We start from the raw sequence: 144,179 nt of genomic DNA on the forward strand, positions 1-144,179 counted from the left end.
GTTAGCTTGATGAGAATGACCTCCCATGAGTTTTCAGTAGTTGCTCCTCAGCTCTCAGACTTCTTCACTCTTGAAGTCCATCAGATCCAGATCATGGACATCTAGAAATCCTAATATAGAGCTGTTAGTCCTAGCTGAATGTGTGTGGCTAGATCAGTTCTGTGGCCTTGCTTCCTTCTGGAGACATTCTTCACTACAATCTCATATCCATGACACAAGGATCAGTATGGGCTTCCTCAGCTGGTTCTGCAGGGTGCTCTGGATTCAGGAATTTGAACTCTCTTCTGACCCATGTGATGGCCAGTCAGCTTCCTTCAGTGTCACTACAAGGATGGAATGGCTATGACATGATTGCTCACAGATAACTAGAGGGGGGTCACATGCTTTAAGCTGTATGGACAGAAAGAACAGTTAAGCATTGCTTAGTGATGTTGGAACAGCAGCAGGGGGCACTAGAGATTCTTCTGCCTACAGCAGTTTTGCATGGATAGGATGTGAAAGGAGGGGTAATGGGGACCAGACTGCTTCATCCACATTTTTAATTCCACTTCCACAGCACTTCTATATTCCTTCAGGTTCCTGCTGCTTACCTATATCTAACCTATGGTCCCTGCCCCTCCCATTAACATCACCACCACTTCTAATGTCTCCACTTGCAACTACCTGAATTCTCTCCAGAACAGGGAGAGTTCTCACCCAGCATGGGGCTGCTTTTGGGTAGGCCTGTTGTACTGTTACTACTCTTTTCTTCTGGGGAGAATATTGCTCAGGATGTGAACCTGTGAAACTGTTGGAATGAGGCCAAGGTGAGATGCACAATGGCTTGTACTGTAAAATGTCAGTGGGTGCTACCAACTTGGTTCTCTGATCTGTAGACAGAAACAGCTAGAGCAAGCTGATGGCTCTGCTAAGCAGATGCCAGGGTTTTCTGTGTTCCTAGCTTCCCACATCCAGCTTTCTGATTTTTCTTCCAAATAAATGTGACTCAGCAATGCCCAAAACATTCCCTGCACTTTTGGAACTGATCAGCGTGCAAAAGTTTTCATGTTCCTTACCAATAAGTTGAGCATTGCTTCTCTTAGCCAATAAAACAATCGTTTCCCCTGTCCCACCAGTGGTTATTTGATCCTCTGTTTTCCTGCAGCCCTGAGTGACTACATGCAGGCTGAAACTGTCTTTATTTGCTTAACATGTTCCACTGTTCACTGTCAAAACGGCACAGTGGTGTCTGCACTTTACCCATTCCTTTCTTCCTTCTGCTCAGATTTGATTCTTTTTATTAACCGATTCTACCCCATCTCTTTCAGGACTCCATCCCTCTCTTTAAAGTGTATACAGAAGAACTGGTTCAGCAGCTAAGAGAACAGAATATTTCTAAAGTGAAAAGATCTTAGCCAGGATCAGCTCCCTGTTGCAGCTTGGAGCTTGGAAGCCTTTTGCAACTGCTAGTCTCAGCATGTCTCTTAGTCTCCCTAGTCACACTCATCATGGAGGGTGAGCTGCTGTGAAAGAGCATGATCCAAGGAGCAAATCATGATTATCACTTACTGGTAAAGAAAGCAAAATGAAACTTGAATTCAACCAGTGAGTTATCCCTGTTGGCCAAGGACAAAACTTCTCACCTCTAGTGTTCTGTCACGTTCTCTTTAAACTGTCTAATGTGGTGCCTTCTGCCTTCCAGAATTCCTCTTGCTGCATGAACTCAGAGCTAATTCAGATGCTGTGAACTGGATTCAGAGTGCACAGTGAATTGTGCATCTGCAAGATGTCAATAAACATCTCTGCATCTGATACCGTTATTGCTGACTGCTTTTATTTGGTCTGTGTGTCACAGAACATAAGCTTTACTTCAGGTCTCTAGCACCTCATCTACCTTGGGTACACTGAAGGCTAGCGTGTGACAAGGGTACATATCTGCCAGAGAAAGCACTGTGTTCTTTTGTACCTGTGTTAAAGCTGCACCATAGTTTAGGTTGCATTACAGAGTCCTGATGTAAAGGTTTAAAGCTGTTATTTATGAAAATCTCAGAGACGCGTCTAATGCACAAGCACTGTTCAAATTGGTCAGAGTGGGTTTGCTGAAAACTATATTGATGCTGAAAGAATAGTAAGTTTTTAAAATCGCCTTGTTCTTTCAGTTGTCTCTTTTGCTGTCCAACTTTAACATGAATACTGATTTTAGTAGTGTTAAATTAGAGATTACCCCCAACACATGGAATGTGTGATAGGTCAACATGTTGACTTTGTGGATAGAACTAATGTAAAAACAGATCACTGATGTTTTGTGTTAGTGTTGGGAACTGGGATATGTATTGTTTGGCAGATGGAAATAAAACCCTTAGTGGAGCTCGCTATCAGCAGTGTTACATTTGGTATGAAAGTAGAAAAAAGTGCCCAAGTCTTTCTTAAATAGTCACTCACATTAGCACATACAGCTTTGTTGTTGGACCTACATGCAAAAAAAAAAAAAAAAAAATTTGAAAGATCTAGGCTGCCAAACAGGCTCAAGTTCAAGATGCACTGAGGCCATGGAAATATGTAACTGAACTATTCCCAAATGCTGTTTGGAGGCTTTTGGGATAGGGTGGGATATGCATCTAAAAAATGAATAAAATGTCACTAGTTGGGAACCAGTTCAGAATTGTGAAGCAAAGAGCTGTATCTCCAACACCAGGGGAGGGAGTGAACACCCAGCCTAGCATGCCTTGCATGGTGGGGACAGGAATGCTTGTACCACACTTTGGGGGTTCCGGGTGGTTGGTGACCTTTGGCTCTGAGTATTTTCACTTTTCTGCTTTCCATTCCCTCCTAAAAATGAGTTCATCAAAGTTTCACCAGTGTTATTCTCTGACATGAAGTGCCTAGAAGGGCTGAGGCAGCAGATAGTGCTTGGGCCCACATTTTTGGGTCACAATGGACTGGTTCAAAAGAGTACTTGATTTTTCCAGTATTTGATACTTTTGAACTGTTCCAGATGGCTTTAAACTGGTTTAACTGGCTTGTATGTCTGTTTCAGGTTTAAATGGCTCTAAGTGTTATGTGTCTTCATACCCAAGTAGTTCTGTGCTTTTAGTGCTTCATTGCTGCAGAGTGGGTACATCTACACATGCCTCTTTTAAATGGGCATAGCCTAAAATTGCCATTTTAAAGCTCATTAAGGGCACATGTTTACACGTGTGCACCCTTAATGCACGTTAAAAATGGTGATTTAAAGTTACATAAGCCTAAATTTGATGCCTGCATAAAGCAAGCATCAAACTTAGGCATAACTAGGTAAGTTGCATTAGCACATATGTAGACATGCTAATGTGCATTAATACGGTGTGTGTCAATATACACACAGGGTTCTTTGGGTGAATCTGCTATCTTTTTTTAGACCAACTTAAATAGCTGGAAAACAATTATTGAGCAAGCTTTCGGGTTCAAAAACCCTTCGTCAGGCTAAGGAAGTTTCCTTAGCCTGTTGAAACTTCCTTAGCCTGACAAAGGGTTTTTGAACCCGAAAGCTTGCTCAATAATTGTTTTCCAGCTATTTAAGTTGGTCTAATAAAAGATAGCAGATTCACCCAAAGAACCTTGTCTGCGTATATCCTTAGACCAACACAACTACAACCTACGCCCTCAATATACACACTGCGTTAATGTGCATTAGCACATCTGCACTTGTGCTGATGCAGCTTAGCTATTTGCACCTAAATCTAATGTGCCTTCATGCACATTAGCGTGTCCACATGTAGCGTACCCACTTTACAGCAATGCGCCTAAATCGCTTTACTGTGCCTTAAGCAAAGGGTCATTAAGTTTAGGCATGCATAAATACACATGCCCAGTGTGTGTGTGTTGGGGGGGTGGGGAGGAGCAGCTAAGGGCTAAGCCTTGCTGGCTGAAACCATGCAGTGCTTCTAAGAATGAGATGGCCCAGTTTAAGAAAGCAGATTGGGCAAGAATAGAGCATCTCCTCAGCCAATGGGCAGAGGCGTGCAACTGACACATGGTGTAGCCATCACTTTTAATATGGGGTAGAGCTGTGCCTACATGAAAGAACAGGGCAGGGAATGGCAATTTTTAAGCTTACTGTTCTTTCAGCTGAGGAAAACTGGAAGAGTCAGGATCTTGAGAGAGAGAGAGAGAGAGAGAGCTGATTTAAAACTTTTGAATCATGGATAAGAGGAGGGAATGGGGAAGAGACAAGCACACCTGAGCTGGGATTCCATGCATCTGAGCAGGGCTTTATAGAATGTGCATCCAGAGAGCTGACTGCCCTGACATCAGCTGGTATCACACCCAGAACATAACAAATTCTGCTTATTAGTTAGCTGATAGCTCTGGACTGCCCCTGAGTACCTCTGCTGCTGGCTGCTCTGGACTGCTGCATGCAGGCTGCCTGGACCACAGCAGTCCTTGGGCATATGAAGGTGACATGGCTGTTTAATGTAGAGCGCCTGAAAATTTTAACGTGTCTTGGGGGGGGGGGGGGTATGGTGCATTTGTGTTTGCACGACATGGTGCTTTTGAGCAAGCCTTGTGTGTCATTCCCCACAGATTTCAGTAGAGGGAATCAAATACCAATTTACTTAGGGCTGTGCGAAATTTCGCCAGCAATTTCAACTCATTTCGAGCTCGAAACAGTGAAATTGAAACAAAAAAGAGCTTCGAAGCAGCCTCAAAACGAAACAAGACAAGTCGAGACATTTTGAAAAGCTTTCGAAGCTCAAGCTGGGCTTTCCTGCAGGGAAACAGAAACTAAAGTAAGGAGAGGGAGGGAGGGGGAAGGAGTGCTTTCATTATTGACTGCGTAGCTGGCCAGTGACTGTTATCCTTCCCTGAGGTCCCTTCCAATCCCAGTGCTCTGGGGGAGGGATGGAAAAACTGCATAAAAGGCAGCCTTGTTTGAACTGCCCTGCTTTCTGCCTTGGTGTCAGTTGCTGAGCTGCTGGAACATACAGCTCACTGTCAAACAACTATGGCTAGCAGCACTGATCTTAAGGATTCCCTACTTGCTAGCAAGAGCGATTTCAGATTCAGAATACCTTTTTCTTCAAGTCTCTTTTATTTATTATATTCATCGATTCATTCTTTTGAATTCTGTAATTATACTGGATAAGAATACTGTAGAATTTAATTTATATAGGAAGCGAAATATATTTATATTTTATTTTATACATGTAAAGCTTTGCAGCATACATTATAGAATTTATATAGGGACAACGCCATATTTCTATTTGCTTTTATACATTTCTTATTTGCACCACACACCTCCCTACACTCTTGCACCCATACTTCTGAATTTTTACAGGGGTTAAGCCATATACTTGCTGTTTCATTTAACATTTCTTATTTGCATCATGCACACACCTACTAGTACCACCAGTGCTGTTGTACCTACGCTTTTGAATTTATACGGGGCTAAGCCATATACTTGCTGTTTAACACTTTTTATTTGCACCAGACACCTACATTTTTAAAATTTATATAGGAACGCAAGTACGTTTATAGATTTGTAGAAAAGGAAGACGTGAAACGCACCATGAAGCGTGGTGGAAAGGCAGGTGGCCACACTGGCCAGGCTGCAGGCAAGGGCGGAAGAGGGGGTAGAGGGAGAACTGTAAGTTTTTTCTGCCGCCCCCCCCACCCAGATTCCCCCTGCACCTATCTCCTTAACAGTTGGTAGGCTTCATGGCCTCAGCAGGGGCTAGCATGTCTGCAGCTTTCACCCTGCTGCACCTTAATACACAATGTCACCCATGTAATGCATTTTCCTTGTCTGCAGCTTGAGGTGCAGTCTCCCCAAAACCCCTGCACCTATCTCCTTGAAACTTGGCAGGCTTCATGCCCTCAGAAGGGGCTACCATTCCTGCAAGTTTCATCCAAATCAGGGCAGAAATGACAATGGTATAGGCTGTTTCGAGCTTCCCCATTATAACCTATGGGTGAAACGTCGAAAGAGCATTGAAACAGCAAAACTGTTTCGATGAAACAAAACGGAACAGCGGTTTCGAATCGAAACGCAATTCAAAACGAAACGCTGTTCCATTGAAATGTCGACACGCAAATCGAAACAGACTGGTGCCGTTTCACACAGCCCTACAGTTTACCCCCTGTAATGTCTTTCCTAATGTATTACAGCAGGAGACGCATGGAAACCACCTGGGCTCCCTAGTCCCTGCCGCCGGTCTCTCAATGGACAGTTCTGACTCTCGCTGGGAGTCTTCCCTGGAAATGGGCACGGTCACCCCCAAATCCTTGACGCTTGCACCTACCTGTGCTCAGTCAGTCTGGTCTCTCCATCAGTATGCAATCCCAAAGACCACCATCCCAATCCCAAAAACAAGCTGTGTGAATCCTCCCCTCCTGTTCCTTTCCCTGTCCAACCCACCATGTTACAAATATGTGTGTTTTCTTTTATTTATTATTACTGCAATGATATCATAAAATGTTTAGGGTTTAGAATAGTGGGTGGGTGAGTGGGTGTTTGTTGCTGCCTGGTTGATTGGTGATGGGTGTCGGTGGTGGTGGTGGTGAGCTCTTCTGACTTGGGGGGGTTCTGGGGTTTTTTGGACTACGCTTCCCAGCATTCCCAAGGTAATTGATCTTTGTACAGTTCCCAATGGGGGCTTTCATTGGAACCCTCCCGTTCCTTCCCCAGGTATACCGTCAACCTGTTTGTGTAGTGCCACATATGGCTTTTGGAGGTGTGTTTGTGAAATGTTTTTGAAAATGTGGGTTGCTGTTTGGCTTGGTTCCCCCACCCACCTAGCCTGCCAAGAGCTATAATAGTTAACCTTCTCATCCACGTTGGGAGGGAAGGGCTCATTCAGATGTGGTTGATGGTGCATAATGCCCCTCTCCCCCAAACCAGTCACAGTCTGGAAGCAGCAAACCCTTACCCCAGCCCAGATTTCCTCTCCCTTCCCCTGATCATCCCCTGCTCCATCCACCTTCTGTCTGCAACACCACAAGCCCTTGTATACAGACACAGATTTAAAGTGCAAATGAATTTATTTTGACATAAAGAACAAAGCACTCCTAGGTGGTGGTGTCAGCAATATATCCTGCCAGACGTTTATGCGCAAGGGCCGCCCAACCAGCCTCTACTTGAGGATATCACCTCTGTCCCTCTGTTGCTGCTGCTGCCCAGACACATCTCTGTTGTCTGGCTACTGGCTGTTGCACTTCTTCCCATGACTCCTTGAAAACCTCTCTGCAGCTCTCACAGAGATTGTGGAGCACACAGGCTGGCACTACAAAGGCCATGATATATTTTTGCTCCATCTTGAGCTGGTGTGTAAGTGCCCTCCATCATCCTTTCAGTCGGCCAAATGCATATCCCACGGCCATCCTGTAGCTACTCAGACAATAGTTAAAAACCAGCTTCTGCCGGTCCGTGACGTTCCCTCCATAAGGCTTCGTGAGCCAGGACTTCAGGGGGTAGGCAGCATCCGCTAATGTAACCGTGGGAACAGCAACCCTGCAGATCACTGTCTCCTCCACTCTGGGTGCGTAGTGTCCTTTTGCCATGAGGCCAGTTAAAGGGGAGTTTCTGAACGTGTGTGCATCATGCGCCCTGCCAGCCCTCCCACTATAAATGTTCATGAAGCAGCCCCAGTGGTTCACCATGCCTTGCAGGATCACAGAGGCATATCCTTTCCTGTTTGTGAAAGCCCTCCCCCTCCCTGCAGGGCACAGCATTGGGATGTGAGTGCTGCCTAAAGCCTCCACGCAGTTTGGGAACCCCTTCTTATTGAAGCCATCTGTGATTTGCTGCAGATTCGCCAGGCAGATCATTTTGTTTGAAGCGATCTCATTTAGCAGCTGGCATACCTCATGAGTTACCAGCCCAACCATGCAGGCAGCCATGCCAAACTGGTTCATGACATAGCGGAGGCTGGATGAGCTAGCCAGTTTCATGATAGCCACTGCAACCCTCTCGTCAGGTGGGATGGCCTGACGCATGTTAGTGTTCTGCCTCATGACGTGGGGCCCCAGCATTGAGACAATATGGTAGAATGTCTCCCTTTTGATTCAAAACATCTCCAGCCACTGCTGGTCATTCCAAGCACAATTCACTCCCACCACTCCAAGCTGCTGTTGTGGGCCCACACCATGCGGATTCTGGTCCTTGTCAGATTTCTCAATAAAACTCGGTCATCTTCCACTTCTTCACTTTCCTCTGTGTTTTCCAAGTCCTCTGGGTACCTGTATCATCTTTTTATTGTCATTATGTTGCTGTAGGTGGGTCACCATGTTCTTTTGGTGGTGGTGCATGATGGGTTTGATAGCTCATAATGTAACAGGCGCCAAACTAATTACTTGCTTTAATTTTTTGCAGCTAGCACGGGCAGGGGCAGCCGTGGACCTATTTCTGAAGCGGGTACTTGTAGGTTCTGGACAGTACAAGTGGTGCCCCACTGTTGTGGGGTCTGTTTCTGTGCCTGCCAGCATTTTGTGCACTGCATGGTGGGGGTGTGTACTTTCCTCCTTTGGGGAGGGGGGGAGAGGGAAGGCAACCCTTGCTTTTTCCTTTGTTTATCAGCCACCGTGAAACAATAACCATCTAGAACAGTGCCCTGCTCACACTACAGCAGAGCACTGCACAGATTTTCACAGCAAGCAGAGATGGTCCTGGGAAAGCTCGCTCGAGGTTTGGTGGAGTCCTCAGTAGCCAGAGCGGAATGCAGAGATGCCTGGCAGGAGAAATTCCGTGAGTTGCTGCATAAGGATGATGCCATCCTTAAGGAAGTGTGAGACACCGTGTGGAATTTGAAAGACGTGGCCAACGAATTCTGTGTTGAATTAGAGGTCACAGGACACTTTCAATGATGCCTTTCAGACTGTGCAAAGCTACCTCTTATATGAACGGGTACTACACCCGAAAAGGGAAAAGTCAGTACACTTGGCTTGCCTCTGTGCAGGAAAAACCTGGACAGAGAATTACAGCTGAGCCTGTTCCCCCTAATTTAGTGGAGTCACAGGAGGGCCATACAACTGCCAGCAGGGCCAGGAGGGTGCCACTGCATTTCAGAAAGACGGGCGGTTCAAAGTCATGGTGTGGTGAAGGCAAAGAAGCCCAAGTAACTCTTATAATAGTGTGTTGCAAACAATAAAACCTCATGGTTTCCTGTGTCCTCCACATCCACCCTTACACTGCTTGGTTGCGAAGGTAGATTTAGTTCATTGTTTGGGTTCATTTCCTTGTTAATTTTTCCTGCCACTTGCTGCATGGGGCTGGGGGAGAGGGGGTGGCAATCTCTCTTATAGAGGTATACAGTGGGGCTCCAGAGGTAAACAGGGGGGCTGCCTGGGTGGGTCACAACACACAAGTGCTTGCCTATACACCAGCATACTCCAGCACCAACATCTCCTTTTTAGACGCAACGATCAGTATCCAGAAGGGTAAAATACAGACCACAGTATACAAGAAACCCACAGACCAACATACATATCTGCACAGAACCAGCAATCACCCTAAACACACCAAAAAAGCTGTGATATACAGCCAAGCCCTCAGATACCACCGCATCTGTACTGAAGAGAACACCTGGGATCACCACCTCACCAATCTTAAAAAGGCTTTCACCCAGCAAGGACACTCCTCCAGAGAGGTAGATTGCATGTTTGAAAGAGCCACCCGGATACCCCGTGAAGAACTGCTGCAGTACAGAAGAAAACCCCCCACAAATCGCACACCACTAGTTAGGACATATCACCCCTTCCTTGAACCTGTACGGAAAATCCTCAAAAAATTACAACCCATGCTAGACAGAGACCCTATTCTTAAAAAGATCTTCCCAGAGCCACCCATCCTAGCCTTCAAACAAGCACCAAACCTCGCCAGCCTCATCACCAGAAGCAAACTTCCTCAAGCCCAGAACACACCAAAAGTATCCAGACTGTGCCAGGACAAGAAATGCAAAACCTGCCAACACATCACCACCCCCACTATTACTACACCCCACAACAGAGCCATCAGCATCCCAGGATCTTACAGCTGCACCTCCAGGAATGTAGTATACCTCATCCAATGCACCAAATGCCCTGATGGAAGATATGTAGGAGAGACCAGACAACAACTGCGCACCAGAATGAATGCACACCGGAAATCCATCAAAGACAGAAACACCCAATTACCGGTGGGGGCACATTTGTCACAGGAGGGCCACTCTCTCTCCAATCTCTCAGTCCTGATCCTCAAGGGAAATTTACACAACACATCCCAGAGACGAGCCTATGAGCTCCATTTCATCAACCTGCTGGATACTAGAGGTCATGGACTAAACATAGACATTGGATTTTTGACACATTATAATCTGCCTGGCAACTGACTCCCCAGCCCAGCCCAGCCCAGCCCCTGGCTTGTTTACTTTTCATTCCATCCAGGAAGAGCACACACCAACTGCTGCAGCGTCCTTAGCCTGACAAAGGGTTTTTGAACCCGAAAGCTTGCTTAATAACTTTTCTCCAACTATTTGGGTTGGTCTAATAAAAGATATCAAATTCACCCAAGGAACCTTGTCTGCCTGTACACCAGCATTTTGCAAAGGCAGCACCCACTCTGCATAGTCACTTTTGAGGCCATACTTATAATGCTTATGATTTCACCTCCCTTAGTTGGGAGAAGGGAAGTGGTGTGTGACCCCCCCAGCAGCCTGGCTTGCTCTTTTGCAAGCCACCAGCCACTTTGCAAAGTTGCCTACAGAGGCTCATGCCTTCCCAGGCTCTTTGGCTCACCCTTCACAACCCTAGACAGAAACTTTGAAAATGCGCTTTTTCAAGATTCTTTTCACACACTTTTCCAGCCAGGTACCCGGCACTGTCTCCTTTATTTTGGAACACCAAAGCAAGGCTGTGGATAAGGGGTGGGCATTGTGGGGTTTAAGACCTGATTTGCTTGCAGACAAATCCAGGGACTTTGCAAACTTTTCTGCACTCTTTTCACACTTTTTCCCAGCCTGGTGCCAGTGTCTGGTTTTGAGGGGGGGGGGGTTGGGGGGGGAGGGGGGAGGGGGATTGGCCTGCTGAAGAACTATAAATTGCGGGAGCAGAGGTTGGGGTGTGCGTTCACTGTATCAATGAGGGAGGTTTGAGACGGGTGATGGATGACAGCCCAGCACGGGCAGAGAAGGACTCATCCCAGTTATGAGACTAGATCTTAGAGGCTTATGACCCCATTCACTTAACCCCAGTTCAGTTATGACTTACAGTCACTTGACCCCAGTGGTCTTCCTGCGTAGAGCTGGGGGAGGGTCTGGACCCAATGATCTGCAAGGTCCCTTCCAACCCCTAACAATCTATGAATCTATGACATGCCCCTGTGGTGCACAGCAATGCGAATGCAGGGTTTGAGTAGCCTGCAGGCTGATCAAGTGGGGTGCAGTGAAGCTTCAAGTGCTGTTTGATGCCCGCACCTCTGCAGCGTGCAACTCAAAAGAGGACATGGCGATGTGCTACATGCCACCTTTGGTAACTGACATCTGACACTTGTCTGTGCCCTTATGGTGGAAGGGCTGAGCTTAGGGGGGGCGCGAATACAAGCGACTGCCCCGGGCACAGTGCTTTGGGGGCCCCATGGATATGGGTGGAGCAGACAGGGCTACTCCTCAGCACTGCTGCTGGCCTTGCATCCAGACGCTCACCAACTCCCTGCCCCCTTCCACTCCCCCCGTTCCTGCTGCGTCACATGGGATCAGCTCCAGGCAGGGGGAGGAGGGGGTGCTCATTTGACCATGGCCCTGCACCACTGGTGTGCCTTGAGTCTTTGGGGCCTGGGGAACAAGCCTGGGGTGCTGCCACCCTCACTCTCATGTACCTTGGACAAGCTGCCTTCTACAGTGGCTTCGGCAACGGGGGCGGGCAGCGGCAAGTGGCACGGAGTGGTGGCACCCCCTTCGCACCTGCCAGTGGTGTCCCCTTCGCATCTGCGGCGGCCTCCCTGCCTGCTACCTTCGGTACACCACTGCTCTGCACCCTGATAGGGTCATTTCTGGTTGGGGGGATGCATTGTTTAGTTCAAATTTATTGTAAATGGGGCTGGTGGAATTTTATGGCCGTGATGGAAGGTACACGAGGTGCACAAGAGGAACCAATACAAATTCCTATACTCTTTCTATCCTCCTTCCCTCCAGTTTTTAGATTCCCTTCCACTGCTAGCCACAGGCTGATCAATCCCTGTTGGTGAGACAAGAGGCAGAAAGAGAAAGGAAGAAAGAAGATGAAGAGGATGACAACACTTCCTTCAGGATTCTCTCAACAACTGAACTATTATGCATTATAACTATAGTTGACTTTCATCCTATACACTTATATACACTTATAATATAATAACAGGTAATACTAATAATGAGTCAATAATACTATTAATTCCAATAGTAATATATTAACAAGAGTTTGTAGTAATAGTAATATTAATGATTTATTAATAGTCAATAATAATTGTAATGGTTCAATTCCTTATCACAGCATTTCAAAGCAGGTAGATCTGCCTTATTGCGCCCCCTCACCCCCCTACACCCTCAGCTGCTTCTTGCAGTACGTATAACACACATCCTGGGCACACACCACACACATTCTGGGCCTCCACCATATATATAGCCAATATATGATATAGACTTATGTTATATCATAAGTTTGTCCCTGGCTCCAGCGAGAGACACCCAGGCAGAAGCCCGTTGAGCCCTAGGACCCCCCAGCAGGACCCTGACCCAGACTCCCAGTGCACCTGGAGGTAGGTGGGGCCCATGGTGGGGGAGGGACCTAGTCAGCTGCAGGGCAGCTGAGTGGAGCTGAGGAGGGTCACGGCCCCCCCCTTCGGGCTCCTACTTCACCCAGTTCCCCAGGGAGCCATGCGACCGGAGCCTCACAAACAGGATTTGCAAATAGGTGCACTTCTAGGGCCAGAGCACAAGTTAGCACAGGAGTTCATGTAGGAGGGCGAGCGGGAGGGTCCAGGACCCTGCCAGCGAGCCCCGAGGCAAGGTAGTCACAGTAGTAGCTGGACTACCACCAGTACAATGCGGATGGCTACATGCTGCACCCCAATGATCCCCCGGGGCCTGAGACCTCCCCCTCTGGCACTTCTGAGGTCTCCACCCAGATGGAACCCATGGTCTCAGGCTCCATGCAGACAGCGCCTCTGGCTCTTGGCTGCAGGGGCTGCTTGGCATAATTTCAGGCACATGGGACTTGGAGCATGGCCACCTCCCCTTGTGAGGTGGCCATGGAGTCCACTTTGGAGTCTCTGAGGCACCAGAGAGAGGCGCTCCAGACCCCAGTCCAGAAACTGCATACCATCAGGGATGGTGAGCAGGAGATAGACTCCTACTGCCAGGCCCTTTACTCTATGGAGGCTGAGGGTAGACCAAGGTCACCTTCCAGGACAAGGGAGGACTTGAGGATCTCCCACACTGTTCAGCCAGGGGGTTAAATCAAGGTGGTCAGCAGCCCCAAGGCCTGCTGCACCAGGGTCCCCCCCCTCTGAAACTTTGCAACAGGTATGAACCTCGTGAAGCCCCAGTAGAGCCTGCTAAGCTGCCAGCTCCTGCAGGCAAGGGAGGATCACTCAGCTACCATCCCTGCTCTCCCTAAGGCCATACACAGAGTGGTCATTGTGGGAGACTCCCCCCTGAGGGGGACTGAGGGAGCAATCTGCCACCCCGACCCCTTAGCCCGGGAAGTCTGCTGCCTCCCAGGAGCCCATACCCGGGACACAGCGGAGAGAATCCCAAAGCTCATCCGGCCCACCGACCACTATCCTATGCTCCTTATCCATGTGGGCACAAATGACACAGCTCAGAGCAATTCTGGCCATGTCATGAGTGGTTACAGGGCTTTGGGAGCGGGGCATAGGGAGGTGAGGGTGCAGATAGTGTTTTCCTTAGTCCTCCTGGTTTCAGGTCATGGGTTGAGGGAGAGGAGGATTGAGGTAGTCAACTGAAGACTGTGGCGCTGATGTTTTCATGAAGGCTTTGGCTTCCACAATCATAGTCCACTCTTTGGTGAGAGAGATGGTGGTCTGCTGGGGAGAGACGGCCTCCACCTCACTTCACTAGGAAAGAAGCTCTTCTCAGTCAGAATGGCTGACCTGCTCGACTGAGCTTTAAAGTAAGGCTGCCAGAAGATGGGGGGGCTACTGCCAAAGCAAGCCCACTGGGCAACTTCTGCAAAACCAGCAGGTTAAGGCACTCAAGGGCACCCCTACCCCAGCCCTGAAACAATGTCCTCCTGGGAGTGCAGGGAAGACTAGGGCTTCCAATGGGACACTTACGTGCCTATACACCAATGCCAGGAGCTTGGGGAACAAACAGGAGGAACTGGTTCTCCTGCTAAACAAGAATGACTACAATCTCATAGGGATAACAGAGACCTGGTGGGACTCCACCTATGACTGGGCCACAGGTATAGATGGCTATACCTGTGAGAGATTGTTCGGAAAAAAGGGGTGAGAGTATAGCTCTCTCTGTCAAGGAAAGTTACACATCCCTGCAAGCTGACATTGGCACCCAGGGAGGACGACTGGAGAGCCTCTGGGTTAAAATACATGGAGAACATGGCACAGGGGACACAATGGTAGGAGTCTACTACAGACCTCCTAATCAGGAACAAGAGCTTGACCAGGAATTTGTCAGGGAACTGAGTGAGGCTGCACGCTCTCAGTTCATGGTTGTCATGGGAGAATTCAACTACTTGGACATCTCGCGAGAAGAGCACTCAGTCAAATCTGAATGGTTGCAAAGCTTCCTCACATGCATGGATGAGCTCAATCTGACTCAAGAAGTCTATGCACTGACAAAAGGTAAAGTGCTGCTCTACCTGGTACTGGCAAAGGGGGATGATCTAGTCAGTGACGTAATAATTGAAGGGAAGCTGGGAGACAGTGATCATGAGCTGATCACTTTCACCACTCACTGCAAAGCTGGCAAGTCAGTCAGCAATGCAGAAGTCCTCAACTTTAGGAAAGCTGACTTTGACAAACTCAGGAGGCTTGTTGTCAAGGCCCGAAGGGACCACGACTTGACAGGGAGGGGAGTTCAGGATGAGTGGTTGCTCCTCAAGGAGCGATCCTGAAAGCAGAAGCTATGTCCATCCCATCTCAGAGGAAAAGTAGCAAAAAGACACAGAAACTCCCTTGGCTCTGCAGGGAACTCATGGACCTCCTGTGTCTAAAAAGAGAGACCTATAAAGGATGCAAGACTGGAATCACCACAAAGGAGGAATATTCCACACTGATTCAGACCTGTAGGGAGTGAACCAGGAAAGCCAAGGCAGCAACTGAACTCCAACTGGCTACACATATCAAGGACAATAAAAAGTCCTTTTTAGATATGTGGGGAGTCGGAAGAAAAGCAAGGGTAACATTGGACCCCTGCTAAACCAAATGGGACAACTGACAACTGACACCCAGGAAAAGCCAACCTGCTTAATGGGTATTTTGCGTCGGTGTGGCACGACCGGGATGAGGGTGAATTTATGCCCTACATCACTGTAGACCATGTAAAGGAACACCTTGGGAAGCCGGACATCTTCAAGTCAGCTGGTCCAGACAGTTTGCACTCCAGGGTACTTAAGGAGCTGGCAGGCATCATAACCCAGCCACTGGCAAGGATTTTCAAGAACTCTTGGTGCTCAGGTAAAGTGCCCAAAGATTGAAAGAAGGCCAACGTTGTGCCTATCTTCAAGAAAGGGAGGAGTAGATCTGGGGAACTACAAGCCTATCAGCCTGACCTCTATGCCTGGGAAGACCTTGGAAAAAATTATCAAAGAGACCATTCTTGACAAACTGGCTGATGGCAACATCCTAAGGGACAGCCAGCATGGGTTTGTTGTGGGTAGGTCTTGCCTGACCAATCTCATCTCCTTCTATGGCCAAGTGACATATCACCTGGACAAGGGAGAAGAGATTGACGTCATACATCTGGACTTTAAAAAAGCCTTTGATCTGGTGTCCCATGATCTCCTAATGGAAAAATTGGCCAACTGCGGCCTCGGCTACATCACAGTTCAATGTTTGGGGAATTGGCTCTGAGGTCGGACCCAGAGACTGGTAATTGATGGAACTGAATCATCATGGTGCTCCATGACCAGTGGTGTCCCCCAAGGCTCCATCCTTGGACCTATACTCTTTAACATCTTTATTAACGATGTGGACATTGGTGTCAGAGTGGGCTGGCCAAGTTTGCCGATGACACCAAACTTTGGGGTAAAGCCTCCACACCTGATGATAGGCTGGTGATCTAGGCCAACTTTGAGAGGATCAGAAAATGGGTGAATCAAAACCTGATGATATTCAATACGGAAAAATGCAAGGTATTCCACCTAGAGGGAAAAAAAACCCACATCAAGCTTATAGTGTCGGCAGTGCTACGCTTGCTAGCACTATGGCGGAAAGGGACTTGGGGGTCATGACTGACCACAAAATGAACATGAGCCACCATTGTGATGTCACAGCTGATAAAGCGAACAAAACTCAGGGTTGCATCCATAGATGCTGCTCAAACAAATCTCAGAATATCATCCTCCTGCTACACTTGGCCTTGGTGAGGCTGCAAATAGAATACTGCTTCCAATTCTGGGCTCCACAATTTAAAAAGGATGTGGAAAAGCTTGAGAAAGTCCAGAGGAGAGCCACGTGCATGATCAGAGGGCAGGAGAACAGGCCTTATGATGAGAGGCTGAGAGCCATGGGGCTCTTCAGCCTAGAAAACCGCAGGCTCAGGGGTGACTTAGTAGCTGCCTATAAGTATATAAGGGGTGTACATCTCGATCTGGGGGAATGCCTGTTCACCAGAGCACCCCAAGGGATGACAAGGTCAAACAGTCACAAACTCCTCCAAGACCATTTTAGGCTGGACATGAGGAAAAACTTCTTTACTGTCCAAGCCCCCAAGGCCTGGAATAGACTGCCTCTAGAGGTGGTGCAAGTACCTACTCTGGACTCTTAAGAAACATTTGGACATCTACCTTGCTGGGATCCCTTGACCCTAGCTGACTTCCTACCCCTGGGGCAGGGGGCTGGACTTGATGATCTTCCGAGGTCCCTTCTTGCCCTAATGTCTATGAAATCTATGAAATCTTATATAGACTTGTGTTATATAGACTTACAATTACAGTTCGATTCCATGTTTTGAGGAAGCAGATAGTGCTCATAAGGCAGGTGATTATGCACCCTCTCTGTCTCTTTCCCCATGGCGAGGGGGAATGCCCACCTCCTGGTTCAAGCTCCTCGCTAGGTCCCTCTATTCCTGTGGCTGGGCCTTCTGGTTTGTGGAAAAGTACCAAATTCTGAGCCTGATGCCATGCTAGGAGGAGGGCAAGGCTTTCTTCTCACCCTCCTCCTTGGTTGCTGGCCAGGCCACAAATGCAGCTGAGCCTATTTTCAATAGGACACTATGTAATATAAAGCATATCACTGTGGGGACTCGTGTTCATTGAGCAACAGTCCCCTCACTAGAACACTATCAAGCAACTGTTGCTGTAAATAAGTACATAAAGAAATGCACAATGAATGCATACTAAAGTAAATATGTACATTATTAAGAATTATAAATTATTAAGAATTATGAATTGCCTTTACACACTTTAATATTTGAATTCTTTATGGCCACTAGTACTGCTAGGACGTCTCTTCTGTCTACTTGAATTGTTGCACAAGTTCTGCAGGTCCTACTTTCCCTCCTCCTGGTTGCTGGCCACAAGTACTGCTGAGGCTTCTCTTCTGTGTACTATTTGAATTGCAGACGCTTTCTTCACAGGCTTTGGCCTGAGCATCAGCTCGAGTATGGTAAGAGTTGCACGAGTTCTGCAGATCCATTTCATATTTTTCTAGCCCTCCTCCTGGTTGCTGGCCCAGTTTGCTAATGAGCGTATTATGGAATTGTAATTAGAGGATTGTTGCTCACCACAAATGTGGAGACTTTCTTTTTGGTTGCTGGCCAAGACCTCCAGCAAATTCCCTCCCGGGGTCCAGGTAGTAGGCCCATGCCTGCAGGCTCTTCACCCCACTCACCCACCTCTGCCTTACACCTCTCCGTTACACCCTTGTCACTTTTGAATCATTGCTGGCCACAAAGGAAACTGAGATTTCTTCACTGGCTTTGGCCCGAGCAGTAGTTCAAGTAGCACAAGTTCTGCAGGCCCATTTCATATTAGTCTTCTCGCCCTTCTCCTGACTACTGGCCATGTCCCAGCAAATTCAGACTGGGGTGCATGTCTTCTAACACTCACCCACACTCTGTCTCCTTGAGGCTTCTGTCTCCTAGAGTTTCTTCTCTGATTGTGGAAGGAAGGAAGATTTTAAATAAATAAGGATAACAGAAAGTAGTATAACAGAAGAGAGGATTTTCCTCTGCGGCACCTTTACAATATAAAATATTTTACAACCTCTATAAAATGGCACCTGCCTGTCTGCTTGCCTGCCTCCCTCCTTCTCTCCCTCCCTCTCCCCCACCTACCCACCGAAGCAGCTTCTGGCCGAGAGCATTGTAATGCATTGCTTAAGTCTTTATAGAGTTGCTAAAGGCCCTGGGATGTCCATGCTTGCTGCTGGGGGTGGGTGGGTTTGTTTAGTCTTCTTTCTTGCAAGAAATGCTGGCTGCACACTAGCACTGGCCAAGCATTCAACCTCCCTTCATCTGACAACAGTGCACCCTGCAACTTTCCAGTAATTCCACGACTCCATAAAAGTCACGTGGTCATGAGCTCTCTGAAAATCACCCCACACACCCCTCCATTGGTCATACATGCCATATAGACCAAAATAAAACACTGCTGGGACACAGCCAGTAACTAGGAAGGGCCAGTAACCAAGCTGGCTGCCACCTGCCTCCCTCCCTCTCACCCTCTCACCCTCCCACCATGCAGCCCTCCATCCATCTCTCACCAAGTGACATACTTGCATGTGATTGGAGAAAGGGAGCACTCAGATTTATTATACAACAGTTGCTTGATAGTAGTACTACTGAGCGGAATATCAAGGGATTGCTCAAGGGACCTTGGGAGCATACTGTGAATTGGTGTCTTATTCCATTGTATTGCATTTACTGGCAATGGTTGTACTGTAAAAAAAATGTATTCACCAGTTGATTACCAATGGCATTGTTGAGTAAAACAAAAATGTGTATACTGTTTTAACTTCATTGTGATTTCTCAATTGAATTCATTGCAATTAAATTTATTGTGAAAAAAATAAAGATGAAGAACAAAAAATGCTGATTTGTACTTGTTCCTGCTTCATTTCAGGGCTTGGACCTGGGAGCAGGGGAGTGGTTTGCAACCAGACAGGGGTGGTGTGGTGGGAGAAACCTCCCTAAGGTCCGTTGTCTAGCTGTAATTTGATTGACAGACAACGCGGGTAAAGAAAGACAGCTGTTTATTTGCTCGAGCAAAGACCATAAAGCCAGTAAAAGGCAAAATGGCCCCCCCTCAAGGGTGAGGCGATTTTTTATATTTCTTACAACAAAGCAAGACTATATGGTTAACAAAAAGCAATACTTGGGGCGGTGCGCTATAAATCTTTGTAACAGCATATTTCTATTAAGCTGAACTAGCACTTTTTTAAAAGCTAAAAGTTAAGTAACAGTAACATTATGTTAGCAAAACCTTACACAGTAGAAGATACTTTTCAAGGACACAACCAGTAAGCTCAAACAATGGTTTCTCTGTCTTATCTTACTTCTAGCTGTAGCTGATTTTTTTTAGCACACAGACACAGATTCACTTTTTAACTCAGAAAATGCTTGTTGCAGTTAAAATGATTACTTGACACAAGCAAAGGCCTAGCTATCATTCTGCCTTGTGGTCAGCTGCATTGCTAGGTCACAGGTCATGCCTTGTATTCAGCTGTAAAGCTAATACTTCTTAAAAATCCAAATTATTGTAAACCTAACAGTATGCTTTCAGAAAACTATTCTATTTCAGGGCAATGACAAACCTGCGGACTACAATTCCCTACTTTGTTCCAATATTTCAGAGGAAATTTTGGAACACACTTTTAGGTATTTAACTTTTTGTGGGGTTAGGTTTTGATGATTGATGCTGGATATTTGTATAAACTGAACATATATTTTTATTTGTCTTTGTATAAACTGTTGTCCTAGAGAGCACAGACACTGAAAACAGCACAACAGGCAGATTATAGTTATAACAATTTTTATTAAGCTTAATACAAAAGGTCTAAGCCATCCTGTAAGGGAAGGTAACCAATTTGTGAGCCAGCTAAGAGATGTATCTTTGGGGATTTTTGTTATATCTTCGGCTTTTTGGATATGGACAGCTGCATCATTGAGGTGGGTTTGTACTATTGTAAAAGAACTGTTAACCCAAACGCAACATTCTGGTCTGATAACTGCGCAAGCTCCCCCTTGAGCAGCGAGGAGAAAATCAAGGGCTATACGGTTTTGAATTATCATTTGTCTGAGTTTTTTTTGGGTGTCAGCCAAGGCAGCAACGGCCTTTGAGAGTTCCTTGTGACCTTCACTGAATTCATGAGCCATGATTTTTATCACAGCTTGTAGGCGAAGTGTAAATCTTCCAAGACAAGCAGTGTCTATTCCTGGGAGTATACCTGCTAAAGAACACCCGACTAACACTCCTTTGGTAAGCGGAGTTTTTTTGATATTTATCTACTATATCACGGCTTTCTTGCAAATCCCTCTTGTTTCGCCACCTGCCCCGTGGAAGGTGCGTGGCAAAGGACGTAGAGGGTTTTAGCATCGCTGGATAGCAGATACCTTTTCCTTTGGCAGGGATTTTATGGTAGGCGTGGGAGCCACAGACCCAGTATTGTCCTTTTAAAGCAGTGAGGTTTGAATATTTAGGAGATATTCGGCCCCCGTTTTTTAACCCTAGCACCCCGCGTTTATTCTTTGATTTAAAGGAAGGATTTGTAGTTTTATTGAAGAAGCATTGTCCCCGGGAGGTATCAGTGTATAAACAATATCACAAGGTATTATTTAAAGAGGAGATGGGGGTGTAGATAGGATTAGTGTCCTTGGTTAAATTTTTGTTGCTGTAGAAATCATTGTAAGAGCTGTAATAGGTAGGAGTTGCTGTGTTATTATTATGCCAGTTTTTTTTATTAGAACTAGTAAAATAGTGGTGACATATGCTTGTGTCTAAATTAATGTAGTCTGATATTGAGCAGTTTATATAGAAACACCAATTTCTAACAACAGGCTTTATTAAAAGGAACTCCTGCTGACTTTGGTCCCAAGCTTGGTTATTAGAGGGGTTTAAAAGTGACTCGATGGGGCCCAAGGGGATGGGAGTCATAGGAATGTCTCCTTGAGTGTGGAGAGGAAAATGACTGTATATCCAACAATTATTTTGGTTTTTTGCTTTAGCGGCTCTCTCAACGTATTGGAGGTATATATTATTATCAGAGATGTGGGCAACATTAGGTTTAAGAGTAGTCTTAGCCTGAGGAGACTCTGCAAATTGTCTGAAAACTGGGTGGCTAGGCTTTATATAATATTCTGTTTTATAAGTAAATACCCGAACTTTTGCTGAACTATAGCAATGTGAGGGAGGATATCAACGGGCAATGTTGACCTTTTCGTCTATATCAGAGAGTTTGATTGAATCGCTTATCTAGACAGGAAAACCTCGGGCACCAGGATTAGCACATCTGCAGCAACTGGCAGCTATAGCCGACCCCTGTGAGAGACTTATTTTTTTAGCAAAGAGAAAGATTAGAAATAACATAGTTATAAAAACCATATTATAACTAAAATCAGCACAAACAGTATGTATAACCCTGTAGCTCTAATAACTGATTTTCTGGGACATGTTATAGTCTCAAAGTGTTCGGTTTTAGCTGATTTAAAAGTGTCTAGAGGATGTAGTATTTGGAGTTTGGTGTTTTCTGGGCTGGGCAGGACCCCAAAAGGGTGACAGTTTATTAGTGGACCTTGGTTAGTTTGAGTTTTATATTATCTAACGGGCTGTAGGTCCAGGAGGTGTTTGTTTTTATTTTTTTGTCTGCTTTTGGCTCACCCTTGTCGCGGTCAGGTGGGCGTGCGGTGTTCTCACGAAGTCCGCAGTCGTCTTTTTCTGGCTTTTTTTTTTTCAGGTCAGGGAAGCTCGCGTTGGAGTTGATCCTGAGCTCGGGTGAAACTTCTGTCTTCTTTGTATGAGTATAATGAATCCAGTTGTCTTTTTCTGCTATTTTTATGGCGGTGTGGGAGGTGAGGAGGACTTGATACGGTCCTTGTCACCTAGGTTTAAGGGGAGACCGTTTTTAAGTTTTTATATATTTCCAGTCTCCAGGCTGGATGTGATGTGCTGGGACATCGGCAGGGAGGGGTTGGCTTAAAGCAGTATATCTATGGAGAGATTTTAACTGAGACTGTAGAGATAAAATATAGGAGGTGAGTCCTTTATCGCCTAAAAGAGAAGAAGTGTGAGCCGGTAATAAGGGGAAATGTTGGGGAACAGGGTGTCCAAACAGCAGCTTGTAAGGGCTGAGCTTTAGTTTTTTCCTGGGGGTAGTTTTGATGGACATAAGAGCCAGTGGGAGAATCTTAGTCCATTTTAACCCGCTCTCAGCACATAGCTTTTTAATTTTTTGTTTCAGGGTCTGATTTATTCTCTCTACTTGTCCTGAGCTTTCTGGGTGTTAAGGGGTATGGAATTTTTATTTTATTTCTAGGCAGCTGGCCAGTGTTTTATTTATGTTAGCAGTAAATTGTGATTTTTGATTGCTTTTAATGATATGTGGAGGACCAAACCTGGGTATAATTTTATTAAGGAGTATTTTTATTATTTGTTGTGTTGTAGCTCTTCTGGTGGGGAAAGCTTTTATCTATCCCGTGAGTTGGTCAACAATTATTAGGAGGTTTTTGTATCCATTGTCTTTAGGCATATTAGAAAAATCTATTTGTAGTCTTTTAAAGGGAGTATAAGCCCAGGGGCGGGCCCCAGGGGGTCTTGATTTTTTTTTTTTTGATATTAAACCTTTTGTATATATTGTAGTGTTTTAAAAGCCTTTTTGTTTTCTGGTAGACTCCGGGTGCATAGAACAGCCTGTTAGTGATAGTGGCAAGTTTTTTATAACCTAAATGCTCGCTTTGATGGAGTTGTTGCAGATAGGGTCTAAGAGCTGCTTTAGGTAACACTATCCTTTTATCTGGCAATCACCATATTCCGTCTTTTTTATAGGTGGCTCCTGCCGCTTTTTATCTCTGTTGTTTTAAAGGTGGTGTAGACTCGTATATTTTTGGCTCTAGCAATATTTTTAAATATGCCTTTGACTGGGGAATTTGAGCTTGGAAGGCTAGGGCGGATAGTGGTTGTAAGGCTGTTGTTTGAGCTGCAGCATCGGCCAGGGCATTGTCTTTTGAGACTTGATTTCCCTTTTTGGTATGAGCTGGGCAATGTATTATCGCTAATGTTTTTGGCAACATTATAGCTTGTAGGAGATCATTAACTTGTTTAGTATTTGATATTTTAGTTTTAGAAGCTGTCATAAATCTTCTCTGTTTTTATAATTGTCCAGTGGCATGACAGATTTTAAAGGCATATTTAGAATCAGTTTAAATATTTATAGAGTGGCCCGATGTTAATTGACAAGCTCGTGTAAGGGCAGTAAGTTTAGCCACCTGCGAGCTCAACTGTCCAGGCAGTGGTTTAGCTTTAAGTATTTTAAATGGAGTTATTATTGTATAACCCATTTTTTTAACTCTATTTATTAATTTTGAAGAGCCATCTATAAAAAAAATCAAGTCAGGGTTGTCTAAGGGTAGGTCACTAAGATCTACCCTGGGTTTGTCTGAAAATGCTGTAACTTGAAGGCAATCGTGGGAGTCTGGTTTTTCGTCGCTGGGTAGAGGTAATAGAGTAGCCGGATTCAGGGTATTATATCTTTCTATGACCAGGTTTGTAGCCATTAAAAGTGTGGTTTTATACTTGTTTATTCTCTGATGAGAAAAATGTTGAGTATTTTTCTGGAGTAGAAGTAGGGCAACTGCATGTGGAGCCTTGAGGATAAGGGGATATCCGAGGACTAATTCCCGGGCTTTTTCGATTATGATTGTAGCTGCTGTCACTGTACGAAGGCAGCTTATTCCCCCCTTTGTCACTGGATCTAATTGTGTAGAGAAGTAAGCTATCGGGCATTGGGTGTTTTTTAAGGGTTGAGTAAGTACCCCAGAGGCTATTCCTAGTCGCTCATGGACAAAGAGGGTGAAAGGTTTTTGATAATCTGGTAGCCCTAGGGCAGGGGCAGAAGTTAAAGCAGATTTTATATTATTGAAACTACGGGCAGCTTTATGATTTTAAAAGACTGGCTCTTTTGTCTCTTTTGTAGTAAGCTGTACAAGTGGTTTGGTTAACTCTCTGAAGGCTGGAATCCAGGAGCGACAGAACCCCACCATTCCCAGCAGACCTCGAACTTGACGCTTTGTTATAGGCTTGGGAATATTTAGGATAGCTTGGATTTTGTTATTACTCAGGCGTCTTTGGCCAGGCTCCAAAATGTGGCCCAAGTATTTAACAGTGGATTTATAAAACTGAAGCTTATTTGGTGATACCTTGTGGCCTTTGGCGGCTAGTGCAGTGAGTAAAATGATGGTGTCTTGAATATATGTTTTTGATGAGGCAGAGCATAACAGTAAATTATCCACGTATATTAGAAGGGATGAAGAGTTAGGAAAAGTAATATCTTGTAAATTTTTGTGAAGAATTTGAGAAAAAATGTTGGGAGATTTTACATATCCTTGGGGTAACCTTGTCCAGGTCAGTTGAGAAGAACCCCAGGTGAAGGCAAAAAGATATTGGGATTTAGGGTGGATGGGGATGTTGAAGAAAGCAGAACAGAGGTCTATTACGGTATAAAAAGCAGTGTCAGGGGGTATTGTAGTTAAAATAGTATTGGGGTTAGGAACAACCGGGTGTCGAGGAATGACATACTTATTAATTTGTCTGAGATCTTGAACCAGACGATACACAGGTTTTTTGTCTGGACCAGGCTTGGGTTTTTTTACTGGAAGTATAGGTGTGTTATAGGGGGACTGACAGGGAATTAAAATTTTTTGTTTAGAAAAATCTTTAATTAAAGGCTTGAGTCCCTCAATAGCTTCTGCTTTTAAAGGATACTGGGGTACTTTAGGTGGCTCAAGATTGGTACGAATTAGAATTTTGACAGGATCTGCAGATTTTAGGAGTCTCACTGAGCTGGAGGTGAGGCCCCAAAGCTCTGGGGGTACCCTTTCTTTTAGAACAAGGGGAAGAGACTGTAAGCTCGAGTCTTCTGTAACTGTAAGCACTGTGGCTATCATTGGGACCAGGGAGGATGGAAACGTTAGAATAATTCCGTCAGGTGAGCACTGTATAGTGGCTTGTAGTTTGTAAAGAAGATCCCGTCCAAGAAGGTTAACAGGGCCAGTTGTTAGAAGAAAAGAGTGTTTTGTTGAGAGGGGGCCAATTTTTATATTTGTGGGTTGTGAAAATGAGCAACGGAAGGGTTTTTTTTTAATTTTTATAACAGTGACTTGTTTTTTACTTGGTGAAAGATGTCCTTTGGAAATACTGGAAAATGTTGCCCCTGTGTCTAGCAGGCACTCGTAGACGTGTTCTTTTATCTTTAAGGGTATTAGGGGATCTTGAGCACTGTAGTTTAGGGTGACTTCTTTAGGTTGGACAGAGGATAGTTGCAGAAAGTGGCATGTAGAATCTCCCTCATCACGTCAGTCGTCACATTGGTTTTGAGCAAGATCTGGGGTAACAGTAGTGAACTGAGGGTTTTTGAATTTTTGATTTTCAGGGTTATCACTTGGGGATCTTTTTGGTCTTAACTTGTATTCTCTTTTTTAGTGTCTTTCCTGTTTATAGTAATGATATACGTCGGGCCCGTATGGTTGGTAGGTACGGCCCGGTTGTCTAGGCACAAAGGGCCTCGGGCCACGGGGCAGATTGGTTTTATAGGCATTTGTGGGCTGTATTACTGCTGCCAACATGCGAATGTTGGACTGATCTTTTTTTTGTTGTTGTTTTTTTTTTTTTATTAAAAGTTTTAGTAGCAATGGCTAAGATTTTTGTCATGGATTTGTCCTCAACACCCTCAGTGTTATGTTGAAGCTTTTTTTTAATATTTTTGCTAGCCTGACTTATGAATATAAGTCTTAACACAGGCAAAGTGGCAGGTGTCTCGGGGTTTATGTTTTTATATTGACGTATAGCTTTATAGAGTCTTTTAAAATAGTCTGAAGGGTGTTTTTTGGGACCCTGAACAGTAGCTGTCACTTTGGACCAGTTTGTAGTTTTATTTTTTGTTTTTTTTAATCCTTTTAAAATGCTGTCTTTTAGCATTCGTATTGAATTTTGTCCCCTTTCCTGATTGTAATTTTAATTCGGATTTTGCCTGGGCACGCCATTAGGCATGGGGTGGTTTTTATGGGGCTGATCGGCTAGAAATTGGTCAGCATGGCACAGTACTTGAGTCTTTTCGTCCATAGTTAAGAGGCTTTCGAGAAGCTGCATGACATCTGACCAGGAGGGGTTATGAGTCATGAAAATGGTTTTGAAGCGTTTTAGAATTATTTCAGGATCATCTCTGAGCCTGGGGGTGTTTTTTTGCCAGTTTAAGAGGTCTGTGGTGGAGAACGGAGCATGTGTCCAGTGACTGATAACTTCTCCACCCTCGCCAGGCACAAGGTATTTTTTTAGAGGTAACTGAAGTTCAGGCTTAGACAATTTTTGACGAGTGCGATTTGAAATCGGAGTAGAACTGGAATCTGGAGAGGGATCTCTGGACCCATCTCCAGATCCGGGACTCGGGGATTCTGAGAGAGGCAATCGAGGTGATGTCTCCCGAAGATTTCCCAGTCCCTCGGCCGGCCCAGGGGCAATGTTTTGGGGTGGTATCAATGGTAGGTTAGGGGGCCTAGGCATGGGTTTGTAATCATCTTCTGAATATGACGGTGGTGTAGCAGGTTTTGGATATAGAAGGGGAGCTAACAGATTTGGAAAAGGTGCAGGGGTCTGGGAAGCTAAAGGTTTTAATTGCTTGTTAGCAACGTTGTCCCATAAATATCAATAACTAATTTGGCCAGGGCGGAGGTCCTCCAAGATCTTTTGTAAGGCAGCCAGGCGATTTAGGTCAAATGATTTATTTTCTGGCCATTGTCTTTTTAAATCTAACTGGGACGTATAAGACGTCCAATTAGTTAAACAGAGTTCTGCCATATGAGACTTGGACAGTTTTGCCCGTCCCTCCAAATGTTTTTAATTTTTAATCATAAAATCAAGGGGTGAATCAGGAATAACTTTTCCTAGACCGGAACCCATGATTATATCCAAGCACAAGCAGTCTTATTTTTTTAAGTTTTATTTATCTAGAAGCTGTTTTGTCTACGTACAACAACCGGTGTTCTCGGACCCCACTGGCTTTCTCCGTGAGGAGGGGCGTCTTGAGTCCGAGACCCTAGTCATTGGCCGTTATAACAGCATTTTTACCTTATATTTGTGTCTTTTGCCTTTCGGCGAGGCTGCTGGCTCTATCAGCGTTTAGATCAGCAGACAGATACCCTCAAAGACTGCTTTTAGAGACCTCTAGAGGTAAAACCAGAAAACCAGAAACCAGATAGAAACCAAAAACATACCTGACCTGAGGTACTCGCTGGTACCGTTCCTTTACCCGACTTGAGGATCCCGCCTTATTGGTCCTGAGGGGACCGTCCACCTCCCGAGACTGACCCAAATAGGTGAACTCACCTGGTGTGTGCTGGGGTGTCAGGGGGTGGAGGTCTCCAAAGGCTCCAAGCTAGACGGGTCCCATCTGGGGTGCCAAACTGTGGTGGGAGAAACCTCCCTAAGGTCCGTTGTCTAGCTATAATTTGATTAACAGACAACGCGGATAAAAAAAACCAGCTGTTTATTTGCTCGAGCAAAGACCACAAAGCCAATAAAAGATAAAATGGCCCCCCCTCAAGGGTGAGGCGATTTTTTATATTTCTTACAACAAAACAAGACTATATGGTTAACAAAAAACAATACTTGGGGCGGTGCGCTATAAATCTTTATAACAACATATTTCTATTAAGCTAAACTAACACTTTTTAAAAGCTAAAAGTTAAATAACAATAACATTATGTTAACAAAACCTTACACAATAAAAGATACTTTTCAAAGACACAACCAGTAAGCTCAAACAATGGTTTCTCTGTCTTATCTTACTTCTAACTGTAGCTGATTTTTTTTAACACACAGACACAGATTCACTTTTTAACTCAGAAAATGCTTGTTACAATTAAAATGATTACTTAACACAAACAAAGGCCTAGCTATCATTCTGCCTTGTGGTCAGCTACATTACTAGGCCACAGGTCATGCCTTATATTCAGCTATAAAGCTAATACTTCTTAAAAATCCAAATTATTATAAACCTAACAATATGCTTTCAAAAAACTATTCTATTTCAGGGCAATGACAAACCTGCGGACTACAGTGGGAGTGGAGTAGCTTCCCAGGCTGGACACAAAGCTGGTCAGGACCAGTATTTCAGCTTGGTTGGCCTCCCCTCCAGGCACCTCAGTCTGGGGATAGCCATGTGATGCACAACACTTCCTGGCCTCTCTATAGGGAGCAGAGTGCTTTTTGTAACCCTGGCCTTGGCTGATTAGCAGCTCCCTGCTAGGGTGACTTCCTGAGGTAACTGAGACCCATCTGATGAGGACATGCCAATAGCTAGTGTAGGAGAAGAAGGTATTCCAAATTTCTTGAATTTGGATTAAAAGAATGATGCCCACAATGATGCTTTCTTTGAATACACTTGATTCTGCAGAGGCCTGCTGCTCCTCATTTCCCTCTCACCTTGTCCCTGTCCTTTGAGAAGGCTGAGAGGAGAGATATGGCAAGGGACGACAAAGCAATCCTGACCAAAATCTGATGAGCTCTCTCTCGCGGCGGGGCAGGGGGGGGGCTGGGAGGGAGGGGGAGGGCGTGGTCTGCAAACCCAGGTCCAAAAGGTGCTGCATGCAGCATTTTGTAAAGAAAACATTGCATTGCAAAGAAAGCATTGGAAAAAAAAATCATTTTTGTATCATACCTCCCATAACATTACAGCCTGCAAAGAAAAAACTGCCAGGGGGTCAGGAAAAAAAAGTTGTTTTGGAGCTGCGGCAGCAGGCATTAACCCCAACCCCCCCACCCCTTGGCAACTCTGCATATTAAATGCATTATAATGTATTAAAGACTTGCTAAATAGCCTTTAAAGACTTGCTGCAGGCTAAGGCCCTGGGTGGTCCATGCATAGAGAAGTTTTGCAGATTGCCTACTTGCCGCTGGGGGTGGGTGGGGTTGTTTAGTCTATTTTCTTACAAGACCTCCTTCCAATAACAGTCTACCCTGCAACTCTTTGCAACTCTTTCCAGTAGTGCCATGACTCCAGGAAAACCAGGCCTGTGCAAAGTGGTTAGTATTCACTTCGGATTCGGATTCAGCTGATTCAGGGATGTCGCAAGGCACTAAGGTGCCTGCTCCCATAAGAGCAGAAACGGCCTGGGGAGAGCGTCCTAAGAACCAGGTAGAAGCCCACAGGTGCAGGTTACTATGGTAACAGACCAATGAGTAAATTAGCCTGCACCTACACCCAGTCAGCTGACTGGGAGAGGCAGGGCCCTGGGCAAATATAAACCCCAGGGCTGGCAGTAGAGTTGTAGTCCTTTGTCTGCAGTTGAGGGGGAAGGAGTTTTTGGAGAAGAAGCTCATGAGAGAGACTTGGCAGTTTGTTCTTCCTGGGTAGGGTTAAGGGGCTCTGGGAGCTCACCTGAGACTCTGGCTTGCAAGGCACTTAGTGCTGGGAGAAGCTGGATGTTTTAAAGGGACAGAGCACACCTGGATCTGCTTATGTTATATTATAACCCAGGGGCTCAGATTTTAGTTGTTTGACTGGTGGCTGAGGCTATTGGGGAAGGAGGAGGCCTCATTGGGGGATCTGCTACAGTATGGGGACTGCAGTGCCAGTGTGGGATGCAGAGACGGGGCTGTGGAGAGCCTGGTGCCAGTGTGGGGTACAGACAGGGCTGTGGAGAGCCCAGTGAGGACAAGGGGCCAAGTTATAGCAAGGCCCAGGAAAGACAATGTCAATACCATCTGCGAGGCTGGGGTGTGGTAAAGGGGTGGTTTGGAGTCACACATCTAGCCCATAAGGCTGAGGGTGTCCTGTGAAACCTCCATTTTGAAGCAGGACACCAAGGGGTCCCACAAGGTTCAGAGGGGTCCAGCAAGACTGTGTACAGACAATAAGATCAAGGGCAGCCTCCCTATATTAAAAGTACCAGCAAGATGTGGTGGGCAAGAAAGAGGGTGCCTGTTGTGCAAGACTGGCATGGCCAAGGAGCCCTAGGGGTATCATGGCCATCCCTGGGGACCACATCCCATGACAAGGGGACAGTGATTCAATTTGGTGATTCAAATCGCTGTCTCAAATCAATTCAGCCAAATCTGATTCGGAGATTTGGATGCTACCTAATCAGCCAAATCTTCAAATCACACAGGCCCATCCCCCGTCCAGTCTCCCAGCCCCAGCAATGGCTGCCCTGCCCGTCCCAGCTCCCACCACTTTGGGGAGCCCCCCCCCTCGCCACTGCCTGCCTAATGGGAGAAAATCTCCATTGCCCCATGCTGCATGGGGGGCTTTGCCATGAGCCCCCCCATCTCCCCACCTGCTCTCCCAGCTCTGCCATGACTGCCCCACCTGCCCAGCTCCTGGCCCTTTAAAACAAAAAAAGTCTGCACTCACTGGTTCCTGTCTGGAGGGGAGGGGAAGATCCCCGCTGCCCCCCACTATCCCATGCTGTGTGGGGGCTCTGCACAAGCCCCCAGAACCCCTGAGGCTGCTGCAGGAGCTGGTGAGTTCAGGGTTTTGGGGGTGGGGGGTTTCTTAAAGGGCCAGGAGCTGGGGCAGGCAGGACAGCCATGCGGGGCTGGGAGAGTGGGGGGGTTGGGGGGCTCATGACAGAGCCCCCCCACATAGAGTGGGGCAGTGGGGGGGCAGCAGGGATTGTCCCCCCCACCAGGCAGTACTCAGTGAGTAGGGGCTTTTTTTTTTAAGCCCAGGGAGCAGAGGTGGGTGGGGCAGCCATGGAAGGGGGGTCTGGGGTAGTGGGTGTGGGTTGGGGGGCCCTTGCAGCTGGGGAAGCAGGCAGGTGATGGGGCCTGGCAGGGGTTGCCCCGTTGTCCCCTCCTCCAGCCTCCCCCCCCTACTTATCAGCTTGGTGTCTGGGTCCATCTCCCTGCTGCAGTGGGTGGGGACTGCCTGATCCTTGAATCAATTCAGTCCTTTTAATTGGTCTCCTGATTTGATTTGGATTCAGAGATTCAGCCACCAAATCAGGCCAAATCTCCTCCGAATCAAATTGGCACCTGAAGTTTTGCACAGCCCTAATAAAAAACTCCAAGCACAGCATCCCCATGCTGACATGGGTGTGGTCTCTGAAAAGAAAACATGACACATATAGAGCAAAAATAAAACACTTTATTCAAAAATGGGCTCTTCCTCCCCAGCAGCTTCACAATATAAAATATATCCAAAATATAACAAAAAAATACAAATAGAAACTGCAAATCTGCACATAAAGGTCTTTCTTTCACTCTCTTCATTCCCTTCATTCATTACTGGCTGCCGCCTCCAGCGAGTTCCACCCATGAAAGTTTTCTGCAGGGAGGGGGGAAGAAGAAGAAGAGGGGAGTTTGGAGCACAGTAGAAAAACTGGACTTTTGCCACCCACCCCACATACACACAAGGTTGGTGAGACATATTATCTAAATATCACCTGAGACACTGGATATCCTGGGCATTGGGCCTGGCAGGCAGCCTCCTGCCCCTGGACTTTTGGTAATGGTTCTGAAATGGAATGCGATGAAGTTCAGAAGTTTTGCTATATTCAAGGGAGTCATATAGGCACTCACTCCAGAGTTTCAAACTACTTTCAAAAAACTTACTGTTATGGTGATGCTGCAGCTGTCATTGGGAGCTATGTCCATTGCAGTGGCAGCACACAATGGGGGGGTGCAGGGGGCACAGGTGGAAGGTACATGGGGGGGGTGGCAGGACAGGAAGGTATATGGGCAGGGACAGAAGGACATACACTATAGGTGGCAGGGGGCAGAGGAATTAAGAGGGGGTAGTAAATTAAGGGATTATTGGCTTCCCCCATTTCTTTTTGTTAAAATTAAAATAATAATAATAATTTTGCTGAGCAGACCCAACCTGAACCTGTGGCCACTCCACTGCATGCTGTCAGGCAGGAGGGAGGGGTGAGGAGTGAAGGAGAGTAAAAAAGAACACACTGCGTCACCTACCGGCTAAAGGCCAGAACAAGTGCCTCTCATGGTGAAGAGGATTAATTAGAAGTCTTTGGAGTCTCTGGCTGTTTGCATGAACAAATCCACAGTTGGGGCGGCGTAACTGGAGAGCGCGGCAAATTAACACATCTCCGAGTAGAATTCGCTTAAGTTTCTAAATGGACTTTTAGAGCAGCAGGAAATCCCAGGTCATGCAAACACAAATGCAGTTGCATTGGTGTAAACAGGAAATATCATTTCATCTATGCATGCCCCTTGGCAATTGGGTAATGAAAATCTTAGCAACACCAACCTGGCTATATGTCATCTCAGTGTGAGCTACAGAGCACAAGGCTTCACCATTGGGAACAAATTAATTGGGCAGGTCATGTTTGCCTAGTTAATGGTTTCTCAGAAAGCCTTGCATGGTGATATTTGGGTTGCCTGCCCCTGCTTGGTATCTGATCCAGCAAGAAGTTACTGTCCGCCTCCCTCAGGACCTTGACACACTGCTCTCATTAGTGTTAATTACCTGCATGATGAACAGCTATTACATCTACCAGAGTCATGCATTGTAATTAGGGGTTCACCAATAGATAATTTTTTGGCTGATACTCATGGCCAATTTTTAATGAGCCATATTGGCCGATACCGATTCCAATATGCAGCTGGGCAGCATGGAGAGTGGCGCGTGGCTGGTAAGTCTGTTGTGGGGGGAGGGAAGCGGGACGTGTGGGGCTGCAGATCGAGGCCCCTGCACTGAGGGAGAGAGTAGGGCTGGTGCTGGGTCAGGTTCTGCCAAGCTGGCACAGAGCAGGGGATGGATCTGCAAGCAGTTCATCTAGGGGGCATGGAGAGTGGCGGGGGATGGCGGCTTCTGCCACTGCATGCACCCCCAGAAAGCAGGAGTGGTGTTGAAGGGGAACAGAACGGAGTCGAATCGCCATTATGTGTAAGCGAGCAGATCACGTACCCAGCTTAAGCTATGAGGAAGTCAAAGGGCATGACCCCAAACTGCTAGGCTAAGCACAAACTGGAACAATCTTATTCTAGTAAAAACAGGATACTAGTATAGGAAGAGTGTGGCTATTAATGGATTGGTTTATCTGTTACTATGCATATGTCGTCATACTTCCTATATCATACTTCCTATATAATCAAGTTGCGCGCGAAGTAGAACAACAGACAGTTTTCTCTCAGGGCAGTTGTTTGTTCAGAATGCATTCTTTAATAAATCAAGTCTTTAAACTTATGTTGTTGTTTGTCTGAGCCTCCACCTAATGAACCAGGGGACTAGTTTTCCCCCAAAAGTGTGTGCCCCCAGATCTGCATTTGGGGTGAGGGTAGGCTGCTTCTGTGGGCTGGGGCTGTGGCAGTGCCAGGCTCTTCCCAGCAGTGGGGGTTGGGTCAGGGATGCACTTGGAGTGGCGTGGGGCTGCAGCCACCCCAAAATTCACCATAGCGCCCTGCATAGTCCCTACTCCCAGCACTGCTGTTGCCCACCCTGAGTGCAGCCCTTGCCCTATCCCGGCCCCAGGCTGCAGCTGCAGCCCACCCTTGCCCCACTCGCAGTTCTGGGGCGCATGCCCCCCATGCCTTCCCAGGGTGTGTATGACGGCAGGATCCACCCCCCGCCATGCACCGCAGATGAGCCATGGCTCTGTCCCATGCCTAGCCACAGCTGTGCAGCGCCTGCCCCTGCCCCACCCCCAATCCCTCCCTCACCACTGGGACCTTGATCTATACCCTGCCCATGCCCCTTCCCTTGCAACAGATTTACCCATTGGACCTGGTTGCTCTCCACAGTGCTGGGCTGTGCTCTTGGTCACGGGCGTGCTGCGCTGTGGCTGTGCACATGAATGAAGTATTTACTGGTGGCGTGATTGGCCACATCAGCCTAAAAAAGCCGATTGCCAATACTGTCAATTTTTTTTATATCGGTGCCAATCCAATATGGAACCGATGTATCTGTGTACCTCTAATTGTAATGCCAGCACATGACAGTACAAGCAATCATACCTGTGCTACAAAAACTCTACAGCTTGGCCAAAGTCTATCAGACAGAAATCAGAGTAAATGTGCACATTTGTCATTGGCAATTCCATGGAGTCAAGGATGGCCACAGAAATGGGCCAGTCACTGCGGCAGCGGGGAGGGAGCTGGAGGCTCCAGCCACAGCTGCCTGTGGCTGGTGGTCATTTCTAAAAGGCAGCCCTGCTCCCTGGCCACCTGTCTTCCTGGCCTGGAGCAGCCTACAGAGCCTCTGTTCACCACACCATGGCTGCTCCATCCCTTGGCTCTGGAAGCAACTTCCACTGCTCCAAGCTCGTGCTGGCCACCCTGCTCACTGTGTTGCCTTGCTGCAGTGGCTGTTGCCTGGTCCAGATCAGTCGGCCCTGCTGCCCCACCTTAGCATGGCACAGCCACCTGGCCAGGCTCACTGCAGCATCTCAGGCCCCCTGCCACCATGCTGGTGTTGCCCAGACCCTGGCAGGGACACTAACGATGTGCACTTGGATGCCACCACCAGTGCCATCCATGTGGTACTGGGCCTCCAGCCCCACCACCTCTGGGCCTACCCAGCTAGCCAGGACAGGTGGCTGCACATCATCCAGTCCATCTGAGATGACAAGCAGTGGCTGTAGTGTTCCGGATAACCCAGGCCACCTTCTAGGACTTCCCTGACCAGCCCCACCTGCACTTGGAGCATCAGGACACCACCCCACACGCAGATGGCCATTGCCCTGCTCAAGCTGGCCACACCTGCCAGCCTACTCTGTCAGCCACTTCTTCAGCGTGGGCAAAGTGACTGCTGGGAAGGCTATTCTGGAGGTGTGCAGTGCCTTCCAGGATATGCTGGGGCACGCCGTGCTCCAGGCTCACAACCCCCTGGAGGTGGTGGTGGGGTTCCATACCCTGGGCTTTGCCCAGTGTACAGGGGCCCTGGATAGGGGCCTACACCCCTATCACCTGCCCACCTTACAGCGATTGCCCCTACTACATTTGGAAGGGCTTCCACTCCATTGTGCTCCAGGCTGTCATCAACCACCATGATGCTTTCACCAACATGCTGAGCGGGTAGTGCCCACGATGACCATGTGTTTCACAACTCTGCCCTGCCAGACTTGGTGGAGAGTGGGTGCTTTATACCAGGGGTGCCAGACCTCCAGCTAGGCACAATGGCGGTCCTGCCCCTCCTCACTGAAGACCCCACCTACCCACTCCTCCCCTGGCTCATGCAGCCCTACTCCAGCCAGCTGGACCCCCCACCAAGCACACTTCAGCAGGTACCGGGGCCAGACTCATGCACGCTGGTGGAGTGCACCTTTAGCTGCCTGAAGAGAGGCTGGCACACCTCTACCACCTGCCTCAAAGTTGCTGAGGCCAACATCCCCCAGGGCATTGTTGCAACCTGTGTGCTGCATAACATTTGCGGGGTCCAGAGGAAGCTCTTCTGTGACGCCTGGGTGCAGGAGGCATAGCGAACGGAGGACACCTGGCATCAGGAGTGCCAGAAGCAGTGACAGTGGTGGGTCATCCCGTCCTGCCCTCATCAAGGCCCCAGACAAGCTGCTCACCTGCCAACAGGGGCCAGGGCACTGGGTGTGAGAGGTGCTGGTAGACCACTGCCTCCTGCACTCCCCGCTGTAGGTTGTCTGTATTGCTGGCCATGGACTCCAGCCCCACTGTGCATCCCCAGCACCACACTCACTGCAGATAGTGCTCAGAAAAGCACTTTATTCCCTTGTGCAAACACAGATCTCCATCCCCCACTCCCTCCCCAACAACAGAGCTCCTCCCCACAAAGTCCCTCCACTACACACTCCTCCTACCACCAATAAAGTAACATCTTCCCCCTAAAGACTATGTCCGGTGGTATGTTTCATAGTGTGTGTCCTCCTGGGGGTCCATGGGGTGGGGGCACCTAGGCGGCAGAGTCCATGGACAGGCACCCAGCACCCCAGCCTCTGGCTGTACCCCCGTGGGTGCTCATGCTGCAGTGAGGCTGGCAAGTGGTAGGGAGCTCAGCTGGCATGGACAGCTCCCTCTCCTGCAGCCAGCAGGTCAGGCAAACAGGGCCTATGCATAGTCCTGGTCCTGCTGGAGCCAGCTTCTGCTCCAGGGCTACATGGAGCCAGGGTGAGTGGTGGAGCTGGGCCTAGGCAGGGGGGCTGGCTGGTGGGGCACATGGCCAGTGGAGATACTACTGAACCTCAGCCCAGGCCTACAGCAAAGCCTGCTTCTGGGTGGTGGGTGGCTGCCACAGGGCAGGCAGGGCTAGGGCCAGAGGCAGCACAGCAGGTGGCATGAAGGTGATTGTTAGGGCCAGGACAGTATCCAGCACCCAGCAGTCCTCCTTGGTGGCCTCCACTGTCTTCGTCACCAGGGCAGCCTGCCACTCCTGGGCCTCCCGGTGCCTCTTTTGAGGGCCAGGAGTCTGACCCAGAACTCCTGGTCTACCTGGTCCCTCATCACCTCATATGCATCGCTGTACCTCGCAAGTGTCCCTCTCCTGCTTGCAGGCAAATCCTCCACATGCCTTGCCCAGAAGTCTGGTCCTGGATCCTGTGCTGCCAATGCTGGTGTGTAAACAAGGCTCCAAGACTTCTGATGACTTGGAAGGTGCATCCCAGCTGCCAACTGATGCCTCCCCACCCTGCATACAGCTGCAGGTCCTACAGAGCCAGGATAAAGAGGTTGTTTGTGAGCATCTGCAACATTTCTGAGCTAACGTGTACTGCCCAGCCTCAGATTAGGGGCTGTATGTGTACAGTGCTCATGGACCACAGCAAGTTGACTGGGCAGACCCTGGCACAGGTGACCACTGGCCAAGCCTGCTGTTCCCACTTACTCCACAGGGGCAGGTGGACTGCAAACATGGCATGGGACCCTGAGCTTCAACAGCGCAGAGGGCAAGCCCACACTGCCACCTTGAGGCCTACCTGTAGTTGCACTACACATCCCTGCCTTCATAGCCAAAGACAACATTGCTGCCAGCATCAACACATTCTTTCCTTGGACCATGCCTGCCTAGTTGCGGTGGGGGGACCTGGGACCAGGGGAGTGCAGCCGGGCGGGGGGGCAGGGAGGGTTCTTCCCCCAGTGCAGGGCTTACCAGGTGGGCATGGCAAGTGTGCCCAGCAGCCCAAGTCAGTCCCTGCTGGTGGCAAGGATGTGCAGACCCCAGCAGTGTCTTAGAGTGCAGGGGCACAGCATCCAGCTGCCCAGGCAGCCCCCTCCAGGGAGGATCTGGAGCTGCTGAGGGTTGGCAGTGCCATGGCCAGCCCAGCCTCCTGGGTGGGGCTGTGTACCCAGAGCTGGCAGGGCAGGCACTGGCTTGGGCTCCTGGAGCTGCAGGATGAGGCCTGGGGCAGGGAGCACAGTGGGACAGGCTCCTGGTGGCCTGAGGGGCCCTCCCCCGGCACCAGGTTGAAACAGAGGCTCAGGCAAGCTACCTGTACTCGAGTAGATGGCACGGCTCCAGTCAGGGTCCTGATGCACAAGAATGTCATCCAGCTGCCATATAAAGGGCATGGAATTGCAGGCAACCCCTGCCTAGCAGTTGTGGCCAGTGACAGTGACCTATTGTGCCCGCAAGGCTTTAACCTTTATGTGGCACTGGCACACCCACTGGTTGTGCCTGCACTCCTGCATGCAGCATGATAGGCCCTCATAGATGTGTGCAGCAAAGCACCCACTTTTGTGCAAACTGGCTCAGAAGGTACCGGGTAACATGGGGCCTCTGCAAGACACGCTAGGAAATCTGGTCGTCACACCAGATGACAAAGCTAACATATTTAACAATTTCTTTGCCTCCATTTTCCTGAGCAGGAACTGGGTCAGCCCCCTGACCAGGACCCCTATAGACCCCAGGGGAGGTGCGCCCAGACCTAGGGTCAGTGAGGATATAGTCAGGGAACTTCAGGAGGGACTGGATGTATTTAAATCAGCTGGTCCTGACAATCTCCACTCCATAGTGCTGAGGGAATTAGCAGAGGTCATTGCGGGACCCCTGGCATGGCTTTACGAGCACTCATGGTGCTCTGGTGTGGTGACAGAGGACTAGAAAAGGGCCAATGTGGTTTCCATTTTCAAAAAAGGGAGGAAGGAGGACCCAGGAAACTATAGGCTAGTTAGTCTTACCTCGATCCTGGGTAAGCTTTTTGAGAGAATTATCATGGCGCATGCCCACAAGGGGCCAGCAGGGGAGATTATTCTTAGGGGCAACCAACACAGGTTCATTAGAGGCAGGTCCTGTCAGACCAACCTGGTGGCCTTCTATGACCAGGTCACAACATCCTTAGATGCAGGGGTAGCAGTGGACGTAGTCTTTCTAGACTTTAGGAAGGCCTTCAACACTGTCTCTCACCCCATTCTCATTAAAAAACTAGGGGACTGTGGTGTTGACACCTACACAGTCAAATGGGTCACTAACTGGCTGGAGGGCCGCACCCAGAGAGTGGTGGTGGATGGGTAATTTTTGACCTGGAGGGATGTGGGCATTGGGGTCCCCCAGGGCTCAGTCTTCGGGCCTGCACTGTTCAACATCTTCATCAGCGACTTGGACGAGGGGGTAAAAAGCACTCTGTTCAAATTCACAGACGACACTAAGATGTGGGGGAAAGTGGGCACGCTAGAAGGGAGGAATAGGCTGCAATCGGGCCTAGACAGGTTACAGAGGTGGGCGGATGAGAACAGGATGGGTTTCAGCACTGACAAATGCCAGGTACCGCACCTGGGGAGGAAGAACCAGCAGCATACCTACAGGCTGGGGAACTCCCTTCTTGTCAGTGCAGAGGCAAAAAAGGATCTTGGAGTCATTATCGATGCCAAAATGAACATGGGCCGACAGTGTGGGGACGCGGTCAGGAAGGCCAACCGCACCTTGTCATACATCCACAGATGCATCTCAAGCAGGTCCAAGGAGGTGATCCTCCCCCTCTATGCGACACTGGTCAGGCTGCAGTTGGAGTACTGCGTCCAGTTCTGGGCACCGCACTTCAGGAGGGATGTGGACAACATGGAGAGGGTCCAGAGGAGGGCCACTCGCATGAACAGGGGGCAGCAGGACAGGCCCTATGAGGAGAGGCTAAGGGACCTGAACCTGTTCATCCTCCACAAAAGAAGGCTGAGGGGGATCTATTCGCCATTTACAAACTAGTCAGAGGGGACCAGCAGGCATTAGGGGAGTCCCTGTTCCCCCGAGCACTCCGAGGAATGACAAGAGATAACAGTCACAAGCTGGCAGAGGGTAGATTTAGACTAGATATCAGGAGACGCTACTTCACTGTCAGAGCGGCTAGGATCTGGAACCAACTTCCAAGCGAAGTGGTGCTGACTCCTACCCTGGGGGACTTTAAGAGGAGGCTAGATGAACACCTTGCTGGGGTCGTTTGACCCTAGTACTCTTTCTTTCCATGGCAGGGGGTTGGACTTGATCTACTCAGGTCCCTTCCGACCCTACCAACTATGAAACTATGAAACTATGAAACCTTAGACTCACCCCACAGCACCATGAGGTTCATGGTCTCCTCCTGGAACCAGCTGTGGCCCCAGGAGGCAGTATGTGGCATCAGGGAGGATACCAGCATGGCTCCCTTGATGGCTCACTGGGCCTCTGCATGACAGTCTGAGTGCTGGCAGGTCTGGGCAGCTACGTACAGCACCCAGTGAAGGAGCACAGCTCAAGACAGGCAGGCACATGACAATGGTGTGCCAGCAGCAGTGGGGTCCAGGCAGGCTGCTGTGGGTGGCCTGGGGCCAGCTGGAGTGGGACCTACAGGTGGTACAGGGTACTACCAGGCCTGGAACATGTCTGCAGCACCCACTGCAGTGCAACAGCGAATCCATCAATGCTCACTGGAAAGAACATTTCCAGGACCTTCTGAATCATGACTCAACTGTCAATGAAGATAAGATCAACAACTGTCCACAAAAAGCAATCAGAGAAGACCTTGGTTTGCTGCTGACCCTGGTAGAGGTCAGGAGTGCTATTGGGAAAATGAAGAATAACAAAGAAGCCGGTGTTGACAGAATACCTGCAGAGATTTTCAGAGGAGGAGGAGAACAACTTACGTGTCAGCTTCATGTCCTCTTCCTTAAAATCTGGAACAAGGAAGAAATCCCAGCCACCTAAGGGATGTTTTGATTGTTACTATCTTCAAGAAGGGGGACGTGGAAACTACCGAGGCATCTCATTGTTGGCCATTGTTGAAAGTCGTCACCCATATCCTCGCTAACCGCCTTCTCCCATTTGCAGAAGCAATTCTTGCAGAATTTCAAAGTGGTTTTGGACCATCTTGAGAAACTGTGGACATGATCTTTACAGCACATCAAATCCAGGAGAAGTGTCATGAGCAAAAATCAACCTCTCTATTTGGCCTTCATCAGCCTCTCTAAAGCCTTCGATTCTGTAAACCATGAAGACCTATGGAAAATCCTGTCCAAAATTGGCTACCCAAACAAGTTCATCAGTGTTCTGAGATTTCTCCATGATAACATGTCAGCAAGGGTTCTCAGCAACAGGTATCAAACAGAACCATTTGAGGTTAAAACGAGTGAAGCAAGGTTGTGTCATCACTCCAACTTTGTTTTCCATCTTCATCTCCACCATAATGTGCCTTGTCGACAGAAAGCTCCCACCTGGAATTGAAATTGTGTAGGATGGACAGAAGACTCTTCAACCTCAACAGACTCAAGTCCAAAACAAAGACCATGACAACATCCATAATGGAGCTCCAGTATGTGGATGACAATGCTGTCATTGCTCAATCTGAAATGGACCCCCAAACCATTTTTAATGTATTCTTGGAAGTCAATGAGAGTATTGGCCTAACTCTAAACATCAGGAAAATGCAAGTCCTTTACCAACCTGCTTCAAATGGAGAAACAACACTCCCCCCACCCACCATTGAAATCAATGGAGAATTGCTGGAGAACATGGATCACTTAGCCTATCTTGGAAGCCATCTTTCATCAAAGGCAGGCATTGACGCGGAAATACAACATTGTTTGAAATATGCGAGTGCAGCCTTTGGCCATCTGAGTAGGAGAGTCTTCTTAAATCATGACATCCTTGCTGAAATGAAGCTCTTGGTTTATCAAGTCATTGTCATTCCAATTCTGCTGTATGGCTCAGAAACTTGGACTACATACGGAATACATCTAAAGAGCTTGGAAAAATACCACCAATGGTGCCTTCACAAGATCCTTCGGATGAGCTGGGAGGATAGATGCACAAACATCAGCATCTTGGCCGAAGCAAATTCCAACAGCATTGAGGCCATGATCATCCAAAACCAGCTTCAGTGGACAGGTCATGTTGTTCACAGGCCTGACTCCCACCTTACAAAGAGACTCTTGTTCTCACAGCTGAAAGAAGACAATAAAGTAGCGGAGGGCAAAGAAAGCACTTTAAAGACACCCTGAAGGCAAAGTTGAAGAGGTGTAACATCCACATGAACACTTGGGAGACCCTTGCTCAGGACCAACCAAAATGGAGGAAAGCTCTTTGGGAGGGACCTCAACACTTTGAAACAGCTTTTCAACAGGCAGAAGAGGAAAAGAGGAACAGGTGAATCATAGTATCATAGTTTCATAGTAGCTAGGGCCAGGAGGGACCTGAACAGATCATCTAGCCTGACCCCCTGCCACAGACAGGAATGAATGCTGGGTTCACAAGACCCCAGACAGGTGATCGTCCAACCTCCTCTTGAATATGCCCAAGGTAGGGGCGAGGACCACCTCACTGGGAAGCTGGTTCCAGATTTTGGCCACCCTAACTGTAAAATATTGCCTTCTGATCTCCAACCTAAACCTATTCTCCATCAGCTTATGACCATTGTTCCTCATTACCCCAGGTGGTGCTGGGGAGAAAAGAGCTCTGCCTATTTGCTGTTGATCTCCCCTGATGAGCTTGTAGGCAGCCACCAGGTCCCCCCTCAGCCTCCTCTTGCTGAGGCTGAACAGGTTCAGGTCCTTCAGTCTCTCCTCTTAGGGCCTGTCCTGCTCCTCTCACACCAAGCGGGTGGCCCTCCTCTGAACCCTCTCCAGTCTGGCCACATCCCTTTTGAAGTGCGGCGCCCAGAACTGGACACAGTACTCCAACTGTGGCCTGACCAAAGTCGCATAGAGGGGGAGTATCACCTCTCTGGACCGACTTGAGATGCACCTTTGGATGCATGACAAGGTATGGCTGGCCTTGCTGGCTGTGGTCTGGCGTTGGTGGCTCATGTTCATCTTGGAGTCAATAATGACTCCAAGATCCCTTTCCGCCTCTGTGCTTTCAAGAAGGGAACTCCCCAGCCTGTATGTATGCTGAAAATAACATCAGAATATCCAACGCAGCAACACAGTGCCCATCCCTCCTGGAAACATCTGTCCTCACTGCAACAAGACATGTGGAGCCACCTGCGGACTCACTATTAAGATCCTTGGAAGATAATCGTACTCATTCATGAGTGATCGCCCATCATCATCAATTTGCTCTATTGTGCAATAAAGCATCTCATGTAGACGCGTTCACTCCATACATTCCTTTACATTGTGTTCTGTATGTTATCTAAAAATTTAGTGTTTAGGATAGTGTGGAGTAATGTGATATATTGTTCATTTGCTGTTATACGCAGTTTATTTAGATGTTAAATTCTGTGCCTCCTTAGGCATGAGGTTTGCTTTCAGTTTAGGTTACTGTTTAGAACAATAAAGTCACTTGTCCTGCTGGTTGTGTTGTGCTCTCTCATCTGGGCTACTCTAACACCCAACAGCTGTAGAGTCACAAAGGTATAATGGTGCTGGGTCAGATGCAACAGTGCACAGCTGGAGAGAGTTCAGATGTGTTGCCCATCATGTATTTCTGGTGTGAGATGGAAACTACACTCACCCAACCACATCCATCATCCTAAACTGCAACAGCAATGGGTTCTCCTAACCCCACAGCAATCTCTTTGTCTGTACTGCCCTCCCTGTCCACATTCAAACTACTAGGCTTACAGATGAACAAAGAAAAGTGGCGGATACAAAAAAGTAGTGGAAGTACTATGCTAGTCATTTATTGAAATAATTTATTAATTTACATTTCAATAATTCAGCAGGCTAGAGCAAACTCAAATGTGTCATGGAGGCAAATGACACTTTAGTAATGGTTGTTTTCATAGATACACCCAAATGCAGGATTGACCGGATGGTGGGGGGTGATGGACTCTGTATACCATTTATAAATATTTCCTGAATTGGATTTACAATTGTAATATTTGGTCTCCACTTACAGTCAGTATTAAGCTATGTTATCATTTTATGTTTTTTATGAACCCTTGTGTAGCGGGTTCAGAGTTGTTGCTAGCTCAAATCCTTTTAAAACTTTACACATTTCTTTATTTCCTGGGCGCACACACTTCTCAGGGACATTAAAACAACTCAGTCCTCAATAATACAAATGTAACATAGCCCACATAGGGTTAATTCTCAATCCTAGGGCCTCTTCCCAGGCCTTGAGAAGGTGACTCCAGGTCCCTGCTGCTCTCTCAGCACCACCATTTTCCCTGTCTCCCTCCAGCATGAGTTCCCTGGTGTGGTGCTGCTGCTTCCAGCCTCACAGCCCCTCAGTCTTTTTCCAGATCCCATGAGGTAGCCTGGCTTCTCTCTCACAGACTCTTCTTTCTGTCTCTGTCTCCCTGCCTTCCTTCCCTGACAGCCTTAATTTCCTGTGGACCAACTAATTATTAGGCTTGTGCAAAGTGGCTAGTATTCACTTCGAATTTGGATTCAACTGATTCAGGGGTGTAACAGGGGAGGCCTGCTCGGGGTCCGTCTACTGGTGGCCTCGCCCACCTGTTATGGGCCAACCACCTGCCTTCTCTCCTGCCATGCCTTGTTGTTAATTAATTGTTGTTAATTAAGCAGAAGGCTGCCCATTGTATGCCCCGATGCCAGGGGGCACTATCTGTGGCTCTGTTCCTCCCCTACACCTCAGCCCAAGCCTCACAGATGGTATTTTTAAATTCCTCTTTATGTTGGGGTCTCAGCTGCTGTGGGCCTACCCCTTTTCTCTCTAGCTAGGTCTGTCAGTCAAAAAAAAACCAAACCCGCTAATCAGGGTTTGACTCCCAGGCTCTAGCTTTCAAAAAAACCTCACTCAGGCTCCTGCCCCTCCATGGCACTGGGGTCTGCTTACTCCTGAATACTGCGCCCTTTCTGGCGCTAGGGTCAGCTCAACCCTGAATACTGCACCCTCTCTCTAGGGTCAGCTCACCCCTGAATATTGTGCCTTCTCTGGCATTGGGGTCCCCACACTGCAATGGGCCCCCAACAAGGCCTCCTCCTTCCCCAAATAGCCTCACCCAAACCACCAGTCTTATAAAACTACAAACAAAACATAAGCCCCCTGGGCTGTAACTTAACATAGATTTCTAAGGCCATATAATGGAAAAATGATAATACAGAAACAAGAGAGGCAACATGCCTGCTTACTTTAGATGATCATGAGGATGGCTCAGGGCATGGCATAGTCTTCCAACAGAGACTGCGGCCATGGCACTGTGGTCATTGGGAGTCTGCTTCCCTGATGCCCCTCTGACCTTCTCCACTTGCTATTTGTAGGGTCCTGGCCTTCCTTTTCCTGTCACCTGACCAGCTGGCAGGGCTTGAGCCTTAACCCCTACTTGACCAGACGGCCGTGACTGGAAGTTTCTGGACTTAAAGGGACCAACCTGTCTCTTAGTAACAGGGTTAGGGTTCCCTGTTAAACACCCCCTTCTCTTCTCACTTGTCTGGGGTCCTTCTTTTTCCCCTAGCCCCTCTTCTTCCTCGTATTGTCTTGAGAAAAAATCAGCACTTACATTCCTGGTTCCTGGGCGATGCTCTACGTCAAAACAATATGTCTGTAGACTAAGGGCCCATCTCATCAGTCTAGCATTGTCCGTCTTCATGCTCTGTAGCCAGTGTAGAGGCACGTGATTGGTGATCAGCATGAACCGCTGCCCTAACAGATAATATCAGAGTGTTTCAACAGCCCACTTAATCACCAAACACTCTCTCTCTGTCAGGGTGTAATTCCATTCCAGAGGGTGTAATTTCCTACTTATGTAGGCTATAGTGTGTTCTTCTTCTCTCTGGACCAACACCACTCCAGTAGCCACATTTGCTGCATCGGTCTGCACCAGGAAAGGTTTATTAAAATCTGGTGTATATAGTAGGGGCTGCAAGCATAGCGCGTCCTTCACTGCTTGAAATGCCTTTTCCACATCTGATGTCAATCTCACCTTGGTTGGAGGCCCCGCCTTTATCATCTCCGTCAAAGGCACTACAAAGTCTGTGAAGTGAGGTACAAACTTTCTATAATAACTAGCTAGCCCCATAAAAGCCCTCAATTGTTACTTGGTATGAGGAGCTTGATAGTTTCACAATGCCTCCACCTTGTTTAACAATGATATCACCTTCCCGCTTCCTACTAGGAACCCAAGGTATTGTGTCTCTTCTTTCCCTATCGTACATTTCTTTGGATTGACTGTCAGCCTGGCCCTTCTCAAGTCTTGCATTACTACTCTCAGTGCGGTGAGGTGTTTAGCCCACTCTTCAGCATATATAATAATATTGTCTATGTTATTATTACTATGTTACGCCATGGCATAACCTCCATGGGGAGCCAAAACTCTGCCCATTAGATGCTGAAATGTAGCAGCGGCTCCATGTAATCCAAACGGCATGTGCCGGAACTGGAAGAGACTCCAAGGGGTGGCAAATGCTGTCTTTTCTTGATCTTTGGGTGCTACTGGGACCTGCCAGTAACCTTTTGTCAGGTCTAAAGTGGAAATGTAGTAAGCTTGCCCAATGTTTTCCACCAGTTCATCTATTCTCAGCATCGGATAGGCATCAAACTTAGCTACTGAGTTTACCTTCCAGAAATCAATACAGAGACGAATTTTTCCAACGGGCTTGGGCGCTGCTATGATGGAGCTCCGCCAGTCACTGTGGGACTCGCATATGATGCCTTTCTCCAGCATCATCTCAATCTTTATTTTTATCTGGCTCTGCAGTCACTGTGGAATCCATCTCCAGTTCTCATGGATCACTCATCCCGGAGGAGTTTTTATCTGGTGTACCACACCCCGAGCTTCCCCAGGAGTTTCCTGGAACACATCTCCATATCCTCTGACGAGCTTGGTGGCCTGTCTTCTCTGCTCTTCAGATAGTTGCGGGGCCAGTTCTATGTCACCCAGTCCACTTCCCTCTGTTAAAGAGGGTCCCAATTCTAATTCCTCAGGATGAAAGGCTAGGTACATACACTCTTGCTCTTCCCACTTCTTCAACATATTGACATGGTATACTTGCTTCTTTTTTTGTTTATCTGTCTGATGCACCTCATAGTCTACGGGCCCCACTTGGCATATAATTTCATAGGGTCCCTGCCACCAGGCAAGTAACTTACTCTCATGGTCAGGCAATAGAACCAACACACGGTCCCCCAGGTCAAACCTCCTTTCCTGTGCACCTTGGTTATAATGCCTCACTTGTCATTGCTGGGCCTCTCTGAGATTTCCTAAAACCTCACTCCAAGCTGCTTCAAGGTGTTCCCGCAGTTGTATTATGTATTGGATCAAGTTCTGATCTTTACTATGCTGTTCTTCCCAAATCTCTTTAATCAAATCCAGGATTCCCCTTGGTTGCTAGCCATACAATAGTTCAAAGGGTGAAAACCTGGTTGAGGCCTGGGGTGCCTCTCTTACAGCAAACAACAAAGGTGGTATAATTTTATCCCAATTCTAAGGACTTTCGACCATGAATTTCTTTAACATCTGCTTCAATGTCTGGTTAAAATGCTCCATGAGCCCGTCCGTTTGGGGATGATACACTGCTTTCTTTAGATGTTTATTCCCCAAAGCTTTACCCACTCCCTGAAACACGTGTGATGTAAAATTCATTCCCTGGTCTGTCAGCAGTTCTGTAGGGAGTGCTACTCATGAGAATATTTTCAATAGCTCATTCACCACCTTTGCAGCGGACACTGTCTGCATCGGCACAACCTCCGGGTACCTTGCTGCATAATCCAGTAAAACTAAAATATACTGGTTTCCAGTGCTACTTCTGAGAAGTGGCCCCATGATGTCCACCGCCACCTGCTCAAAGGGAACATCTACCAAGGGCATTGGAATTAAATGAGCTTTTGGAGGGTACCTTGGGTTCAGTTTTTGGTGCACAGAACATGAAGTGCAATACCTCACCACTTCCCACAACAGTCCTGGCCAAAAAATTCTTGCTTGAATGCGGGCTTCTGTTTTGTACCTGCCCAAATGTCCACCCATAGGGAGCTCATGAGCCACCTTCAGTAGAGCCTGTTGATATCGCCGAGGTACCAGCAACTGTACAACCTCCCCTCCTTCAGGCTTCCCTTGCTCAATTTGGTACAGGAGGTCATTTCTTACCTCGAAACTTGGTGTTGTCTTCATCAGCTCTGGTCATAATACCTCACTGTTTCACTGAGCCAGGTGTTCCTGCAAAGCATACCAAAAATCTGCCTCCCAACTCTGCTCCAACTGGAAATGTTCATCCTCCCATAAGTGTGCGACATCCACCTCTTGTTTGGCCTCTTCTTTGTGAGGAGGTTGTTTGGTTTCATTCGTGAATCCCTAAGCCCTCAGATTATCTTCCCATCCAGCCTTGGGCTTCCTAGTCTCCCAGGGCCTCCAACAGCAACTTTGTCTCATCTCAGTTCCCTCCTTTTGCCTCACACTGGCTATCTCTGTCAACAACTCTGGCCAGTCATAGCCCAGTACTACTGGGTAGGGTAAGCACTCAGCGACCCCAACTAGCATCTGGCGGGTCCTATCACCTACTTGTAGGATGACCCCCACTCTGTTGACTTCGATGGAATCCCTGCACCAGCATTGTACAATTATGTGGTCCGCTACTTCCCTCTCTCTTGCTGGTAACACGACACTCTGCACCATGGTCTGCAATGAGCCTGAGTCCAGCATAGCCCATACCTTTTTTCCCTCCATTGTCGTTTCCACCATCAATGCGGGTGGCTTGTCTCCCACCTCAGAGTCAACTCTGGCTCCATAGCCATACATCCCTACCTAGGTCGTTGATCGCGGGTGGACGCTCCTGGTTATGTTGGCTAACAGTGCCTGTTGTCTTGTGGCTTGATCCTGTAGGCCTTGTATTATTTGGCGTAGCTGATCCAAGACTTGCTGCTGTGACTCTGGGTCCAGGGCTAGCATCTGCTCTCATTTCTCTGGTTTCTTTATGGACCCAAGGATTCTTTCCCTCATACAGGCGAACCAGCATCCTATGATGCATACTGCCATATGAAAAGTTCCCGGTCAATGCACCATTGTAACAGGGGGGCTTGCTTGCGATCCATCTACTGGTGGCCCTGCCCACCTGTTATGGGCCAACCACCTCTTCTGCCATGCCTTGTTGTTAATTAATAGTTGTTAATTAAGCGGGAGGCTGCCTATTGTATGCTCCAATGCCAGGGGGCGCTATCTGTGGCTCCATTCCTCCCCTACACCACAGCCCAAGCCTCGCAGATGGTATTTTTAAATTCCTCTTTATGTTGGGGTCTCAGCTGCTGCGGGCCTACCCCTTTTCTCTCTAGTTAGGCCTTTCAGTCAACACCTCCCCCCCCCCCCCCCCCCCCGGCTAATCAGGGTTTGACTCCCAGGCTCTAGCTCTCCAAAAAAACCTCACTCAGTCTCCTGCCCCTCTGTGTCGCTGGGGTCTGCTCACCCCCAAACACTGTACCCTCTCTGGTGCTAGGATCAGCTCGCCCCTGAATACTGTGCCCTCTCTGGTGCTAGGGTCAGCTCACAGGTTTAGGGTTCCCTGTTACAAGGGGACAGTGATTCAATTCAGTGATTTGAATTACTGTCCTGAATCGATTCAACTGAATCAGTCTGGCCCATCCCTCACCCATTCTCCCAGCCTGGCAATGGCTGCCCTACCTGCCCCAGCTCCTGGCACTTGGGAAAAAAAAGCCCCAGCTCACCAGGTGCTGCTGGGCAGGGGAGGCAATCCCCACTACCCTCAACTGCCCCACACTGCATGGGGGGCTCTGCAAAAGCCCCTCAATGCCCCCTGCTGTCCCAGTCCTGTGCCATGGCTGCCCCACCCACCATGGCTCCAACCCTTTAAGGAGAAACTCCCCTGAACTATCCAGTTCCTGCTGGTGGGGGCCAATCGCCACTGCTCCCTGCTTCCCCCTGCCATGTGAGAGCTCTTCCATGAGCCCTCCAAAGCCCTGAGGCTGCTGCAGGAGCAGCGAGTCCTGGGGTTTTTCTCGGTTTGTTTTTTCTGAAAGGGCCGAAGCTGGGGCAGGCAGGGTAGTGGTAGGGGGGCTGAAAGAGTGAGGGGGAGTTCAGGGGGCTCATGCAGAGCCCCCCCATGCAGCTTGCAGCAGTGGGGGGCAGTGGGGATCGCTCCCCTCACCCAGCAGCACCCTGTAAGTCTGGGCTTCTTTTTAAAGAATGGAGAGCTGGGGTGGCCAGGGCAGCCATGGTGGGGCTGGAGGAGCGGGTGGGGGATGGGGCCTGGCAGGGGTACCCCATGGTCTCTCCCCCCTCTTCTAGCCCCGCCTCATCCACCCCTATTTACCAGCTCTGAGTCCAGCTGCAGCTCCCTGCTGCAGCCACCGGGGACTGCCCAAATCATTGAAGCTCTCCAAATCCTTTCTGAATGCTTAGGATCCTTAGAGCAATCCTAGATAACAGTCAGGTGTTACAGTATCCTTTCCACCATGTGAGAGGAAACATATTCTCTGCTGCCCGCCAAATGATGTCTTTTTCTTTTGTGCGGTACTCGGCAATTTCTGTCATTATGGCTATTTCGTTGATGTTGGGGACATTCTTAGCTACTTCCATAATTGTATCGAGAGCAGTAGATAATTTATCTTCTCATAAATGTTGTCCTCTGTGTTGATGATCCAAAAGGTTTGTTGCCAGATGATTTCGTAGTAAACATTTGTTTTACTACTTTTTTTTGGATAGAGGTGAAGAAGGCAAAAGCTCAATTAGATTTTCATTTAGCGGTCTGAATATCTCTGGAATATTTCATAGATTTCATCGACATTAGAGGCTGGAAGGGACTTCATGAGATCATCGGGTCCAGCCCCCCCACCATAGGTGGGAAGTCAGCTGGGATCAAGTGACCCCAGCAACAAATAAATCCAGCAGTTTTGAAGGAGTCCAGAATAGGTGCTTACACCACCTCTGGGGGGAGTTTGTTCCAGACCCTGGAGACACACTGTAAAGAACTAGTCTAAATCAGCCTTCCTGGAGTTTATGGCCGTTAGACCTTGTTATCTCTTGTGGTGCTCTGGTGAATGGGTGTTCTCCCAGGTCCCTCTTATGAAGTTGTAGGCTGCCACCAAGTCCCCCCTGAGCGTTCTCTTCTCCAGATTGAAGAGTCCCAAGTCCCTCAGCCTCTCCTCTAACAGCCTTCCCTCCAGGCCTTGGATCATATAAGTGACTCTCCTCTGGACTCTCTATAGCTTCTCCACATCCTTCCTGAAGTGGGGGCCCAATACTGGACCCAGTACTCCAGCTGTGGTGTCACCAGGGATGAGTAAAGTAGGAGAATGACTTCCCTGGTTTTGCTTGAGATGCATTGGTGGATGCATGCCAGGGTTTGGTGAAGTTTGCCTGCCACCACATCACATTGGTGGCTCATATTCATCTTGTGGTCAATCAAGACCCCCAAGTCCCTTTTGGTCATGGTGCTAGCAAGCGTAGCATTGCCAAGCCTCTACGTATGCTGAGGATTCTTCCTACCAAAGTGCAGCACCTTGCACTTCTCTGTGTTGAAGGCCATCCAATTTTTGTCGGCCCACCTTGAAAGTGTGTTGAAGCCAGCCTGTATTCCCGGCCTGTCCTGCAGTGACGGCCCTCCCCCATAATTTGGTATCGTCCATGAACTTGGTTAGTTCACATCTGACTCCTGAATCTAGATCATTGATGAAAATGTTAAAGCGCACTGGCCTGAGTACTGAGCCCCGAGGTACTCCACTTGTAACCCTGCGCCACGCTGAATTGCTCCCTTCAACTAGTATTCTTTGGGTCTGACCCCATAGCCAGTTGCCTAGCCATCAGATCATATGATGATCAAGGCCACAGTTCCCCAGCTTAACTATGAGGACATCATGGGGAACTCGGTCAAAGGCCTTCTTGAATTCCAGATATATGACGTCCTCACCATCTCCCTTGTCCAGGGCATATGTTACCCGCTTATAGAAGGAGATGAGGTTGGTCAGGCAAGACCTGCCAGACCGAAACCCATGTTGGCTGGCAATCAGAAGCTTGCCTTGTGTTAGTCTGGCATTGATGGATCCCTTGACAATTCTCTCCAGGATTTTTCCAGGGATGGAAGTCAGACTGATTGGTCTATAGTTCCTCAGGTCATCCCTCCTCCCTTTCTTGTAGATAGGGACCATGTTGGCTCTTTTCCAGTCATCCAGGACCTCACCCGATCACCATGATTTTTCAAATATCCCTGCCAAAGGGGATGCAATGATGTCTGCAAGCTCTTTCAAGACCCTTGGGTGCATTCTGTCTGGGCTCACGGACTTGTGAATGTCCATTTTCTCAAGGTGTTTCTTCACCTGATCCACATCAATTTTGGGCCCATCGTCCACTCCTGAATTGCTTTGTGCCATTCCTGGCACTGTGGTCCTTGTGGGAGGGTAAAAAACTGATGCAAGAAAGTCATTTAGGAGATTGGCCTTTTCTTGGGCATCTGATGTCAGTTGCCTCGTTGGATCTCTCAGGGGCCAAATACTATCCTTGTTCTTTTTTCTACTTCCCACATATCTGAAGAAGAATTTTTTGTTGTTCTTGATCCCCATAGCTAGCTTTAGTTTGGTTTGCGCCTTGGCTTTTCTTGACCACTCTCTGAAGGTGTGGGTGAGTGCAGAGTAATCCTCTTTGGTAATGCTTCCTGTTTTCCACATGGTGTAAGCTACTCTTTTGAGCTTAATGAGGTCCAACAGTTCCTTATTCAGCCATGGGAGCTTCCTTGCCCATTGACTGCATTTCTTTCAAGAAGGGATGGCTTTGCTCTGTGCTTCAAGGATCATGTTTTTGAGCGATGACCATTCCTCATGTACTCCCTTTCCTGGGGGGGTATGGCCTCTGATTGCCTGACTGACCAGTTCTCTCGGTTTGCAGAAGTCGGCCTTCCCAAAGTTAAAGACTTCTGTTTTACTCAGATGTTTGCCTGCTCTTCAGTGAAATAAGTTGACCAGTTCATGGTCACTGTCACCAAGCTTCCCCTCGATCAGAAGATCACTCACCAGGTCCTCCTCCTTGGCCAGGACCAGATCCAGCAATGCCTGTCCCCTAGTCAGCCTGTAGACCTCCTGGGTTAGGGTCATCGATGCATGTGAAAAAGCTATGCGACCTGTCAGATTTGGCCATGCACTCATCCCAAGAGATGTCAGGGAAGTTGAAGTCCCCCATGACAATCAAGCATCGGGAGCATGTGGCTTCGACCAGTTCTCTATTGAATTCCTGATCTAGGTCTTCCTCTCGCTGGGGGGGGGGTCTATAGTCGATTCCTACAAGTAAGTCACCCTCCCCATGTTCTCCTCATACTTTGACCCAGAGGGTCTCAAGATGCCCTTCCTGGTTTGGAAACTCAATCTGCAGGGAGGTGATCTGATCTTTGACATAGAGAGCAACATCCCCAGCCCCCTGCCCCACAAAGTGTCTCCTATACAAGGTGTAACCGTCTAAGTCCACTGACCAATCATAGGTGGAGTCCCACCAGGTCTCCTTAATTCCTACAAGGTTGTATTCATTATCACATAGGAGGAGGGCCAGTTCCTCATGCTTGTTTCCCAAGCTCCTGGCATTTGTGTACAGGCAGTTAAGTCTGCCATGTGAAGCCCAATGCATCTGTGATGAGTTAAGAGGGATCTTTCCTTGGGCTGTCAGCAGAGCAGGATACCTTAGACTGCCTTAATTATTGGTAGTGTGGCTGACATGACCCGGGCTAAAACTGTTAGTAGACCACCTGTTCCCCAGCGGTCTCAGTTTAAAGCCCTGTCAAGAAGGTCAATAACCTGGGATACTGTGTGTCATGGAGTGAGATCCCCAGGGATGGCCTTGATGCCTCTGGCGGCTCTGTCACCATGTAAGTTCTGCCTCAAGGGTGCCCTCTTATCTTTCCTGCCATGTCTTTGATGGAAAAATAACTCAGGAGGCTGCCCACAAGCCTTCACTTAGTCCTGGTTTGCTGAACCTTACTCAAGCTCTCTGATCTGTAGGTCCTTTGCCAGGCCTCTCTTCAGTACGGTGCTGCACGAGACACCTCAGGCCTTATGGGCCAATTGTGTGGCTCCAACCACCCCTTTACCACACCCCATACCTCACGGGTGTTACATTGCTGTTGGGGCCTTGGCCTACTCAGACTCCACCCCTTTGATATAGCTAGGCCTTCTAGCCTAGACGCACTGTGTTGGGCCCAGCTTTGAGGCAGTAGCCCACAAACTCCTCTTATTACTGGGCCCCTGGGCTGTTTGTGTGATGGTCCTTGGGCATGCCTGCAGCTCATGCCCCTCTGGCACTGGACTCCTCAGCCCCCTGCAGCTTGCACTCCCCTGGTGCTGGGGTCCCTGGCCCCTTGCAGCTCGCACCCCTCTGGTGCTGGGCTCTCTGGCCCTCTCACTGTTCCCTCCCTGGCTCTGGGTTCTCTGCATCCCCTGAGACTACACCCCCCTGGTGTGAGGGCTCTACATAATTGTATGCCCCCAATGAGGCCTCCTCCTCCCCTATTAGCCTCTTCCCAGTCCACCGGTGCAAACAATAACACAAACCAAAGCCCCTGGGCTACAACATAACATTAATAATAAAGGCAGCACTTTGCCCCTTAAAGAAGGCCAACTCCCACCTTTAGAATACCAGCCCCCTTTATCATCTTGTAAGCCCCTAGAGTCTTACCGCATTTGAAGGTAGCAAAGCAGGCAGCCAGATAGAGACAGCTATCTTGTGCAGGAGTTCCTTTTCCTGGCAGTTGCCAAAGAGAATCACCCCCAGCCAGCCTCAGCCCTGAGCTTTTATGTGCCCTGGGCCCTCTGACTCCTTCCAGTCAGCTGACTGCTGACAGTTACTCAGGCAACCTGCAGTTGTGGGGCTCTGTGTAGCCTGCCAGGCTCCTTTGCTAAGCTATTTCTTCTCCTAAAGGCTCAGGCATCCCTAGGTGCCCTGTGACACTGTGTCATCTATTGAAGCACACAGCAAACAGTTCTTTGTGCATAGCAAACACCTTGTAGCCGAGTCCCATCTAGTTTCTCCTGGCAATAAATTCATAGATTCATAGATTGTGAGGCTGGCAGGGACCTTGGAAGATCATTGGGTCCAGCCCCCCGCACGAGTCAGGAAAGTCAACCAGGGTCAGGTGACCCCAGCAAGGTGACCATTTAGTTTCCTCTTGAAGATTTCCAGGGTAGGTGATTGCACCACCACTGGAGGGAGCCTATTCCACAGTCCGGACACCCTGGCTATGAAAATTTTTTTCCTAATATTAAGCCTGAAAAGGTTTTCCAGGACTTTATGGCTATTGCTTCTGGTTATCTCCAATGGTGCCCTGGTGAACAGTTGTTCACTGAGCCCTTGATGTATGCCACTGATGTAGTGGTAAGCTGCTATTAAGAGTGATCCAGTTTGGCTGAGTGTTCCTCCCAAGAGACAGCTGGATAATTGAAGTCACCCATGATGACCTTGTCCTGTGCTCATGCAGCCTTTGTCAGTTCTTGATTGAGTTCCTCCCCCTGGTTTGGTGGCCTGTAGTATATACCTACAGTTAGGTCTCTCTCACCATGCCCCCCCAACTCACAGTTTGACCCAGAGGATTTCAGGCTGTCCTTCTTTGGAGCCAATGTCAGCCTCCTTCATGTAGAGAGCTACACCTCCACCTTTCTTCCCTACTTGGTGTCTTCTCTTCAGGGCATAGCCTCCATGGCTGTGCTCCAATCATGTGAGGAATTCCACCAGGTCTCCATAATCCCTACTAGATCATAATACCCACTGGAGAGCAGGAGGGCTAGCTCCTTCTGCTTGTTGCTCATACTACTGGCATTAGTATACAGGCACCTCAGTCCTCCTTCTGAGGCCCTCGACTTCCTGTCATGCTGAAGGAGAACTATTTCCTCAGTTTCCACAAGAGTGGCTCTCTTGCCAAGTCCCATCTAGTTTCTCCTGGCAATAAATTCCTAGATTCATAGATTGCGAGGCTGGAAGGGATCATCGGGTCCAGCCCCCTGAATGAGGCAGGAAAGACAACTGGGGTCAGGTGAGCTTTCTTGTGTGATGGTCCCTGGGCACGCTTGAATTAGTGTATCCCTATCCCCCAGCAATATTAGTTTAGAGCCCTCTCTAGAAGATCACCCATCCTGACTGAGAACAGGGACTTACCTTTCCACATGAGGTGGATGCAGTCCCTTCCCAGGAGTCTTCTCTCCCTGAAGCGTGCACTGTTGTTGAGGAATCCAAAGCCCTCTCGGTAGCACCACCATCAGCATCATTGGTTTACTTCCTTGATGCATCCTTCCCTCCTAGGACCATGACCTGCAACAGGGAGAACAGAAGAAAAGACTACCTGAGCACCCAACCACCTTGAGCTCAGCCCTCAGAGCCCTGTAGTCACTCATGACCTGGTCTGGATTACTTCTGGCCATGTCATTTGTTCCCACATGGATGAAGAGCATGGGGTAGTAATAGAAGGGCCAGATGAGCCTGGGGATCCTCTCCACAACATCTTGGATACGAGCCCCAGGGAGGGAGCAGACTTCACAGGCTGGGGGTCCCGACAGCGGATGAATCTATCAGTGACCCACAGGAAGGAGTCCCCCATCACCACCACCTTGCACCTCCTCTTGGGGGTGGCAGCACACTGCTTACCTTCCTCCTGCTCCAGTGTCACCATTGAAGCCTCCTCCTGCATGGGGAGGGGAGCGTACCTGCTGTGCAGGGCAGGGGAGGATCAGCCCTGGCCCTGCATTTCCTGGAGCATAAGGTGACTGTCTTTCAGGTAGCTCCAAATAGGTCTTCTTGGTCAGCCTTCCTGCTGGCCACCATCTCTATCTCCTTCTCTTCTTCCTTCTTCTGAAGAAGGGTCTGGCAGTAGCCATCAATTAAGTCTTCGTGGGCCCTGATGGTGCACAGCTGGCGAACCTCATCCTCGAGCTCCCACACCTGGCCTTCCAGAGACTCCACTAGGGAGCACACCCCACAAGTGGGGGTGCCCCCCTTCCCAGATGGCAGCAGCCATGCCAGGCATCCCCCACAGTCTGGGGCCAGGGGCTCCATCTGGGTGGGAGGCAGAGTCTCAGACTCTGTCTGGGTGGGGATCTCAACCATGCTGGGATGCCTGCAGGCACAATGAGTCACTGCTATGGTTGCGAGCGAGTTTGTGCCCTGGTCCCAACAGCTCTACACACACACTCCCTGGCACCCTCCGAGTGCCCCTGCACTTGTCCACCCTCTCTCAGCCCAGCTCACTTACCTCCTGGCACTTCGCTGGGGGGTCAGAGTCTGGGTGGAGTCCAGGTCTGGGACTTCGGGTCCTGGGGGCACAATGGGCATTAACCTGTGCATCTCCTCCAGGAGCGGGCCCAAACTGACCAATAAAAGTGCACTTTCCTTCCCCTGCTTCTATTTCTGTAATTTCTTCAAAGTCTGATTAGCAACATGATGATTGTTAAATACCTTCACAATCGCTTTGCAGTTTTCCAATATTGTCTTCACTGTATTCACACGTACTATGTCCTTTGCCAGAAGAATCAACCCATAAGCAAGACAGCCAAATACTATTAAATGAGGATACAGGCAAACATCCCTGCACCTTTGTTGTGGACAAAATGTATATGTACAAACTGAACTGATTGCACTCATTAGCTCCAAACTGCATTTATTACCACAATACTGGGTGTAGCCACCCTTCAAATGAGGAGTTTGTCACTTACAGATTTCAAGGCCAGAAACAATTGTTATGATCACTCAACTAGATGCCTACAGGATGTCTGCATATGTCAAAAAAAATCTCACACTTTTGATTCCTGCAGCTAGCCCTGAATATCTGGCACAGGAAGAGAAGATTCTTCAGAAGGACAGTTCTGGTCTTTAAATCAAGACTTTGCATTTTGGTCAGGTCACCAGGTCACTAGGAAGTTGGTCTACCAGGTACTATCCTTGGCAAAGTTTGCATGTTATCTCCAGTTTGAATTAATCTGGCATTTGCTTATAGCCATGTGACTTGTAAAGATACAAGAGTAAGCCCAGCCTGGTGCCATCTAACAGCGAAACAGAAGCAGGCTTGTTTGGCACTGACCTGAGAGAGCACTCTCAGAAGCAGTTATGTGCAGCACTCAGCAGGGTCTGGTTTTCAGTACTGAAACAGTTGCTGGAGGGACTGTACTTCAGATAAGAGAAGACAAAATCTTGACCTCTACTGCCACTGGTTAAAGAACACAAGGTGCCTCTTGACAAAGGGCATTCCAGCTTTTGTTCAGTAATTAAAGATTCTTCCACTGCCCCCATAGGACCCCACAGCAGCTTCTGTACACCCAAAAATGTTAGATGGAGCTGCTGCCATGTCCCAGGTACCAGGAATGCAGAGAGCCAAGAAGCTGCAGGACTCCAGGCACTAATCAGAAGACCTTAATGTGAGAATGGCTACAGCCACTAATGAGCACCATGAGAAAGGTCCTACAGCTTCCTGGGGGAGAGCAGGTCAGGTGGCTGGAAGAGGAGGGGTCAAGGGCCTTATAAACCTGGACTCACTGAGGAAGCCTCAAAGTGACCCTTGCTGGGCTCAGAGAAAGAGCTTGGTAGGAAAACTTATGTTGAAGGCAAGTGATTTATGTTGTAGGCTCTGTTTGTGGTTTAAAAGCTCTGAAGTATGGGAGTGGCTGAACAGGGGGCAGAAGAAGCAGCAGCAGGTGGGGGCGTGGTTTCAGCCAGGAAGGGGGCATGGCTACAATCCAAAGTGCAGTGACACACCTGGACGTGCCTGATGTGACACCAGTGCCACGGCAGACCAGTTGGGAAATGCTGACATAAACTAATGCTCCCAGCTGTTTCTTTACTTCAATACTTAGTTCAAACTTGGTAAAAATGAATTACTAGTGACAAGTTTACCACTTCTTTCTGCAACCCCCCCCCCCCTTTTTTTTTGGAAGCTATTGTAGGTTACATGTGACTGGGAGTGGGTTGAGAAATGGATGCTCTAGAAATAGTCTGGCTTTTGCCCTCAACTGAAGCCAAAGCCACTCCATGGTATGTAACAACCTCCATAATCAAAATTTTATTGGCCATTACCTTCTAGATATGTAACTATTTTATCCACAATAATAACTAAAACAGCAGTAAACACTTAGCTAGAGCTACAGACAACTCTTGCTCTGGTACCTCTTTCTCTCCAGGCTGGTTCCAAGTCCACGTGTAAATGTCCATGTGTTGTCTTAATGTCCTGCTTATGTCCTGAGGCAGGGTCTTCTGCATGTCCACCCTTAGGACTGGACAGTTTGACCCTATTTACAAAACCTTGGAGACGGTGAACAAATCAGCAAGAAACCGCAAATAACTGAAAGAAGCCAAGGTCATGGTCTTAGGCATGCGCTCATAGCAAAAAAACATGTAAATAAGTTAAATGCATAGGTAATTCCATGCTAATGAAATAAACAGTAAACAGAGGTGGAGCTTGAGATAGGAGGGAATATGGGTGGAACAAAGGAGGGACAAAGGTGGAGTAAATGGTAGTAAGCATGAACAAAGGTGTATAAATATGGAGAGAACTAATGTTTGTGGCTGCTTCCTGGTTTGTTGGAGCTGGCCTGAAGCTGTCTCCATTTTGAATAGAGCTGTTGACGAGCAATGTATGCAGGTGATGCATGATGGCATCGATCTGTTGTCTCCCTCGTCGTTGGGCATCTCATGGAGTCGGGGTCTAACACTTAGGAGTATGTATTTTGTGCCTCATGCCCTTAGCTCTCTCTGACTTTTCATCAAATACATCCCTAAATTTATAGATCAACAAATACAAGTCCTTCCACTGCTCATTTGTTAGTCTCTTACCCCATTGGACAGTACTGCCCAACGTCTCTACCTCTTTGTGACTGGGGAGTTAGGGCCCAAATTCCTCTACACTTTCAGGGTTAACCATCCACCCCTCTGGATCTTTTCAGGCCCTCAGCAAATTAACATAAAAGATCTGACATTCTCAAGCATACCCAGGACAATGTAACTCATAGCCCACTGGATCTGCTCTACAAATAATCTCAAACGGGACCTGCCATTGCATGAGCAGCTTATTGGCTGTGGTAGGTAGCAGGCCAACACTCTATCCCCCTACCTAGAATTCCTGCTTCTTAGCCCTACAATTGTATCTTTCTTTCTGTTGCTGTTGGGCTCCCTCCAAATTTTCCCATGCTACCGGTCATGCAACATTGAGACAGTGTAGCATATTTTGCCTATACTGGTTGGCCACCAGTCCCCTATTCCCCATTTCTTCCCAGCTCTCTCTCATGATTTGCATTAAGTCCTGTGACTTATACCCAAAGATTAATTCAAATGGGGAGAACTTTGTTGAGGAATGAGGGATGACCCTGAGCACGAATAGCAAGGGTGTGAGCAAAAGGTCCTATTTTCAAGGGTACCTCTGTGCACATTGCCACGACATACATTTCAATGTACCATTTAGATGCTCTTCTAAGTCATTAGTCTGAGGGTGGTAGATGGAAGTCCTATATTGTTTAATCCTAAGTACCTGGCACATTGCTTTCATGACCCCTGACATGAAGTTGGTACCTTAATCTGTGAGGATCTCCCAGGCATTCCCCATCTAGGACACCCACCTGAATAACACCTCGGTGAGTGTGTCACCTATGTGTCACTCTGGCAGACCTCAAGGGCTGAGCTAGGGGGTGGAGGGGGTGTCCTTTGTGCACTCCACAGTGGATCCAAAAGTGAACCAGAAGTGCTTGTGGTCCACTTCTGGGTCCACCACCGAGAGCTGGGGATCCCCCCGCACTCCTGTGGGATGCTCCATCCTCCCCACCATCTCAGTGTTCACAAGCTGCCTGGTACCTTGAGGTATATAGAAAAAACATTTAAAGCTGTGTCGATGTCTGAATCATCGAATCTCTCCAAATCTATTCAGTGAGTTCCAATTTGATTTGGAGAGATTAAAGGGTCTCCTGATTTGATTCAGATTTGGAGATTCGGCCACCAAATTGAATCAGCGACTGAAGCTTTGCACAACCCTAATAGCCAGCACAGCTCTTAGGTAAAGGCCCCTCTATATCTAAGGCTGCCCAATCGAAAGGAATAACTATGATTGGCATTACTTGCAGAGGAGCCCGAGGTGGGTGTTAACTCTCATTAACTGTCTGGCACTCACTGCAAGCCAAACAACTATGTGCTATCTCTTCTCTCAGCCCAGGCCAGAAAAACCTAATTATTTTTACCATGGTCTCGTCTTGACCCATGTGTCCCCTGGTCAGTGATGCATGGGTTAATTCCCACACTGCGTGTCTGAATGGTTTAGGTACCAACAGCTGCTCTATCACCTCTCCTTCTATAGGTCCTTTTTAAATTCTATATAGTAAGCCCCCCATTATTTCATAATGAGAATCACTTACATTTAACTCAGAGCATACTTTGCACCCATCTATCCATGACATCTCTTGGTCCTGATGTAGCAAAACCCCCATTGTTCTTTTTTTTATTTATTTAAAAATATATTCCCTCCCCTTCCCCAACCATTTCTGACATTTTCTCTCCCTCTCTATTCCCTATAGATAAGTATAAGTGAGCTAAGACATAGGATAAGCTTCAGCATTTTATTTTTGTAGCAAGTTGTATTTGTTTTGTGTGTTTTTTTCTCCTTCTTTTCAAGTAAGTGCCCTGTTATGGATATCCACTGACATATTGTATAATTATAGTGACATATTGTATAATTGTTATGTTTATATTGATATTACTGTTTTACTGATACTATATGATTTAGGCCTACATATGGAAGTTAGCATAAGTCATGTCAAGTTTCCATTTTGTTTGTCAAGTCTCCATCCTGTCCCCAGGCCTGGTTGTGTAACCCATGCCTCACACCTACCCCTACTATGTAATTTGGTTCCTTAATGAATGGGGATGAATGAGGGTGCTTGAGAGACAATGGCAGTAGGTCTAAAAATAGCTCCCTCTGAATGACCGAACAATCAACTCCACGACCCAACCATCACCCTGCACTGACCCTCCCTGGCTCAAGATTTGAAAGACAAAGACTGCTGAAGACCCCACCTCAAACACCATTACAGACACCTGAAACTGTATGTCCTGACCTGAAATGCACATGCTCAGTGCACCAGGGGCTGGCCCTTGCCTGGACAGGCCCCCTGCCACTGGGGTCACAGAAGGTCTACCCCTATAAAAGGAGGCAGTAAAAACAGACCCAGTGGGGACGCTATCGTCACCTGGACCAGACCTGCTCCACGTCACGCTGCCTATCAACTATCAACCCAGAGGCCCTGCCAGCAACCCCCCCCGGACAACACCTGCTGGACAAAGACCCCTTTCCAGCCTGGATAGGTAACTATCAGCCCCACCCTCTCTTTAACCAAGGACTTGGACTCTGTTTCTCTTCCCTACCTGGACTCCAACCCTTCCACTGAGTCTCTATTTCCTGCTACCATTGTGAGTGCTTGTGTGTGTGTGTATGTGTGTGAACCAGTAACTTCATGGGGCTGTGTAGTGTAGTGGTAGTAGTCTGCTTAATAAACCTGTTATTTCAAAACCCTGAGTTGGGTTTTTGTCTGTTTCCTGACTGTTTCCTCCTTGCCACCACTTATCTGCCCCCTGATCTCCCAGCTGTCTGCCTCAGTTTCCAGCCCCAAGCTCCCAGGTTTCTGCCTCTCTTTCTTTCCTGGCTGTCTCCTCCTTGCCACTGGGATTTTCCCCTTGCACCAGTGATCTTGAGTAACCCTGGGGCCACTTGACCTTAAGTAACCCCAGCTTCCCCTCCAGTCTGCTGGTTCTAATCCTGACCCCAGCAACTTTCACTCCTGGTACCTTCATGGTCTCATTTTAACCCCCATCCATCTGCCTCCTTCCCCTCCTTCTGGAGATCTTTGACCCTTGATTCCCCCTCCCATTGTCACCAAGCACCCTAGGTATCCCAAGTACCTTAAGCACACACATACACCCCACACCACCGAAGTTAGGAACTCACCTGTGTGTATGTGTAGGTGGGTGGTATCTGTGTGAACTGGTGAGTGTGTATATATATGTGTGTGTGTGTCATTGTGTGCATGATATACAAATTAGTGATCCATGTATGTGTACTGAGTGTGTGGCTATTGACAACTGATTGTTGTCTAATTTTCAGTGTGTATAGTGTGTATGAGCCTGAATTGGTAATAGGTATGTATGTGCCTAGGCTGGTAATTTTGGATGTGTGTGTGTGCCTGAGTTGGTACTGTGTGGGTGTATGCACCTAGTGTGTGTGTATGCACCTAATTGATTTTTTTTGTTAGTGTGTGCATGTGCAATTGTACACCATGCCCTCCTGTCTAACAGCACAATATTGAGATCCTGAGCGTTGGCCTGACCCCACAGGATAACACCGAAGTTGCGCAAATTTCTCCTCCTCGTCCTGCACCATCTTAAATCATGGGCTACTGGCAATCCCTCTTAAAATCAAGGGTTGTTCTTCATCTGAAGAGGAGGCTCTATCTTCCTCACCTATCCATCCCTCCATACTAGGCCACCCTTTCCATTCCATCCCAGCCCTTCTTACTTCCTCCAACACATCATATAAAGGAGGCCAGTCCCTTCCAATTATCATTTCACAATCAAGATCCAGTGCTACCCCTACTCGCATCCTTCCCTGATGGTTGGCCACTTTCATCTGGAGGAAACCTCTCTCATACTGGTCTGATCTGTCCCGAATACGTCTCATACAGACCAGCTTGCTCCACTGTACACTTTCTCTAGGAACCAAGTCAGCCCTGATCAGGGTCTGAGAGCGCCCCCAGTCTAGTGTAGCTTGTATTGGTTTTCAAGTGACCCAGTCTGTTACTACCAGATGACTATAACCCCATCTCCACAGCCAAAGCTACAGTCCATAACCTCTACTGCCTCTGTCTCAGGCAGTCTTTCCCTAGGGGCATGCTGAATACTCCCATGCTTCCAATGTTCATTCATATGTTGTGGGCACTCCCGAGAAATCTGCCCCAATCTATTACACCTATAACAGAGGACACCCCTCCCCCCAGATTTACTCACTTCCCTTCATTGGTCTCTGTCCCAGTGTACATTAACTCCAGCACCTCTATTTTTTTTCTCCCCACCATATTCTCCTTCTGAGGATGGAGAAGCTTCTGCTAACCTCGGTCTCTTCTGAGGTCCTAGGAAGATGCCTTCTCACCCATCTCTGAGTGCCTTCACTCAAAAAATGGCTCCAACAACATCTGGTCTGCTAACCCACCATGGTTATAACTTGCTGGGGGCACCCACTTATTTAACAAATCCTTCAGGAGCTGCAACAGCACCCTAAGTCTCTTCTTCCTTGCCCTTTTAGCCCTAAATAGACACCAATAGTGTTCAGGGGTGATCTCCAACTGATATAAAATAGCTGCCTTTACTTTTTCATAGCCATATGCCTCTTATTGCAGTAAGGCCCTATAGATAGCCTAGGCCTTTTCTATCAAAAGTGACCCCAACCGGCTAGCCCACTGAGCCTTCTCTAGACCCCCTTGTATGGAAGTTTGTTCAAAGGCATCAATATAGGCTTCCACAACATCATCCTTAGTCATTTTATGCATCTTAAATGAGGTCCAGTTGTGTTGCAGCCATTTTTGCTGCTATAGGGCCTGTTGTTGCTGTGCCTCCAATATCTTAGTTACTGCCTGTAGGGTCTGGCCCAGTATAACTGCCTAGGACATCATATTTAAAACTATGTCCGGCTTTTCCTCCACATCTTGGTCAGTTATATCATTCCCAGCCAATGCACCGATCTGTAAATGTCCATGTGTTGTCCTAACTGGGCATTTACATCTTGAGACGGGATCTTCTGCATGCCCACTAGGCCTGTGCAAAGCGACAAGTATTTGCTTTGGATTCAGATTTGGCTGATTCAGGGGACAGTGATTCAATTCAGTGGTTCGAATCACTGCCCTGATTTTATTTGGCCAAATCTATTTCAGAGATTCAGCTGCTGCTGAATCTCCAAATCTCTGAATCTCCAAATCAGCCAGGCTAGGCCCATCCCCCACCCCTCTCCCAGCCCAGCAATGGCTGCTTCACCCACCCTAGCTCCCGGCTCTTGTTAAAAAAAAAGCCCTGACTCAGTGGGTGCTGCCAGGCAGGGGGTGATCCCCACTACCCCCCACTGCCCCATGCTGCATGGGGGACTGTGCATGACCCCCCCTGACCCTCCTCTTACTCCCCCAGCCCCTCCACAGGTGCCCTGCCTGGGCCAGCTCTGGCCCTTTAAGAAAAAATAAACAAAAAACCCCCTCTGTACTCATCATTCCTGCTGGCAGTGGCAATCCACACTGCCCCACATTGCCCCACATCATGTCAGGGGCTATTCCACAGCCTCCCCCAAAGCCCCAAGGCCACTGCAAGAGCAGTGAGTCATGTAGACCCCCCCCTACAGCATGGGAAAGTGGGGGCCAGCAGGGAACCCCTCCCCCTCCTGGCAGCACCTGGTGAGCACCAGGGCTTTTTTTTAAAGTACCGAGCTAGGGCAGGTGGGGCAGCAATGGGGAGGGCTGGGGGAGCAGGGGGGGAGGGGGCAGGCGGCTGGCCGGGGTCCCCACATAGTGTCCTCCCCCCTCTCTCAGCCCCCCTTCCCCACCCCTAGTACTTATCAGCTCAGAGTCTCATTGGAGACTGCCCAAATCATCAAAGCTCTCCGAATCTTTTCTGAAGATTCAGAGACCTTTGAATTGATTTGGACCTTTAAATTGGTCCCCTGATTAAATTTGGATTTGGAGATTCAGCTACTGAATCGGGCCAAATCTCCTCCAAATCGAATCACCACCCAAACCTTTGCACAGCCCTAATGCCCACCCTTAGGACCGGACAGTTTGACCCTATTTACAAACTACTTTGGTGCAAACACTCTTTTTTCCTGCCATGTTTGATGTTTACAATATTGAAGAGGAGGAAGGTTTTCAACTCTTATACACTGTGATTCTACTCAGTCAAGCAGCGTACATTGGGGCTCTGCCTCCTCTACAACCTGTCCTAGTGCCAGCCCAATGTCATCAGTCACAATTAGGTAAGTAGGGCAGCTAGCATGCCCACAGCATCTTCAAGTACTTGGTGTGTCTTATGTCTAAACCAGAAGCCTCAGGAAATTTAGGTCTGCAGGCTATCTGGCTGCCTCTATGCAATGTCCTGTTTCCCTAATGGGGTTTCCCTATGCCATCTATTAATAATTGTTCTCCACTCTTACAGATTATTTGAGCATAGGGATAGGGGGGAAGAGAAACTTCTCCCTGCTTCCCCAATCCACTCACGGTTAGATATCTTCTTTTCTTCATGAGGATGGCAAGTGCTCCTTGCTGCTGAACTGGCTCATCAGCAGCCCCAGATCCTCTTGCCATTCCTCACCAGGTAAGTTTGAAGATTCCTCTGAGTCTTCCCATGCAGGAACTGCCACTAGTTCCTTCAACTTGCCCCTGCCAGTGCATGCCTCTCTGGAAGACGGCTTTTTCTCTCCCTGGCTTCCTCTTCTAGTCTCCTTCCTCATCAGCACCAGGCACATCTTTATGACATTTCCAGGACTTTACCTGACCAGCTGGCTTTGTCACACACTAATAAAGTATGGTGGCAGCAGAGCTGGGGTTTCCCCTGGCTGTCTGGATGTCAAGCGTGCCAGTAAGTATCAGGGCCAGGGTTGTCCTGGCACTTCCCATCTGCTGGCGATCATAGCAGCTCGCATCTTGCCGCCACCTCATGTCAAAGCACTGCTTTAGAATATGGCTACTGGATGTCCCTTATCTTACCCAGACAAATGACCTAATCCAGCATCTCTTCTGGCACCAGGGGCTAGACTGCATTTGGAATCTTCTCAGGGACCATTCTTCTCCCCTCTAGTTTAGGAATCCAGTTATTCATGCTCAGAAACCTGCTGTGCAGTCTGGGGCCCAGTGCTCAGATAGTGGTACGGTCCCAATCAAAACCCTCAGCATAAGAGCAGATAGGCAGAAAGTTCCTGGACTTGTAGGAATCATCCTTCACTTTGCATTTGATGACCTTATGGTTTTGGACACCCATCTGTACTGCCACTGGCATAGTCTGCATTTGTACAATATGATTTGACTTCGGACATTTTTCGCAAAATTGTACTTGTTGATGTGACCACAGCAACAATAAATAACCAGAGTTCTGAAATATTCCTTTAGCTTGTTAGCAGGCTGCGGTGTGCAAACAGTGGATCGCAATCTACCCCGACTTTGGATCAAGCTGTCACTGCTGCAAGATTCTGGCCCTAGAGCAGCTCTCCACCCAGCTGCATGGTATACCAGCACTGCTGGGGCCAGTCTCTATGGAAACCCTGCCTCCCTGCTGTCACATCCCTGCTACTGCTGGGGTCTCCTTGGAAACTGGCCACAGTGACATGGGCAGGGGCTTCTGGGAAATGAAGTCCACCTTGGGTCTGATTCAGCCCATGGGCCAGACTTTGCCCACCCCTGCCCAAGCCTGCCTGTGCTTCATCCATGCCAGACTGATGGTACCCAGTGTATCAATATACCAAGTTCAGTTTAATATAAAAAAACTTTTTAACTGACAAAATGAAAGACCTGAACCTCTAAGGAATCTCCATAGACGATCCCAAGGGAACCTTATGCAGACCTGGGACTGACCCAGTAAACTAGAATTAGGCACTCCTTAGTCCTAATGGAATTGCTTAAGATGGAATTTCTCCAGTGCAAAGGAGCTACTTCTCATAAGGAAATTGCCACAAATCTTTTATGGCCCCGAGGACAGATTCCCTTTACTTGCCACAGTTGAGCTTGGGTTTGAGCTCAACTTTTTAAGTTCAGTATAGAACTTCTGGACTATGTGGGGCATTTAAACCCGGACAGCTTTGTAGCAAGGATGGAGGGATGCTGTAGCACAGCTTTGTCAGCTATAGCTCCTATCATTCTCCACTCCCCCATGCCTCAGTATTGGAAGTGACCTGATCCTGGAAGTACGTGAGATTAATTGGAGCTCCTTACTGGTCCTGCCTGTCCTAGCTCTCCAGCCAGTTGCAAGAGATTTGCAACACTAATTAGTTAGAAAAGTTCATTATGCAAAGAGAAAGGGAGATGATCATGGAAATGACATCAAAACAGTGTGGAATGGCCCCTACTTTCTGATGAAACACTACTTACTTATTATTCACAGACACTATGGGTGGTCTGTGAATTCCAGACTCTAAATTAAACCCAACAAACACGTGTTATATAATTATAGCTAGCCAGGCCCATGTAGAACTGGGAGGTGAAGGATCTACTAGGGGACTTGATGGATGCAGGGACTTGTTTTGATCTCCTTCAGATTCTGTCCTGCAAACTGCTTTATCTCTGCATGGGAGATCAGCTGTTCGTGTTCCAAGAAATGTGGGACATGGAAACCTCAGGGACCCATCCTGGGACACTGGGGAAGAACCAGTGGGCCCAGTAAGGGCCAGTCATGCATCTTAGCTCCTGGCAAGAGCTTCGGCAGCAGTGGGGGAACAGCAAAAGCTGAAGGCACAGTAGCAATCATACTTTATAAGGGAGTGCTTGTTGCACATATGCAAGCCAGCCGCAGCTTCCCATATAACCAGAAGCTAAGCACCACCTGGAGAGTGAGGCTGGTGCAGCAGGAAGAAAGCCAGCAGCAGGAGCTGGGCTGCAGAGAGTCTGCAGGTCCAGCATCCTGCCGGTAGTCTCTGCACCGGAGGGAGAGAACATGTGAAGCCTGAGCACTCGAAGAAGTGCCCGACTGAAGGTGCCCAGAGATTGGAACAGCTGATGGAACTCACCACGGTCAGGAGTGGCCAAGAGATGGACAGATCTGAAGGGAGAGAAGGCAGGATCAGAGCCCAAACATGAGTTAGAAAACCAGCAGGTCCAAGTGCTTTATGTTTTGTATTATTGTTTCTTTATCACTCCAGTTGGACCATTTGATGACAGGGAAAGACCTGTCTGGAGTGGACTTGCTTATTGCTTAAATATGAGTTAAGGACTATATAAGAACCGGTAGAAGGTCCAAAGCAGACCCAACAGAGGTTCAAGCCCTGAGACCTTAAAAGAACATTGAGACATTGTAATGACCCTGACTGAGTGTCAGGTGTGTGGAACGTATTTCTTTTCCTTGATTTATAATCAATTTTTCACTTCAGGAACACCTGGTTGGCGTGCGGATGGGGTGAAGAGGAAGTAGGAGCCCCATAGGAAAGATCCGTGGCCCCACAAGCATAGCCTCAGTGACATTGGAAGCCTTCTGATTATCCAATAAGACCATGATGTGGTGGGTGAGAACAGAATAGACGCTTACAGGTGAGATATGCGTTCAGGCCAAGGTGTCTTCATCTAAGGCCAAGTACGTAAAGAGCTCAAACTCTCGAGCCTGGTGGTATCAGATGCACCTGCAGAGTCAGACACATTCTGACACATCTAAGAAGAGCCTGATTTTGGGCTCTCCCACTGCTACCTCTGGGAAGGGATCTGATCTTTGACACCCTAAAGATGAGTTATTTAGCAGAACTGTTCTGGGAATAAGGTAGCAAACTTTCTATCTGCTCATGACCAGAACTGATTAACAGTACCTGCTGCAGCTATCCAGAGAACACACTGAGCACCTAGAATGCTATAAAGCTTCAGACTCTGGCTCAGAGAACATTAGGGCAATGGAGAAGAGAGGTGTCGGGTGTCCATTAGGTTATGATAGCAGGATTGGGAGGCCAGGGATCAGGTAAGGAATCTACCTTGTGAATACTGCAATCCTGTTTCCTTCTCTCTATCATCTAGCTGAGCTGGGTTCCACTCCCCACCACCTTTCTTTCTTCCCTGTCCCCTTCAAAGTCATGCAGGTCCCTCATGATCTTCTTTCTTACCCTACTGCAACTACCTTGAAGGAGTTCCCCCTACTTTCCTTGAAGTTGTGTCTGAGGCTGGATTTTCCCCAGATCACATATAATTCACAGATATCCCTCATTCCAACTCTCATGGGCCAGCCTGACAGCCTTGGCTTGAGGGAGGCTCTCCAACTGATGTCTCTCAGGCTGCCTCCAGACAACAAAGGGCTATTAGCAACCCATTGCTAGCCACCACTCCCTTCTTGGCTCCTGCTGCTGAGGTAGCTGGGTTAAGGTGAGGATAGCTCTGGAGGTGGTGCAGCACTCCAGGAGGGAGTCTGGTGTACCTGCTTCCCATGCAGAAGGGAGCTCTTGCACTGCCTGCGTGGTGGTGAGGTGGAGTTCACACTGCCTGTACAGGGGTAGGCAATTATTTTGGCTGGAGGGATGTTTAACAATTTTGGTGAGCTGTCAAGGGCTGCAAAGGTTGCCCCACTTCCCCCCTGGCCCCCCTCCTCTGCCTTGACAGATGCCCCACCCCGTGGTTGCCATCTTGGGACCTAAAGTCCCATCCCTAAGCCCTGACCTTTGCCACCAGAACTCTCTTTCCTTGCCCCCGGAAGTAATCCTATAGGGAGAAGGTTTTACCATCTTGAAACCTGAAAAAATCATGTAATAAAAAACAAACATATATTATACCTTATTTTAATTAATATTTTTGTCCTGATTTATGTGCGTTTATGCAGTGTATATAGAAGTGGTTGCATAATAGCTCAAAATAAAGTCTTACTCATATATTGGGTGGGGGGTAAGGGTGTGTGTGGTTGGGGGTTGGGTGTGGGGTGTTTGGGGAGGTGGGTATGGGGTTTGTGTGGGGTGGGAGGGGTTTGTGATGATTTATGGGGGGGATGCTCATGGCGGCTCATAGCCTACAGCAAAGGAAGTACCCCAGCAGTGCACAACTCCAGCTGAGTTCTGGGAGCTGTATGTGGCAGCATGGAGGCAGCCCAACCCAGCTCAATGGCACTTGGGTCCCCATTGGAGTGCCAGAAGCTGCAGGGAGTCACATACCTTTGAGCCGGGTTGGCCCCATACCTCTGTGTGGGGCTCAGAGCTGCAGATGGAGGCACAGAGCCAGCAAGGTCTGATCCAATGTTGTGTGGCTTCTGGCTGCATTGCCAGGAGCCCCACGTGCTGGCATGGAGCCAGCTGAGCCCAACCTGAAGGTGTGCAGGTCTTGGCTTCAGTGCTGGGAGCCCCATGTGCTGCCACAGAGCCACCCCAGCCTGCCCAATGGCATGTGGCTCCTAGATGGCATGCTAGGAGCCACACACGGCAGCACAGAGCTCACATGACCCAATGGCATGTGATTTCCTGCAGCTCCAGGCTAGACTGTCAGAAGCTGCAGGGAGACGCACACTGTTGGGCTGGGCTGGCTCCATGTCTACATGTGGGGATTCTGGATGGAGTCCTGGGAGCCCCACAGAGGTGGAGGCACACAGCTGGCCCAGCCTAGCAGTGCACAAGCTCGGAAAGCCCGAACCTCCCTCCAGCTTTCAGAGGGGCAGTATGATACAGTAATAATTGTCTTTTGGAGGGACCCTGTGGGATGGATAGAATGAACTGGCAGTCTGGATCTGGCCTATGGGCCATATTTTGTCTGCCTTTGCTGTATGGTGACAGGGTTGGGGGGCTGTGCAGTCCATGTGGTGGTGATAGCAATGGGGCAAAAGGAGGGTCTTGTGCTGCTCATGTAGTTGGGGGCAGGGGCTGGCTGTGAGCTGTATGGTGGCTCCCAAACCAGCTGTTCCCACCACATGGTGGAGCTGCTGCTGTCCTGGCAAAGATAACCCAGGAGGCTGACAGTCTAGTACCCCTTTAAGTTGGTACCTGGGGGTGATATCTCATTTGTCCACCCCTAGTTAAGCTACTGCTAGCAGATATGTGGTGAGAAGGTCTGCTGCTGCTGGGGACTATTCTCTGCCTCCCTACCCTTAGCTATCCAGCTCTGGGGCTGAAAAGATGATCTGGAAAATGTTCTGTGTTTTGGGACTGAGATTCCCCCCAGTCTTATGCCTGGTGAAAGCAGCATGGACAGGCATAGAGTGAAACTGAAGAGGAAGAGGCCACAGGGAAGCTTTTACTAGCTGTGGCATGTGCAGGTGAATGGTCCTAGAAGGGGTTGTCATGCCCCTAGAATTGCAGCCCCTGTGCTAGCGTGCACATTACAATAGAAAGAGGTGTCTTTCTGGGCTGGGTTACCCCAACCTGCTGTCCATGGAATGTGTGGGCTCCTCTGAGCTGGGAGGGAGAGTAAGCCCATGTTCCTTCAGACTCTACAACAAATTCTTATTTCTTGCCTGCAAGTAGTCAGAGGATACATTGGATCTTCTTAATGGGAAGAGATTCCAGCCAAGGAACTGAGCAAATCTGTACTGATAGAAAGGTTTCCATGGGATTGTAGAAGTAGCACCGGTGGGCTTTGGCCTCTGCTGGAACAGTTGTGCTGTGGTTGAGATACATGGTAGAATCAGTATCCTGGAGTTAACAAAGGACTTGCAGCAGAGCACGTGCTGGCACCCCTCCAAGGATCTCCTGACAGGCTCCAGAAGTATGCTAGGAAGGATCACTAGAGCCTGAGGAGCAAGGCAAGTGGGGACAGCTTCCTGCTCAGGCTTCACAAAATAAGTAGTGATCTTCAGGATACAGAAAAAAAGTTAACAGGTGCTCTACATGTATTTGCTTTATGATTATCTTTGCTTTCAAGTGCCTAATGTGAGGGGTTGCCAGGCACATCTCAGGACATTTATACATATGCTCTGGTTTTGAGTGGGGGAGGGGGAGGGCTTTCATTAGAGCAGCTCTGAGAGCCACTCTAATTAAAGTGCCCAGAGGGCCTCATGTATCAGTGTCCCCACACTTCAAAATGGCAGCGAGGGCACTTTATCTAAAGATTGTCAAACAAGCTTTTAATAAAGTGCCCCTGACACCGTTTTGAAGTCCAAGGACACTTATATGTGATATGCAGGAGGCTTCTGGAGTGTTAATTGCCATGCTCTGGCAGACTTGATTAACTAAGTCTGCTCCAATGCACTGGAATTACATTGTATTGGAGCAGCCTCCCTGTTCATGTGTAGGCACCCTCAAGGATTACTTCAGTGCTTTGTAATGCATGCTAGTGAGTCTTCTGGGGCAGAGCTAAGGGCTTTTGCCTTGAACAGTCATTGGATAAAGTGCATAAACAGCACTGATGAGGGATCAAAACCCAAGGCTCATCCCTTTTCAAGGGAATGCCCCCATCATTAGGTTACAGAGTCAGGTTTCCTCTTGTTTGTACTCTCCCTGGCCTCATGACTCTTCAGCTCATTTTTGTACAGTAATCCAACTTCAACAGGATGGTTGGAGAGTCCCAACTTAGTCTCTAGTCTGTAGTTAGGGTGATCTCCTGGGACGCAGAAAGTGTAGATCTGAATTTCTTCAAGCTTTGTCAGATCTAGAACCCAGATTTTCCACTTCCCGGTAAAGTTTACAACTGCTAGGCTATCACACTTAAGATCAGTACCATCCCCATTGTCTAAGCACTGGTTCTGGGCTATGAATCTCAGTCTTGCATAGGTAGTCTAGTCTGGGGGAGAGGTGGAATTTCAAACAAAGCCCTCTTTTGCATTTCCTCCTGGGTGGTTGAGGTATCCATCCAAACCCCCATCCCTTTCTTAAGCACCTCACAGTTGATGGTTGTTGTGAATCGCACACTTAAGTACTTATGTCTCCTCATGCACTGGATATGAAACTAAAGGCCTGACTCCAGTTTGTAAATTTAATACCAAAAGCCATGTTGGTAATGCTCAGTGGTCACATCTACATGAGACGTTGGCTGCGTAGTCATTTAATACAGTAACCAGAGTTACTACACCATAGCATTCCCAAATGGCTTTCTGGTGATACTGGCTGTGCTCATTACTACTGCACAGTAACTCATTACTACTGCACAGTAGTGTCACATGATGCCACTGACACTACTGTGCAGTAGTAATGAGCTACTGCACAGCCAGCATCTTGTATGCACATGGTCACTGTTACCAAGTTAAGTGTCTTTGAGAATCTTTCCCTCATTTCTTACCTTCAAGGTTCTCAATGGCCTGAGCCTAAGGATATCAGCTCCAGGATGAAGACCATGGTTGAAAACAGCACTGGTCTGTCTCAGGGCCAGGGGGCTGTAGTGAAGTGCACTGGAGTGAGGTATGGAATAAAAGACCTGAGGTGCACTGGCAGAGCTGGGAAGCTGTGTGTTTGGAATAAGGGGCACAGCAGGGTAAGGGGCTATAGGTTTGGAGTGACAGGCATTGGCAGAGCCAGGGGGCTGAGGGCTGGGAGTGATGGGCACCAGGGCTGGGGGACTGCAGGCTGGGAGTGAGGGGCACCAGCAGGGCCAGGGGGCTGTGGGTCAGAATTGAGGGGCACTGACACAATGGTGGTTTGTGCCACCAGGCTATAACTTTTTCATTTCTGGCCAGATTTGGATGAAATGTGCAGGAATGGTAGCCCCTTCTGAGGGCAGGATGTGTACTAAGATTCAAGAAGATAGGTGCATGGGATTCGGAGGAACTGCACCCCAAAAATCTTGAGAGCAAAACTCATGTCACGTGTATGAGTTAAGCCACAGTGGGGTCAAAACTGCAGGGATGGTAGCTGCTGCTTGGGCAACAAAGCCTGCCAAGTTTCAAGGAGATAGGTGCAGGGGTTCGGAGAAACTGCATCCCAAAATACTGAAAGCAAAACTTGTGTTACATGTATGTGTTAAGACACAGTGGGGTCACAACTGCAGGCTTTCTAGCCCCTGCTGAGGCCACAAAGTCTGCCAAGTTTCAAGAAGATAAGTACAGGGGCTTGGGGGGAACTGCACCCCAAATTCTTGAAAGCAAAGCTCATGTCACGTATATGTGTTAAGCTACAGTGGGGTCAAAACCACAGGGGTGATAGCCCCTGGTGAGGCCACAAAGCCTGCCACGTTTCAAGGAGATAAGTGCTGGGGTTTGGGGGAAACTGCACCTCAAGCTGCTGACAAGCAAAACTCGTGGCATGGGTGCTTGTGCAACTGTGTCTGTCTTGGGGCATTGGAGGGGGAGGTGGGGGGCGGGGACTACTGCAGGCCTGACTGCTAAGCTACTGTGTTACCAGTTACCAGTTAATCATGATTCACTCAGGGACCAGTTCAATACACAGTACCTAGCATAACGATTTAACAACTATGGATTAACACCTACAAAACCACAGACAGACTAAGGAGAGGAAATAATCAATACAGACAATCAACTGCCCCAAGACAGAGATAGTCAGTTGCACAAGCACCAAAGTCACGAGTTTTGCCTGTCAGCAGCTAGAGATGCAGCGCCCCAGAACCCAGATGCCCTGCACCAATCTCCTTGACAGCTGGCAGGCTTTGTGGCTGCAGCAGGGGCCCTACAGCTTTCACTCTGCTGTGCCTTAACACACACTGTCACCCATGTCACGAGTTTTGCTTGTCCGCATCTTGAGGTGCAGTTTCCCCCAAGTCCTTGTACTTATCTCCTTGAAACTTGGCAGGCTCTGTGGCTTCAGCAGGGGCTAGCATGCCTGCAGTTTAGACCCTGCTGTGGCTTAACACATACACATAACATAAGTTTGGCTCTCAAAATTTTGAGGTGCAGTTTCTCCAAACCCCCTGCACCTATCTTCTTGAAACTTGGCACGCTTTATGCCCTCAGAAGGGGCTACCACTTCTGCATGTTTTATCTAAATATGGCCAGAAATTACAAAGTTATAGGCTGTTTTGACCTTCCCCATTATAACCTATGGGTGAAACATCGAAACAGGGTCAAAACGGAAAAACGTTTTGACTTGCCTCATTTCATTTTGAGGCTGCTTCGACCATATCTGTTTCATTTCAGTTTTGCTGTTTTGACCTCAAAACAGGTCAAAACAGCGTTGAAACAAAACTGGTGGTGAAATTTCACACAGCCCTAATGGCCACCTATAAGTTTATCAGGGGTGTTCACCAGGATCTGGCGGATCGTTTGTTCACCAGAGCACCCCAAGGGATGACAAGGTAGAATGGTTATAAACTCCTGCAAGACCATTTCAGGCTGGACATAAGGAAGAATTTCTTTACTGTCCGAGCCCCCAAGGTTTGGAATAGCCTGCTATCAGAGGTGGTTCAAGCACCTACTTTGAATGCCTTCAAGAGAAATTTGGATGTTTATCTTGCTGGGATCCTATGACCCCAGCTGACTTCCTGCCCCTGGGGCAGGGGGCTGGACTCGATCTTCCAAGGTCTCTTCAGCACTAATGTCTATGAAATCTATGAAATCTATGATATGCAGGGCACTGGCATATCACAGCTGCTTGGCATCACAAACCAGGGGAGAGGGCACACAGTTGCAGCTGGACCCATGTCCTGGTGAGCAAAGGGGGCAGGGGGAGCTCTGATTTTCCATGATAAAAAAACCAAAATCAAATGCCAAAATATATAAGTATTTAGAATGTATTGTAATTAATGTATTAACTCCTGTAACCCATCCGTTGCCCCTTCCAGACTCCACTGACTTGACCTATTGTCCAGTAAAAGAGACCTCTTGAGGCTGTTCACCTACACCTGCATGTAGTGGTGGGGAGGAGTTGCTGGCTGGGACTATGATGCCAATAACCCTTGGGGCCTTTTAGGCAGAGACAAGTGTTGAAGCTTCTTGGTATCTGTTTATTCAAGAGCAACTTAAATCCTCAGCGTACATCCTTTCCCCAGAAATGGGCCTCAGTCAGCTTACTATCACATAGCCCAACTGTCCCTCTGACATTCACTGAAGTTGCCCCCTTCATCTTATGTCCATTTGCAAAGTGAAAGAAAAAGGGGAAAGTAGTGTCTGCAACACGAAGCCTGCAGACACCTGCAATAGCACTGTGCATGTCTGATCCAGGGCAGACTATGGGCAAACTGTGCTGATAGGAGTGTGAGCGAGACTATGTGTGAGCATGTTCCTATATGGCTGTCTTAGTACATGGCATTATCCAAGTATGGCACTGCTTGGATGTGTCTGTCCTGGAGTAGGACCCTGTGATTATGTCTCTACCTGGATATGACAAGCTGTCATTGTACAAGACAGATGGTGTTGGATTGTTTTTGCCAACTGGTGAACTTCTCTGTGGAGTATTTATCTCCATACATATGTGCGACCAGGCCTCATACTCCATAGATACATCACACAACTCAATCTAGGAAGCTAGCACAAATTCTCCATGCTGCTGGATATAGCATACCATGTGACATAGTTCATTGCATCAAGACCACGATTGCTGAGAAAAACTTAAAGGGATTTTGGAAAAGTGGAGTTGTTATCCTAAGGAATCTCATTCCTGGTTATTTTGTTCAGTTTTCATCAGACAACATTGCATCTTGGAGGGAAAAATATGTTTGGTGAAAAACAAACATTTCATGCAATACAAATTGTAGCATTTCAAAGAGAACCATCAAAACCAGCTGAGATTGAAGAAAGCACTATTACAACAGTGTCATAACAAAGTAATTATGGCAACCAGGAGCATATTGCTGAACCGGGGTGGACAGCATTGAACCAAGTTCTTTCTGATGATACTTGTCCACCATCGATTGTTGGATTTTGTCCCACACTGTCTGCACCAGCATCTGATTACAGCACCAATTGTAGAACACCTGGGACAACAGCAGACAGTCATAACATTTAATTTGGCATTCTATTGCAAAGTGAGTGAACTTATACAGGGTTGGCTAGAAGAGACTAAAGGGGTAATTGACTGGGAAGCTTCCACATGATCATGGTTTACCTAATAGCAGTTGGTCAGTATTTTGCCACTTCAGGACTTGAAGACTGTTAGATAGAAAGCAGAGTATTTTCAGAAAACATCGCCACCAATATAACAAAAGGAAAATTGTACAACCGTGCTATCAGAGCGCACAAGATAACTTTCGAAGCAATATGGCATATTTTGATAAATTCATTGTGTGGTTGTCCAGTTCAAGTAGAGGCATAGATTATGATGTCATTGACCAACTTCCCAGTAGCATAGCTGTTGCATTCAGAAATGATGACTGTGAAGAAGGAAGGAATGCAGTGAAAGTTCTTATTAGTGCATCTGCCAACAACTGTCACTCTACTTCCAGAATTTGTAGAAAAACACTCCCATCAAGATACAGTGAATCCCTCTTATTGGAATTGCTTTGGGAAATGCTGATTTGATTCCATTAACCATCTGATTCCATTAAAAGGAGACCCGTTTTTTTAAGAACACAGATACTCACTCCTCCCCTGCAGCCCCCCGCCCCTGTTTCATAGATTTCATAGATTCATAGACATTAGGGCTGGAAGGGACCCCGAAGGATCATCAAGTCCAGCCCCCTGCCCCAGGGGCAGGAAGTCAGCTGGGGTCATAGGATCCCAGCAACATAAACATCCAGGTTTTTCTTGAAGGCGTTCAAAGTAGGTGCTTGAAGCACCTCCGGCAGCAGGCCATTCCAGACCTTGGGGGCTTGGACAGTAAAGAAGTTCTTCTTTATGTCCAGCCTGAAACAATCATGCAGGATTTTATAACCATTCAACCTTGCCATCCCTTGGGGAGCTCTGGTGAACAAACATTCCCCCAGATCCTGGTGAACAACCCTTATAAGCTTATAGGTGGCCATCAGGTCGCCCCTGAGCCTGTGCTTTTCCAGGCTGAAAAGTCCCATGGCTCTCAGCCTGTCGTCATAAGGTCTGTTTTCCTGACCTCTGATCATGTGCATGGCTCTCCTCTGGACTCTCTCAAGCTTCTCCACATCCTTTTTGAATCGTGAAGCCCAAAACTGGATGCAGTACTCCAGCTGCAGCCTCAGCAAGGCCCTGTACAATGGGAGAATGATGTCCTGGGATTTGCTTAAGAAGCATCTATGGATGCAAGCCAGTGTTTTGCTTGGTTTACTGGCTGCAGCATCACATTGAAGGCTTAGGTTCATCTTGTGGTCAATCCTGACCCCCAAGTCGCTCTCATCCATAGTGCTAGTCAGTGTAGTACTGCCGAACATATAGACATGCTGCAGGTTTTTCCTCCCAAGGTGGAGAACCTTTCATTTTTCGGTGTTAAACAACATCAGGTTCTCGTCCGCCCATTTACTGGGCCTGTCAAGATCAGCCTGGATTACCCCCCTGTCCTCAGGAGTGGAAGCTTTACCCCAAAGTTTGGTATCATCGGCAAACTTGGCCAGTCCATTTCTGACTCCAATGTCCACATCATTAATGAAACAGTTGAACAAAATAGGTCCAAGGACAGAGCCTTGAGGGACCCCACTGGTCACAGGGCACCATGACGATTGACTTCCGTCAACCACCACCCTCTGGGTCTGACCGTGAAGCCAATTCCACAGCTAGCAGACCATGGTGGACCCGAGGCCACAGTTGTCCAGTTTTGCCAAAAGGTGATCATGGGATGCCAGATTGAAGGGTTTTTTAAAGTTGAGATATATGACATCAATCTCTTCCCCCTTGTCCAGGTGACAGGTCACCTGGTTGTACAAGGAAATGAGATTGGTCAAGCATGACCTACCCACAACAAACCCATGCTGGCTGTCCCTCAGGGTGTTGCCATTGGCAAGTCCATTGAGGATGGCCTCCTTGATGATTTTTTCTAATACATTCCCCAGGATACAGGTCAGACTGATGGGCCTGTAGTTTGCCAGATCCACTTTCCTCCTTTTCTTGAAGATAGGCACCACATCGGCCTTCTTCCAATCATCGGGCACTTCACAAGAGTGCCAGGAGCTCTCGAAGATCCATGACAGGGGCTGAGCTATGATGCAGCCCCACTCCTTGAGTACTCTGGGGTGTAAATTGTCAAGGTCGGCTGACTTGAAGGTGTCCAGCCTCGCAAGGTGTTCCTTCATGAGGTCAGCATTGATGGAGGGCAAGGAACCACCCTCACTTAGGCATCCCTGTTCCGTAATGGGCAGGGGCATTGCCCTCCATCAATGCTTGCCCTCCAACAATGCTTGCCCTCCATCAATGCTGACCTCATGAAGGAACACTTTGCGAGGCTGGACTCCTTCAAGTCAGCCAACCCTGACAATTTACACCCCAGAGTACTCAAGGAGCTGGCTAGCATCATAGCCAAGGGATGTAGTTGTCATGGGTGATCTAAATTACCTGGACATTAGCTGGGAGGAGCAGTCAGCCAGGTCAGACCATTCTAGGAGGTTCCTGGCCGAGATACAGGACCTCCACTTAACACAGGAGGTGCACAGTCCCACTAGAGGAAATGCCCTCTTGGACCTGGTCCTGGCCACAGGCGATGATCTGGTAAGGGGGCTCCAGGTCCTGGACCACCTGGGTGATAGTGATCATCGCTTGCTGGAACTCATCATCCAGCGCAGGGTGTCAAGGGCCTACAGCAAGGCAGTAGCCCTAGACTTCAAGAGGGCCAACTTCAACAAGTTGAGGAGATTGGTGGGAGAGGCACTGGGGTTCTTGAGGGCAGGGGAACTCAGTGCCCAAGATGAGTGGTCGTTCCTTAAGGAGACGATACTCAGGGCCCAAGAGGTGACAATCCCAACAAGAAGCAAGGGGGGCAAGAGTGCCCAAAAGTCCCCCTGGCTCACCAAGGAAGTCCGGCAATGCCTGGTTGCCAAAAAGGCGGCGTACACCCGGTGGAAGGGGGGGACTATCTCCAAAGAAGAGTATACCTACACTGCTCGGGCCTGTAGGGGGGCTGTTAAGAAGGCACCGGGAAATGTGGGGCCCCTGCAAGATACACTGGGCAATCTGGTGGTCGCGCCAGAAGAGAAGGCAGACATCTTTAACAAATTCTTCACCTCCGTTTTCTTGGGCAGGGACAGGGACTCCCCCCCCATGATTCAAGATGGACTCGAGGGAAATGCCCCAAGACCTAAGGTTGAGGAGGACCGGGTTAGAGTGCTTCTGGAGGGGCTGGACGTGTTCAAGTCAGCAGGTCCAGATGCTCTCCACCCCAGGGTGTTCAGGGAGCTAGCAGGGGTTATTGCAGGGCCCTTGGCATGGCTTTACGAGCGCTCATGGTGCTCGGGCCAGGTGCCAGATGATTGGAAGATAGCCAATGTGGTCCCCATCTTTAAGAAAGGGAGGAGGGAGGTCCCGGGCAATTATAGGCTCATCAGTCTTACCTCAATCCTGGGGAAACTCTTTGAGAAGATCATCAAGGAGCACATCTGTGGTGGGCCGGCATCAGGGGTGATGCTGAGGGGCAACCAGCACAGTTTCATTAGGGGCAGGTCATGTCAGACCAACCTGATTGCCTTTTACGATCAGGTCACAAAAGCATTGGATGCAGGTGTTGCCATGGATGTAGTCTTTCTGGACTTCAGCAAGGCCTTTGACACTATCGACCACCCCATCCTTGTTAAAAAACTAGGCGACTGTGGCATCGATGCCTACATACTCAGATGGATTGCAAATTGGCTGAAGGGTCTTACTCGGAGGGTGGTGGTGGATGGGTCATATTCAACCTGGGGGGAAGTGGGCAGCAGAGTCCCCCAGGGCTCGGTCCTTGGGCCCATGCTGTTCAATTTCTTTATCAGTGATTTGGACGATGGGGTGAAAAGCAACCTGTTCAAATTTGCTGATGATACCAAAATCTGGGGTGAGGTGGGCACGTTAGCAGGGAGGGAAAGACTGCAGAAAGACCTGGATAGGTTGCAAGGGTGGGCTGACAAAAACAGGATGCGTTTCAATAAGGACAAGTGCAGAGTTCTGCACTTGGGCAGTAGTAACCAGCAACACACTTATAAGATGGGAAACTCCCTTCTTGAGAGCATGGAGGCAGAAAGGGATCTTGGAGTCATCATTGACTCCAAGATGAACATGGGCCAACAATGCGAGGTCACGGTCGGCATCCACAGGTGCATCTCAAGTAGGGCCAAGGAGGTGATCCTCCCCCTCTATGCGACACTGGTCAGGCCACAGCTGGAGTACTGCGTCCAGTTCTGGGCACCCCACTTCAAGAGGGATGTGGACAACATTGAGATTGTCCAGAGGAGGGCCACCCACATGATCCGGGGACAGCAGGGCAGACCCTGCAATGAGAGGCTACGGGACCTGAACCTGTTCAGCCTTCACAAGAGAAGGCTGAGGGGGGACCTTGTGACTGTCTATAAACTCACTAGGGGGGACCAGAAGGGTTTGGGGGAGACCTTAACAAGAAATAACGGCCACAAGTTGTTGGAGAGTAGGTTCAGATTAGATATCCGTAGGAACTACTTCACAGTTAGGGCAGCTAGGATCTGGAACCAACTTTCAAGGGAAGTGATGCTGGCTCCTACTCTGGGGGTCTTTAAGAAGCGGCTCGATGCCTACATGGCTGGGGTCACTTGAGCCTAGTTTTTTCTCCTGCCCAGGCAGGGGGTCAGAATTGAAGATCTACAAAGTCCCTTCCGACCCTACTTCTATGATTCTTTATCACACAGACATAATTTCAGCTGTCACAGACGCAAAGTACCCATTTAGCAAGTTGGCTTTTTCCTGGGCGTCAGTCGTCAGTTCTCCCTTTTGGTTTAGCAGGGATCCAATGTTGCCCTTGCTTTTCTTCCGGCTCCCCACATATCTAAAAAAGGACTTTTTATTGTCTTTGATACTTGTGGCCAGTTGGAGTTCCATTGCAGCCTTGGCTTTCCTGGTTTGTTCCCTGCAGGTCCAGACCACTGCACAGTATTCCTCCTTGGAGGTGGATCCCATCCTCCATCCTTTGTAGGTCTGTCTTTTTAGATGCAGGAGGACCGCCAGTTCCCTGGAGAGCCCTCTTGCTGCCTTTCCTCCAAGACAGAATAGCCTTAGCTTGTGCATCTAGGATTGCTCCCTTGAGGAACGACCACTCTTCCTGGACTCCCCTCCCTTTGGGGTCATGGTCCCTTAGGGCCTCACTGACAAGTCTCCTGAGCTTGTCAAAGTCAGCCCTCCTGAAGTCAAGGATCTCTGTACTGCTGACTGACTTGACAGCTTTTTGGCAGATGGTGAAGGTGATCAGCTCATGGTCGCTGTCACCCAACTTCCCTTCAATTGTTCGCTTGCTGATTAGGTTGTCCCCAGTTCCCAGCATCAGGTCAAGCAGTGCTTTGCCTGTTGTTGGCCCATAGACTTCTTGAGTCAGATAGAGCTCATCCATGCACGTGAGGTAGCTTTGTGACCATTTGGATTTGGCTGAGCGCTCTTCCCATGAGATGTCCGGGTAGTTGAAGTCCCCCATGACAACCATGGACCGGGAGCATGCAGCCCCAGCGAATTCCCTGGTGAACTCCTGGTCAATCTCTTGATTCTGGGAGGGAGGTCTGTAGTAGACTCGCACCATTGTATCTCCTGTGCCATGCTCCCCATGGATTTTAACCCAGAGGGTCTCTAGTCATCCACTCTGGGTGCCAATGTCAGCTTGTAGGGATGCCTAGTTCTCCTTGACATAGAGCGCTACACCCCCGCCCCTTTTTTCCACTTGATCCCTCCTGTACAGGGTATAGCGGTCTATATCCATGGTCCAGTAATGGGTGGAGTCCCACCAGGTCTCCGTTATCCCTATGACATCGTAATTATTTGTGTTGAGCAGGAGGACAAGTTCCTCCTGTTTATTCCCCAAGCTCCTGGCATTGGTGTACAGGGAGGCAAGTGTCCCCTTGGGGGCCCTTTCCTTGCCCACAGCTTGCTCTAGGGCTAGGGCAGGGGTGGGGTCCCTTAAGTGCCTTGGCCTGCTGGCTTTGCACGGGTTGCTCAGTGGGCCAGCAGTGGCGGTAGTCCCCCCATCCCCCAGCGGGCTTAGTTTAAAGCCCAGTGGAGCAGGTCAGCCAGTCTGGCTGAGAAGAGCCTCCTCCCCAGTGGAGAGAGGTGGAGGCTGTCTCTTCCCAGCAGCTCATTGCCTCTCTCACCAAAGAGTGGACTGTGGTCATGGAAGCTGAAGCCTTCCCGATGACACCAGTGCTGCAGCCTTTGGTTCACTTTGGTTTGTGCCTATCATTCCCCCCACCCACATCCCCCTCACCCCCCAGACCTACCAGAGGGGGGCCCCAGCTGCCAGGGCTATGAAGCCAGGTACCCAGGTCTGCAGCCCCCTTCCCCTGGCAGGAAGTGGTGGCTGCTGCAGCAAAGTGGAGCCCAGCTCTCCACCTGCTGCTGCCCACTGTGGACTCAGGCACAGGAGTTGGGGCCAGCTCCTTGGCACAGTGAACACTCCTGGAGGGGCAGGGGAGGACCCACTCCCCCCAGATCTGACAATGGGGTTGGGGTGGGGGCGAGTGCAGGCAGTGAAGTCAGTGGCATGGGGTTGTACGTGCAGGGAGTGTGTTCTCAGGGAGACCAGCCCCCAGCCCCTGCCCCCAGACAAACCACCCACCATCCTGTCCCACTGCCCACTGGGGCCCCAGCCCTGCCTAACTCCCTCCCTTCCTCTCTGTAGGGACTCAATCCCCCTTTCCCCCCACCCCACACTTACCTGCTTTCCCAGCTGCTTGGGGCCATGTGCATGTACAGTACATGCATATGGCACCCTTGCCTGACTACCCTCCTCCCACTCCCTCCCAGCTCCCTGCAGGCTGGAACTCTGCCAGCCTGCAGAGGGCTTCTCACAAAACTGCAAAATCCCTGGGCTTTTCTGGTAAAATGATTCCAAAAACCATAATTTGTTATTCTAATATGAGCGATTTCTACATGTAATATATACCAATGGTTTTCCAATATTGATTCAAATGAGTGGCTGATATGATTAACCAGTGATTCTATAAAGCAGAATCCACTTCAGTACATTCAAGTACTGGATGAACTATCTGGAAGTAGTCAAGACTCTCTTGTGCTTCATCTGGGCTGAACTTGAAGGAAAGTGGCACAAGCACTTATGCGCCTTTGAAGAAATATTTCTGCTGATAGCTGTGCATGATCATACCAATCACATGAGCCGGGGTCTAGTATATCTTGACTTATGGCCATCCCTGGGGGTGGGGGTGAATCGGGGTGACCCCCCCCAGGCCCCGCACTTTGGGGGTCCCCGTGAAGCTGGGTGGACTGGCCATGATGAGTCTGTGCTGCCTCTGGCTTCACATCTGGTTGCTCAGCACCCCACCCCCACCGCTGAATCTGCCACTAAATCCAGCACATCCGGCCACTTGGCACCCGCTACCCCCAGCCACTGAGGCAGGGCCCCGTACAGGCTGATTTGCCTGGGGCCCCACACCCCACTCAGATCATCTCTGTCTTGAATATATGAAATATTTAGGGAATTTTTCTTCTACGGTGTATGTTGAGTTTGCGGAAAGAGGATTCAGGGTCAAGGCAGCTAATCTCTCATTTTAACCAACTGGGCAATAGACCACATTAACAAGGTTTGCAAAGCTGCTGGTGGCATGGTAAACATAACATGCAGCAAACCAGCTAGACAACAATGGGAGCTGAACTACAATGAAAGAAGAGGTCACTAACTGAGATGGTCAATTAAATGTTTGGGATCAATTTAACAACATCTTTCAATCATAATGAAAGACAAAGGACATGACTGAAATGAGATTACAACGATGTCAAGTTGCTACAAGAGTAGTTTGAAAAGTTCCAATTGTATAAGGTTTCCAACAATAAGCTGTTATTTATTTCTACAGGAGATGTTGTGCCAGAAGTTATTGCATTAGACATTCTGAATGCAGGTGACAAGGGAAGTGAAATCATGAACACCATTATCTAGAAACATCTTACTGCAGATGCTACTGAGAGGTTCTATGCAAACATACCCAAATCAAAAGCATTAGAGTATTGTTTACTACATTTTTTAATTACATAGAGTCATTACATACATCTTAATGTGTCAGCCATATTGGAATCCAAAATGGCTACCATATCTGAAATGTTATGATTGATCTCCTCAGTTTGTACAAAGTTGGTTTTGTCATTGGAATTAATATTCTAACCCTAATGGGAGCTGAAGTACTGATCAACATGTGAATTAATGGCAGCCATCTTGGATTCCAATATGGCAGGACATGCACTACTTGCCAGATTGGCAACATGACTTTTCTGACACAGCTAGACCACCTTTACCTGAAACACACTGTTGCGGCTTGTGGCAATGCGTTGCCTATGGCAACTAAATCTAGAGACCTTATCGGTCAATTTATACCCTACTAGGATGTGAATCCAACTGTGCCCTATGCCCAAAGAGTACCCCTGTGTACTGCTACCTGTATTTACTATTTACAGACTTCTAGCCATCAGGGGAGCAAAGCAGAGTAGAACAAGGAATGGAGGGGAGCAAAACCTAATGCAGGCAGGAACACCCACTTCTGCTGCAGCTGCTTCCCTGTCCAGCCCTGCCTGTCCCTCCTGAAAACAGACGTGCATGGGGCAGTTTCACTTGGTGACGGTGGTGGTGCTGGTGCTACAGCACCCTTGACAGATTTTCACAGCTCCGTAGCTGAAAACATCTGGTTTAGACAATCAAGCATTTCCCAAAAACTCTTGCTGGAAAATTTCTGACTAGTTCCAATTTCTATTCCTTCTTCCTCCTCCCCCCTGCTGCTGACTCCCCCCACTGACACTACTACTCGTATAGGGGATTCTTCTCTCATACACACATCTTAAATTGCCATTTGGAAGGTGCTGGGACTATAAGGCTCCCTTTGTCCTGTTCCAGACATTGGCAACTCCTGTCTCTAATTTCTTCCTGCTTATCACCCTCCAAGCTTACATTTCTAAATGGCTAAATGCGATATTTTCCATGTTTCAGGGATATACGTTTTAGCTGTATTGGTCCAAGAAAAAAAGATAAAACAAAGTTCTTGGGTCAGAGGCAATATCTTTCATTAGACCAATTAAAAAAACCCTTTTTTTCTTTTTTTGTACCCAAAAGCTCTCAAAGAAAGAAAAAAAATGTTGCTACTATTTAGTTGGTCTAATAAAATATATTACCTCTGACCAAAGAGCTTTGTTTTATCTCTCTTTCTTAGACCAACATGGCTATAACATATATCCACCGAAACTATGACTTAGACTGTAATTCTCCCTGCACTCTGGAAAACCCACAGGGCCCAAGTCCACTTCCCCTGACCCAAAGCATTTGGAAGGAAATGGAGACCTTTACTTCTGAAAGAAAATTAAAGGAGCTTGTTTGGTTTAGTTTAGCAAAAGAAAGACTAAGAGAGTCACCCTGTATAAATACATTCGTGTAGTGAATACTAGAGAAGGTGAAGAGCTTTTTAAGCTGAAAAATAGTACTGGCACAATCAAATGGCTACAAATTACTGAAGACATATATAGGAAATTAAAAGATTTTTTTTTTTGAGCCTGCTCCCCAGAGAAGATGCATGGGTTCACATCTGTTGTGCCCCCAGGATCCAAAGACCTGGACCTGAATCCCCCAGTGAAGAGCCAGGAGGTAGGTGCCAGGTCAAGAGAGAGGGCAGGTGAGTGTAGGGGCACTCATAGGGGGATGAAGGACTGTGTGTATGTGTGTGTGTGTGTGTGTGTGTGTGTGAGGCCATGCCGGGCAAGCCGCACTGGCTGAGTAGAGCCTGGGAGAGGAAGACTCCTTCTCCCCCTGGGTCCCTACTTAGCTGAGCCCCCCAGGAAGTCCCACAACTGGAACCATGCAAACAAGTGCTCAAACAGGCACAGTCCAATTAAAGAATTGCAGTTTGCCTGGGAGTTCACATGGAGGGACGCACAGAAGGCACCCAGAGGGCTGGTCCAAGCAAGCGTCCTGAGCCCAGAGGACTAATGAGTAGCTGCTGCTGAGACCAGGTAAGTACAAGAAGTACCTCGCAGCCATGGCAGTGACCTGCCATGCCCAGCAGCTTCAGCTTCTCCACACCAAGACCTCCACCCAGACAGAGCATGCAGCCCTGGCCCTGGAGACTGCCTGGCATGTGGAAGCTTGAGGAGGAGGTACAACAGCTATGCACCATCAGGCCCCATGAAGATTATATTGACTACTGCCAGGCCCTATTCCAGGGAAATGGAGAGAGGAAGAATGTGGAGGAGAAGGGGGAAGAGGTGGCCACAAAGAAGACTGGCCACAAAGACCCATCCAGAGCTACCTGGAAAACAGTTGTCTCCAGGTCCAGAGCACACAGAACTAGGGCCACTCCTCCCCTGACTGCATAACAGGTACACTCCCCTCACTACGCATGAGACGACTCCGGCAGAGACATCGGAAGAGGAGAAGGTAAGTATTCAGAAGGTAAATATTCCCACCCCTAGAAGGAGACCCTGGGTAGTGGTGGGGTGGGACTCTCTCCTGAGGGATACGGGGGACCTATCTGCCATCTGGACCCCTTAGCCCGCAAAGTCTGCTGTCTCCCTAGGGCTCACATCTGAGACGCTGCAGAGAGGATCCCCAGGCTCATCCATTCCTCTGACTATTACCTCATGCTCCTCATCCATATGGGCACAAAAGACACAGCTGGGGTAACCCTGACCAGGTCACGAATAACTACAAAGTTCTGGGGGCTGGTCTCAAGGGACTAGGGGCTGAAATAGTTTTCTCTTCTGTGCTCCTTGTTGCAGGCCACAGACCCAGGAGGGAAGGCTGTGTGGAAGAAGCTAACAGACACCTCAGACGGTGGTGTTACTACGAGGGGTTCGGTTTCTTCGACCACAGCATGCACTGCAGAGAGAGAGGACTCCTAGGATGAGATGGAATTCACCTCACATGGAGAGGTAAGGCCCTGTTCTCAGCCAGGATGGCTGATCTACTGGACAGGGCTTTAAACTGACTTTGCTGTGGGATGGGGAAACTCCAAATGAAGCATGCCTGGGGACTGGCACACAGGAAAGATCCCTTGTGGAGGACACTAGCACAACTGTTTTTGAAAATTCTAACCAAACAGTTCTCCCACAGCATCTCAGGAAATTCAGGGTGTCAGTTGGGGGCCTCGGCTACCTGTACACCAATGCTAGGAGCATGGGGAACAAGCAGGAGGACCTAGCCCTCCTGTTCCCTAATGGGCAATATGACTTGGTAGCGAACACGGAGACCTGGTGAGACTCTTCACTTGATTGGAGTGTAGCCATAGATTGCTACACCCTGCACAGAAGGGACAGAGTAGGGAGAAAAGGTGGAGGGATGAGAGAGCAGTACCCCTCTCTGGAGGCATACATTGGCTCCAAAGATAAGCAGCTTGAAACCCTGTTGGTCAAGTTATGGCGGGGTGGGCGAGGCGAGAGAAATCTAACTGTAGGAATTTACTACAGGTCATCAAACCAAGAGGAGGAGCTGTATCTGGCATTCTCTCAAGAACTGACAGAGGTGGCATGCACAAGGGACTTGGTTGTCATGGGTGACTTCAATTACCCGGACATAGATTAAGAGGAACACTTGGCTTGGTCAAATTGTTCACGCAGTTTCCTGACTCTGATCGAGGAGCTCTTCCTGACCCAGGAAGTGCAATGGCCAACCAGAGGTAACACTCTCCTAGACTTGGTCTTGGCTAAGGGAGATGATCTGGTGTGTGGCTTGAAAACTGAGGGTAACCTGGGTGACGGCGACCATGAAATTATCAGCTTCACCGTCTCCTGCAAGGTTGACATATCAAGCAGCAGGATTGAAGTCCTGGGCTCCAAAAATCTGACCTTGACAGGCTCAAGGCATTAGTAGGGGAGGTGATGTGGGACCAGGAAGGCAAGGCAAATTGGGTATATGAAGAGTGGTCATTGCTCAAGGATACAATCCTCAAAGAACAAAGGAAAACAGTTCCTGCAAAAAGGAAAGGCAGCAGAAGGGCTGGCAAGCCCTTCTGGTTTAATAGGGACATTATAGTCCTCTTAAAAAATAGGTGTATGCACAGTGGAACCTAGGGATGGTCCTCAAGGAGGACTATACTTTAATGGCCAGCACTTGTAGGGAAATGATCAGGAAAGCCAAGGCAGCAACGGAGTTTAGGTTAGCTATGGGAGTCAAGGACAATAAGAAGTCCTTCCTTAAGTACATAGGCAGTAGAAGGAAAACAAATGGAAGTGTGGGACCCCTGATTAACACCTCGGGGCAACTGGTAACTGACATTCAGGAAAAAAAATGAACTTCTGAATGCCCACTTTGCTTCGGTATTTCACCGGACCAAGGGGAAAGTCAAGTGAGATAAGGCTCATAGGGGACATGCCAGAACTGACAGCCTCACTACTGTGGATGCTGAGTGGGTACAATACCAATTAGAAAAGCTAGACATTTATAAGTCAGCGGGACTGGATGGACTCCATCTGAGACTGCTGAAGGAGCTGGCTGAGGTCATTGTGGAAACCCTGGCAAAGCTCTTTCAGAATTCATGGCACACAGGGGAAATCCCTGAAGATTGAAAGAGGGCCAGCGTTATGCCCATCTTTAAGAAGGGGAAGAGGAAAGACCCCGGGGCAACTATAAGCCTATCAGCCTAACCTCTATCCCAGGGAAAATCCTGGAAAACCTCATTAAAGAATCTATGTGTGATACACTTGCAGAAGGTAAGATTCTGAATGACAACTAGCGTGGCTTTGTCGTGGGTAGGTCTTGTCTTACCAATCTCATCTCCTTCTATGACCAGGTCTCTCACCACCTTGACATAGGAGATGTGGTAGATTTTATATACCTAGACTTCCAAAAGGCTTTTGATCTAGTATCCCACAATATCCTTGTGGGAAAAATGGAAAATTGTGGGCTCAGCTGCTCGATGGTTTAGTGGGTGGGAAACTGGCTACAGGGTAGGACCCAGAGAGTTCTCATGAACAGATCTGTGTCATCCTAGCGCAAAGTGGCCAGTGGTGTCCCTCAGGGGTCCATGCTTTTCAACATCTTTATCAATGATTTAGATGGGGGAGTGAAAAGCTCACTGGCTAAGTTCATGGATGACACCAAGTTATGGGGCAGTGTGGTCACGTCAGAAGATAGGTTGGACCTGGACAGGCTTGAGAGTTGGACAGACCGGAACCAGATGAAATTTAACACTTCTAAGTGTAAGGTGCTCCATTGGGGGGCAAACAACCCTCAACATACATACAGGCTCAGTGGTGACAGCTTGCTTGCACCACAGCTGAAAACTACACTCTGGTGTGCATCAACCAATGCATCTCATGTAAAACTAAGGAGGTGATGCTCCCACTGTACTCAGCACTGGTGAGACCACAGTTGGAGTACTGCATCCAGTTCTGGGTGCCGCACTTCAATAAGGACCTTGAAAAACTTGAGAGGTTCCAGAAAAGAGCCACTCATAGGATCAGGGACTTGCAAGGCAAGCCAGATGAGGAAAGGCTGAGGGACCTGGGCTTCTTTAAACTGAAGAAGAGAAGGCTGAGAGGGGACTTGATAGCGGCTTACCGCTGTATCAGAGGAGTGCATCAGAAGCTCAGTGAACAACTTGTCATTAGGGCACCCCCGGGGAAGATTAGACCAATGGATACAAACTCCTGGAAGGCTGCTTCAGGCTTAATACCAGGAAAAACTCCTTCACAGTCAGGGTGTCCAGACTGTGGAATAAACTCCCTCCAGAGGTGGTGCATTCACCTACCCTGGAGGTTTTCAAGAGGATACTAGACAGTCACCTTTCTGGGGTCACCTAACCCCAGTTGTCTTCCTGCCTAGAGTGGAGGGGCTGGACCCGATGATCTGCAAGGTCCCTTCCATTCCCTAACAATCTATGAATCTGTGAATCTATACGTTTTGGAATGGTCTACTAAACAAAGCACTGGGGGTAAAGAATTTGAATCACCCTAAGGTTGAACTGAACAAGTTTATGAAAAGGGCATAATGATAAGACAGGGAGTTCTGGCATATCAATCAGTGTGTGATGTGAAGTCCTGTACTTTAAGGATGCCCTGTTAAGTGTGCAGGAGAAAGCTATACTGACACAGCAGAAGAATGGGAAGTGTAACAAGAAACCATACTGGCTAGAAAGGAATCTTTTCAATAAGTTGACACTTGGAAAAGAATCCTACAAAAAATGGAAAACTGACCATAGTAGTAGGAGGAAAATAAGAGTATTACATGGACATGTGGGGAGAAAATTAGGAAGGCCCAGGCATGATTTGAGATGCAATTGGCAAAGGATATAAGAGGTAATAAAAAGGGATTCTACAAGTATGTCAAAAGTAGGAGGAAGACCAAAGAAACCATAGATTTCTTATGGAAAGCAGAATGCAGAAGTTACGGATGGTGCAGAGGAGGCTGAAGAGGTTAATGCCTTTTTTACTTCAGCCTCACAAGTAGGGACACCTACAAGATGATGAGTGTAGTTGGCAGCAAATATAGGGAAGGAGACAAAAAGTCTAGAATAGAAGAACAGGTTAGGGATTACTTAGAGAAGCTAGATGCTTTCAAATTGGCAGGGCCAGATAGAAGTCTCCTTGAGAACTCATGGAGGTTGGATGAGATCCCAGGTGACTGGTAAGGGACAAATATAATGCCTGCCTTTAAGAAAAGGAAAAAGGAGAATCTTGGGAATTACAGACTAGTCAGCCTGACCTTGATACCCAGAAAGATCATGGAACAAGTCCTCAAGAAATCTATTGTGAAGCACTGAAAGAACAAGGTGGTCAAGAAAAGCCAGCACAAGTTCATCAAGAGCAAGTAATGCCTGACTACCCTGATATCCTTCTACAGACTCTGTGGCTGGATGGGGAGAGCAATGGATGTGATCACGGGTGGATCCAGGAGTGGTGGATTTGCACCCCCCCCACTTTGATTCCTGGTTCATCAAAAGTTTAAAACCATCTCCCTGGAAGAGGAAGTAGCATTTCTATTCAGACAGAAGTGAAGGAATCAGCTGACCTTCTAAACTCTCTATTTCACAGGTGTTAAACACCTCTCCTTTTTAATGCTTTCTAGTGGTTCCACTAACCAAGTTATCTTTTATGCTGTCTGTTAGCTGCTCTTGGTAACATAGCTGTTATTTCACAACCCTGCAGACTGCTTTTGACTCTAGCTAGAAACTAACTCAGATAGAAATCTTAACTCAGGTGAATGTTAACTCGGGTGTGGAAATTAACTTTCAGTGAAGCACTGGATGCACTGTAGAGATGTACATTTAATTCTAACGATAACAGGACTAATTAAACAACATCTCTTGAGTATTTTTACCTAGATTGTTGTGTGTTTTTAGCTACTATATGATATAGCAAATCAATGCACATTTCAATAATGTTATATTTGTTTTTCCTGAATAATACAGCCCTAGGTCCCTAGCTTACTAGTAAAGCTTCTAGTTTCTTTTCAACTGGGGAAAATATGTTGTGTTATGTTGCTGATGATGCACTGCACTATCTGTACCCCCCCTCCCACACACACACTTTCCAGAATTCTGGATCCGACCATGACTGTGATATACCTTGACTTTAGACAGGTTTTTGACAGTCTCCCATGACATTCTCATTAACAAGCAAAGGAAATACAGACAAGAGGAAAGTACTGTAAGGGGTCTATATAACTGGTTGTATCATTGTACTCAACAAGTAGTTATCAAAGGTTCAATGTCTAATTGGAAGAAGGTATTACCCAATTAGATATTTTGAGAAGCAGGCCATAAGCTGAATATGAGCCAACAGTGGACTCTTGTTGCAAAAGAGGCCAGCAGCATACTGAATTGTGTTAACAGGAGTGTCATCTGTAAATCAAGGTAGGTGATTCTTCTGCTCTATTCATCACTGGTAAGGCATCACTTGATATATTGTGTCCAGTTTGAGCACCATTCTTTAAGAAGGCTGTGGACAGTTTAGAAAACCTGTAGCAAAGAGTGACAAATGATTAGAGGTCTCAGAAGCAAGACTTATGAACAAAAGCTGAAAGAACTAAGGTTTTTTTAGTCTGGTAAAGAGAAGGCTGAGAAGAGATTTGATAATAGTCTTTAAGTACATGAAGGACAATTATAGAAAAGATAGAAATGGGATTTTTTTCTGTGGCTATAGGGTGAAGAAGCAATGGCCTCAAGTTTCAGAAGAGAAAATTTAGGTTGGAGATTAGGAGGAACTTTCTGACTATGAGGGTGGTCAAGCACTGGAACTAGTTACCTAGATATGTTTTGGAATCTCCATCCTTGGAAGTTCTCAAGATCTAGTTGAACATACACTTGGCTTGGGCAGTTTAGTCAGAAACAATCCTGCCTTGAGCAGAGGGCTGACCTTGTAAGGTCCTTGTAAGGTCCTTTCCAGCCCTACTTTCCTATGCACCACAGTCCCCAGGTTGATGTATAAAAGTAGTTCTTTAGTGTGAAAAGCACTTCGTAATCTAATGCTTTTGCTGAACTCCAGTTAGGAACAGAAAGGAATTTTTTCCCCTCATTAATGTTCCTGGCTTCTGTGGGGTTCACTCTTCTCTGGGGGTTCACACAGTATATCAAGTTGGCCACAGCTAAAGCTGGGGGTTTCTGACTAGGTACACTGATGCTCCTGCCAGTACTTGAAAAATCAAGAGGTTTCTAGCTGGAGGATCTTGCTCTTCTGCTCAGGGTCATGCTGATTGCTCAATCTGGTGTCAGAAAGGTTTTTTCCCTAAATCAAACTGGCATGGTCTGTGGGGGATTTTACCTTCCTCTCTAGCATGGAGCATAGTTCTTTCCCTAAGTTCTTCTGAGCATATATCAATCAGTTGTTTCCATGTCATTTCAGTGGCCAGACACTGGCAGCACCCTTGTATCCCCTGTTTTTACCCATGGCATGTTTTAAGGTGTTCTCAGCTTTTGGGGCATTGTTCTTTGTAATTGTCAGTGAGAGTTTGAAATAGTGATTTGAGGGATTCCTCTGGGCTCCCATGGGAAGACATGAACAAGAACTAACTCTGAAAGAATATGAAGGATTTTCCTTGGATTGAAGGCAAACCAGAGCCTTCAAACCAGGGGTGTGGAGGCGTGTGGCTCTTGGCTTGTGGCTGGGCTGATGAAATGTAGCAGTTTTCTCTGAGAGCAGGACAATGAGGGCAGAAGAACTATGACTCTGGGGAGGACTATATCCCTTCCAGAGCTTTTACAACCTTCCAGGATGGTTTGGGGCCTTCTTGGGTGGCAGTGTAACTCATTGGTTCATGGATTCTAAACACTAGGCCTGTGCGAATAGGAAAATATTCAATTCGGATTTGGCCAATTCATAGGCCAGCAATTTGATCTGGAAATTTGGATTGCTGTTCTGAATCAGTTTGTCCAAATTGGCTACCAAAGATTTGGCACTGATTAGGAGAGGTTCAGAGATTCGGCCATAGAGTATAATAGAGAATCACTGAAATACATATAACTTTGTAATTTTCTGGATGATTCAGATGCAACTTAGATTCATAGATTGTAGAGTCAGAAGGGACCACAATGGATCATCATGTCTGACCCCCTGCCCCTGGCAGGAGAGGGGACCAAGGTCAGATAACCCCAGCCAGGTGACTATCTAGCCTCCTCTTGAAGTCCTCCAAGCTAGGTGATAGCACCACCTCTTTTGGAAGCCCATTCCAGATCCTGGCCACCCTTACTGTGAAAAATTTCTTCCTAATATCTAACCTAAATCCACTCTCAATTAGTTTACACCCGTTATTCCTAGTCACTCCCTGGGGCGCCTTAGTAAACAGAGCTTCCCCTATTCCCCGTTGACCTCCCCTAATAAATTTATAGGTGGCCACAAGATCTCCCTTCAGCCATCTCTTGTGAAGGCTGAAGAGATTCAGCTCTCAACCTTCCCCCGTAGTGTCTATCACGAAGGCCACTAATCATGCAAGTGGCCCTCCTCTGGACCCTCTCGAGATTCCCTGTGTCCCTCTTGAAGTGTGGTGCCCAAAACTGGACACAGTACTCCAACTGCGGCCTGACCAGCGCCGCATAGAGGGGGAGCATCACCTCCTTTGATCTATTTAGTCATGCACCTGCTAATGCACGACAAGGTGCAATTGGCCTTGTTGATGGCCTCATTACACTGCCGGCTCATGTTCATCTTGGAGTTAATTATGACTCCAAAATCCCTTTCTGCCTCCAAGCTGCTGAGAAGGACACTCCCCCCCAACCTATAGGTGTGCTGGGGATTCTTCCTTCCCAGGTGGAGTACCTTACATTTATCTTTATTACTTGCAGAGATGGTAGCCCCTTCTAATGGCATGATGTCTGCCATGTTTCAAGGAGATAGGTGCAGGGGTTTCTGGAAAACTGCACCTCAATGTTTTGAAAGCAACACAGGCCCAACTGCAGCTACCACCCTGACTCTCCCCAAGACAAAACGTAAAGTGTTTGTTGTGGAAGACTCCATCCTGAGGGGGGACTGAGGGGATAATCTGCCACCCCGACCCCTTAGCCCAGGAAGTCTGCTGCTTCCCGGGTGCCCGCATCTAAGACATTGCAGAGAAGATCCCTAAGCTCCTCCAGCCCACAGATCACTATCCCATGCTCCTTATTCATGTGGGCACCAATGACATGGCTCGGAGCACTCCCAGCCAGGTCATGAGGTGCTACAGGGATTTGGGAGCGGGGCTAAAGGGTCTGGGGGCACAGGTGGTGTTCTCTTCAATCTTCCCAGTCTTGGACTATGGGCCAAGGAGGGAGAGGAGGATCCAGGTAGTGAACCAAAGACTGCAGCGCTGGTGTCATCGGGAAGGCTTTGGCTTCCATGACCACAGTCTGCTATTTGGAGAGAGAGGCAGCGAGCTGCTGGGAAGAGATGGCCTCCACCTCTCTCCACTGGGGAGGATGCTCTTCTCAGCCAGATTGGCTGACCTGCTCCATTGGGATTTAAACTAAGCCCGCTAGGGGACGGGGGGACTACCGCCACTGCTGGCCTGCTGAGCAACCCTTGCAAAGCCAGCGGGTCAAGGCACTTAAGGGAGCCCACCCCTGCCCCAGCCCTGGTACAATCTGTGGGCAAGGCAAGAGCCCCCCAAGGGACACTTGCCTGCCTGTACACAAATGCCAGGAGCTTGGGGAATAAACAGGAGGAGCTCATCCTCCTGCTCAATGCAAATAATTATGATGTCAAAGGGATAACGGAGACCTGGTGGGACTCCACCCATGACTGGACCATGGGTATAGATGGCTATACCCTGTACAGGAGGGATTGTGTAGACAAAAGGGGCGGGGGTGTAGCTCTCTATGTTAAGGAAAGCTACACGTCCCTGCAAGCCGATATTGGCGACCAGGGTGGACGACTGGAGACCCTCTGGGTTAAAATCCGTGGGGAACATGGCACAGGGGACACAATGGTGGGAGTCTACTACAGACTTCCCACCCAAAGTCCTGAGCTTGACCAGGAGTTTGCCCGGGAACTGGCTGAGGCGGCTTGCTCCAGGACCATGGTTGTCATGGGTGACTTCAATTACCCTTCAGGAAAGCCAAATTTGACACGCTCAGGAGGCTCATCAGTGAGGTCCTAAGGGACCATGACCCCAGGGGCAGGGGAGTCTAGGAAGAGTGGTTGCTCCTCAAGGGAGCGATCCTCAATGCACACACTAATTCTGTTCCATCTCAGAGGAAAGGCAGCAAGATGGCACAGCAGCCCCCTGGCTCTCCAGGGATCTAGCATACCTCCTGAGGCTAAAAAAGTAAGGCCTACAAAGGCTGGAGGATGGGATTTACCTCCAAGGAGGAATATTCTGCACTGGTCCGGTCCTGCAGGGACCGAACCAGGAAAGCCAAGGCTGCAACTTAACTCCAACTAGCCTCGAGCATCAAGGACAATAAAAAGTCATTTTTCAGATATGTGGGGAGCCGGAGGAAAAGCAAGACCAACATTGAACCCCAGCTGAACCAGATGGGACAACTGATGCCCAGGATAAAGCCAACCTACTAAATGGGGACTTTGCGTCGGTCTTTCATCAGTCCCATGGGACACCCATGCCCGCTATGAGACAGGGAGGTCCGGGTGAGGGAGATCCCTTGCCCTCCATCAATGCTGACCTCGTAAAGGAACACCTTGAGAGGCTGGATACCGATACCTTCAAGTCAGCTGGCCCTGACAATCTACACCCCAGGGTACTCAAGGAGCTGGCAAGCGTCATAGGCCAGTCTCTGGCACAGATCTTTGAGAACTCCTGGCACTCTGGTGTAGTGCCCGAAGACTGGAAGAAGGCCAATGTGGTGCCTATCTTCAAGAAAGGGAGCAAAGTGGGTCCAGCAAACTATAGGGCCATTAGCCTGACTTCTATCCCAGGTAAGATCTTAGAAAAGTTTATTAAAGAGGCCATCCTTAAGGGACTGGCCGACGCCAACATCCTGAGGCATAGCCAGCACGGGTTTGTTACAGGTAGGTCTTGCTTGACCAATCTTATTTCCTTTTATGATCAGGTGACCTATCACCTGGACAAGGGACAAGAGATTGATGTCATATATCTTGACTTCAAAAAAGCCTTCGATCTGGTTTCCCATGATCACCTCTTGGCGAAACTGACCAATTGTGGCCTTGGGTCCACCATGATCCGCTGGCTGGGAAATTGGCTCTGTGGTCAGACCCAGAGGGTGGTGGTTGATGGAAGTCAATCGTCATGGTGCCCTGTGACCAGTGGGATCCCCCAAAGCTCTGTCCTTGGACCCATATTGTTCAACATCTTCATTAATGATGTGGACATTGGAGTCAGAAGCAGACTGGCCAAGTTCGCCGATGCCACCAAACTTTGGGGCAAAGCATCCACAACTGAAGACAGGAGGGCGATCCAGGCTGACCTGGACAGGCTCAGCAAACGGGCGGACAAGAACCTGATGGTGTTTAACCCTGAAAAATGCAAGGTTCTCCACCTTGGGAGGAAAAACCTGCAGCATCCTTATAGGCTCAGCAGTGCTACGCTGGCTAGTACTACGGAAGAAAGAGACTTGGGGGTCATCATTGACCACAAGATGAACATGAGCCTGCAATGCGATGCTGCATCTAGTAAAGTGACCAAAACGCTGGCTTGCATCCATAGATGCTTCTCAAGCAGATCCCGGGAAGTCATTCTCCCCTTGTACTCGGCCTTGGTGAGGCTGCAACTGGAGTACTGTATCCAGTTTTGGGCCCCACAATTCAAAAATGATGTGGAGACGCTTAAGAGAGTCCAGAGAAGAGCCACGTGCATGATCATAGGTCAGGAAAACAGACCTTACGACAACAGGCTGAGAGCTATGGGGCTCTTTAGCCTGGAAAAGCGCAGGCTCAGGGGTGATCTGATGGCCACCTATAAGTTTATCAGGGGTGGCCATCAGTATCTGGGGGAACGTTTATTCACCAGAGTGCCCCAAGGGATGACGAGGTCGAACAGTTATAAACTACTGCAAGATTGTTTCAGGCTGGACATAAGGAAGAATTTCTTTACTGTCCAAGCCCCCAAGGTCTGGAATAGCCTGCCATCGGAGGTGGTTCAAGCGCCTACTTTGAACACCTTCAAGAGAAAATTGGATGCTTATCTTGCTGGGATTCTATGACCCCAGCTGACTTCCTGCCCTTCGGGCAGGGGACTGGACTCAGTGATCTTCTGAGGTCCCTTCCAGCCCTAATGTCTATGAAATCTATGGAAGTCTATCCCAGCAGCTAAGCTGAGCTCACTTGGAGCTTCACAACTCCACTGCAGCCAGCAAGCCTCAGGCCTGTCAAAGATGTGACAAGTCTGGGCTTTCTCCAGCCAAGACTGTGTGCATGTGTGTGGAAGCTGGAGGTTATGGTGCCTCCTACCCACCTTTCACCAGGGGGATCCTCAGTCCTACTATTTACGGGGCTGCTGTGCCACCAGGAATCCCTGACCTTAGCAGAGTGCAGTTTTAGTGGTCATGCCCAGGACCTGGGGCCTTCTCCTTTCCCATAGCCCCAGCCATACCTCCAAGTTCATTCTGGCACAGGAGTTCAGCAGGGACACGTTCTTCCCCTGCTGGCTGGTGATGCAGTGAGTGCCCCCTCCAACTCTGTGAGCGGGGCAGTGACTGGTTTAAAAAAATCAAATGGAAATAGGTGCAGATGGAGTGAGGAGGGTGGCACTGAGTACATCAGCAGGTACAGCTTGGGGAACCTCAGCAGTGGGAGGTTCACCTTGAGGAGCAACAGCTGCTTCACTAAACCAGGATCCAAGCAAGTGCGGTGGGGTGTCACAACATCCCCAGCAATGCTGAACACCTTCTCACTTGGAATGCTGGTTGGGGAACAGGGCAGGTGTTCATGAGCAACTGCAGACAGATTCTACCATATCTGGCTGCAGCTTGTCCAGTGGGCCAAGGGGTCACAGTCCAGCGTCTCCACGACCTCGGTGAGACAGGTCTCCACTGAAGCCTCAGCACTACCTGCCCGAGGCTGGGGTCTGGTGCCTCTGGACACCAGTATTGAAGCCATGCTCAGCTCTGCCTGTTTGTCCTACAGCATCTTGCCCCTCTTGATGCTGTGGTGGAAGTAGGTCACCACCTTCCTGCATTTTGAAATGAGTTGGGTGGTAGTGACGGGACCATCACAGGCAGCTCTGTCCTCCTCCAAGGCATCCCTTATTATGATATGCAGCCTGTTTGCCTGTGGCGCCTCTAGCGGATGCTGCGAGTACCTCTGAGGGAGAGGGATTCTTCTATAAGCTTTGAAATTGATGGGGCTGAGGATTGTCCATCCCCAGACTAATGCCGGACACTGCTCCCCCTTCCTTCAATGCAGGGGCAGTGTATGCAGGGCTGCTGCTACCAGCCTCCAGACCCACCGCCTGCCCAGTGTGCTCCCAGCTGGCTCTCTCCCTCTCCCCCCACTGGCTTCTAGTGGGGTTTTTAAATTTCCTGCAGCGGCAGCATCAGCTGCCACAAACAGCTGGCCACCACCCCACCCAGGAAGCAGATGCTTGAAGAGCCAGTGCAACACCGGCTCTTTCAGCTCCTGCTCCGCTTCTGCTTGTCCCGGTGGTAAGTTTGCTGGAGTACAGGGGGTTTGCTCATTTCCCCCAGGAATGCCCGAGGCTGCCCCCAGCATCCTCAGTGCCTGTGGGGGCTTCTCACTGCCACATTGCCACACAGCGGATGCCAAGAAAGTTGGCATCACTGATGGCCATGACCATATTGGCGTCGTTGCTGGTGACCATGAACCCAAAGGTAAGCTCGCTCTGCCCCACAAGCCACCCCTGTACCACGTGGTTCATGGCCATCATTATCTCTCTTGCCATGTAGGACTCATCCAGTGCCTTGGCTTGAAGGAGAGCCCACTGATGGCTTGACTGGTCGGTCACACCAGTGCCCTGTGAGGGAGAGGTAGGCGTGATTGCCACCCTGGCTGCTCCAGATGTCGGAGGTGAAGTGCAAGACTACCTGTGGCCCTGCCTTGTGTAGTTCCTCCCTCAAGTACTCCCTGCATGCCTCATACAGGGAGGGCGCCACTGTCCTGCTAAAGGTGGTATGTGCGGGCATTTGGTAAGATTGAGCCATGAATGCCATGAGCTGCCAGAACCCTGGCCACTCAACTAAGGAGAAGGGCTGGCGATCCAGAGCAAGCATCTCCCCAATGCTCTGTGTGATCTTGCTCGCCTTTGCAATTCGCCTCCCCTATGTCTGCAGCTTTCTCCCATCACTCCAGGGTGTCCTGCCTCTGCTTTGAGGGGATGGGAACTTTGGAGTGAGTGGGGGACTTCCCTTTGGGCACGCTTGCACTGGTGCCAGGTTGAGGAGGAAGAAGGGCAAGGGGGTGCTGCCTCCTGAGATGCAGCAGCATCACCATAGTGGCAAAGTGTTTCATTTCCTTGCTCCGGCTGGTCTACCTTTGGTTGTGCTGGCAGATAGCAACCCTGGGATCATCTGCCATCTCCAAGTGATCCCACACTACACTACTCCCCCGCTTCTCAGTTGACGGTGGGGATCCTGCCTTATCCCCCTCCTCAGCAGGCTGAGGCACAACAGCACAAGGAGCTGACTCAGCTAAGCTACTTGTCTGAGCCTCCAGAACCTCAACCTACTCTGAGGTGCTTTCCAAAAAAGGAGACCTGGGTCTAGGGGAACTTTGAGATGTGTGGAGCACAAGGTCAGATTCCCCCTTGGTCCCTGGAATTTCTCTTGCTAGGGCACTCAGGTCCCCTGGTTCCAGATCCAGCTCCTCCTCTGTCAGTGGAAGGCTCATTCTGGGAGGTGAAATTGGGGTGGAGGAGACTGTTATTCTGCTGTTGGTGCCTATTTCTGGAGTTAGAGGAGGTGGTGCAGGTTCAGGGACACATACTGCTCCCACCTCCTTGCTTCCGCTGGCAGCAGAAGCCTCATGGCTGCCAGGAAAGAGGATGCATCTATGTTTGGGGCGGGGGGGGTGAGGGACTTGCAGCTCTAGCTCTTCCTCCCCTAGCCCCTCTCCTTCCCCTGGCACCTGCCTTTCCAGCGCACATCATATTAATCTTTCCTGTGCTGGAAAATGTGTCTGTATGTGTAACTAATAATAGAATATGTCTTCTTCTCTACTATATGACTGACTATGTCTGAGTTCTTCTGTGTTATGTTTTCTTTACTGTTTGTTCTGTGCTGTTCTGTAGTGTGCCTAAAATATCCATTCTCTTCTTTTTCTTAGATTCATAGAGTCGGAAGGGACCTCAGTGGGCCATCTAGTCTGACCCCCTGCCCCTGGCAGGCAAGAAAAGAGTCACTAACTCTGGGGTCATGTGATCCCAGCCAGGTGCCTGTTCAGTCTCCTCTTGAAGACCCCCAAGGATGGGGCGAGCACCACCTCCCTTGGGAGCCCATTCCAGATTCTGGCAACCCTAACCATGAAGAACTTTCTCCTAATGTCCAGCCTAAACCTTCTCTCTAGTAGCTTATGGCCATTGTTCCTTGTTGTTCCATGGGGTGCCCTGGTGAACAGATCGTTACCTACTTCATGGTGCTCTCCCCTTATGAATTTGTACACAGCCACAAGGTCCCCTCTCAGCCTTCTCTTGGAGAGACTGAAGAGGTTAAGGTCCCTTCGCCTTTCCTCGTAGGGCCTTCCCTGCAGGCCTCTAATCAGGCAAGTGGCTATTCTTTGGACCCTCTCCAGGTTGTCCACATCCCACTTGAACTGCGATATCCAGAACTGGACATAGTACTCCATCTGTGGTCTGACCAGTGCTGCATAGGGGGAGAATCACTTCCCTGGACTTGTTTGTGAAGCACCTACTGATGCACCTTCTTCTTCTTGTTCTATGACTCCCTGACTTGTGTGAATCTGTATCTGAGTTCTGTGCTGTCTGTAGTTTGATTTAGGTCAGTGATTCTCAAACTGGTGGTCCGCGAGCCAGTGGTTGCTGGTCCGCAGCAAGTTGCCAGGAAAGAAAGAAATATATTTTCAGAAGCATAACATTGATATGTCATAGCACCACAGTTCGTATGTTCCAACACTCCAGGTGACATCACGTCGTGCAAGGCGAGGAAAGAGAACGAAATAGCCGGTCGCGCATTTGTGTAGCGCTGTTACACGCAGTTGCTGCCACCGGCTGAACTGGGCACTGGTCCCTGGCCCACTGGAAAAAAATTGCCGGTCCGCCACATCAGATAGTTTGAGAAGCACTGATTTAGGTAATGGTATGATTATTGATTATTAATAACTATATATAATTTGGTGCCTTCTTCTGTGACTCTCTCCCTGACTTCTGTGATGTGAATCTGAATCTCTGGCTTCTTCTTCTTCTGTGTTGTGTTTTGTTTACTGTTCTGTAGTGTACCCAAAAATCTATTCTCTTCTTTTTCTATGACTGTCTGACTTCTGTATTGTATTAATCTGACTTCTATTGTGTTGTTTTTAGTCTGTATGTAACTGACTATAAATAACTATATATAATCTCTTTTTCCTCTTCTATGAATGTCTTACTTCTTTTTCTTCTATGATGTATGTGTGTGAGTGTGTGTAATGTGTGCTTCCTTGCACAGTGATGGATCACACTGCCAGGGAAAACACAGCTTTCTTTTTAAAAAGTTTTGGGAAAAAAAACAAGAACAAATATAAATTGAAAGAAATGAATTGGATAGGGATAAGTAAAGTAGAGGGATTCTACTTAGTAAGCTAATATAAGCTATATCCTATCCAACCCTTTCTAAGAACAAAAAGTAGCGGGTAACTGACTAGGAAGCCAAGCCAGTCCAGTACCTTTCAGACGCTGTTGCTCACCCAGGCAGAAACAGCTCACAAAAGGCACAGAAAGCCAGCAGACTGAGGCTTATATGCTGTTTCTATGTCCCTCCTCTAGACATTGTAATTAGAAGGGGACTTAGGGAGAGATCAGTCACTGGCCAGCTAGAGATGTCAGTCCTTCCCACCCCTGCTCCTCCTCCCTCTTCTCAGTTTCCGTTTCCCTGAAAGACCACCTCCAAATCTCTGAATCTTTTCCAAATCTCTTCTAAATTGATTTAGAGGCTTCAAATCAATTCAGAAAGTTTTAAGCTTCTCCTGATTCAATTTCAATTTAGAGGTTCTGCCTCCAAATTGGGCCAAATCTTCTCCAAATCAAATCATGGACTGAAGCTTCGCACAGCCCTACTAAACACCCAATGCCCAAAGGAATCTGTTACAGTTCTCCTCTAGGGAGCTGGGTCCCTTGTTTCCCTCTGTTCCATGGGCAACTGGTGCCTCCTTAGTCAAGGGGGTGCACTTGCCTCCCAGTGGCCAGTCAGCAATGGGGGGGGGTCCCCCCACAGCTGATTGCACTGACCAGGGAAGTGGTTCCCCCCCCCCGGGTCACACATGCCGACCCAGAAGTGCCAGCAGCATGCCTGGAAGGGCCAGGGGTGCACCCAGAAGGGCCAGCGGCACTTTTCCTGGTGCCCCCACCCCTCGGGCAGCACTCTCATGGGGGACATCACCACTGCTTTGTCCTGATTTATGCATTTCCTTCTGTAGGTCTCTGGCACTTGCCAAGCTACTATTTATGAGAAGTGCAGCTCAGTGCTGCTCTTTGCAAACCAGACTGAATCTGAAGGTCTTTCCTAGTGGGAGATCACCTGACACAAGCCCCTGTTAAAAAGTTCTGGCCCAGGCTGGAGGTAAATGTCTCCAACCTGGAGATTCCCCTGAAGCTGCCAGAGTAAACCTTTTCAAAGTTCAAGGTTCACTCATTTCATATTTGTCCTATGATCACAATGCTTTTTTAAAAGGTATTAGAATTGTAGATTACAAGTGATCTGTAGGACACGTGTTGTATGAAGTCCCTCTACAGGTCTCACAGAAGACACTAACTGACTTGCTCAGGGTCACATGGGATAGCAGTAGCAGAGCAAGGCATAGAACTTGACTCTCCCAGGTACAGGCTAAAGCCTTGATTCATAGATCATGCTTTTTTCTAAGCCCAGGAGGAAAGTCAGGGCAGGGGGTGTCTCCCTCTGGACTAAGAAGCAGCTTTCCCATTGCTCAGCCCTGGGTCCCTTGGCTGTCAAAAATGCCACATTACTGAAGCTGCAGTTCCAGCACTGGGACTGAGAGGAGCTCCTGGTGCATGAGGAAACATCAGCATTTCAGGCCCTGTCAATATCAAACACATTGGTAACCATTGGCAAAGGGGGTGCATGCAGGTGCACATGCACCCACTGAGATTAGCCATGCCTTCCCTGAGATTTGCCACCACTGCTGGCAGCATCTGCAGGCAGTTGCCAATCACTGCTTGGTTCTTGCCACCACCCCATCCCACCAGGGGGAAGCTAGCAGGAGAAAGGAGAGATCAGGTAGTAGGTTTTGCTATTAGAAACAGCTTACTATCTTTCTGGAAAAAACCCTATTGCAGTATCTATTCAACTCATGACACTCAGAGTGCATACACATGTAACCCGGGCGGTAATCCAAAAGGTACCTCCTCTCCAATTGAAGGAATCAGAGCAGGTGCACAAGTGCTGTGGGAGGTGTAGGGATTCTCCTCCCCCTATAGAGCAGAGCCAGATCACCACTGGGGACTTAACCATATACCTTTTAATGAGGGAACATAACAGGCATAATCCGGGGGGGTATAGTGGACACCACAATGCCCCAAGGGGGCAGGATTCAACAAAGGTTAGACACTTACAATCATTGGCAAAAGACAGGGTTAACAAAATATAAAACACAAAACACAAACAACAGAGTAAACAATACTGGCAAAAAAAAGTCAAAGGACAAAGAAATATAGGGCCTGGGTCACTGGAGGGGGAGAAAGGGGGGAAACACAATGGCTCCTGTCTACTGCAAGAGGAATTTCTCCTTATTAGTTTACTCACCCCAAGTCACCAAAACTGGAACTTGAACTCAGATCTCCCACATGGTAGGCAAGAACACTGCCACACAGCCACCAGTGCTGGCACTAACTTTAACTGCTAGGGGTCTTGACCTTCCTGGAGGCCCGGTCTCATGTCAAGCTGCCTGGCCTCTGATTGGAGGAGCTGGAAGCCAAGCTGGGATCCCTCAGGTCACTGCTCAGATCCTCCTGCTGGCCACAGCCTCTTGTAGGGGATCCTGGAGCCCAGCAGGATGCCTCTCTTGCTAGCCACACACCATGCTGCTGAGGGTTCCACTGCTGCCTGCAGGTCCTGCTCCTTCAGGCTCTTCTGGGGCAACTGCTTCCAACCTGCTGGCTCAACTCTTCAAAGCTCCTTCCTCATAGTCCCTCACTGGTCTCCTCTTGAGTCAGCTGTGCTGCCCCTTTTATTCCCCTCCAGGTGACCCAAGGGGCCAATCAAGGGACATGAGGGGTGAATCTCTGGGCCTGATTGGTGAGGAAAGGGAATCCCAAGTCCTCCAATCATCTTTTGCCCTTTCAAAACCCCTGGGCTAGGTCACTGCCAGCTAGCCCGTCCCACACAGAATGGCTTCATTATGTTGTTTAGTGTCTGTGTCCCTACTCTTCAAGCTAGTGACAAAGACAAGAATATTTTCTACCAACAACTTGAAGAACAGAATGAGAAAAGCTGAGCCAGTGACCAGGGAGCCAGTAAGCAGGGGTTGCAAACAGGGTAAGCAGTTTGCAGGCAGGTCCCAGGCCAGTTCATGCTCCCTCCCTCCACCCTACCCCTGCACTGTTTGAGGGGCAAGCCTTTCAGCTTGGTGTTAGAAAACAGAAAACAAGGAATCCTTTGGGGCCTTACTCTAGAGTTTGCAATGTTGTATTCCCACCATGTTGCCACAAGCCCCCAGTTGAATGCAGTTTATGTCATGCCCAGGACCAATTATGCATATATGCTAACTGGATCTTTGGCATTTATACACACATACCCTCACAAACACTAACTGGATCTTTGGCAGTTACACATGCACATACGTACACACAATAGATTTATTAACAATTTGGGTGCTGGACTAAATTGTTTCTTGAGCAAATTTGCAGATAACACAAAACTGGGAAAGACTGCAAGCATGTACAAGACTGCAAGCAGGAGTACAAGTAAGAAAGATCTTGACCGGTTGGAAAGCTGGGCTGAAACTAAGAGGATGAAGTTCAAAGCTGACAAATGTAAGGCCCTACACATTGGGAAGAATAATAAAAAACACACATACAAAATGGGTGACAACTGGCCAGATGGCAGCACAACGAAGAAGGATCTTGGAGTCTTGATGGATCACAGACTCAGTATGAGTCTGCAGTATGATGTAGCTGCATGAGAGGCAAATGAAGATTTGGGCTACATTTATGGGTGCAAAACACAGAAGTGTATATACTTGACACTGGTTAGGCCTCATCTAGAGTGTGCAGTTTGGGGCTTCACAACTGATTAAGAGGGGACATGATACAAGTTTTCAAATATCTGAAGAGTTGGCGTAAAGAAGAGGGAGAAAACCTTTTCTCTCTTGCTGCAGAGAACAGCATGTAGGCTCATCCGGAAGGTGCGGGGAGAGGATGAGGGGGGCAGCTCCTGCTGCTGCTCCTGCCGCTCGTCCGGGAGTGCATGGTGGGGGTGCCCCTGAATCTGTGTGGGGTAGGTAGCAACAGTGCTGGGAGGGGGGCTATGGGGTGGATGTGGTGATTTTTGGGGTGGCTGCAGCCCCCCCCCACCCCATAGCTCTCTCCCAGGCCCACCGCCACCGCCTGCCCGGCACCACCCTGACCCCAGTCCCAGCCCCAGCCTGCAGCTGCAGCCCACCCTGTCTCTGCCCCATGCAGATCTGGTGGGCACACCACCCCCTGCCCTCCCCGAATGCACACAGCAGCAAGAGCCACCCCCCTACCACGTACCTCCTGGGCGAGCCACAGCTCCTTCCCACACCCTGCCCCACCCCAGCTGGGAAGCACCTGCCCCAGCCCCACTCCCTTCCTCAGCACAGGGGCCTTGATCTGCCCCCCCACCATGCACCTTCCATCCCCCCTCCTCTTCCACCACAACAGACTTACTAGCTGGAGGCAGCTGTATTGGAAATCAGATCAGTATTGGCTGATATGTCTCCTTAAAAATCGGCTATCGGTATCGGCCCCAAAAATTTCTATCAGTGCACCCCTATTCACAATCTCTTCTCATTCAGGTGTCTTACTGGTGTGCGATAATCTTTTGAAAAGACAAATGTATTAATCTTCCAGTGCTGTCTTAAGATTTCTGGTCCTGCTTGCTGCAAATTATATTTATTCTTGAATGCCTCCAAGAGAACATAGGCAGACAAGGTTCTTTGGGTGAATTTGATATCTTTTATTAGACCAACCCCAATGGTTGGAGAATAGTTATTAAGCAAGCTTTCAGGTTCAAAAACCCTTCATCAAGCTAAGGAAGCTTCAGCAGTTGGGTAAGGCCCAAGGTTGGCCCATGCTTGGGCATGAGCCATTCCCGCCTCTCCCATCTTATCTTCAAAACCCCCTGTGGTATCTCATAAAAGAGGTTGCTATGAATTTTATTTCCCACCACCAAAGTACAACAAAAGCTCATATGTTTTGCAAATATAAACAAAAATACACCTGGAAAACCCTATTCCCTACACCCCTGTGTCTTACATAGTAGCTCTTTCACCAAAAAATTCCTGCTGGGACTGCCAAAAGAAGGTACACATATCCATCTCAATCTTGCATACCAACCTCCAATGAGGCACAAAAACCATTCCTATGTAGAGCAGTAATGGCAAGGAAATGAGAGAAGCTCGAGAGCTTTTTTAAAGAAAGAGGGCCTTAAGCAACTTGTCTCCCTATCCTGTTCCCAGCCCCAAGTCTGTTTGGATAGTGTGGTTCTGTTCCCCCTCTCTTTTTCCTGTTCCCCTTTCCATTGGTGGATGGAGGCCCAGTCTTGCCAGGCTCCAGCCTGTCCTATTTTTCCTTTTGGACTCTGGCCCCCTCCAAGGTCTCTCACTCCAAAATCATTAAAGTAAGTCCAAAAATACAAAACCACAATGCACTGGACAATCTGTTCCTTCCCTTCTTGCCTCCCCTCACAGCTGCTTCAGTCCACCAGGCATTATTATCATGAGCATAAAAAAATAGAAAAAGAACAAAGGGCAGGCCATACTGGCTTTCATAAACAGTCTGTGGTCCTCAGGGTACTCCACTCCCCTAGGTCCTTCTGGTGCCAACATGAACAGTTCTTGGTCTGCTTGGGTATACTCAGCCTCCCTTGGGGCTTCTCCAAGGTGAACATAAAACCACCCTCAATTCTTTGTACCCTCTCCCAGGCGCAAAAACAAAGAGAAAACAAAAGGAAATCCTTGGCACTTATCAAGCACTCACTCTTTCATTCTTGGCTGGCAGAGGTCCATCCTCTCAGACAGCAGCTCTCCTAGCTATAGGGTTTTCTGCCCTTATCTCCTTGCAGGGTTCTGGCTCCCTTCACTGCTGTGGCCAGACCTCTTCCTCTGGCCTGGGGAGAGTTTGTATCTGAGTCAGCCATGCCCACATGGTCAGCTGACCAGTCTTCCTGCTACCTGGGCCAGAACTTATGAAGGACCTAGGTCCACCTATCCTCAAACTGATCATAATCCTCTCCCATCAGTATATTACACTCCTGCAGGCATATGATATCTGTTTATACTTGAGCCAGAAAAGTCTGCACTCATGCCCACTTAGACTCAAAATGTTTCTCACATTAACGAATGCAATGAAAGGTGACCATTCGCTACAGTTTCAAAGGGGGTTTTCATCATTTTCCCTTTTTTTCCTTTTTCCTCGCCCAAATACTCTATCTTGTCACCATTTAGAAGCCCTGGTCTGAACTTTTCTGTTATGGGACCTCTACAGAGGAAGGTCCCTCCTCCTCTTGCCCCATCTCTGATTCTCTGCTTTTTTCTAGTTTTCGCCTCCTTCTCCACACTTCCAATGTTTGCCAATCCTCCATTTGCCTTTTTGGACTTTCAGTAAGCCACTCCATCGCCTCCTCTCTCTCTTCTTCCAAGTCCACACCATCTCCATCCCTGCTTTTGGGGGTACTAGTTTCCCCTTTTTCCCCTTCCTCCTCCTCCTCCTACAACACCTCCCCAACTAGAGAAGCTCCTAAAAATCCTCTTCCTTCTTTTCTCCCCTGCTTCTTTTCTTCCATTTTTCCCATTGTTCTTTTTGTTTGACTGTCTCCCTGACCTCCTCTTCATTCCCCTCCTGTGCATCCTCTGCATCAGCTATTCTCCTCCTCCTTCTCAAAATATTTGCAAAGTATTTGGAGCAAGATCAAAACATGTGGCCCCTTTCCCCACACAGATTACATACCCACCCTTGAAGAGGTGCCCAAGCTGCAGCTAGATGCTCATAATCCCCACACTTATGACAAATGTAGGTTGTCCTTGGTAAAAAAAAAAATCACCCCCTGTGAGACCTGAAGGCTGTTTCATGGGAGGCTAGGGGGAGATCAGTGGCCCATCTTGCACCTTCTCTATGTAACCAACACTTTCACAGTAGTACTCCAGCCACATTCTCACATCCTCTGCCACTATGAGGTTCATAAACATTTCTACTATCACCACCACTATAAGGGGGCTGCAGCTGCTTCAAAACTGAAAAGAAAGAAGGGTATCGTCTTCTTCAAGTTCTCAGTAAATCCCCCAAAAACTCATGTAGAAACTGTGGGGTGCCTGTAGACATGAATGCCACCTGCCCCCAGATGCTGGGTGGGGCACGGCAAGCTCCCACAGGCAGCGACAGCATTGGCAGCAGTGGGGGCATGGCAGCGGTGAGCGGTGAGCTCCCATGGGTGGCTGCGGTGCTGTCAGCGGTGGGGTGGGAGGTGGCAAGTGCTGACCAGCAATTGGCAACCACCCACAGATGCTGCTGGCAGTGTTGGCAGTGGCCAGTGGTGATTGGGGACCACCCTCAAATGCCACCAGTGGTGTCGGAGAAGGGGGGGTGGTGGCGAGCAGTGACCACTCACAGGTGCTGCCAGCAGCATTGGCAGCGCTTTTTGTATGGGGTGCACTGCCAAGCTCAGGGGGTGCATGTGCACCCGAACGCACCCCATATGTATCACCAATGCCTGTAGACGTGGGGAGGCTGCTTTGACATGCTGTAGTTACAGGGTTTGCAGTACTCTGAAATCAAAATGACCTCCTGTGACTTCCTATTGTGCAGGGCCAGCTAGGGTATCCCCAGGATTAGGGTAAGACATGGGCTAACTCATCTTTGATTTCTAGCAGGTTCCTGCTTTGAACCTGGGTTTCAGGCTGCCTGGTATAGCTACTTATCCCCATCTGCCACTTCTGTAGTAGGTCACTGGGGCAGACACAAGTAGCCAGAACCCTACATCTGGGCCTAGCCACACACCCACTCCCTGCCACTGGAGTGGCCAGCCAAGGTCAGCTGACCCTTTACCTCTTCCAATATAAACCTCTGACCTGGAAGAGGAAGTGTCCAGGCAATAAGATTTAACTTGGTATCTAGGTTGTTGTATTCTTGGATTGTTGCCTATACTAGCTCTCTGCCAGATTTTCTGGATATGTGACCTGGCTTACCCATGGACCCTGAGTCTGGCTTGACCCTTTGGCTCCCTGACCCAGCTCTGGTTTTATCTCCCAGACAGCTGATTGGGCTAGTCTCCTAACCCTGTGCCCTGCCTGATGCTCTGTATCTCTGACTTGCTTCCCCAGCTAGAGTTTCTGGCTTCCCTGCACTCAGACTTTGCACACCCCTCTCAGATCACAGCTGCTTCTCATGACCCTGAGTGACTCTCACACCTCACCACCCATGGCTTGGCATAACAATTTGTTCCAAGAGGCTGGATCAGATTTGGTATAACTGGGTGGCATCTTTCCAGTCTGTGCCAATTGTGTAATGGCAAAAGTGCCTTGTGTAGGAGGCCACTGTGCCTAAACACTGGTGGAGCTTTCTCAGAGCTGTTTCTGTTGTATGGGCCAAGGTGGGGGAGGTTGTCAAACATGGCAGATATGGCCCCCAGGATTATCCCCTTCAGTCCCCCAGGGCCTCCCCATGACAGCTGCACCCCCATGGTGAGATGCCCCCTGCCCACCTGGCAGCAGTGAGGGGCACAACTCTGTGCTGCCACCTCTGCAGCTGCCAGATGGGCAGGGGATGCCTCACTGTGGCAACATGGTGTTCCCAGGGGGAGGGCAGCAGGTCCTCAAACCCTCAGGAGCCCCAAACCCTCAGCAAGCAGCCTGCATCTGCCTCTACCCTGAACACAAATCTGGGAGTCACATACCCCCATGCTCCCCTCCCCAAGAGTGCATACAGTAGCAGGGCGCTGCACGTGGCTAGGTTAACTGCATGTGGCATCCCCTGCATCCCATTCCCTGCAGCCCCTTGCAGGCTGGAACTCTGCCAGCTTGTAAGGGGAAACCCTCCATTTCCCACATTTTCCCATGGTGAACAGAAAACCCAGATCCGTGCATGATACTTGGAATCTGGGACAAATGCTGTCCCACAGTCATGCAGCCCAGGACTTGATGTTCCCATTTTGGGACTGTCCCACCCAATTAGGGATGGGACTGTGTGGAGCTGACCACAAAGAGACAGCTTCACAGGGGCCCAGAGAGCCAGTGCCGGATGCACACCATGTCCTCCCCATCTTCCCCATCAAGGACCAGTCCTGCCCATGTCCACCATCCAAACCCTCCAGCCAGGCACCCTACTGGAGCCAGGAGGAGGTTGGCAACCTCTGGGCCTTCTGGGAGGATGTGGCAGTTCAGAGGCAGTTCGCATGGGGTAGATGCTCAAACACCCATATTTATGAGGCCCTGTTGGGCAGGATGCATTATTAAGGGCACTCCTGGATGGCACAGCACTGCCACATAAAGATCAAGACCTTGTGGGCACAGCCAGTTGCTCTAGCCCCAGACACATGGTAAGTCCTGCACTGGGGGAGAGACCTCCCAGTCCTCACCGCTGGCCCTGGCCTTGCCCCCTGCCCCTGTTCCCTGCCTGGCCCACCAACACTCCCCTGGCCCTGGGTTCCACCCCTCCACCCCAGCACACAGACAGGCAGAACACAGTTCAGGACTTTACTGAGCAGCTGAGCAGATATAGGCCTCTCACATGCCAAGGAAGGTGTTGATGCTGATGGTGATGCCCTCCTTGGTGGCAGGGGGCAGGGACATGTAGTGCTGCCACAGATAGCCCACTAGGTGGTAGCAGAAGTTTCAGGATAGCCCAGGCTTGGCCCCTACACCATCATAGATCAGGGTCCTGAACCAGGAGAGCAGGGCACAATGGCTCAGGCACCCCTCCACCTGCACAATGCCTGGGGAACATTTAGCGGGGGCATGCTCAGGGTGCAGCAGCGGTGGTAGTGGGCCTCAGCAGGGAGGGTGTGGATGCAGCCAGGTCCTTGCCCCAGTTGTCCAGGAGCCCTGTGCACCCCAAGCCCTGGTGCCATGGGCTGGGTGGCAGCACATCAGAGCAGTTGGCCTGCAGGGAGAGAGATGGGGAAGTGGGGTCTGGGGCCACGGCAGCAGGTGCTGCCAGCAGCCTGACCTGTCCTACCCTGAGAAGGGTGCAGAGTAGGCAGGCTGTCTGCAGCTAGTACCCAGCAGGCTGCTCACTGCAGGGGAGTAAGTGGGGACAGAAGGCTCAGCTATTGGCCCAGGATTGCCTGGCTGGCTTACCATGGTACCTGGACACCCGCGCATGAACCCTGGTGCGGAGCATCTTATATCCAAAATGTTGCAAACTCTCACAAAAGGCCTCTGTCCCTTTCCTCTTGTTTCTTGTCTCTCTCTCTGGACAACATCCGGACATGGGGGAAAGATCACCAGCCCCAGTGGGGATGCTGCCTTAAGGTCACCACCACCCACCACTGAGTCCAACCCATCGCCCCACAGCAGGCCCCTTCCTGGTCCTGGGAGGAGGCCATCCAGTGCCTCCTGGCTGCTATTGCTCCTGGCCCAAGCCCCAGCCTGGGCCCCCCACCACCCACCACCTGCCTGGGACCAGCCCTGCTGGTTGCCCCAAGGCCATGAGGCCAAAGACCCAGAGGGGCCAGCTGCAGGACCACAGGGGGACACTGGCCTTAGACTCAGACAGAAAAAGGGGGAGCCACCCACCACTGGGGATGAGCCCACCACCCACTGTGATAGTTGAGGCTCCCAGACCCATGGGGGAATGGCACAAGGCTGGATTGCTGGGTACCTGTCCCTGGGCTCCTCCCCTTAGCCCCCCCCCACCAAACAGCCCCCCACTCTTGGACCAAAAGACTGAGACTGATGTAAATAGTTTGCACTTTGGAAAGTGGGGTTTTTATTTGTGGTGGGTGGGGAGGGTGGTGGAGAGTCACTGCATTGGGGAGGGAGGGAGAAGAGGGCTCTGTTTGTTGATGGGGGAGGAATGAGGGTGGGAGTGTGTGAGTAAAGAAGCCTTTTTGTTTCACCCATGTGCCTGGCCTGAGAGTGGTACTGGGAGTAGGCCGGGGGTAGGAGGTGTGTGGGCAGCAGGACAGGTGGGCTGAAGCAGGGAGTGCAGGTGGAGGTAGTCAGCCAGGTCCTCCTGTCATCAGTGCCCTGGCTCCTGCTGGTGGAGGCGCAGCTGTCCTGGTGCCTGGATGTGGGGGGTGCTTGCTGGGGCCATCAGGTCCAGCACCATGGCCAGCAGGAGTGCAGGGCACTGGTCATTGCTGGCAGGGGCAGGGTTGGAGCAGCAGGGTGCTGGGCCTTGGTGGCAGAGGCAGGGGCAGCCATGGCATGGGGAGGCAGGGTGAGGAAGGAGGGAGCTGGCATGTGTTGCTCCTACTGGGCGCACAGTTCCTGGGCAGAGAAGGGGCTGGCCAGGGATCACAGTTTCTAAGACAGCTGCCAAGTATTGGCAACTGACTCTGGTTTCAGTATGGCGGCCAAGTGCTGGCAGCTTGTGGCTGGAGGCTGGAGCTCCTCCCAGTGGCCACAGGGGCACATGGCAGCACTGAAGGAACTTGGTACTAACTTTAGTCCCAAGTCACTGCACATGTAGACACCTGCCAAAAATTGCTCAATGCTCATTAGCTTAATGTGCATTAAATTCAGTTGCATTTATTTGCATGTGTAGTCATGCCCTGTCATTTTCAATCTCCTCTGTCATTTCTTGTTGCTTTGATGTTAGTTCTGTTTCCTTTGGTGAATCTCATGATGCTGCTTCTCTCCCCTTTATAAGCTGCCAGTGTTGTCTGTTCCTTTTTAACATCTGTCCTTCTGGTGTGACTGCTTTATAGAATCTGGGAGCTACTTGATGAAAAATTAGCGTTTTGTTACCACATTTGTCCATCTGATATAAGCACCATATCTTTGTTGTGCATTTGTGGTAACTTCCTGGAACTCCTATCATAGTACTATTTTTGTTTGAGTTCATAGAATTTTTAAAAATGTTTTCACATCTTGCTTTTCATTCCAATAAGCATCATCCACAAGAATTAGCAGTCTGGTTTTGAGTTTCCTGTTAAACAACAATCCAGGTTTCATGGGTGTTACCTTGTAATTTAAGGTAAACTTCATTGTGTGAATCTGTAGCTTTTTTCAACAATGTCTTCACTGTTTGCACTACATTTTCCACCAAACCATTGGATTGTGGATATTTAAGACTTGAAGTGTTGTGACAGAATCTATATTTGATTGCAAACTCTTTAAACGCAAGACAGGTGAATTGAGGTCCATTGTCTATTCTCATAATTTGTGGAATCTCACATCTAGCAAAAAATAGATTTGATGTGAGTTATGACATGGTTTGCTGTTGTGCTTTCCAGCAATGCAATTTCAGGATAGTGAAAATAATAATCCAGCACTTACACATGTTTTTTTCCTGCATGTATAAATAAATCAATTCCCACTTGATACCACGGAGCTATGGGCTCCTCCATGAGCATCACAGGCTTTTTCTTTGCACTGCTCTGTACTTTAGGCATGTTGTACAAGCCTTTACAGCATCTTCTATGCACCCTTTGGTCTCCTTTTGCCTTCTTCAATGCCTAGATGCCCCTCATGTATTCTGTCTAACATGTCTTGCTTTAGCACTGCTGGAACAAGAAGTCATGAGCCTTTAAACAAAATGCCATCCAGTACTGACAGCTCTTCCTTGAACTAAGAGTAGGGGCTAGGTATGTGTTTTCCAGGCCAACCAACACAAATAGCTAGACCTTTTTGCCATGTGGTATCCTGGGCAGTAGCTTCTGCTATTAGTGCCCACATTTTTATCCATGACAGGAATCACCCTGTTAATTAGATTAACATGTACTATGTCTGAGTCTGGATTTCTGTCATTTTCCGTTTTGTCATATGCTCTGGACAATGTATCCACAATAAGTAGATGTTTTCCTGGCATGTACTGTATATCTAGATCATATATTTGCAGTTGAAAGAAGTCTCTGAAATCTGGGTGGAGTGTCTGATAACCCTTTCTGTGCTACAGTTACCAAAAGTTTATAATCAGTTTCAGCTATCACAGCCTTCCCATAGATGAGTATATGAAATTTCTTGCAGCCGTATACCAGAGTTAAACTTTCTTTTTCAGTTTGTAACTTAGAGAGTGCCCATATGTTACTGGTCTCCAGCTATCCCCATGTTTTGAAACAAAGCTGCTTCAATGCCTTCTTTAGAACCATCTCTTGACGATTTAATGCATCTTTTAGAGTTATAGTATTTTAGTACTGGAGCTTTCATTATTATTTTTTCCTTCAAGTTTTTAAATTCAGCTTCATCTTCCCATATCCACTGACCATTCTTCTGTAGGATAAGGTGTTTGGTCTTCTCTGCTAAGTTAGGTAGATAATTTCCTACAAAATTTATCATTTTGAGTAATCTTTTCTCGCCTTCCTTATCTTCAGGGGGTGACAAGTTTCTAATGACTTTAACCTTGCAGAGTCAATTTGCACCCCTTTCTCCCAGATATATTATTTCTTTGACTCTAAATTTGCATTGCTTGTTCACTTTCAAACCTGCTCTGAGACCTCTTTCTAGTGTCTTTCTTAGCCTCAGATCATGTTCTTCCATAGTATTTCCCCAAACAACTACATCATCTATATAAAACAGTTCCATCAAGACCTTCAAAAATTTGTTGCACCTTTCTGTGAAATACTTCAGATGCAAAACACAGTCCAAAAGGAAACCTACAAAAGCAATACCTTCTGAATGGTGTATTAAGTGTACATAATCTAGTGCTATTCTTTTCTAAGTGAACTTGCCAAAACCCAGAAGAGGCAACCAAAGTGGAGAAATATTTAGCTTCTGCCACATTGCCAAAAACCTCTTCCTTGGTGGCAATATGAAAATACTCCCTTTTAATGTACCTGTTCATTTATTTAGGATCCAAACACAATCTCAACAACCCATCTTTTTTTTCCTATTATGACCAGTGAATGAACACAAGCAGCTGGTTGCTCTACTTTTTCTATTATGTTCATGTTAACTAATCTACCTAATTCCTTTTTCAGTTTATCCCTTAGTACAAGGGGAACACTTCTTGGAGCATGTATGGTGGGAGAATTTGGTTCTCTAACTTCTTTTACTCAGTTGAAAGTTTCCCTATGCCTTGAATCACATTACAAAACTCTTCTTCTATGTTCTTGTTTTCTATTTCCTCAGTGGCATCCATTCTCTTAATCAAAACTGAAGTTTTACACATCTGCAACCCAATCGGCATGAGGTTTTCTGGGACTGTTACAAACTGAATTTTAATATATTAGCTGTTGGGGCTTAGCCCCAGTTAAGGCTATGTGCCCAGCAGCCCAGTATCTTCCCTGCCCAGACCGTTGATCTCACAATCACTTGCCTGGACATTGCTGCGGTGAGGCTCACATGACTTGTGGTGGAGATTAGCACCTCCTGATCAGTAGCATCACAAGAATGGATGACTACACAGTCCGGTGGGTGGCGAATTGGCTGGAGGGTCGCACCCAGAGAGTCGTGGTGGATGGGTCGGTTTTGACCTGGAAGGGTGTGGGCAGTGGGATCCCGCAGGGTTCGGTCCTTAGACCGATACTCTTTAATGTCTTCATCAGTGACTTGGACGAGGGAGTGAAATGTACTCTGTCCAAGTTTGCAGATGACATAAAGCTATGGGGAGATGTGGACACGCCAGAGGGCAAAGAACAGCTGCAAGCAGATCTGGACAGGTTGGACAAGTGGGCAGAAAACAACAGGATGCAGTTCAACAAGGAGAAATGCAAAGTGCTGCACCTAGGGAGGAAAAATGTCCAGCACACCTACAGCGTAGGAAATGACCTGCTGGGTAGCACAGAGGTGGAAAGGGATCTTGGAGTCGTAGTGGACTACAAGATGAACATGAGTCGGCAGTGTGACGAAGCCATCAAAAAAGCCAATGGCACTTTATCGTGCATCAGCAGATGCATGACGAATAGGTCCAAGGAGGTGATACTTCCCCTCTATCGGGCGCTGGTCAGACCGCAGTTGGAGTACTGCGTGCAATTCTGGGTGCCACACTTCAAGAGGGATGCGGATAACCTGGAGAGGGTCCAGAGAAGGGCCACTCGTATGGTTAAGGGCCTACAGACCAAGCCCTACGAGGAGAGACTAGAGAAACTGGATCTTTTCAGCCTCCGCAAGAGAAGGTTGAGAGGTGACCTTGTGGCCGCCTATAAGTTCATCATGGGGGCACAGAAGGGAATTGGTGAGTATTTATTCACCAAGGCGCCCCCGGGGGTTACAAGAAATAATGGCCACAAGCTAGCAGAGAGCAGATTTAGATTGGACATTAGGAAGAACTTCTTCACAGTTCAAGTGCCCAGGGTCTGGAACGGGCTCCCAAGGGAGGTGGTGCTCTCTCCTACCCTGGGGTCTTCAAGAGGAGGTTAGATGAGCATCTAGATGGGGTCATCTAGACCCAGCACTCTTTTCTGCTTATGCAGGGGGTCGGACTCGATGATCTATTGAGTTCCCTTCCGACCCTAACATCTATGAATCTATGAATCTATAAGAACCTCAACTGGCCAACGGCAACCCAGCTAGGGATTTCTTCTGGGGCTCCAACCTCCCCTACACTCTGTCCTAATGCCACCCAGATGTTACACCACTGCTTACCCGTGTAGGTCTTAATGGAAGATCTGTCTTTTCTTTCTTTCCTTGTATAGGTTTGCAAGCATCTTGACCAACCATCTCAATGGAATGAAATAATATGGTCTACTGGACTTCCTCTCAGCCTCAGGTAAGTCTCACGGGTTGTCTTGGGAGGGCTTCCTGTACCCACTCTCCCGGGGGGGGGGGGGAAGGGCATGCCTTCTAGTTATGCAAAACAAAACCAATCAAAAGACAAAAAAAAACAAACCCGTCCAGGGCTTTTGCTCCTTTGCATGCGTGTTACTCAACCCCAGCCAATCATTATCCCTCTTCTGCCTTTTAGAGCGGAGGTTCTCCCAGTCCGGCCTCCTCCCCTGCCAGCCCACTTAAGGATATGGCAATAAGAAAAAAAAAAACAACAAATGAAAGAACATAAACATCTGACCCCTTAATTAGGCCCCAGCTGGTCCACCTCCTGCAAAGCTATGGCTTATGCCACTTCGCCCTGCGGTGTCCTCACTGCCGGTGTCTCCTGGCCTCAGTGAGCTCTGCTGAGCTCTCTTGCCAGCTCCCTGCTGGCTCCCCAGGACTGGGGAGATCCTGCCCCATATCTCAGGTCCTGGGATGCAATTCCCCTCTTTCCGGCTCTCTACTCTGTTCTCCCCCATCTTCTGGTGCACACACCATTCTTCCCCTGCTCTGCGGCCCCTCTAGCCAAATGGAGCAGCTGCTCCAGAACCACAGCTCCCAGGGCATTCTCCTTTCCTTTAGTGCTGCTGTCTCTTGTTTCGCTGGCTCTTCGTCTATGGTGAGTTTTATCTCATTTTCCTGTTCTCCTTTACATTACCCTGGTGTCTAACATGTAGTACACAAACACCTTTGGTTGCAATCATGTTCCCATTATATGATCTAAGTCCCACTTTCTTACTCTAATAGTACACGGGTTTAGTTTTCATTTTTTGAATAAAGTATTCTGGTATTACATTGATCTGTGCCCCTGAATCTAATTTATAAAGTTACCAGTAGTCTATTGGTGTCCAGGTAGCTTGTCTAATCCTCAGAAGAATAAACTTTTTGCTTTGAACCAAAGACAAATTATTCCGTTTCCTCATTGTGTAGAACATGCACCTGCTGTTTCTTGTGTGGTGCATCCTGCTCCTTTCTGCAAACATTTGCAGAGTGATTGAATCTTTTGCCTTTGTTGCAGCACTTAGCAAATGCAGGGCATTGAATGGGCTCATGGTAACTGCCACAGCATCTGCAACTGACCATTGTTTCTTCAAGCAATTCTCTTTGGGCTCTCTTTGCCTGCTTCATACTGAGGTCCTCCTTTCTGTATTGTCTGTGTGTTGCTTTAGGTTTTTGCAGTCTTGTACTCCTGTCTAGTTCATAGAATCATAGAAGTAGGGTCGGAAGGGACCTTGTAGATCGTCAAGTCTAAACCCCTGCCTGGGCAGGAGAAAAAACTGGGCTCAAATGACCCCAGCCAGGTAGGCATCAAGCCGCTTCTTAAAGACCCCCAGGGTAGAATCCAGCACCACTTTCCTTGGAAGTTGGTTCCAGATCCTAGCCACCCTAACTGTGAAGTAGTTCTTATGGATGTCTAATCTAAACCTACTTTCCAACAACTTGTGGCTGTTATTTCTTGTTATCCCTGGGGGTGCTAGGGGAAACAAGGTCTCCCCCAAACCCTTCTGGTCCCCCCTAGTGAATTTATAGACAGTCACAAGGTCCCCCCTCTGCCTTCTCTTGTGAAGGCTGAACAGGTTCAGGTCCCGTAGCCTCTCATTGTAGGGTCTGCCCTGCTGTCCCCGGATCATGCGGGTGGCCCTCCTCTGGACCCTCTCAATGTTGTCCACATCCCTCTTGAAGTGCGGTGCCCAGAACTGGACACAGTACTCCAGCTGTGGCCTGACCAGTGTCGCATAGAGGGGGAAGATCACCTCCTTGGCCCTACTTATAGTTTCATAGTAGCTAGGGTCAGGAGAGACCTGAACAGATCATCTAGCCTGACCCCCTGCCACAGACAGGAATAAATGCTGGGTTCACAAGACCCCAGACAGGTGATCATCCAACCTCCTCTTGAATTTGCCCAAGGTAGGGGCAAGGACCACTACTTGAGATGCACCTGTGGATGCATGATAGGGTCTGGTTGGCCCTGCTGACCGTGACCTTGCATTGTCGGCCCATGTTCATCTTGGAGTCAATAATGACTCCAAGATCCCTTTCTGCCTCCGTGCTCTCAAGAAGGGAGTTTCCCCATCTTATTAGTGTGTTGCCGGTTACTACTGCCCAAGTGCAGCACCCTGCACTTGTCAGTATTGAAACGCATCCTGTTTTTGTTAGCCCACCCTTGCAACCTATCCAGGTCTTTCTGCAGTCTTTCCCTCCCTGCTAACGTGCCCACCTCACCCCAAATTTTGGTATAATCAGCAATTTGAACAGGTTGCTTTTTACCCCGTTGTCCAAATCGCTGATAAAGAAATTGAACAGCGCTGGCCCAAGGACCAAGCCCTGGGGGACTCTGCTGCCCACTTCCCCCCAGGTCGAATATGACCTGTCCACCACCACCCTCCAAGTACGACCCTTCAGCCAATTTGCAATCCATCTGACTATGTAGGCATCGATGCCACAGTCGCCTAGCTTTTTTAATGAGGATGGGGAGGTCGACAGTGTCAAAGGCCTTGCTGAAGTCCAGAAAGACTACATCCATAGTGATACCTGCATCTAATGCTTTTGTGACCTGATCGTAAAAGGCAATCAGGTTGGTAATTATTACCCCCAGGTCCCCTTATTCATGGTGCTGGTCAGTTTGGCGCCACCAAGCCTGTAGCATCATCCCTGATGTCAGCCCATCACAGATGTGCTCCTTGATGATCTTCTCAAAGAGTTTCCCCAGGATTGGAGGTAAGACTGATGGGCCTATAGTTGCCCGGGTCCTCCCTCCTCCCTTTCTTAAAGATGGGGACCACATTGGCTATCTTCCAATCATCTGGCACCTGGCCCGAGCACCATGAGCGCTCGTAAAGCCATGCCAAGGGCCCTGCAATAACCCCTGCTAGCTCCCTGAACACCCTGGGGTGGAGAGCATCTGGACCTGCTGACTTGAACACGTCCAGCCCCTCCAGAAGCACTCTAACCCGGTCCTCCTCAACCTTAGGTCTTGGGGCATTTCCCTTGAGTCCATCTTGAATCATGGTGGGGGAGTCCCAGTCCCTGCCCAAGAAAACGGAGGTGAAGAATTTGTTAAAGATGTCTGCCTTCTCTTCTGGCGCGACCACCAGATTGCCCAGTGTATCTTGCAGGGGCCCCACATTTCCCGGTGCCTTCTTCATCCTCCCTATATATTTGAAAAAGGACTTTTTATTATCCTTGATCTTGGACGCTAGTCCTAGCTCTATGTCCGCCTTAGCTTTCTTAACAGCCCCCCTACAGGCCCGAGCAGTGTAGGTATACTCTTCTTTGGAGATAGTCCCCCCCCTTCCACCGGGTGTATGCTGCCTTTTTGGCAACCAGGCATTGCCGGACTTCCTTGGTGAGCCAGGGGGTCTTTTGGGCACTCTTGCCCCTCTTGCTTCTTGTTGGGATTGTCACCTCTTGGGCCCTGAGTATCGTCTCCTTAAGGAACGACCACTCATCTTGGGCACTGAGTTCCCTTGCCCTCAAGAACCCCAGCGCCTCTCCCACCAATCTCCTCAACTCGTTGAAGTTGGCCCTCTTGAAGTCTAGGGCTACTGCCTTGCTGTAGGCCCTTGACACCCTGCACTGGATGATGAGTTCCAGCAAGCGATGATCGCTATCACCCAGGTGGTCCAGGACCTGGAGCCCCCTTACCAGATCATCGCCTGTGGCCAGGACCAGGTCCAAGAGGGCATTTCCTCTAGTGGGACTGTGCACCTCCTGTGTTAAGTGGAGGTCCTGTATCTCGGCCAGGAACCTCCTGGAACGGTCTGACCTGGCTGACTGCTCCTCCCAGCTAATGTCTGGGTAATTTAGATCACCCATGACAACTACATCCCTTGCCTTAAGTGCCTCTGCAAGCTGGCCTTAAAATTCCTGGTCCAGCTCCTCCCCTTGGTTAGGGGGTCTGTAGTAGACCCCCACCATTAAATCCCTCTCCCCAGCCCCCTTGTATCTTGGCCCAGAGCACTTCAGCTTGCCCCTCCTCTGACCCCATTTTGCTGGCAGAGGATGTGTATTGCTCTTTGACATAGAGCGCCACACCCCCTCCCTTCCTTCCTTCTCTATCCCGCCTGTAAAGCCTATAGCCCCTAATGCTAACTGCCCAGTCGTGGGATGAATCCCACCATGTTTCTGTAAGCCCTACTATGTCTGGGTTTGAACTGGCTATTCTGAAGGTGAGTTCCTCCTGTTTGTTCCCCATACTACGAGCATTGGTATATAGGCATTTAAGGCCTTGCATAGCTGCGCGTGCCACCCCCCAATTAGGAAGACTATCTGAACCCCTGTTTCTTAACTGGGCACTACTTGCAGGTGTCACCTGTTTTGCTTGGGTGGTGTCTCATCTTCCTGCGGCCCCCTCCCCTGGCGAGGCTAGTTTAAAGCTCACTGTACGAGATCAGCCAACCTGGAAGAGAAGACACACTTGCCTTTAGGAGAGAGGTGAAGCCCATCCCACCCCAGCAAGTCCTCTGCCCGAAAGCATGGGTCATTATCTAGGAACCCAAGGCCCACCTGGCGGCACCAACTCTAAGTGCTGGTTGACCTCGCTGTCATATTGAATGAAATAGTTTGAATGTTTGTAATAGTTGCCCATTAGCCAGTTTAGGAAGAAGACAAGATTTATCTCCTTACCTAGGCCATTGTTTTGGTCTATGTGCGAAAGGTCCTGACTTTGCTCAAAGTCTTAACTCTTGAATCTTATCTTTAGAGGCCTTTAACAAAAAGTTAACATAAAAATGACCCTTAAGCAAATATCCCAAGTTCCAAGAGATCAAACCCTAGGGCCTTTTGACAAGATTGGAAAGAAAAGGTCACTTGCAGTGGTATGGAAGTTCCCCAAAGTAATTAGAATGGTCAAGAAAGAAACTAATTACCAAGCAAAAGAATATGTTAAGTAAGATCCGAGCCCAAATTTGGGAGTAATGACAGGTTTGGGTAGGAGTGGCCCAAGACGGCAACTCACTCAATAAAAACTGTAACCTACTCTCCCAAATTGGAGGTTATCATACTTGCAGAACAATGAAGGAAGAATTGCAAGTATAGACTGGATCAGACTGATCACCTGAACCACCCTCTCCATGAACACGAATCTCTTAGTTCACGCTGAAGCTTCAGAGTGCCCGAAAGGGACCGAAGGAAGGGGACTTAGTCCTATCACTGCTGAGGCCAGCCCATTGAATTGTATTGCTGAGGCGAGCCCATTGAACAATACTACTGAGGCCAACCCATTAAATTGTACTACTGAGGAATGAAACCATATTTAGGTGTTTAGCTGCTCGGAATTCTAGGGTTGTAAGTATATTATGAAAATAATAGTATTGATTCAAATTTAACTTTTAGTTGTAATTGTAGTTGTTTTTGTAATACTAATTCTTATAGCATTGTTTGGGAAGGAAGTGCATTTGGAGGATTATTTCTTAAAGCTAAGCAGTGTTATAAGTGTAGCAAAGAATTTTAAAATAAAATTGTGTTGTATGAATTAAGTGTGTAATCATTGTCGAATCGTGCAATCAACTAGAAACTCCCCCAGCCAGTGCATCAAAACGAATCAGTAAATTGTGTGGGATTTTCTCTATTCCATAACCCACTACAGACACTCGCCACTGCAGGCCTCGTGTTGCCGTCCCCGCCTACTCACCGGAAGAAGAGAGGAGAATACCACCTGTATCCCCCCATCTCCTTAAGCTCGGCCCCCAGAGCCTTGAAGTCCTTCATAATGCAGTCAGGGTTGCCCCTGGCTGCGTCATTCATTCCCACGTGGATGACAACCATGGGATACCGGTCTGCAGGTTGGATGTAGGCTGGGATCCTCTCCGTGATGTCCCGAACCTGAGCCCCAGGCATGAAGCAGACCTCTCGTGCCATGGGGTCAGGCCGGCAGATGGAACCTTCCAGTCCTTGTAGGATGGAGTCTCCGATGATGAGGACCTGGCGTTTCTTCCTGCTGGTGTTTGTTCTCTGCCCATTCCATGTTGCGTGGGGAGTGGCATTGTCCCCGCTGGAGGCATTTGCTCTGTCTTTCTCCGTCACAGCTGCCAGTGCCTCAAACCTGTTCCCCAGGTGTACCTGGGGAGCTTCCACCACTCTAGGCCGAGCAGCTCTAGATCTGGACACCTTCTGACAGTCCTGCATTGGACACGTCTCCTGTGGGGGCTGTACAGTGGGCGACCGGGCCTGCAGAGAACAGAGATAGGTATCAATTTCATCTTCTGCCTCCCTGATCCCCCTCAGCCTGCTCACCTCAGCCTAGAGCTCCCTCACCTGCTCCTCCAGGGCCCTAAGTCGGGCACAGGAGGGACAGGCAAGGGAACCACCAGGCCCTCCCGCACAGACAGAGGGGGAAGGGGCCACCGACCCTGCCATGAGCTGCATCTGGGTGGAGGCCTCATAAGAGCCATGGCAGGGGGCAGCACCAGGGCAAGGCCCCTCGCAGCGGCGCTCCGCATCTGCAGCATGTCTGCAGAGCTGCGTCTACTGGTCTCGCTTGCTGGAGGTGCCCCTCTGGGCTGCTACCTCGTGCCCGCCTTACACGAATGCCGGCGTGCCCTTACAGGGCGCACCTGTTCGTGTGCACTGTTCATGCACGCTGCCTGCGCACGGCTCCCTGTCGGGTGAGCTAAGAGGGCTCCGAAGGGCTTTCCCTTCTGATCCGCCTCAGCTGCGCTGTACCCTCTGCTCCACTTACCTTAGGGGGGAATCAGCTGTTGCTGCCCCCTCCGTTGCCTCCTTGGCTGATGCCGCCGCCGTTCGCCGCCTGCTGCCTCCGCCACTGAGGTAAGGGGGCACACGTGCATGTGTGGCACACGTGCGCCCTACTCCCTCTGCTCCTGATCCCCAACTGCCCCATCAACAGTTAACCCATCAACAGCTACCATCCCTGCTCTCCCTAAGATGAAATGTAGAGTGATCATTGTGGGAGACTCCCTCCTAAGTGGTACTGAGGGAGTAATTTGCTGCCCCAGTCCCCTAGCCTGGGAGGTCTGCTGCCTCCCAGGGGCCTGCATCCGGGACATAGCAGAAAGGATCCCCATGCTTATCCAGCTTCTGACCACTACCCTATGCTCCTTATCCATGTGGACATGAATGACATGGCTTGGAGCAATCCCAGCCAGGTCATGAATAGCTACAGGGCCCTGGGTGTGGGGGTTGGGGGCACAGGTAGTTTTTTCCTCTATCCTCCCAGTTATGGGTCATGGGCTGAGGAGGGAAAGATGGATGGAGGTAGTCAACCAAAGACTGTGATGCTGGTGTCATCAAGAAGGTTTTGGCTTCCACAATTACAGTCCACTCTTTAGTGAGAGAGGCAACAGTCTGCTGGGAAGACATGGCTACCACCTCACTTCACTGGGGAAGCTCTTCTCAGCCAGAATGGCTGACCTGCTTGACTGGGCTTTAAACTAAGCCCACCAGGGGATGGGTGGACAACCACCAAAGCAAGCCAACTAGGCAATACCTACAAAAGCAACAGGTTAGGGCACCCAAGGGATTCCACTCCTACCCCAGCCCTGGAACAGTGTCCTTCTGGGAATGTGAGGAAGCCTAGGGCTCCTAATGGGATGCTTACATGTCTGTACACCAATGCCAGGAGCTTGGGGAACAAACAGGAGGACCTGCTCCTCCTACTAAACAAGAAAGACTATGATCTCATAGGGATAATTGACACCTGGTGGGACTCCACCTATGACTGGGCCACAGGTATAAATGGCTATACCCTGTATAGGAGAGACCATGCAGATAAGAGGGGTGGGTGTGTAGCTCTCTATGTCTAGGATAGCTACATATCCATGGAAGCTAACATTGGCACTCCAGGAGGGTAACTAGAGACCCTCTGGGTTAAAATAGGTGGGGAATGTGGCACAGGGGACACAATGCTAGGAGTCTACTATAGACCCCCTAACCAGGAACAAGAGATTGACCAGGAATTCACCAAGGAACTGGCTGAGGCTACATGCTCTCAGTGCATGGTTGTCATGGGAGACTTCAACTAACCAGACATCTTGTTGGAACAGCACTCAGCCAAATCCGAAAGGTTGCAAGGCTTCCCCATGTGAGTGGATGAACTGTACCTGACCCAAGAAGTCTATGGATCCACAAGACATAAAGCACTGCTGGACCTGGTACTGGCTAAAGGGGATGATCTAGTCAGCAACCTAGAGATTGAAGAACAGCTGGGAGACAGTGACCACAAGCTGATCACTTTTACTATCCATTGCAATGTAGCAGAAAGCCCCCTTTTCCTCGACTGCATTTGCTCTTCCCTCTTTGGATATGTTTCTCTTTTTCTACCTTTTCTTCCTTCCTCTCTCTTTCACTTTAAGATAAGGAGTTGTGTTTTAAAATTTGTATGTGTGCATTTTGTATCTCCCCTTCTAGTTTGGTATTTTTATCTATTTGTGTGCCATGGCATTGGTAGCTTATATTTTATACTCCTCACCTTTCATCTTTCAACTGAATGTATTTCATTTCATAAGTAAGTTATACATTGTAACAATGTTAACAAGGGCAGGAATCAAACTGCCCTTCCCTGTATCAGGCTGGCCCCTGGAGTGAATCAGTGATTGAATGTGTAACACTGTAGCAGCAGACAGCAATTAACACCTGGGACATTGCAGGAAGAATTCAATAGAAGACAATGTAACAACCGGGAAATCTCTAAACCTCACTGATCAAGGGCTAGAAGCCCTGGCCTGAGTTAATCAACGCCGAGGTCCAACTTTTGGGCTGAATATCTCCAGATCACTCCCAGAGCCCTATTCAAAATTCACCAACGGACTCCCAAACCTGCACGTACATGCGGACGACCCCTGGAGCTGACAGATGCTGTCCAGTAGCCACCGAGGGGGGTGGAAGTCCCATGAGGGTCAACGACCCCTGGATTGGGCAAACCTGAAAACTGGGGAGTCAACAAAGTCTGCCAGGGACAGATAAAAAGGCAGTGAAAAGTAACCCTCAGGGGTGCCCTCTTGATTTCCAACTTGACCAGACCTGTCCAGCCAGAAGGACCAGCCGGCGACCCCCTTCTGGAGGATAACACCACACTGAAAGAAGCCTCGACTGGCCATCGACGGCAGACTCCAGCACTTGTAGGATAGGTATACCTGACTCTGTAGCTTGCTACTGCGTGTGTGCGGACCAGCCCCAAGGTTTATGATTTAACTAATTTCAGTGTTTCAATCCGCCTAATAAACCAGAATTAAGGATCCCGAGTTGGACATTTGTAGCCAACAGCAAAGCTGGCAAGTCAGTTAGCAATGCAGAGTCTTTGACTTCAGGAAAGTTGACTTTGGTAAGCTCATGAGGCTTGTTGTTGAGGCACTAAGTGACCAAGACTTGGCAGGGAGAGGAGTCCAAGAGGAGTGGTCACTCCTGAAGGGAGCGATCCTGGAAGCACAAGGGATGTCCATCCCATCTCGGAGGACAGGTAGCAAAAAGGCACAGCAACCCCCTTGGCTCTGCAGGGAACTTGTGGACCTCCTACGTCAAAAAAAAAAGGCTTATAAAGATTGGAAAATAGGAATCACCACAAAGGAGGATTACTCTGCACTGCCCCTTACCTGTAGGGAGTGAAACAGGAAAGCCAAGGCTGCAACCGAACTCCACCTGGCTACACGTATCAAGGACAGAAAAAGTCCTTTTTTAGATATGTGGGGAGTCAGAAGAAAAGCAAGGGTGACTTTGGACACTTGTTAAACCAAATGGGACAACTGACAACTGACACCCAGGAAAAAAGCTAACCTACTTAATGGGTACTTGTGACAGTTGTAGGTGTTGTAGGGCTTGCTGCCACTGCCCTGAGTTTGTTATCCTACAAGCAGCAACAGGGTGTACCTCAGCTTCGGATCACCTGGTCTGCCAGGAAGTTGATCTTGTGTTTCTGTCCTGCCACGACTTTGATGAAATTATATTCTAGGAGGCAATGCTCAAGGTGATCCTACCTGGTCTAAATCCCCATTTTCTTCTGTGGGGCTCCCCTTTACCCCAGCCTAGCCTCTCCAGATGTTGCTTGAAATCCTCTGCAGCCAGGTTGCAGTACTTTCTGTTAGTCTGTTATTCTGCCCTCTACCACCAGGGCGAACTTTGGCTTTGGTTAGGTGCACCCCTTCCAGGGCTGGCCTTGGCCTGCACTCAAGTATCAAAAAAAAGGAGAAAAAAAAAACAAAACAAAAAAAACAACCCCCACCCCCTCCCCAACTGTTCTCAGTCTCCTTGCCAGGCTCAGTCCATATCCCCTTCTCCCCAGGGTCAGGTTCTTCTATCCCAATCAACACAGCAAAACAAATCAATTAGTCCAGTCACTGTTCTGCATAGGCCTGCCCGGCTTCCTTGTGAACATTCACAGTCCCAATGGGATCTCTCCCATGTGCAGCAAGGCTCTAACCTGGAACAGCAGTTTCCTCTGGCCTCTCCTCCAGATTCTCAGCCGACACTCCACTCCAGAGATTATCAAAGCCCTGTGTGTTCTCTCTCCCCAGATCCTCAGATGATGATCCACTCCAGAGATTATCAAAAGCCTTGTGTGTGCAGGCCTCCACCTGCCTCCTTCTCAGGGTCACACCCCCAGTTCCTTTGGCAAGTTTTGCAACCCTTGCCTGTTGGGATGCTCGGCCACTTCTCTCTCTCTGGCTAGCAGGGAACTGACCCCTCTCCAGGGCTGGAAATACCTCTGAGCAGCCTTCCTCCTCCAATCCTGAGAGAGATACTGCTCCAGAAGTGTGGCAAGTGTTTTTCTTCCCTTCCGGTCTCCAGCTGCAGCCCTGCCAGCCCTCCATGCTGCGAGCATTGTTTGTTTTCACTTTCTCCATCTGTTGCTGCAGGCTTCTTTTCTTCTCCTGACCTCCCCTACCTAGCATGTAAGACACCTCGGGGCTTTTGTTTGCTCACTCTCACTCCTTCACAATCGGTTTTTCATCAACCCAAAGGGTCTGCCCTCCCTAGCAAGATGTGGGACAGCTAGGGTGAGGGTGAATTTATACCCAGCATTGGTGTAGGCCTTGTAAAGGAACACCTTGAGAGACTGGACACCTTCAAGTCAGCAGGTCCTGACAGATTGCACCCCAGAGTACATAAGGAGCTGTCAGGAGTCATAGCCCAGTCACTGGCAAATATTTTCAAAAACTCTTGGTGCTCAGGTAAAGTACCTGAAGATTGGAAGAAGGCCAATGTGATGTCTATCTTCAAGAAAGGGAGGAAAGTAGATCCAGAGAACTACAGGCCAATCGGCTTGACCTCAATCCCTGGTATGTTTCTGGGGGGGGAAAAAAAAAAAAACACAAAAAAACAAAGAGTCCATTCTTGACAAGCTGGCTGATGGCAACATCCTGAGGGATAGCCAGCATGGGTTTGTTGTGGGTAGGTCTTGCCCAACTAATCTCATTTCCTTCTAAGACCAGGTGACATATCACCTGGACAAGGGCGAAGAGATTGATGTCATACGTTTGGACTTCAAAAAAAACTTTGATCTGGTATCCCACAATCTCCTCTTGGAAAAATTGGCCAACTGTGATCTCAGCTACATTACATATCCAGCTAGATCTAGACAAGTTATAGAGGTGGGCAGATGAGAATAGGATGGAATTCAGCAGACAAGTGCAAGGTACTGCATCTAGGGAGAAGGAACCAGCAGCACACCTATAGACTGAGGAACACCCTTCTTGTCAACACGGTGACAGAAAGGGATCTTGGAGTCACTGTTGACTCCAGGATGAACATGAGCCACCAATACAAGGAAGCAAATTGTTAGAGAGAAGGTTCAGGCTGGACATTGGGAGACATTACTTTACAGTTAGGGCTGCCAGGCTCTGGAATGGGCTCCCAAGTGAGGTGGTACTCTCTCCTACCTTGGGGGTCTTCAAGAGGAGGCTGGACAGATATTTGGCTGAGGCAATATGATCCTGGCACCTATTCCTGCCTGGGGCAGGGGGTCGGACATGATGATCTGTTTAGGTCCCTTCCGACCCTAAATACTATGATACAGTCTGATGGCTGGGGAATTGGCTTCGAGGCCAGACTCTAAGAGTGGTGGTTGACAGAAGTGAATTATCATGGTGCTCCGTGACCAGTGGTGTCCCCCAAGGCTCCATCCTTGGACCTGTTCTCTTTAACATCTTTATCAACAACATGGATACAGGTGTCAGAAGTGGACTGGCCAAGTTTGCCAATGACACCAAACTTTGGGGTAGAGTGTCCACACCGGAAAATAGGCTGTTGATCCAGGCTGACTTGGATAGGCTGGAAAAGTGCCCAGATACAAATCTAATGACTTTCAATACCAACTTTCAATACCAGTAAGGTACTCCACCTTGGGGGAAAAAAACCCGCAGCATGCTTATAGGCTCAGCAGTGCTACACTCACTAGCACCAAGGCAGAAAGAGACTTGGGGGTCATGATTGACCACAAGATGAATATAAGCCACCAATGCGATGTTGCAGCTGGGAAAGCAAACCAAACTCTGACTTGATGCTTCTCAAGTACATCTCAGGATGTCATCCTCCCACTGTACTCAGCTTTCATGAAGCTATACCTGGAGTACTGCATCCAATTCTGGGCTCCACAATTCAGAAAGGATGTGGAGAACCTTGAGAGAGTCCAGAGGAGAGCCATGCGCATGATCAGAGGGCAGGAGAATAGGCCTTATGAAGAGAGACTGAGAGCCATGAGACTCTTCAGCCTGGAAAAGCACAGGCTCAGGGGTGACCTGGTGGCAGCATAAGTACATTAGGGGTATGCATCAAGATCTGGGGGATCATCTGTTCACCAGAGAACCCCAAGTGATGACAAGGACCAACAGTCACAAACTCCTCCAAGACCATTTTAGGCTGGACATAAAGAAAAAACTTCTTTACTGTCTGAGCCCCCAAGGCCTGGAATAGGCTCCCTCCAGGAAGTGGTGTAAGCACCTACTCTGGACTCCTTCAAGAAGCATTTGAACACTTATCTTGCTGGGATCCTTTGACTCCAACTGACTTCCTGCTCTTGGGGCAGGGGGCTGGACTTGATGATCTCCCAAGGTCCCTTCTAGCCCTAATGTCTATGAACTCTATGAAATCTATAAATGTACTGGTGACCCATCATAGCATGCTTGTCCTCTCCACAAGGCAAAGTAATCAGGGACCACCATCTCATGCAGTAAGAGGCTAGAAAAGATGCTGGATTACCTCACATGATAATGAACTGATGGTGCCCCCACTGTGGGGTCAGATGGATCAGGGTGACATCAGTCTGACTGCCAGCATCCTGCAATTGTAGAGAGGGGCATTAGGAGGTCTGAAGGCAACAGACCACCCCAATTTCCCCTCAACTGGTCTGCTGCATTTCATGGCCCCCATGGGAACAAGAGGACCTGGCTGTAAGCAATTGGCTCTTGCTGTACCCTATGGCTACCCAAATATGCCTCCTGCTTCCCCAGGTCCCTAGGGAGCATAGTGAAGAGCAAAATTCCCATGCAGAGGCTCTGCTGAGCTAATGCTCATATCTACTGGCATGATGGCCTTGCAAACTGCAACTTTTGTTTAAGAGTTCTTCAAACTATCAGGGCAACAGCAAGGAACACACTGAGCTCCTATTCATCTTGCTCTGCTTTCAGGCATGACACCTACAAAAAGTGTGGCAGTATCTAAGTACATAGTTAGAAATTGGTGCCCAAAAAGCTTTCGGGCGGTGGAAGACCCACATCCAAATGAAGATGGATATGCTGGCTTCTCTAACAGAGGCCAGGTGCTGCAGGGTTGTAAGGACTAGAAAATGGAGGTAGGAAGAGTGATTGTACTACCATGGTCAGGCATAGGATGGAGGAGTTGCAGCATAGCATTCTGTGGCTCACTAGGCAGCACACAGTAGCTAAGGAGTGCTATGCAGCCACCGCTGAAGATGTACATGAGACAAGGAGTCCATGAAGGTTGAGCAGGAGTTCATGGATCACCTCATGTCTGCCTTGCACCTGCATACAGAGGGTACCTTTGCCCCTGTCAGGTGGGGATGGGCCACATGTGCATGCTGTAGCCATGATGGGCTCATGGCAGGCTCACATTTATGGGAGAATGATGAGTTTCATTACAAATGTCATTAGTTACTGCTTTTTTTTTTTTTTTTAAACATTGCTGTAACAGGAGGAACGGCAGGGTCGCCGTGCTAGCCCCTGTCGCCTCCTCTACTGTGCCAAGCTTCGGATTTGCACCCTCCTATTCTCGCCTGCCACGACTTTGATGATATGTGTGTTTTTATAGGGAGGCTACCTCTCTTCCACTTGGCCACAGTTCTCCTGCTCCGGGTGTTCTGTATCTCTAAGCCTTATGGGCCTTCTCTGTACGCCGCCCTTCTCTGTACTGCTGCCTCTCACTGGGGCTCTCCACACCCACACTAGGGCTTCTCCATAATGCTGCCCCTCTTCTGGGGCTCTCCACGCCCCCACTGGGGACTTCTCTGTAGTGCTGCCCTCCCACCGGGCTCTTCCCTCCGCAAGGTTGCCCTCCCACCGGGCTCTTCTCTGGAGCTGGGTCTGTATCCCCAAACTCCGTGCCCTCACTGGGGCTGGGGTCCTCACTCTACCGTGAGTCCCCTATGAGGCCTCCTCCATCCCCTTCTAGCCTCACCCAAACCACCGGTGTAAACAAACTGCAACATAAACACAAGCCCCTGGGCTACAAAGCAAACATAAGCCTCCAGTTAAACTGCGCTCAGGCCTACCAGGGTTCTCCATCACCCAGTGGTGACCATCTCTGCTCTGACATCCCGGCTCTGCTTCTCTTTTCTTTCTGGCAGGGCAGTTTGTCTTTTCTTTCAGGCAGGGAGCTCCTTCGGCCTTGGCTGTTGGTAGGGAACCCCCCCGCCTGGCCTCCTGTCTGTGGTTTATATAGGCCAGGCCCTGCCCCTTCTTTCAGCCGGCTAGGCAGGTATAACCCATTAGCACCCTTTTGTTGCCTTGGCGACCGGCACCTGACGAGCCTTCCTGGCTCTCGCAGTAGCAAGCACCTTAGTGTCCTGCTACAATTGCATTTGTTTACTTGTTTCCCATTTCTGTTGTTCTGCTTAATAAAAGCTCTCTTGTCAGAATTGTAGCCATGGCATCACAGAGTACTTTTGGGTCAGGTCAGCAGAAGCTTTTATTCAAAAGAAACTACAGCTGTAGGGGGAGTTTCAAAGTGACATGGATTTTCCAAGCACTTGGAAGGGGTCCCCCCCCAAGAGCAAAATCAGGAGGCTTATATATTTTTTAACAGTCGCTTACAACTCACGTGATCATATAGTGAAATTAGCATGAAAAGCGGCTATAATATTACTTCATTATTTCTTTGCTGTAATCAGGATGGGAATTATGAGGGAGGTAAGGTTAGTTCACAAACCTCCTTCTTGCACCTGGAAATCTATTTTGTACATACTTTTTTTTTTTACCTTCAAGGCCGCAGTGAGCGAAGCATTTGCAGAAGAGTTACAAAGAACAAACACTTGCCCTTATCTGTTCTATTGTATAGAGCCAGCAATTCTATACAAAGCGGTTATGTCATCTTATAACTAAAATAATCAAAGTTTAAGGCATATATTTTTTCTGATTCCACACCCATTAGCACCCTTTTGTTGCCTTGGCAACCAGCACCTGACGAGCCTTCCTGGCTCTCACAGTAGCAAGCACCTTAGTGTCCTGCTACAATTGCATTTGTTTACTTGTTTCCCATTTCTGTTGTTCTGCTTAATAAAAGCTCTCTTGTCAGAATTGTAGCCATGGCATGCATATAAGAGAAACTGGGCAGGGAGGAGCTGTGCGTAGCCAGCCAAAGTTGTTCCTCCTTCCCTGTCTATCTCCCTCCACCCTGCCTCCATCCAGCTCCCTCTGCTCCCCCCATGCAAAGTTCACAGCCTCCTTGCACAGTGCAAGTTTTCATCACCTCCCTTCCTTCCCTCTCCCCTCCCACATCCCCCAAAGCACATCTCAGCACCTAGCTGATTATTTATCCCCTTATAACCTGCCTACCTTGTACATTCTCCCTTTCTCCTCCTCCCCCTGCCCCCAACTCTTCTTGCTTACACTGGAGATGACCATGTGAGAGCATGAGTTCAGTTGACAGTATTTAATCAATCTCCTGTGGGTCAGCAAGGGAAATGATGCATGGAGCCATCACGCATTGGATTGCCAGACATACCTCCCACACCAAAATATGGGAAAGGCATGGATGTGTACCAAAGGCTGTCTGGGGCTATGAGCTTTCATATAGCTATGGCAACATGCTTCCCCATGGATAAGTGCACTCTTGCCCTCGCCACTGACTGCTGCTGTATGTGTGGGCCTTTCTCAGTACAGACCTCTATTAAAATGCCCCTGGATATTGTAGCAAGTGTTGGGCTCCAGGGATGGGCATGATGCTGCCTACTAGAACAAGAGCTGCATGGCCATTTCAGCTCTAGGGACCTCTCCCTCTTCCCTCATCTGCCACACCTTTATTGAAAATTATTAGAATGTAAAAAAAAGGGAGCCTGCCCAAGGGTCCTAGAGCAAGTTTTGATCTGTCTGGTCACCAGCAAATTGCTCTTGGATCCCACTGGTCCCAATTCTGTCCCTGCATTAGGTGAGCCCTCCTGACCCATCACTCTCTCCAGGGCACCTGCTACCTTATGGGCTATTTGTGGCCTCCAACTTCCCCTATAGCCATGCCCATGGCTTACAGAGGTTGCCATTCAATCACCTGCCTTTGTTGGGATATTAGCTTTCACAGCCTCTGCCCCCTTACTCTGGGCCTGGGCTGGAGGACCCAGCAACTGTACTAGACCTGGTTTCTGGGTTCCAGCCTTTATCTCACCTACTTTGGCTCTGAGCTCCTCCTTGGCACCATCATCTCTGTGGCAGGCCAGTAGGGGGTGCTCCTGCACCAAGCCACCCACCTCACAGTGCCTGACCACCTTCCAGGCTCCGAGTGCCTCACGTCTGGCCAACCCCCTTCCTGGAGCACACCCAGTAGCCTGGGGATACCGCTGCCACCACCCAGGGTCTGGCCTGATCTTGGCACTGCGTGCCCTGGGAAACACAGGCCTAATAGCCATCGAAGATACTCAATCCACTTCAAGAACTTGGGGTGCTTCCCTCAGACTGAAGCACAAATAACGGTCTCCCTTAGTCAACCAAACCAAGGAGACCCCAAGGCATAATCTTGCCCCTCTCCCAATAAGTCTCCCATGCTAGGTATAAAGGAGAACTTTACTGGTTACAAGGAGTAGGTTTGGAATAGGGTACAGGGTAGAGCAATATCAGAAATCCCACGGAGCAAACAGGGTTCCTGGGTAGCCTTTGATCACACATCTGAGTTACTGTAAGCTACAGGAGATCCAACTAGATATGTAGCTTGCTCACAAGTATCATCCAGAGGCTGGTGGAGATTCCTTCTAGAGGCAGGCAGTTCATTGATCATGAGTTTCAAGTGTGTGTGTCATGGGATGGGGTCCTCAAGGATGGCTATGTTACCCCTAGGGCCCCTCAACCATGCCAATTCAGCCCAATGGGCACCCTCTATTCTCACCCGCCACATCTTGATGTGCTTATAATATAGGAAGGCTGCCTTCATGTCCAGTGGGACACAGTCCTGATGGACTTCCCTGAACTCCGTGGGTTCCCAGACCCCTTGTGGGGTCCGTTTCAAAATAGATGTTACAGGACACCCCAGCCTTATGGGCTATATGCGTGGCTCCAAGCTGCCCCTTTACCATGTCCCAAGCCTTGCAGATGGTATTTACATTGTCTCACTTAAGCCTTGCTATAATTCAGCCCCCCTTGTCCTCACTGGGCTCTCTGCAGCCCTGTCTCCATGCCCTTCACTGGCACTGGGCTCTCTGTGCCCACACTAGCGCTGGGGCCTGTGCACCCCAAATACTGCACCCTCTCTGGCACCAGGGTCCCCACACTACAGTGCCCCCCCCCAATGAGGCCTCCTCTTTCCCCAGTAGCCTCGCCAAACCACCAGTGTTATACAGCAGCAAACAAAATATAAGCCCCTGGGCTATAACATAATACAAAAGATCAGGGTGTGCTCTGCTCCTTTAACAGAATCAGATTTCATCCCTGGCACTAAGTGTATAGTACACAAAGGTACCTGTGGAGCTCACGGAGGCCCCTTAGCCCTAGGTGCAGCATATCAGGCAGTTGCAGCACCACTGAGCACTTCCTCCCTGGAGGCTCCTTCCCCTCTGGCTGCTAACAGGGAACTGCCTTCCCTAGTTCCAGCCTGGGGTTTATATGGGCCCAGGGCCCTGCCCCTTCTGGTCAGCTGACCAGGTGCAGGTGCAGGCTAATTTGCTCTCTAGCCCGTTGCCCTGGTAACCTGCACCTGGGCTTCTGTCTTTCTCTTTAGGCTCTTTCCCCAGGCAGTTTCTGCTCTTCTAGGAGCAGGCACCTTAGTGCCTTGTGACAGAGAGAAAGTTTCATATGATCCAGCTCTTCTCTCTCTAAGTTTTCATCATGGCTACTGCCCCACCTCCTGGGCAGTCCTTAACTTATATAGACCTTATGTTATCATTTACCTGTCCCAATGGAGGCCAGCACCTGTAGGCTGCTAGCCAACCATTTTGAAATGCATCACTGGTTGCCGGGTAGACTGGCATAGCTCAGAACAATAGGGAGCCCAAGCCCCTCACCCAAGTATGTGATGCCAGTCACGTAGGCAGAGGGAGCGGATTTCCCCCCTTCCTCAGGAATGTATACACCTCAGGTTACAACTCAGGGTTATCTAAAGAGCCCATGAGATGTCTGCCCTTTGCAGTAACCCTGTTAACCAAATTGTCACATAGCAGAGTTTTTGGGGAGAGACAGAGGTTGCATTCTGCCATAATCTCCACCTTGCACAGGTATTGCTGGGATCTCCTCCACCCCAGTAGTGTAAACCAGAAGACTGGGTTTGGCCTATAACATAGCAATAAAACCCTCTGGCTATAGCACAAACTACATACCAGGTCTGAACATAAACATCAATTCCTTGGCTGTCCCACCAAACTCCCCCTACCCTGAGTCATATTCCCCCTGCAAATCAGCAGTGTCCTATTTGCATTTTCCCATGGTAACCCAGGAACTCTTCTGCAGTCTTCCTGCCTAGGAGCTCTTTCCTCTTTGACCTGCAGGGCCAGACTGCCTTCCCTAGCTCAGGCCCAGGGCTTATATGCTCCCTAAGCCCAGCCTCCTTCCAGTCAAGTGACTTGCCCAGACACGCACAGGAGTTCTCATTTTGAACTCAATGAACAGCATGCCTTCCCTCCTGCAGATAACTCTTGCTCAGCTACCTGGGCTCCATCTGCTTCAGTTTCTAATTTAAAAGTAACAGGAGCCCTAAGCTCCTTGTTACAACATACAGAAGCTTGTGAGCGCTGTAGCAGGGGACATCTTCACCCTATTACTTGAAGCAAGTGAGAACAGAATAGCAGAAAGTAGGCTAACAGCAAAGGACAAAGAACCCCTGTTATGTGGGCAGAGCAAATGCAGCTTGTAAGGAGATTAGCTGCAAGGAGCGCAATGTCCAAGTAACATTGCTAGATGCACCGCAGGACCCAGATTGCAGGCAGTAGAACCCTAGGCTGCTGATTAGGGTTCTTGGAGCAGGCACCTTAGTGCCCTGCAACAGAGAGCAGACAAGGATCCTTAGGTGAATCTGATATCTTTTATTAGACCAACCCAAATAGTTGGAGAATAGTTATTAAGCAAGCTTTCGGGTTCAAAAACCCTTCGTCAGGCTAAGGAAGTTACAACAGAGAGGAAGTTTCATATAGTCCAGCTTTTCTCTCTCTGAGTTTTCATCATGGCTACTGCCCCCCTTCCTGGGCAGTCCTTAACTTATATAGACCTTACAATCTCATTTACCTGGCCCAATGGAGGCCAGCACATGTTGGCTGCTAGCCAATCAATTTGAAATGCAGCACCTGACCTGTATTAACAGCAAGCCAGGTCATGTAACTGAAAAGACCACATGTGGCAAAAGGGCCACGTAAGCCTGAACCTGGGGACCCAAGGCCCAGACCCTCCCAAAAAAAGGAACCCTGCAGGAGCAGTGTACAGGGACATAAGTCATGTGTTTTGTTTCTGTTGCATTAAAATATTAGGTTTGGCATGTCTTAAAGGGGAGAAGAAGGCCACGAAGGGGTGCCTGAGGAAGGGTGCTATTATTGAGAGTGTCAGTGAAGTGCCCCACATTTTGCGGCTGCATTTCAAGGGCCCAGTGCAGTAAGGAAGGGATAGGGATCCAACACAGAGTGAGAGAGAGATAGGCAAGCCAGAGATGCATGCTGACATCTTGAGCTGTGGGCTTAGAGCCTGGCACATGCAGCCTGCACTATGGTCCAGAGTATTGAGACAGGGACTAGTACTAGAGAAGAGCCTGGAGGCATAGGTACCCTAAAGAGCCTCTTGAGGTCATGCAAAATCAAGGGCCTGAAGAGGTAGGTGCCTTGAAGGACAGACCAAAAAAAAATAGAACCCTGCTTGACTTAGGGTGTGAGGATGGGCTGACTGCCAACCTAATGATGAACAGGGTGGGGCAAAGCACTGAAGGATGAGCTCTGGTTCTTTGGAGGCAGCCTCCCAAATATATTAATGTAGACATCAATATGTGGCAGGCGAGCATGAGGCCAGATTGTGGGGGAGCAGGAGTAGGAAAATGGGTGTAGTGTAGCCCCCAGGAGGCACCACAGCCATCCCTAGAGGCAAAATCCATTGCATGTGCCACTGCTACTTGTCCCAGATGGCCATGATGATCTGCTCTCACCAGTCGGTGCTTATCTCCCTGGCCCAGAAACACTGTTCCATGGTTTGGAGTGACTCCCACATTTGCCCAGCTACAATATGCTAACCTGGGGTCAAAAAACCATCAAGGTGGCAGCCAACATCATGGATTTAAATCTGGATGCAGACTGTCCATTGTTTGGAAGCAAGCACACACATGAGGCTTCCCTCCACAAGTATTGTTCCATCATTCTTGGTGCCAGTAAAAGTAATGGCATCCATCATGGTCTACCAATATCATTTTTTCCACTCAATGTGTTTCGCAAATTCATGAAGCTGGGCCAGCAAGGTCTTTGAGAAATTGAGCACATATAGATCCACAACCAGCTGATGGTGCCAGGCAGTACAAATGCAGCAGAAATACAGGCATAAGCTGTGCAGTGAATCACAGCAAAATCCTTCATTTCATCACCCACAATTAGAACAACCAGTGGGTACTTCGCTCAGCACTGGCAGAGTCAGGAGAACCTATGGACATTTGATCAACATCAGGCATGCTGGGATGTGTGATCTTCCTGGCCACCTGCACATTCAGCCACTCTTTAATCCCACTTTGAAGGGTGATGTATGAGCAAATCACAGTACAACCAGTACCAAGAAGGGCAAGAAATGGATTTCCTCAGGGGAAGAGAGAGGCATCAATCCCACAATGATGCTCATTTCTGTATTCATGCAGAACTCCAGCTCATACCTTCTCCTGTGCCTAAGCCTTCCTTCCCACTGATATTGTGTTTGAAAGTATAAATCACACCAAACTAAGCAGGCAGCAGATGCACAAGGGCAATTCAAGAGCCAAAGAGACTGGCACTGGGAGAAGGTCTGATTTAACCGGGGATCCCTTTGCTCTTCCCTTTCCCTATCCCTATCTCTACCATGGGTCTTGATTGAACTTCCCTATGTAAAGTTTCCTATCATTGGCTGAAATGACACAGCAGAAAATGCCCTAGTATGAATCTTCCTCCACTATGGGCCTATGGCCTGCTGAGGCAGTTCTGAAAGGATCAGTCAGATTCTGTGAAGACTACCCAAATCTGCAAATGTCACCAGTGAGCTGTGATTGTCAATGCACTTGAGATCATAGAATCATAGAAAATTAAGGTTAGATGGGACCTCAGGAGGTCATCTAGTCCAACCCCCTGCTGAAAACAGGACCAGACCCAACTAGATCATTCCACCCAAGGCTTTGTGTAACAGGGTCTTAAAAACCTCCAGGATGGAGCTTCCACAACCTCTCTGGGTAACCTGTCCCAGTGCTTTACTACCCTCCTACTGAGAAAGTTTGTCCTAAAATTAAATCTAAACTTCCCTTGCTGCAACTTGAGACCATTGCTCCTTGTTCTGTCATCTGCCACCACAGAAAGCAGTTTAGCTCAGGGGTGAACAAAACATGGCCCACGGGCCAGATCCAGTTCACCAATGGATTAGATCTGGCCCACAACTTCCCCTGCAATGCTCTGCAAGGGGCTGATCCCCAACCAGGACAGTCTGTACAACATTCCAGCCCATGCCCAGAAGCCTGGGCCCCAACCAGCACATACAGCTTCCAATAGAGCTGTCCCCAGTGCAGCTCTGCTACCCTCCCCTCCAGTGGGAGCTGCCTGGCTGAAGGCTCCCTGCTCCCACCTGGAGTGGCGTAGTAGGGGCAGGAGCACAGAAGGAGCTGCTGCTGGAGGCAAGGGGGACAGAGCAGGACCCAGCTGCCTGCAGCAACACCAGGAACAGCTCTGCCAGAAGCTGAATGTGGTGGCCCAGGCCTGGGCTAGTGGGGCTGTTCTGCTCCCTCCACCTCCAGCTCCTCCTCCCACTATGCTAGGTTTCTCAAACTGTGAGTCACGACCCCCCACGGGGTCACGAGCAGCTTAAAAGGGGGTGCAGACTTCCCAAGGTGTACACACAGTGGCATGGGGGAACAGCGCTTGGCGGCAGCACAGAATGGTGGATGGTGGCGGCAGCTGCTGTGTGCAACTTCCCTGTCCCTAACCACCACCATCAAGCACTTGGGCACAAAAATCACAAAATTTGAGAACACCTGTTCTACACCATGCTGGCCAGGTGTGGGGCGGGGGGGCAGGGGGGGGGTGAGAGTCAGCCAGGTGGCTCCTACCCCAGCATGCAGGGCTCTGGTTCTAGCTTCAGCTCCCTAGCCGGGCAGACAAAGTAGGTGCAAGGTAGCTGAGAGCTGAAGCCAGAGCCCTGTGCACTGGGGCAGGTGTTGCCTAGCTGAAGCTCCCCTCTATTCAGAGTGGTGCAGCAGGATCAGGAACAAAAAGAAGAGCTTCAGGTGGAGGTGAGGGCAGCAGAACAGCCCTGCCAGCCCAGGCACCAGCCAGTGCGCACAGCTTCCAGCAGGGTTGTTCTCAGTGCAGTTGCAGCTGGCTGAGTGCCGTTCTGCTCCCCTTGCCTCCAACAGTGGTTCTTCCTCCCACTCCTGCCCTTGCTCCAGGCAGGTGGGAAGCTTCAGCTGGGCAGCTCCCAATGGAGGGGAGGAGAGCAAAGCAGCACCCAGCTAGCTGCAGCCACACTGGGAACAACCCTGCCAGAAGCTGAATGCTGGCCAGGTCTGAGGCTGGGCCAGTGGGCATGGACTGCCCTCAGCAAGGCTCAGCCCCATGCAGAATGATGCAGGTGCAGCTACAGAATGGACTGCCAAGATGAGCTCTGCTACACATGCCCCCCATCTTCCCCTCCCTCCCCTCATCCCCAGCTGGCTCCTATGACTTAGCGCCCAGGAAGCCCCCTACACAGGCACCCCTCCCCCCCCCACAACACACACACACCCATACGCATATACCATGGCCCCTCTCCAGGGTAGGGGTGTGCAGGGAGCAGATTGACCTTGCTCGCCCATCCTGAACACTGCTTCCCACCTACCCAAAGCCCCATAGGGAATTTTGGTGATGGGTTGAGGGGGAGAAACAGACAGCTGGGCTGACCAGGCCCACTACAGCACATCAAAATGCCTTATGTGGCCCTTGGGCCCAAATAATTAACCACCCCTAGTCTAGCTCCGTCCTCTTTGTAACCTTCTGCTTTAAATCCCCCACCCCCCAGTCTTCTTTTTTCCAGACTAAATAGCCCAGTTCCCACAGCCTCTCCTCATAAGTCATGTGCCCCAGCCCCCTAACCATTTTCATTGCTCTCCACTGGATTCTTTCCACTTTGACCATATCCCTTCTGTAGTGGAGGGCCCAAAACTGGACACAGTACTCCTCACCAGTGCCAAATAAAGGGGAAGAATTACTTCCCTCAATCTGCTGACAACGCTCCTATTAATGCAGCCCAGTATGCCGTTAGCTTTCTTCACATGCGCACACTTGCCTCATACTGAAGTTCACATAAGCATGCCTTTATGATTATTTGTCTGGGGCTGAGCTCCCAGCAGGAGCTGGGATGCTGCCCAGAGAGTATAAAGGGATGGGAGTTCCTTCTGTTTTTTCTTGGAGAAATTTAATCATCACACACAAAGAAGCCAGTTTAACCAGTTCAGTAGAAATGTAGAGTTGTAATACAGGGAAGTCCTGATGGTTCTAGAGAAACTAAAGCACAAAGAGATCCAGTCTGATTTATGTGGAATTTTGCATACTCTCATACAGATTCATAGATAGATATATAATTATAATCCACAGTAGGAAAGAAATATTGTTTGATCTGGGAAGCTCTTGCCTTTGATTTTCAGTGGGTGTGTCTACACAAGATGCTTTACTGCACTGTAACATAGTCTACTGTGCAGTAAACACATTCATCTACATGTGCACCTGCTTACGGTGCAGAAAACTTTGCTACTCACGAGTAAATTTGCTACCTGCAAATGCAAGTAGCAAATTTATTCATGAGTACTTACTGCTCAGAGATGCACTTGTAGATGCCAACCGGGAGCAGATGTGCTCCTGGTCAGCGCAGCCACTAGTGGTTCAGCCTGAACTCAGTCCCAGGGGCCCAAAGCTGAGAGCTTCTCCTGCCCCAGGGATGGGCCGCCTCTATGACAGCCCCAGCCACGGGCACTTTAAAAGACTGCAGGCATTTTGAGCCCCAAAGCGGGACTCTTAGCTTCTGCTGCCCCTGCAGGCTTCTTGTGCCAGCCTGCCTGCACCCCAGTACCGCTGCCTGGCAAAGCAGTGGCCAGTACCAGCTGCCCACAGCCAACCCCCAGCAGCCTGCCCAGACCCTGCAGACGTTGTGGGGCATTGCCTTGCCATATGGCTCCTAGTCCCGCACTATGCCCCTGCGCTGGGTGCTACAGGCAGCTGCCCAGGCACAGCAGCACAGGGACAGCCATGAAGAGGCCCAGACAGCTGGTGTGAGAGCCCTGATGGTGTCATCGCCAATACCACACACTACCATCCAAGGCCCCAGATGCTCACAGGAAGAGACTGGTGACCTCATGGTGCTGTCAGGTGAGGCAGAGGTGCAGCAGCAGTTTGCATTGTGTAGCCATGCCAACACCCATGTCTATGAGGGGCTGTCAGGCTGTATGTGGAAGCATGGGCACAAGTCAGCATGGCAGTGCTGCATAAAGATCAAGGCCTTGTGGGTACAGTGGGTTACCATCACTGACCACAATCATTGGTCAGGGAGTGCCCTCAAGTCCGTGCCCCTTATGCAGCAACTGGACATCATCCTTGTGCCCCAGGATCCAGGCCACAGCTATGCTGTATATAGCAGCACAGGTGGCCTGCCTGAGCCCCCACTTTGGCCTGGCACCCACAGTGATGAGTCACCAGGGGAGGGTCCCTCATGACGCCAGAAGCCCATCCCACCAAGTTCCCCACCCAGCTTCCACCAT

The 144,179-nt window shown here is 48.9% G+C and overlaps 1 protein-coding gene and 1 long non-coding RNA gene across 2 annotated transcripts in view; both read left to right on the top strand.

Moving 5' to 3' along the window:
* MRPL28 (mitochondrial ribosomal protein L28) overlaps window positions 1-1,791 on the top strand; it is a 9,856-nt gene extending 8,065 nt beyond the window's left edge. The window contains exon 5 of the mRNA XM_006261845.4: window positions 1,308-1,791. Within this exon, the coding sequence (XP_006261907.1) occupies window positions 1,308-1,394 (87 nt within the window). The 3' untranslated portion in view covers window positions 1,395-1,791. The remainder of the gene's footprint in view (window positions 1-1,307) is intronic.
* An 18,701-nt stretch (window positions 1,792-20,492) lies between these two features.
* LOC109281926 (uncharacterized) lies at window positions 20,493-92,531 on the top strand. Its single transcript, XR_009456202.1, has 5 exons — window positions 20,493-20,586; window positions 68,644-68,800; window positions 86,675-87,763; window positions 87,849-88,001; window positions 88,536-92,531. It is a non-coding gene; the product is annotated as an uncharacterized LOC109281926 (long non-coding RNA).
* Window positions 92,532-144,179: the final 51,648 nt, after the last annotated feature.

The sequence above is a fragment of the Alligator mississippiensis genome, chromosome 13 (genome assembly GCF_030867095.1).
Source record: "Alligator mississippiensis isolate rAllMis1 chromosome 13, rAllMis1, whole genome shotgun sequence".
In the NCBI taxonomy this organism is placed as follows: Eukaryota; Metazoa; Chordata; order Crocodylia; family Alligatoridae; genus Alligator; species Alligator mississippiensis.